This window comes from Vanellus vanellus (assembly GCF_965231255.1).
Source record: "Vanellus vanellus genome assembly, chromosome: 2".
NCBI classification, from domain to species: Eukaryota; Metazoa; Chordata; class Aves; order Charadriiformes; family Charadriidae; genus Vanellus; species Vanellus vanellus.
Genome location: NC_138906.1, coordinates 142,588,563 through 142,721,077, shown reverse-complemented (window position 1 = coordinate 142,721,077; position 132,515 = coordinate 142,588,563). Strand labels below are relative to the sequence as shown.

Here is a 132,515-nt window from a genome sequence, read left to right as displayed (position 1 = left end):
GGTAGACTTGCTTACGTGTAAGGGTGTACCTGTCTTGTTTGTTTGTTTTTTGGTTGTTGTTGGTTTTGTTGTTTTTTTTTAAAAAAAAAAACCACAAAAACAAAAACAACACCAAAACAAGCCCCAAGCATAAAAAGTTTTCTTCACATAAAATCCTGGTTTTGCGTAAAATGCTTCTGTGTGTAGAAGTACAGGTTTGAGTTGCATCCTCTACCTGTTCGCAGGGGTCAGTCATGGCATACACTCTTTAAGATTATTGCATGCAACTAATTTAAGAATTTAGTAGCTTAGCTTTCTTTTCCTACTCTTACTACAGTTCTTACTAATTTTTGGATGGTTAGAAATCACTTCATTTCTTTTATTATTAGTCATGGACAGTTTGTTCTTGTATCAACACTGTCCTTAAGGTTTGCTCTTCATGCTTTTCTTTCTGTATGCCTGTCACTCAGTACTCGTAAAGCATAAGAGTGGTTTTGTCATGGTTTTGTAGTTTAAGCAAGCTGAACTTCTACTCTCTTTTTTCATTAAGGGATCTCAGATTCCAAACATATTCTCACAGTCCTCTACTGCTTCATGCCTGATTCTTCATTCTTAAATGTGTCACAGGAACTGCGATGAAGGTTAAGTCATCAGTTCATTGAGACAATTTTTTCTGTTAACGTCTTCCTGTAATTGGGCATGTCAAATCTGTCAGTAATCTTCAGTCCTTAAGTAATCTCTGGAGACTTGGTTAGTTCTGTTGCTCTTAATACTCAAGAACTGAAAGAGTTCTGTTAAGTTTTACCGAGCCTTTCCTATTTTTCCTCAGTATGAGGTTTCCATCACCCAGGTTCTTGAGCAGTAATTCTACACTGTCAAGTGTTACTGACTTGAAAGTTGGTCTTCCATGTATTCCCTTTCAGGCTCAGATTAATTTATTTGATTCTTGGTCTTGATAAATAGAATAATGTTCTGTTCTTTGAATCTGGTTTGGTGTTAGGCTTGTTCTCTCTGGTGGTGGCTTTCTGATCCATCCTTGTTTCTGCTTGTGGTGTGTAGAGGATATTGTGTTCTACAAGACCTTCAATGGCTTCTCATCAGGTCATGGTCCCGTATAAACCATCACTTTGAACCTTTTTTAGTGGTTAATTGCTGTGTGATGCCTTGCTCAGTCTACTCCACACTTATCCATAATGTCAAACTTTTTCCAACACTTATTTTCAAAGGGCTTTTGTTTGTTTGATGATTGTTGTAATCCTTTCTTTCAGAGTAACACAACTTTAGAGGTCCTGTTGTTGCCTACAAGTAAGTATCTTTTTTTTCCCCTTCTTCCTCCCTTCCATCACACTGAAATTTCCACTGCAACTCAGTTTTTATCTCCAGCTGTACTTAATTCTAGATAATAATTTCCATTTGATATCTATTCAATGGTAGTATGCCTTCAATTACCTGTCTACAGTTCTTAAGTGCTTTTTACTGCTATCTCAGTCACTTCGCTACTTTTTCTTTAGAATCATAGAATAGTTTGGGTTGGAAGGGACCTTTAAAGGTCATCTAGTCCAATCCCCCTGCAATGAGCAGGGACATCTTCAACTAGATCAGGTTCCTCAGAGCCCCGTACAAACTCACCTTGAATGTTTCCAGGGATGGGGCATCTACCCCCTCTCTGGGCAACCCGTTCCAGGGTTTCACCACCCTCATCGTAAAAAGTTTCTTCCTTACATCTAGTCTGAATCTACTCTCTTTTAAAGTCATTACTCCTTGTCCTGTCATAACAGTCACCACTAAACAGTTTGTCCCCATCTTTCTTATAAGTCCCCTTTAAGTAATGAAAGGCTGCAATAAGGTCTCCCCAGAGCCTTCTCTTCTCCAGGCTGAATAACCCCAACTCTCTCAGCCTGTCCTCATAGGAGAATTGTTCCATCCCTCTGATCATCTTTGTGGCCCTCTTCTGGACCTGCTCCAACAGGTCCATGTGTTTCCTGTGCTGAGGGCTCCAGACCTGGATGCAGTACTCCAGCTGGGGTCTCACGAGAGTGGAGTAGAGGGGCAGAATCACCATCCTCAACCTGCTGGCCATGCTTCTTTTGATGCAGCCCAGGATGCGGTTCACCTTCTGGGGTGCGAGCACGCATTGTTGGCTCACATCCAGCTTTTCATCCACCAGTACCCCTAAGTCCTTCTCCTCAGGGATGCTCTCAATCCCTTCATGCCCTAGCCTGTATTGATACCAGAGGTTCCCCCGACCCACATGCAGGACCCTGCACTTGACCTTGTTGAACATCATGAGGTTCAAGTGGGCCCACTTTTCAAGCTTGTCCAGGTCCCAGGTGTCATCTGCAAACTTGCTGAGGGTGCGCTTGATCCCACTATGTCACTAATGAATATATTGAACAGTACTGGTCCCAACACGGACCCCTGAGGGACACCATTTGTCACTGACCTCCATCTGGACATTGAGCTGTTGACCACTACCCTCTGGATGCGACCATCCAACCAATTCCCCTTCTACTGGACAGTCCATCCATCAAATCCATACCTCGCCAATTTAGAGAGAAGGATGTTGTGGGGGATCATGTCAAAGGCCTTACAGAAGTCCTCTTCTTTGTATGTTTTTAAACAAGGGGGGGGGAGAAACAAGCGGTAAGTTTTCAAGTATGCTTCTCTTCTTTAAACTATTCTTTTTAAAGTTATCCTCATGCCCTCAATAAGTTTGGGCATTACTACAGTCACTTGTGGTCAAAGGCAGGAAAAAAATCCCACTCATAGTTGACTTTGTGGCCTCTCTTGTCAACAGGCTACAGCCTGAGAAGCAAAAACTGTAGTCACTCAAGTGACTGTATAACAGTACAGGAAGCCCGTTATTCCTAAAGGAATAAATTTCTTTGTCACCAAGGGCCAGAGATAAAGTTTGACCCTTCTTTGCCTTATTCCTTTCCTCTTGTTTTTGCTCTTGTTTAAGAATATCAGCTTAAAATACAGATGCGGGTAAACATATTATATCTGAGGCTATGCTAGAGTAGAGGTAGTGGTACAAACTCCAATGATAACGTGCATGTTCTCAGCAAAGCCCTTGACTCTTGTAGATTTAGTGTAGAACCCTCAAAACTATTTCATTCGTATTAATCTGTTTGCCAGTTTACATGCAGCAGTTCTCATAATTACTTTTAGCTGTTGAAAGACATCAACTTGATAGCTCCAAGAAAAGAGACACTCAATTTTTGTTATCTGTCCCACTGAAATGTGTGCCACTTTGGTGTGAGTTATGAAGAGATTTTCTTCAAGAAAACTGGTTTCAAGACCAGTTTGTGGCATTTCTGTTAATTAGAACAAGATATAGGGAGTCTGTCCATAGTGTAAGGTTGGATCCACCTTTTTGTGTTCTTTTGTATTAAAACAACAAACCCTTATTAGCTTGGAATAGTCCTCCATATTTACTAAGTCAATTTGGTAGAGTTAAAGTGAAATGGTCTGTAATTTACTACAAATTGTCTGGATGCAAGGCCAGACTTAAAGTACTGCTGGTTTTAATACTGATTTTTATATTCCATGTGCAGCATTTCCACCCTTCTATAAGAAACTGAATCAGTTCTCTGAATTCCCAACCTTAATGCCTTGAACAATATTGAACTTAGTAATTTTGTATGTTCACAGAAAGGATCAAATACAGCAGAGATTTCCTTCTGAAACTTTCAAGCGTTTCTCTTTCTCAGAAAAAGCCAGAGTTTCTTCCTGATCATCCAATTGTACTTGAAAAGCCAGTAAGTGCATTTTTAGTATTAAGTGAAGTTATAAAAACAGTCATGGAGGTTTTGACAACCCATTTGATAGGAAACATTTTTCTTCAGACTAGCCTGCCAAATTGATAAAACCTTCAAAAGACAGATTGTGTAGTTCAACTCTGTTACTTTTGTACATAACTTCCTCAGTCACTATTTGGCATCTTACTGCAGCAAGTACCATATAAATGAAAAGTGTTTTTTCTTTATTTTCAGGAAAAAGATCAGGTATGCTTCCAAATTTAAAGTTGGTATGAAATCATATTAAAGCTTTCTACTATGAAATTGCAGTACATAGCTTTGGTATTCTGTGTGAATTCAATCTCTGTCTTTAAGAGAACAATCTTCATAAACTTCTGGCTCGGTGAAAGTCTGATTCCAGTGTTTAAGTTGTCCATGCATCAGTGTCTACTACAGAACTATTAATGAGCTTAATGCAGTTTGTGTTAGCATTCTTTCTGGAATGTGGTGTTGGGGAGAAATGAACAGAAATGATGAATGTGAAGGATATCCAGAAGTGCCAACTTAACCTTTGAGATTAAATTATCCTGAAATACTTGGTATGCTAAGAGAAAAAAATCTAATGGTTCGCATTCCACACACCAAGTGTAGGGAAACATTCTTGAGTATAAACATTATAATATCAAATCAGGCTACATGCTGGGCTGCTTTTGAGGCTATCAGGGTGTAGTTCTAGAAACAGGATTCCTATCCTGGAGAAGTATGTCCAGATGACTACTGCATTGGCCACAATTTGATGCAGTTTTAAACTTTTGAAATTTCTATTCTTTGGAAGAACAAAGCTAAGCTAATATATGACTGTGATGAGCCTTCCCTGATCTTACTTTTTACATCTTTCTGTTATACTTGTCCTCAAGATGAAAGCTTTACTTGTTTGAAAACCTGCCTGCAGATGGGGAGGTATCAACTCATGAATTTCCTAACGCACACACCCCCTTCCTGTTGCTTGAGTTTCTAAGGGGGGGAAATTTTGACAATATATACACTTTCTCATTGTTATGTTCATAGGTGAAGGAGGACCCCCCCACAGAAATGGAATCAGTGGACGAATGAACTCTAAAATTGCTCATGACTTGGCTAAATTGCAAAGAATTCGAATACAGGGAAAGAAAGATTGTAAAAACTGGTGCAAGCCAGGATGGGTTGCATATGTTTTAAGAGATTGTTTTGGGGCTGGAAGATCTATGTCTGTAGGATGATGTCATAAGTGTATCCAGTTTATATATAGTCTTGTCTTTAGAAATAGGAGTATCTCACTGATTGTGAGGCCTGCTCTTAAAGTCTTTCCTCTGCTTTGTGTAAGTCATATGTATGTAAGCCCCTACCAGCATATGATAGTTTATCATACAGGTAAAATAGAAGTGAGTTTTCTGAGCCTATTTCAGCTGCAAAAGGGGATGGGTAAATTGCAAACTCTTATTAGGATCTTGTGTTAGAATAACATAATGAGTATCACTTAGCTATCATTATAGGTGGCTTAAGCACAAAGTATGGATGGTTGAGTAGGCTAAAGGAAAAAATCTTGTTCTCATTAAAAGAAAGTAAAAGCTGGCAAATTTGCTATGTGATCTTGGAGACAGTGTTTGAAAAGGGTATTTCAAGTATACTGGTCTCATTAGTATATACAGGTGATATTATTAGCTTGCCAGTCATAGTTCAGAAGTTAGTCCCACATTATAAGCATAAAACTTGGTCAGTGACAAGTTTTTTTTTTTGGAATTGACTAGAATAAATGTTTTGGTGTTAATACAGGATAAAACTATCCACTGTTGTGTTCTGGCGTCAAATTTTAGTGTAGACATTGGATTTTTAGTACTTTGGGAGTTTGTTTGGAGGCTTATTAACATGAACTAAACATATAAGTTCTTTGGATGTGGACTGTCTTAAGATGTATTTTGTATGCCACCATGGATTACCAGCTTGCTTTTCACTAAGCAGTTTTCTTATTGGTGAGGAAGAGGAAAAAATTACCATTGTTTCCAAGATCATTTCAGCTCTGGAGTCCCCAGCATAAAAAGGACATGGACCTGCTGGAGATTGTCCGGAGGAGAGCCACGAGGATGATCCAGGGGCTGCAGCACCTCCTATGAGGAGAGGCTGAAAGAGTTGGGGCTGTTCAGCCTGGAGAATAGAAGGCTCCGGGGAGATCTTATTGCGGCCTTCCAGTACCTAAAGGGGGCCTACAGGAGAGCTGGGGAAGGACTTTTTACTAGGGCATGTAGTGATAGGACGAGGGGGAATGGCTTTAAACTGGAAGAGGGCAGGTTCAGATTAAACATTAGGAAGAAGTTTTTCACTTTGAGGGTGGTAAGGCACTGGAAGAGGTTGCCCAGAGAGGTTGTTGAGGCCCCCTGCCTGGAGGTGTTCAAGGCCAGGCTGGATGTGGCCTTGGGCAACCTGGTCTAGTGGGAGGTGTCCCTGCCTATGCCAGGGGTCTTCAAAGTCCTTTCCAACCTAAACCATTCTATGATTCTATGCTGAATTTCAAGAATGAAGAGTGATAAAACACACTTCAAAATTAGAAGAAAAAAAACCAATAACTGCAAACATTTTATGGGACAAAGACCTGCATTATTTCCTCTTCTGAGTTAGCTGCCTCTGTTGGAAAACATTACTAGTGAGACTTTCATCAAATACAGGACTGATTAGTCAACATGGAAATAGGAAAGGCCTCTGACTGCTCAGAATGTGGGGGTCATTGGTATATAGCTTCTCTTAAAACAGTGACACTGAATAAGCAATTTTTCTGTCCGGGAGAGGGTTTATCTCAAATGAGAATAATCTGAGCTCAATATGCCATAAAAGGATTGAGCCTATTACAGTTTTTTCTTAATACTTCTTATAATATATAGGTTGAAGGAAAAGAGTTTCATAATTCTTGAGCATGTAATCTGAGAAGGCACCTGGGATCAAAGAAAAATTGAAGATAAATTCAAAACTGATTTATCCAGAAAAGGCAGTTATTTCAGGCTCCTTCTGGTGCAATACAGTGACATCAGTCTGTCATGTCAAATTGCCTGCTTTGTGTGACACTTTGCTTATTGAGACTGGATGTCAGAGTTTGAGCGTTCTGCGCTGAAGTAAAGAAGTTGATTAATAGTGGAAAGCCTATAGGACAAGTACAAACAGCTTTAGTTTTGATGCAGACAGTGTTTTCCAGGTGCTGTTCCTTTCAAATCTATTTAGTGATGAGAAAAAAATTATAAACTACAGTCTTTTTTTTAGGTTTGTATTTTTTTGTCTTATTTATTTCTTTTTCTTTCCTAAGCATGTTTTTGGTAGCTTTTAATGAATTTTCCCAGAATCATTTATTTTGGAAGGGACCTCTTGAGATCACTTAGTCCAACCTCCCTGCTCAAGCAGAGTCAGCTAGAGCAGGTTGCCCAGGATTGTGTCCAGTCAAGTTTTGAGTATTTCCACAGGCAGAGCCTTAACAACATCTCTGTGGAGGGATTGCACAGCCTGTTGCAGTGTTTCACCCTCACAGTGAAAAAACAATCGGTTTGGGGAGGCTGTGAAAGCTGTGTCTCTTTCATCAGATCTTACTGGATTTTCTCATTAGTTAAAAAGAAAAAAGAAATCAAAAATCTTCCTCAGAGCCTTTCTGGTTTCTGGAAGGGTGGGAGATAGACAATCTAATTTTAAGGACATCCTGTAGTAGAGCTGGTACGATAGTGAGAAATTATCTGAATGTTGCTGTTCCTGACATCTCTAAGGTGAGTGCTGAGGGGGATTGTTGTGGTGTCCTGATAACAAGTCATCTAAATACAGTGCTCTTTTGGTAAAGCAGTAACAGAAATTATAGTAGAATGTTTGTATCCTGATGATATCATTATTCAGGTCGTGTTTTCAGTGGAGTGTGCAAAACCACTTAACTTACACTGAACAGTAAGTGGTGTTCAGTTGTTCCATTTTCCATCCTCTTTCCTCTGCACTTTAGTTTCCTTCATGCAGCAGATTCTGTAATTACATGGGAAAATTTCAGTGTGTTGACTGATCCCATGTCACCCATTTTTCTGCAGAGAAAACAGAGGGATTGATGAATGCATGCATAAATTAAGTGAATGATGCTTAAATGGGGCAGAAGGAGACCTTCACATAAATTTCTAATGCGGAAAAGACAATCCTACAACATGTCAATGAGATGGTATTTAGGAGCAGGTGGTTGGTAACAGTTTGCTGCCAAATTGAGTATTCGGGTGGTTCTTGCCCATCTTAAGACTTTACTAGTTCTGAATTTTTGAAGTCACTGCTGAAGTATATGGCCATCTATGAGCGAAAGGTGTATTTTCAGATGGAGAAAGCTTCCTAGAGTGACTTGTACAAGGGAGATGTTGTTATTACAGTTAGTGGGCTGTGGGTTGTGCTTGTCCTGAAGGACATTGGGATTTTTTGAGATGTGGGGATCAGGCCTACCTATTCATAGCTCAGCATTTGAACTGAAGTGATGTTACTGTGTTGAGAAAGTCTGCCAGGAAGGCTTCAGATTAAGTCTCTCTGGTTAATGAAAGTAGAACTGTTTGTATTAATCAAAAAAATACAGAATCGTTAAATGTAAGTGGAGTAGAAAAGGGTTATAAGCAGACCCATGAAAACTTGGTTTAAATGACCTCTTATAACTGAAGTAATTTGAGAGTTTGTTTGTCTTACAGGAAAAGAGCAACCCTTTTATTGACATATGCAAGAAGTGACAGGTTGTTTGGAAGATGACAAATCCATCAATGAAGGAGCTACATATGATCTAGATCTTTACAATTTTTGAAGGTACTTGGGTGCCTACTGATGGAAGTAGGACCCTATGAAACTTATGGAAATGCCTGTTTCTTCCAGCAATTGCCTGAATGCTTTAAATGTCAAACCTTTAATTTGTAATGCCTGAGATGGTAATACAATTACAATGAAAATAAATAATTTTACATTTTGCTGTGCCAGAATTTTGTCCTTGAATCGTCTGTGTTAGGTAGACATATAGTTTGACCATAAATTCTAAACCAGTACTTGATGGGGTCTTTTTGCTTGCTCCCACCTCCTTTCCTTAGCAGTAATAATGGACCGACAAAATCTGGTTGTGTCAAATCTCACATGTTTTGGGGTATGTGCTCCTCTAGCTTAATCCCCTCCCTCCCCCCCCCCCCCCCCCCCCCCCCCCCCCCAAAAAAAAACCCCAAACCAAAACCAACCACTAAACAACCTGAGCCTTCACTTGCTTGCTTTCTTAATTTGAAATCTCCACCTTGACACAAGAGATTCCTTGATATTTTGTGGATACATACCTTCTTTGAAGGTATGAAAGTGTCTTGTTACTAACAGTTTCACTAAAATGGGAAATCTTCTCTTATCATGGATCAGAACAAGAGAACTGTCGACGCATTCAAGTCCTTGAAGCTCTTTGTAAATAACTGTCCAGTGGTTTTGACTTTGAAACGTGTAAGGAATGGGCAAAATTGAAGAACAAGACAGATTTTAATCATGTCTTATATGGGTAAAAGGGTGTACTAATACATAGTTAACTCTATAACTTTTTTTCTTAAATTAGAATAGTATTTAACAGTGAAGTGGAAAGCAGTAGTTTGAGTATTTCCTGAAGGTATCATCCAGTTGACAGGCATCAATAATATTTTGTATGTATATAATTACCTTCAAAACCTGTATTCAGACCTACAGTAACATTATTTAACTGAAGGCAATTTTTTAATCTCTGTCACAAATTATAATGGAAGCTAAATAAGAATGTGTTGAATAGTAATTACAATAGTGCAGAAAACTTTCAAGTTGTGTTTGATAGACACGAGATTTCTTTCTCTGAACTGTGCAAGTAAACTTGTTTGAATTCAGTTTCTTTTCTGTCTAGCAGCAGTTAGTCAATTAAACAAAGCTTCCAAGTGTATTCTATTTGTATGTTGTTTACAAGTAATGCTACAAAGAACCGAAATCTTTTTTGTTTGTTTTTTAATCACTAGGAGTTTTTTAGAGTGAGTCCTATGGATCTTTTTCACTAGCATGTGTTGAAGGTAATTTCTGTGTGTAGGTCTCAAAACTCTTAAGTGAAATTTCTCAAACTTGTCCTTGTGTACGATTCATTAGGACCTGGGGTATTGGTTGACAGCCAGCTGAATGTGAGCCAGCAGTGTGCCCAGGTGGCCAAGAAGGCCAATGGCATACTGGCCTCTATCAGGAATAGTGTGGTGAGCAGGATCATCCCCCTGTACTCGAGGTGGGGCCTCACCAATGCCAAGTACTGTGTTCAGTTTTGGGCCCCTCACTACAAGAAAGACACTGAGGTGCTGGAGCGTGTCCAGAGAAGGGCAACAAAGCTGGTGAGGGGTCTGGAGAACAAGTCTTGCAAGGAGTGGCTGAGGGAACTGGGGTTGTTTAGCCTGGAGAAGAGGAGGCTGAGGGGAGACTGTATAGCTCTCTACAACTACCTGAAAGGAGGTTGTAGCGAGGTGGGGGTAGACCTCTTCACACTAGTAACAAAAGATAGAACAAGAGGAAATGGCCTCAAGTTACGCCAGGGGAGGTTTAGATTGGATATTAGGAAAAAGTACTTCACAGAAAGAGCTGTTAAGCACTGGAACAGGCTGCCCAGGAAGGTAGTGGAGTCACCATCCTTGGAGGTATTTAAGAGGTGGGTAGATGTAGTGCTTAGGGACGTGGGTTAGTGGTGGTTTTAGCAGTGCTAGGTTGATGGTTGCACTTGATGATCTTAAAGGTCCCTTCCAACTTAGACAATTCTATGATTCATGAAAGTGTTTTTTTACTAGTAAATATACAAAGGAGAATAACTGTTAGAAGGACATATGACCTACTAGAAACTCCCCCGGCACCCCCAATTGACATGAAATTCTAAAGCAGGTTATTTTAAGAGTAATTTTAATATACTTTATCCAGTGAAAGGAAAAAATGTAAGCCTCAGTGTAGTGTTTCAGTTTTCGCTTAAGAAATTACCCTCTAGCAGTGTCACATGTCATTGTATTTCCTTTGTCGGTAGATCAGTAGTGAAAAAAGAAAACATGCCATAGACTAGACTGACATGTTGGCAGAGGACAAAAGCCAGCCAGATCCTCAGGAATAGAAGTTTTACTTTTACTTTGCTAAAGACACGAAACCTTTAAACTTTCACTAATCTGCCATTTGTGAATGTAATATGTCTATTTGGATGCCAAATAGAATGAACAGACCATGTCAATATGGGAAAGGTTTGGACTTCATCGTTGAAAGCATTCACTTTTGCTGAGTTACTCTAAGGAGATTTAAAGGTGAAATTTGTCTCTAACATGAGCACCTACGTTTAGGTGTGTAGGTATCACTTTCTGACATCTACATTTGCTTAAGAACCTAAGCTCCATTGACTTTTTTGGCAAAGGGTTTGATTCAGTTGCCTAAAGGTAGGCATCTGGTGGCATCTGAGACATGTAGGATATCTGAAGCAGCTGTGTGGGCTTGGCATGAATGACACAACCTATACGTAATTCATGTCCTTCTCAGCTGGGAGGTGGAGACCAGTTGGGATACCCTAGAGCATCTCACAGGTACTAGATGCCTTTGCTTAGGCAACTAATTTTGCCTCAGAGCTCCATTGATACAATAGGATTGCATGCAGGTACCTCAGTGTGATGATACCTTTCTTAAACTTGAGTTCAATCCTGGTCATGGTTTCTGGAATACGGAACCTTACTGCAATGAAGATTGCTTGCTTCTAGTCTAAATTCCCTACGTGTAATTGCATATGGTAATGTGCTGGTTGAGTTGGAATGAAAATAGAGAAGTCCTACAGTGAAGAAGATTATTTTTTTTTTAATTGAATATGACTTTCAAGTTACTTTTTGGGTACTGTTTGTAACCTTGGACTGCTAGCTGAGTGGAGAGAGCGGTCATTAGCGTGTGGAGCTTGTCAGCCTGTCATGGAGGTTACAATAGTCACTTGCCTTTCATTCTTGGGCTGGAGGACACACCTACTGCTCAGATGCAGGGACAACAGCAAGATTTCTTAGGGAAGAAAGTATTTCTACTTCCAGGTTTATGGCTCTTTTTATGTTCTAACAGCGGTTTCTCTAATGACTTTTCAGTGAGCTGCCAGTGATCTAATTAAAATATTTTCTGAGTGTTCAGGATGTAGATTTCAAAGCAAATTGGTTGTGAAAAGTTAAGTCTGTGGACCCAAAGCTGCTTGGCAGACAGGCAGGCGTGCCTCCTCTTGCGAGGGTGGGGGCTGGAGGCTGTGAAGGGACAATGGTACTGCCTTGTCTTGTCGTGGGCAGAAAATTTCCCGTATGAGTGAAGTTGACACAAAAAGTTGTCCCTATGTTTATTCTCCTAAGCAATGACTTACAGCTTCTCTGAAGCGTAAGACATTTACAAAACTGTTCGTGTTCATACCGGTTTCTTCTGTAAAAGGAGAAAACAGCAGCATTAAGTAATAATTGTTTATTAGTGTAAGACTAAAACTTTTCACAAATATTTATAGTCATACCAATCAAGATGTACTTTTCTGTGACAGTTTGGTCTGGATATACACAATAAACAGTTCAGTGTAGTTGTTTTATTTCAGCTTTTAGAATGCCTCATTTCACTGAAGAAGAGAAGGTAATAAATGTGCGTTTTAAAATGGAAAATATTACATCCATGGTAACACAGGATCACATCATAAATTCCTAACCTGGCACACCTGTACACTGCTATATGAATGTCACTGTAATGAAAAACAATGCAACATTAACAGTACGCAGCTTCTAGTTGTTGTTGAGGACCCACCACGATGCTGAAAGAGAGAAGAATTTATTTAGTTGTTAACATAAAGAGTATTTCTGTCTCTACCTCTTGTAAAACTCCTAAATAAAATAGCTATCATGTGCATAAAGAAACACTCATTTATATATGCAGCTAATACTACTTTATTTGAAAACTGCATATTTTCAAGGACAAAGCCTCTCCAGGCAGGGGAAGAATACTTAAAATACCAGGAGAGCTGAATATAACTGCTGGGGGGGTAGCTTTAGTGCAAGAATTTATATCTCTTTTTGATATCCAAGGAAGCATTAACGTGTCATAGGTGTGGATGCATAGAATTAAGCACCCAGATCCCAGAGAGCAAACCACATAAATCCTCGCTCCTGTCCTGCGGCATGCATCAGTATTCTAGCTGAGCAACGTGTCCCCTGGGTGGTTGTGCTGCCTGTAATGACTTTCTTTCCTGGTGACATTATTCAAACCTGGTGCTGTTCTTTTTACACAACTCAAGGAATTAAGAGTGTTTTGCCCAAAAAGTAAGGGAAGTGATGGGCTTGTAAAATGTCATTCCCATAAAAGAAGATTTGTAATCATGAGATTATAGACAGGGCTGTAGTGAAACACGTTTGTACTTCTCCCCCACAGCCCTTCCCCATTGCCCTTCTGAAATTGAACCTTATACAGAGAGGAACCACAAGATTAGACAGTTCTATGATTCTATGCCATCCCTGGAGGTATTTAAAAGTCGGGCAGACGTGGTGCTTAGCGACATGGTTTAGCGGTGGTTTTGGCAGTGTTAGGTTGATGGCTGGACTTAATGATCTTCAAGGTCCCTTCCAACCTGGACAATGATTCTATGATTTATGGAGAGAGACAGGAAGGAAGGGAAGGAATTGTGACCGTATCTGAGATGCCAAGGCCCCTCAGCGGAGGGGTGTTCCAGGCTTGGTAGGTTTTGCGCAACGCAATTTGGGAATTAAATTCATTAATACAACTTGTTTCTGTGAACGTGTCCATAAATGGTTCAATTTATGGCATTCTTCTGAAAAATGTTATTCTTAAGGAAGAACATTGAGAATGTACTTAAGAATCCTACCTGAATTTGGCCTAGTAGTCTCTGACACATCAGTGGATTAATGAATTTTGGCAAAAAAAATGCCAATTTAACATTTTATTTCACGGATTACCATGTCATAAGTGTTCAACAGTTTTCCCCTAGCTTTTGTTTTCTTCACCAAAAGGTTCTCTAGTGTCCTCAACTCCAGTTCTTATGTAAAGATTAGGTATTCACTGAAGATGAATGGAGTGATTCATGCCACCCCGGTAGACTCGTGCCACCCCAGTAGATTGGCCTGAAGCAACTTGGTCAGTTAATGGGTGCGCAAGTGAGCGTAATAGGTTTTGGTTCCTGTTAACTTATGGTAAATGAATTCCCTTTAGGATAATACTGGATCTAAGAGTCTTGAAAGCCCATGTCTTCCTGAATCATTCTTAGCCTGCTAAGTGTATCCTTATTAATTTTAATTAATCAGCTGAATGACGACTCTTGGGTTGCGATCTTTGAATTAGATTCAGAATAGTGTTTAGAATTGTTTCAGTTCTTAGTTAACCAGATGTGTAAAAACCTGTAGGTGTGTCTGAGCTAAGGTAAATTTGTTTTTAAAGTAGAGGCTATCTGTGTGCTAGTTGCAGACAGGTTGGGTTTTTCCTTGATTTTACAGTGGTATTGCTTTACGGTGTATAAAATTCTTTCATAAAGTGTACTGGTAGCACTGCAGCCATCCTTTTTTACTTCATGACCATTTTCTGTCTTTCAAATACAAGTATGCTTTGTGTAGATCAAATACTCAAAGTACTTTGCATGGAAGCAAAGTTCAAATGTCCACATGGATTTCTAAATAACAGATAACCTATAAAATGGTGAAAAGAACTGTGAATGTGTTCCTTCTCATTGCTCCCCCCCCCCCCCCCCCCCCCAAGGAGTGCACAGCGAGAAATGCTGTTTCTATGGCAACTGCCTGCCAGGGTAGAGCGCTGCAGACTGAAATCCTTCTTAGCAGGTGGAGTCGATGCTTTAAGGAGCATTTTGAATCCCATTTCAGACACTTCTATATTTAGGCATTTATAAACGATGTTTACATTTTATTGTATGTTAATTGTACTGTGTAAACATTCCCGGATCACTCCCCTGGAACACTCCTGGGTCATACACAGTCCAGCCCTTGGACACAAAGAAGTTTGGGAAAAGGCTGTGTTGTTTCCTACAGCCAAGTTTGTATTAAATCCAGCAATTTCCCAGTAAGATACAAGATTCGAAGGGATTCTTGGTTCATTAAGTGCAATCTCTTGATACTGCAGGAATCCCTGGCGTATAACTGTGTGTTCAGATCAGGCTCATGAGGTCTGAAAATGTCTTGGCTGGTTTCTTTTAAGGAGAAACACCAGGTATAGGACTGTGTAATTTTTTATTTTTTTTTCTACTAGATGGGTTTTTATTATTTTAAATTTAGTCTGTAGTCAGACATAGGGGAAAACGGGGTTTCATTGTAATAGATTTGTGTTGCCTGAGAAGCTTGCTGTCTCCTCCCCAAAGATATGGGCTTGATGTGTGCTTTGCTTCATCCTGCACTGTCTCTTTTAACTATCATTTCTCTGAGCAGAAGATGTTGTGTGCTCATTGGTTTGTATTAGAAATAGTAATCTGGACTCATTAACACCTCCCTTTTTCAAAGTAGTTTGTTTTTTTCCCTGTTTTAACATAGCAGGGAGCATGTACAATAAATTGCTTAGTAACCAGAAATTATTAGTAATTAAGACTCGCATCAGTCAATGTAAATATGATTAAGTTGAAGGCTTCATCAGCAAGCAATTTTTTTTTGCCTGAAAATCTTAAACAGGGTCTATTTTACTAGTCACAAATTGTATTGTTTATTCTAGATATTTTCTTAAATAGTGTACACTAGCGTAACTTTCCACTATATAAAATAAAGCCTTGTGGGTCTTATTCTTGCTGATGCATTTTACATTTCTGTGCTTAAAATAAAACCACTTGGAGTCCCTTCTCCTTCATACTTTACCAAAGAAAACCTGACTAAGGGTGATATTATGCAGTGGTCCTGCATATGGAACACACTAATATAGCAGAACTCTTCGCATGGAATAAAGAAAAGACTGTAAAAAGTTGGTATTTACCAGGGACTACCATTGTTGTGATGAGCTCTGGAGTTTCCAAGAAGTCCACGTTACTTCTTTGGAATGTCTTGCTGTAATTCATTTGAAGGTGGCTAAATAGTTGTAAAACATAAGAATAAGAATCAAGTTTTTGAAGGGGGCTAAAGATTTTTATGAGCATCAGAAATTTTACAATTAATGCTGTAACAGAGGTTTTGTTCTTCAAAACTTAGAAAATTATGATAGTGAAGAAAGAGACCAGATAAGCTGTGAAGTTTTGCATGTTATATTAAACATGCTTTTTCTTCTGTATGCTTAACTGTTACCCCGACACTCATCTCTTGGTTGTTCCAAGTGTGTTGATGTTTTATCAGTGTTCTTGAGTCTTTCTGAGAGTAAACTTTGAACTGGAGGTTTGTTCAAATGGAAGGAAACTAAGCTTCAAGAGCCTTCTCCGTCTTCCTTCAGAATGGTATCTGTCTACAGATTTAGGATCGTTGGTTTTGTTTGTTTTTTTTTTTTAATAGTAAAAGTAGTTAAGGAAAATCTCTCTACTCAATTTCTTAGGCATCTGTCTGCTGCAGGCTAGAACTCAGCCGGTAAGACTTTTAATCACTATAACTTCTATTTTGGCCCCAAAACAGACATTCTGGGAATCTGTCAGGTGGGGTTTTGTGATGCGGATTTGGGAAGCTTTGGGACAGCTCCCCATGACTGCTTGCATGCTTGAGTGTGTTGCTGGATGGCACACCTCCCGCCTCATTAATTTCTTTCATTGTCATCATTGAACTAGGGCCATATTGCTGTTTCCCTATTACTTTGTCTCTGATCAACTCCCACACATCTGGTGCCATACCTTTCTCTGTCTGCTTTCAGACATAGTCTGTTCTGTTCGCACTAGCTGTGTCTTTCTGACATTTTTATTTATATGTTTCAGTATGTTTTAGTCTTTAGCAACTGAAGTGTTGTTCTGAGGTATTAACTGTTATGTATTTAGCAAGAGATCGATTAGCAGTATTTAAAGTAATTTGTATTCAGTCCTTCTACGCAACTGCTCGCTAACCTTCAAAACTTTCTGTAGTAAAAAAAAAACAAACCAACCCCCAAACAAACAAACAAACAAAAAACCAAACCAAACAACCCCAAACTTACCTATTCCAGGCATTGCTGTTCTCCCAGAACTCATAAACAATGAAGCGGGAATCACTTGGAATCTTCTGTATGGAAACACTAAGAATTGTAGGAAAGAACTAGTTTAATCAAACATGACAAAGTTATTTGACATACACATCTTATTCCAAATTGCTTACGAGTATGAACCAAATGCAGTAATTTTTGGAAAAAGAAACAAATTAAACCCCCCAAATAATAAATTTAACAAATAAGTGATTTGGGGAAATATACTGTGAATTATCTGAGCTTTATTTAAAAAAAAAAAACAAAAACAAAAACAAAAACAAACCCTCATGGAATATATTTATGGCTTTTTATTTATTAATATTTTATCTTAGTACACTTATGATGGACTCTTATGTGAGAAACTAATTTTTTATATTGCTCCAGTAGCATAATTTATCTAAAGAAATAATACAGGAAATGAATCAAACAACTGTGGTTCAGGGAAGAACAGCTAATACAGCATATTGCACGTAGAGAACTGTTCAAGTAAGTTTGTAGAGTAACTTGTGCTGTTTCATTGAAGAATTAAACTGTGACAAGTCATCCTTTTGTACGAGAGCTGTATCAAAGTGGCATAGTTTAGGTGCTTTGGAAGCAAATAGCAATGGAATATAAAGACAGATATGCTGAAGTCTGCACCAGATACACTTTTAAAATAATTTTTAAATAATAAAATAATATTACTTGTTCTTATGTCGTTCAGCTAACAATTTATCATGGGTGGAAAATGACCCACAGAATAACTGCTGATCCTTTGCAGAGAATCATCCTGCTTATTATCCTGAGCATATCAGCTTTATAGCGTGTAGGGTACTTGGGCATTTGGGTACTCAAATCGGTGTTTAGATGCATAGCACAAAAAATATATGTACGTATTTCTCTGAGTGCCCAAGTGTGAGGTTGCTGATCTTACTGCTGATATGCTTGCAAAATGGTCTCTGATTATATTTTATGCTGCAATAAGAAATTTCGTATGATTTATTGGTTTTCTCCAGCTGTATGCAAACGTACATTGTGAAATAGCAAAAATAGCAAGAACTGTCGGAAAAACACAAGGCAACGTCAGGAGCACCTGCAGTGAAAAACCACCGGTAGGTGGCATTACAGACTTACCAAAGGCCTGTAAACTTGGGAAAGAAAGTAATTTTTTGCCATCATTTGTTCAGCTGCATTCTGAAGTCATGTAATCTCTCCTTCCTGACAAGTTTGCCGTCACTACAGTGTTTGGTTGGGTGTTCGTTTTTGGAAGGCAGCTGGGGGACTTCTCTGTGTTTTTTCCAGCTCTTGGCCCACAAGAGAATTTTATTTTCCTCATCTGTCTGCCTTTACAAATGAACCACTGCAAAAAGGTCACTCTTCTTCCACCTTAACTTACTCTTTCTGGTCTGTGAGCACTACTGATATGATCACCATTAAGTGAGATGATCTCATAGCAACAAGGCTTATAAATTAGGGATGTGATAGGCAGCCTTCGACATGTTTGAATATATAGGAAGATCCTGTATTGTGTACACATTACAAAAATATTTGTTTCATAATTTGTTTCTGTAGTGTGTACAGTAGTAGCTTTCTCAAGTACGCTAATTTAGAAAATTCAGTACAGTGGTGAGTCACTAAAATTTATTCTTAACCCAGTTCTGTTGTTTTATTTAATTCTAAAAGGAGCAAAGCAGAAATACAGTGTTTTATGGAAAATTTTGCTTTGTAATTTTTCCCATTCTTTATTACGAATGAAAATTTTAAAATGCCAGCCTTAAGGAAAGATTTTGAAAGCTTCCAAACAGAGAATTGGCAAACAAGTGGGTAAGTTTCTCCCTTGCCAGCTGAGCACAAATGAAGGATGACAAATGAGTTGTCCAATAAAGAGTGTCAGCCAGCCTAGGAGCTTCCAGAAGCCACGAACTGACGACCTGCAGAGCTGAGAAGTCTTGAAGATTTAGCATCTTTGGCATAGCCTGTGTTGCCATTTTGTGATACTACTTAAAGTCTGCATATACACTCCTCCTGATTTTAGGTGGCTTTGAAAAGCTTTGTCTTACGCACATGCGTCACCAGCCAGGAAGGAAGATGTTACAGGTTCTCTCTTCATCCAGCTCCACTGAGAGGTTATTAAAGAAATCAGACTACATCCCTTCCTTCAGCCCAGGGGCAATAACATTGTACTTACTGCAAGCAGCCACCCTGAGTAGAAGCAGATTCCACGTACTGCTTCAGAGCAAGCCGGAATGCCTCGATTTCTTCTTCTATTACAGTCATTTGACGTTGAACGATCATGATGTGCTGATACAAAAACATGACAATGTTACTGCCATATCATCCACTGAATTCCTTGTACTTTAAACTCCAAAAAGTCTATCATAAACCAATAAAAAACACAATCATCAAAAAAAGCCCCACAAAAGTTCCTTTGAAGTTTGCGGTCCCTGTTTTAGTGCTTTGGAGTGGGGAAGTAGAAACACCCGAGTGTAGCTTTTTTATCTCGTCAGGCTGAGGCATAGAATGGAAACACCCAAAATGAGTGTTGACCTTAGAGAAATTGAGAGTTGTCCGAAACCTGGATGAGAAAGTATTATCAGCAGAGTGCAAAGCAAGTGTTTATCTTTCCAATATTCAACAATAAAGTCAGCGTGTTTCCTTGGATTAATCTTTTTGCAAGCAGGGGTGAGGTTTGAGGTAAGAAAATATTCTCACAATCTGCATTGCATGCGGTGTTGCTTTCCTTGAGGTGCTCTGGTAGATCTTTCACCTTTCAGAGCTCTGACTCGCACCTGAATGAGACGCCTAAGGTAGCCCCTCTTAAATGATGAATAGAGAGAGTTTTTTTTTCCTCCACCTTTCTGCAAAAAATGAACAATCTTTATAAACAGGACTATGGAAACACTTGGTAGCACAGAAGTCCTATTTATCCTGAATTATTATGGTTATCATTTAGTTAATGATTAGTTAGTTAGTTTACATATTGATTCATCTATTGAAGCTTGTCAGTTTTACTATAGAAATATATAAAGGAACACCACGTGCTTTTTAATTAATACAACTTCCTCCCATGTACGGCTTTTTGACTTGTTTCTGCCTTGATTAGTGGTACTGTTATCCCATGGATCATCCCTCCATCATAGGCAGCCTCTCTAGCAGTATTGTATAATCTCATTTAAAAAAGGAAAAAATGTAATACAACTCCTGTGATGAAATAAGGCATTTGATAGATTGTCTATTTTGGTTATTTTTTCCTGTGTATTTGATTTGCATTTTGCTTGGTTTAAAGCTCAGAATTTAGGAATGTTAGTGTATTTGACAAACTGATCTTGGGACATGAAGTTAATTGAAAGTAAGTTTATTTATGGTCATGATTTTGGTTTTCTAAGCGGTAATGTTAGTTACTGCTTAACACTAGATGGTCCCCGGTCCTTCCTGGTAAGGCTTCCTGTAGCACTTTTGGGAGGGAGGGAGGGAGGGAGGGAGGCTGGGAGGCTGTACAACCATGATTTGAAGGATGCGTGCAGCATTTAGTGATCGGGAGCTGAGAAGCTATCACCCCATAAACACTGCTGCCAAATTCAGTAAATCTTATAAATGACACCTATTACTCCTTATGTAAGCTGAGTTTTTGGTTCATTGTATCCTTTGAAAACAATGTGAAAAATAAGATAAAAGTTTCTCCCACATATTCTGAGTGTTGGTGTGTTGCGTCTTGCACAATGCATTCTGCTGACTGAGGGATTCTTATCACTGGGGAAATGGAGGATGGCGATAGTTTTATTTTTTAACAAAAGGGATCAGGTGAGATTATTGTCTCAATAGCAAATCAATGCAAATAGCAAATTTGCAATAGCAAATCTCATGGCAAATCAAATGTCAAAAGTCATTATCTCGAAAAGCACTTACAGATTTTGCATTTTCTTCCAAAACTTCCTCTTCAAATGGCTCAAGCTTTAGGTCCTTCAGGCAGTTTAAAAGAAAATGGAAACATAAGAGGCAATACTACAGCTATATTCTGGTCTTACCTTTTTAACAAGCTATTCCAATAGCTAGATTCTGTTACATCTCCCAAAGTTATAATTAAATCCCTTCTTTATTAGCTGTAAGTCAAACACAAGCATTGTTTGCAGAGTCTTGCACATTTTGGTGGTTAAATTCAACCCAGGTTGTTCTATACATTTTTATTTATAATGTTGAGCAGGTAATTTTTCATTTTTAACAAATCTGCTTGCGCACAAATGTATGTTGGACTTAATTCAGAAAAGACCGGTACCTTCTCAAGTTGTCACGTGGACTATGAAGGTGAGCAAGGATGGTAACTTGAAATGAACTACCAGTCATCATAAAACTTTACGTGGAATAAAGCTTCTTGGGGGAGAGGGGGTATAGTTGCATGGGACTGTTTTCTCGCATTGAAAAAGATGTGCACCGTGCTCCCAGTCAGGTTTCTGAACTGCTGCACTTGCTTCTGGGGACGGACTGGGCAGCAGCAGACAGATGGGTGTGTGGGGCAGCAGGATGCTTGCTTAACGCCCAAACTGGATGCGCGCTTCGTCAGTCAGGGGTTCATGCAGACACCATCTCGTAACGCACACAAAATTATCACTTACATGCGAGGCACGTGCAGTACCCTCTAACCCAGTGCCGTATGGATACTCTGAAAAATATCCCCATGCCTGAAAAAGAGCCTCTCGATTTGCAATAAGCAGCTGAAGCAAAATGCACTCCTTGTTAGTGGCTTCGCTTCTCATTGCAAACAACCCTTGTGTAACAAAGATTTTAAAAAAAATATATAATTCTTCTACTTGCAGCTGGGTGAAGAGGCGTTTTTGCCTGCACAAATACTGTACTCGCTGACAAGCCAACAAGGGGTGTGCAGGCAGGATCCCAATGAACAGGGGACCTCCACCAGCAGCAGGCGGCAGGGCAAAGCAGGAGTGAAGTGGTGTCCACGCAGTGACTGCAGTGAAGCTGTACCTCTCCTGCAGAATGCGTCCAGAAAGGCATGAAATGGGGGCTGGGGCTGGGGGGAACACCCAGCTTCGATAGCTCATTTGTCAGACCCTTCAGCTAAAAACCCGGAGGGAAAAGGCATGTTCCTGTGGTTCTTCTATACTTTCAGTGCAATTTGTTTTAGGGATAGGTATGGGGAAAAAGAAAGGAAAGGAATGACTCAAGTTGTACTGCAAAGTTTCTCTTAAGGTAGCAAGAAAATAATTCTATTTTTTCCAGTATATGTGTCTTTAGCATTTGAGGAAAGAAAGACAACTTACGAGACTGATTCATGGTTAAATTCACCTTTGACAGAAGACAGCAGAAGAGTTAGACAGCACTAAATCAACTATTCACTGGGTAGTTTTCCAGTAGGAACTGCTGATGGATGTCTTGCTGGCCCCCTCAAGAAGTTAAAAATAACCTATACAAGTTCTTCAGTAATGTCATGTCCTTAGACAGGGCATGACTCCGCAGATGAGGTAAGACTACACAGAGAGCTTGCTGTGACCTCGGGGCACGTGAGCACTGGCACATAGTCCTCATCTATGCAAGACAGAGTGCTCAGGCAGCAGCTATCTCGACATTGAGCATAAGTGAAGTAGCCCAACGTGGAGACGAGAGCTGCTGCCAGACACTACTCATGCAGCCTGGAAATGAAAACTGACCAAGGCTGCAGCTCAGAGCTGAGGCTTTACCACCCCTCCTCAGTCCTACCTCACCTCAGCTGAGAAGCGGCAGCTTCTGACATTACCTCTTCGCATGGTTGTGTGATCCGTCTCATCTGCTTTAGGGCAAAGTCAAAAAGAAGAGCTTTAGTAGCTGCCTGAAAAGACAGCTGAAATGTAACACTAGGTTGGATGTGGTGGGCTGACCTGGAACATCAGCTGGGATAAAAATGATGAAGTGACCAAGTGGTCACCACTTCCCACCTGGGATGAGGCTGTTACGGATGCCATCTCTCAGCAGTAACTTAATGTTTCTTGATGTTTCTGTCTAATTCATTTCAGTCTGAAGTCCATGGTCATTCAAGTGATCTGCTTTGCTTTTTCTTCACTTTGCCTTTCCTTGACTTTGCTTTGGAACAGAGTAGATGAGCTGACAGTCTCCTGCTGCTAAGAGGCACCGAACATCCTTTTTGCAATATGTGCCTGTCCCACTCATGACCCAGACACCGTCTGGCCAGATGCTGTTTAAACATCAATCACAGGGAGCCCCTCCTACTGTAATGAAGTGTAAGATCTAATAAAATGAGGACAGGAGGGAATGTCGTTAAAAGAGTTCTCACAGTCTTTTTAATATGCCTTAGGATACTTTATAGGACAGAAGTTTTATGATTTCTAAGTTGCATGCTTAGTAAATTGGGGTTTTTAGTTCACAGAGGCCAGAAAGAAGTGCCAAGAGAAGAACAATCAGAGGAGGAGGTCCTGGAGAAGCGGCAGAAACAGTGAACTTCTCACCTCTCACAGGTAGGCCTGGCCGTGAGGTACAAAGTCAAGCAGATGCAGAGTTAGGCCAAGGTGGATATAGTCTGTCTATTGGCAAAAGTAGGTTTGTCTAATTGCTATGTTTTATTAATCAAGTTTTATATTGATAAGGAGATAATTATGGAAGGTGTATGCCCTGTCATTGTTTCCCTTTGGCACTGAGCTCCTTTTCAAACTGCGGTTCTCATTTATCTGTAGCAGATTTGACCATTTTATAACATCCTCGTTGTAAGTTTATTTACTACAAAATGGTTGGCTGCTTTCTGTAATGCTTCCATTGCAGTATTGCTGTATGCCAGGTTCCTTTTTTCAGTAACATGCTTTTAAATATTAAGTTTCCTTAAACTCCTTTTGGCACCGGTCTGTGTCGGGAGGTTGCTGTGACACCCCAGCAAGCTGCTGCCTCCGAAGCGGAGCTGGGAGTAAAGCCGGACCAAAAGCAAGAGTTACGTTTTGTGATGGACTCTGACATTTCAAAATCTAATTTATAGCTATTCAGGAAAAAATTGAGTCGCTACTAAAATGTCATTAACGTGGCAACGGCTGTGTAATTGCTTTTCTCATGCAGAAATGACCTCTGGGAGAAAGCTGGCATGTGGCAGCAGATAAGTGTGCCCTGGCCAGAGGCTTCATGGACTGAGCAGACCATGAGGAGCTGCTGAGCGTAGCGAGGAACAAGGGAGCGAGAAGCTGACAGAAGTTACAGACAGTGCCACAAGGAATGGCCGAATTTCACAGTTGGGTAAGGAGAAGTGATGCGAGAGACTGTCAGGCCCCAGGGGTAACCAAAGGGACTACTGGGCTCCTTTTTGGGAGCAGAGTCTTGCAAAGCCAGCAGTGCTGGGGGTGATCGTATCAGTAATGCAGCTGATCAGTAATAAGGCTGAGATAACAGAAATACCAAATTTTGGTCCCAAACTGGGAGCAAAGGGGGAAAGCAATTAGGGGCAGTTTGTTCATTTGGAAGAGAGCAATGGCAGAGAAAGGTCAGCATGTTTGTCTCGCGGAGCCCTGTGCTGGATCACCACCATTTATTGTGTCTTATTGTTAAATCCCTTCCTTAACTATTTTCTAGGTATATAATTCGCTACTGAACTAAAGCTGGACCAGCAGGTGAGTAGGAGGAGACACTTGTCTGCGAGGACCCAAGGTCTGAGCCAATGCCTGGGTAAGGGGCATGAGTCCAGCCACAATAACTAGATGGACTTGAAGCCCATGATAACGTTCACGGGTGAACGTCCATCCTCACCAGCTGGAAAGAAGGAACAGGTTGAGGCTGTTGCGTGTTTATGTTCCCACGAGTGATGCCTGTCTGTTTGTGAGTGCTGGTGAAGGTACCCGTGCTGGTGTGTGTGGATCCGTGTCTTCGGAGCACCAGCACAGCCTGCCGCTGGTGAGCAGTGACCTGCAGGCAGGGGCAGCTCCAGCCGCAGCGGGACTGGAGCAACTCCCAGGTCTGAGGGCGCTTCAACCATATAATTCACCTCTCATGGAGCAGGAGGAAGAAATAGCCTGGGTCCCAAAAGATCCACCGAATTCAGCCATTCCCTTAGCAACTATCTGAAATTGTCTGTTCTTCAATAGGGACACTTTGTGTAGAGAGCAACACAGGAATTTATAACCTTACTTTTTCTTCTGCTCTTCTCCAAAAAAAAAAAAGTCACCATACACAGACATAAACCAACTTTTAAAACCTAGGCTAGCAATAAATCCAAATGAAAACAAAAAAAATATACATTTTCTGTACAGACAGACATAACTCCAGCTTTTACAAGCCCTGGGAAGCCTCGGTATCATTGGATCCGGAGGGTCATTCGTCAGACTCCCGGAGGGCTGTGCTTTGGTGTGGGAACTGCAGGTGGTCTCAGGGCTCTGGGGGCTGGTGCTGCCCCAGACCCGAGGCGGCTCCCACAGCTCCCAGGTGGGATTTGCATCAGCTTTTGGTTGAACTGTACTTATTAGGAAAGTGGTTAAATCTTTATAAATTAGTATTCTCTGATGGGGAGAGAAGAAACAAAACTTTCTGTCAAGCTTTAGTGGGAAAGTTTGGAGAGGAAGAGAAAAAAATCAGATCCCGAAAAGAGAGCCTTGTCCCATGTTCCTCAAAACAAACATAACGAAATACAATAACATCCTCCAGTCATAGAGTAATGTGGCTTTTCAGTTTTTTATGAAAAGTTGGATCTGTGGTGATGGGAAGGGAAAAGGGGAGCGTGGGAAAACCATGTAATGTTCTCATGAAATAGGAAAGAAGAAGGTGAAAAGAGTATGTAGACATTTAATGCGTGTTAGCTCTCTTAGGTGATGTTGAATTTTCGATCGTTGATTGGAAAGACTGCGACAAGGACACTGAAAGCATTAGTGGTTTAAGGATTGCTTTACTGAAAGTGAGAGAACAAACAGGTGAAAAGAAACACATACCTTCTTTTCCAGCCTGTCAATCAGCTTTTGGAGTCTGTTTATCTGAGTCATCCACTGGCTGTCTTCCTCAGTCCAACCTTTGGAAAATACAAATAATAAACATTCATAAAATGTTACTAAATGCTGGAACATAGTGTGTTCATTTATTTTATAAAGAAGTTTAGCTTAGTTTGCAGTTTATTTTGCTTCTCAAAGATTGTGCTGCAACTTGTTCAATGTTCATTTAGGTGTAACTAAAAGAAAGCGTGGTTTTGACTATATGAACTATTTTCTTTCTTTTTAAGATAAAATAGAAATCCAGTACAGAATGAAAACTATACTCTAGATTAATGCCAGTGCTTTTGAAATCATGCTGATACCTGAAGAAAGGAATCCTCTGCAGATCAAACCAGCTCATAACCTGAGCACCTTCTGCTCAAAATGCAAAAACATCTTGGCGGGGTGTGTGGGTTAAAGCTTTCTCTGTCTTAATATTTTTCTTAGTTTGTCTTTTCTTAATCTTCTTTACATGCAAGTTTCTATAAAAGTACGAGTTGGCTCTTCAACTGCATAGCAAGCCTTTCTCTGTGATTCTTTTCAAATACATCCCATGGAGGCACCATGTGCTGTGTCTTTTCTGAAGTTCACCCCTGAGAGCTTTCACTGGTGAAAGTGAAAGAAATGCAGTCATGACTCTTAAATCCCCGGGCATGGCCAATACAGCTTAGGCGATAGGATCTTTCTTCCTCCTTCAGGGAGATGGCAGGAGATGGCAGACCTGCTGTAGGGTCCCGACTGCAAGGACATTGCCGTGGTCAGCCTGTTGCTGCCTCCCAGCCCCCCCCCCCCCTCCCCCCGCCACAGTGCTTCTCCTAGCAGGGTTCCAGGATTATTCAAAAGATTCCTTCCCAATAAAAAAATACATTCTTATGAACAACAGAAAAAAGTTAATTGGGGGTACACGTGCAGCTAAATGATTTAGATTTCTGGCATGATAAGTTGAGGGATCTGAAGGAGCCTCTTAACATCCTAACATTACAGAATGTCTTGTATGTGATAAGAACAAGGGGCTTTCTCTTCGTTCAGAAAAAGTTCATTTAGCTGCAACAGCTGACTTTTACTTACACTCTGAGGGGTTTTCAGCTTTCTTACAGTCATCTGCAATATAGTGTCTTAAGGGTTTTCTTGTGTTCTTTCATTAATTATGGATATAATCTTGCAGTGGACTCTATAGCTGATTTAATATTACCTGGATGTTACCAGCCAGTGATCCTTCTTTACCCTTCCAACTGAACTGTGTTCCTAGGTGCCTGATGATTTGCAGAAATATAACTATTAGGACTGATTCTTCCTGTATTAGATTTCTCTAGAATGAGATTTATGCTTGTGGTGACTGCAAACTTTGAGCAACTCAAGACTGATCGTATTTCCTCACAATAGCTTTCCTGTGTTTACTTTTTCAGCTGCGCAGGAAAGACTAAAGACACTGGATGTTAATTGTGTCTTGTCTCTCTATATGGACAGGACATGCCCCTTTCAGAATACTTCCTAGGTCTCCATCTCTACTGCAGTCATAGCCGTGACTATATGATGACCTGATGTCATATAGCAAAGGTGAAGCAAGAAAATGTTGGCACAAGCATCTCCGAGCCCCTCTAAAGTCTGGGAAATTTTGCTTTGCTAAAGTCTCAATAAAATTTTCTTTCAGATGGAAAGGATACTACTCAAAGCATCAGATACGTGTGTTATGAGAGCGGTTCCTGGAGTCACCCACCATGTGAATGTGTACATAAGCGAGTGCTCTCAGGAGACAGGAAAGTTTTTTATCAGAAACTGAAGGTTTTTCAACACGTGCTTTTGATGTGTGCATTCATTAACCTGCTCGTTTTCCAGCTGAGAGTTCTTGTAGCACTTGCACTATGTTTTGACCCAACAAAGAAATCCTAATGCTGGGGACACACCACAGGTGTGATTTCTAGGGGAGTGTGGCTTTACCCGAACAAGCACAAAGGCTGAAGACATGCTGGCTTGACTCTTAAGTGCATATACACACCTACAGTGTTACCATGCATATGGGCAGCAGGCAGTAAGGGGGAAGACCAAGTACCGAGACAAACACAAATCTTGTCTACCAAAGTACGTGAGAATAGCTGTAGAGAAAGTTCTTAGCTCTTTAAAATTGCATTAATACAGCAAGTGGATTTGGTACAGCATGCATATGTTTGGGTTCCTTCTGAACTCTGAATTAGGAGTGCAGTAACAAGGTTATGCGACCTTCCTTGTTAGGAACACCAGCAGATCACAGGAAGGGACCAAATATCATCCTGCATCATTGTGCTGAAGGAACAGCATCATTCGGTGAGTGGCAGAAAGTGAGTCATGAATGTGAGCGACAGAAGGGTCTTCAAAAGAGGGTTAAAGGGGAAGAGGAAAGCGCGTGGCTGCAAGCAGCGAGATCTGCATGACCAGTAAAGAAGTGGGCTTGACCCACCGCATACTTTGGTGTTTCAGTCATCTGCATGCATTGATTCTGGGAGACATCACTAAGCCTGGAGATGCCTTCATTGCAGCCTCATGTTTAATATCAGTGCTTCCAAAGAATCCTGTTTACTGAAGTACCCTCTCACTTTTTCCATAGCAGAAATGCTGTTTCAAATTTTTTGGTATTGTCTTAAATGAAATCTTTTTTTTCATTCAGGTTTCCTTTCTGCCTCTTGTTTGTTACCCTCAGCTGGGATCTGAGCCATGATAGAGAACTTGGTTCTGTATAAGCTATAGCTTTCACCTTTTCGTTATCTGCAGGCTACAAATATTACCTAAGAAATGTTGAATCAGCCCACAGCCTCCAAACAGTATCACAGTTTGGCCCATATTTATGCATTTATTTTTATCAGTTCAGATTTATGGCTAAATATTTATTGTCCTACAGTTTGAGCTAATACCTTCTATATTAAATTGAAGATTGATTTCTGTCAGTAAAGTACCTGAGTTAGTTACCGTATCTAAATTAAAGTTTTGAGAGGATGATACGTGTACATTTTTCTGTGTGTGTGTGTTTATGCGTGTGTTTTAAATATATTTAAAATGTAAAATACCATACCTGTGTTAAAATGAGGGCTATTTGGCAACAGACTGTTCTTCTGAAGCCTTCGAGCTGAGCGTTTTCCCGGCCACTGAACTGAGAGCACTTCTGGTTTGGTTGGGCCTTGTCTGCACAGAAACAGAGAAGACTTCATAAGCTAAAACGTTCGGGAGAGCTCTCCTCTCTCTGCTCTCACAAAATGTGCTCGAACGTTCCCTTTTGAATGAAAAAAGGAGAAATACCTATTAAGACCACTACATTATTTTCCAGATTTTCACTATTGATAATCAGTTGTGCTGCTAGTCATTAAAGAAGTAAAAAAAAAGGAGGGTTAAGCTGGTGACAATCTGTCTTTTAGTCTCGAGGTCAGTGCCTATCTGTGATGTGGTTCTGACCTGACCTAATGAGCCGTTTGCACTGTTTCTTCACTCATGAGTCTTTCGTAGCATCTCTGCAGAGGAACTGGTGTCACAAGAACAGCTGAAAGTGAGATACCAACTTTAAACATTGACCCCTTCAGCTTAAAGATTGAAAAGATAAACAGCAGCGTGTCTCTGTTAATAAGGAAGGAAAACTGATGAGAATTAGCTAATATTGGATGGTGGACAGATACACTTCTGGGAACAGTATCGAAACATAGCAGACAGAGAAATGACTTCTGTTTGTTACGGTGGCAGAGTTCTTGAATCTCGAGACTTTACATGGGAAGTCTGTCTCTACTTGGCTCTTCATCATCCACCTGGAGAGCCATGAAGGACAAGGACTGCAGTTAGTTTTGAACAGTTGGTTGGATGAGTGGTTGCAAAGAATATTGGACAGTAGTCTAAACAGTTCAGTATATAATTCTGATTCTGTTCACTGCTTTGGAAGGCCCTCTGGTCTCCTGAAGCACAGAATGAAGGCTCACCAAAAGAGCACACACTATGTTAAGATGTTTTAGGATAGTATTTTCTGCAACATAAAATCCTTTCACAGTAACCCAAATTATGGCGGTTCCCCACTGTGAGCACTCTTAAATTAGTTTAGGAGTGTCTTAATGGGATTTTGATTCAGACAGATTGCCCATGAGTTAAGTTAAACATAATTGAAGATGATTTTACATAGGGACTGGGGCATCTGCATTGGGAACTAACTTATTTTCTCCAGAACAGGTGTAATCATAGTGCTGAGTTTGCCTGGCTTTTCCACTGCTACCTCAGAAAATGGGGAAGATGCTATTTGGCTTAACAGTGTCACCCCTCTTCCTCATTTTCTTTGTCATAAGGCAAATTCAACATCCAAGAGGTTATTTGTGAACAACTGTACTAATAAAACTGGAGAAAGAATTCTCCACAATGCCCTACCAGACAGTCAATGCAGACAAGAAAGCTGGCAGCAAAAGGAGTGTTCCTCTCACCCAGTTCTATGCGCGCAAGCGAGTGGTTTGAGTTACTCAGATGATCTTTCTAGACTGTATTTCTAGTGAGGCTATCCTAAAAGTCAAGTCATAGAAGAAGCCAATGATTACTCCAGAGGATGGTTTAGAGCACCTAAGTTAGGATCCAGCTCTGAACTGGCCATTTGAGACTTCTTTCTTTCCCGTCAGTTGTGTGGGGCACCTGGAAAGAGGTAGGTATGACTGGAGGGGTATATATACTGTGCACGCTTGGCGCACCCTCAGCCTTTCAAAACCTGCTTGATTCCTGCAGTCAAGCTGCCAGCAAAAAACCACCCAGGGTGTTATTCATATACTTCAGAGATTGCACAACCATCAGCAAAGCAAGCAAGAAAAATAGATTTCCAAGAAAAAGAATGACAAAACAATGCATTTTAGAACATGTGAAATGCTGAGATCTTCCTTGTCCGTGAAACCCAACAGCTTGTATTTTGCTTTCCCTGTCATCTTTAACAATAACATACTGAGGAAAACAAATCCATGAAGCCAAGTACCTGTGCAAAAATGTTTTGATCCTTGATCCTACAAACCCTCATCTATGAGGTCATGGAAATAAACTCAGCTAAACCCCTTGGACTGATACAGGGTACCCCAGTGATTGAGAGTTTATAGAGTTATATGTTAAGAAATGCTATGGGCCCTATGTTCTAGGAAGAAGCTGTAACAAGGAAGAGCCTGGCTATTTCTCCTCTTAACATTGGGATTGTTTTGCAACCAGGTATGGAAAAAAAAAATCATAAAGCCAGAAAAAAACAAACAAGGAGACAGTCAACAGTCTTAGTAATTTCAAAGCTTTTCACATTGCAGCGGTCTGGGTTCTGCATTTGATATTAAACAGTCAATGAATTTAAAAAGAAGTCAAAGGAGCAGAGCCTAAGATGTAAGAAAATGGTGGTCCTACTTGCAGCCCACCACAGGATCCGGTTGGAACCTGCTCGTATTCAATTTCAGGAAAACTCCTATTAGTGAGTTCCTATCTGGAATAAAAAGTGTATCCTTATTTCTCCCGTTACTCCCTACATCAGGCTGCTGGGTGAAATGTAGAATGGTCTTGGAGGTTCACGGTGACCCCGCTCCTCACCCCTTTCACTGCAGTTGGGCAGAAGTGTTGCTCACCTCTCCTGCCGAGTCTGCTCCTCCGTGGTTTCCATGGCACACTCCAGGGAGCTCTGGAGGGACTGAAGCTGGTTCAGTGTTTCCTTCAAAAGCAAGCGAGTCACAAATTGCTCCAAATTAGAAGCTTCCTGATAGTCCTAAAAATGACATTAAAAAAGGAAAGGTACGGTGTTAGAAATATGCGAGGGAAGATTCAGAGTTAATTCAGAAAAGAAGCAGCTTGGACCTTTTGGTGCTTTTACATGCAAACCACACAGGCAACCTTTATGTTTCTGGACAAATTTTATAGATACTCTGAATTTCCAGGTATAGCCACTGATCCTGGCCAAGCTGAGAGAGGCCCAGGTACACAGTTGTACACCACAGTTTCTACTCCAAAAAATCCTTTTCCTTGCATTTCTTAACTCCAGTTGATGGCAGTACCACATTACTTCTTAGGTATGGAATAGCCAAGATAAGATTGACAACCGTAGCAGTGAAAAGACATTTATCTTGTCTGCCGGGCTGTCTCTGACAGTCATTATGGGAACAGTCTTTGAGCGGGGCATGTGCTTAGTGATACTGCCCTGGAAAACTCCACCAGCAGTTTGGCTGAAGGACTGCCTGTGCCAGAGATAGTGCCTTTTGAATTTAACAGTTTTTGACTGATTTTTGTTCCTTTAATTTGTTTTATTATTTTTGAAACCATGTATCTATTTCATAATTACGTGAAATGCAGCTAAGTGTCGCGTTGGAGCTTGACTATTAGAAAAGTTTGTACCTATATTTAGCAGTCACTAACGTTTCTTTGTTTGACTACATTTCAAATACATTTTATGTATTCAAATATATTTACGCCTATTTTGCATAGATCATTTCAGAAATATATTATTATGCCTGCTCTCTCCCTTGCCCAATGAATCATATTTCCATGGATGGGGTCAACTTTAATGTTTCCAGCAAGCCCAGATCTGCAAACCTCAGTTCTGCAAACAGTGATATGCAGGTAAGTGCTGTGTGAGGGAGTGACCTATACAATAATGTAACACTGCCTTTGTTGTTTTCTTCTTAATAAATGTAATCAAAAGGATAGAGCAGACCCCTAGAGCCTCTGCTTACTCCCATCAGGAGCAGAGAAGGAAAATGGACTTCCATCTCCTAAACTCAGAATTAATTTGTTGGTTCCTACTTTGATGAAAGCACACTGATCCTCATTTTTTGTATGCCCTAAGTCTGTTTATGTGTGCAAAAAATCTATTTAGCTGATCTCGAAAGCTTTTGGGTACAATTCCATCTGAAATGATTTCATAAAATATGAGGACTTTTAGACTTCTCTTTTCGTGTATGTGTTTGCAATCAGAACACAAATACGAGATGTTTTGAAATTTAGATGTAAAATAAAAGATCGTAAGATAATAGCTTTAAAAGCACTTTGCTCTCAAATGAGAGCAACCTCTTCACAATACATGTTATTAAGTTCTCGTTGGAAGACTTATGCTACAGAAATCTGATGTTAAACGATCTGTGAATGAGTTACTTATGTAGCCAGAAGCTTCATTGTCATCTGTATTTACTTCTTCTGTCTTCAGATTAAACAGGTGTGAGTCACTCTCCAACAAATAATTTCTTATTTATAAATTTTTAAAATACTCGTGAGAGATTGTTTGTTTACCTTTTGAGTGAATACCTGAGACTCATACCCATCCTTTAAATAACATTTCTGGCAACCTTTATGATTAATACATCTTATTATGCAATAGGAAAGCTGTTTCTCCTTCTAAGTTGTCTCCATTGTAACTGATTTAAAACTTTGGTGCACTTGACAGATATAATTTAATTTCCAACAATTTTGATTCTCTGTGGCATGTTAGAACAACGTGTGTGAATCTGTGTGGCATGGACAGCTCAATAAAATCCTGCAGTAGAAATCCAAGGTATGTTTTAATTTTTCAGTTTTCACCAGTGCACTTGGAAATAAGTCAACGAAACATGAGAGAACTGACTATCTCTCGTAAGATTTTAAACACCAAAGCAATCTCACAAGAGAAGATAATCAAAGTGTTTTAAAATTCTGGGCATCCAAAAAGTAAACGCTACAGATGCCTCCACATAGCTTCCTGCTCACAGTCATGGTAAATCTGATACTGGCATGCTGAATTACAACTTAAAATGTACAGCAATACTGTTTCCTTTTGCAGACTCTTCAGATGTGCCCTCACTGATGAGAGGATGGTGTAACCATTAGCTGTGTAGTACTTGCCACTGCCTGAGGCTGGCTGCGTTTTGACTCCCACAGAAACGCTTTCGTAAGCATGTGAAAGTTATTAAGTTTGGGTTTTTTTTTTCTATCAGAACTATTCCTGGTTTGTGCATTGCACCAGAATTTCGTCTTTTTTCATCCTGTTGTTCTGTTGTCCCATAAGTTCTATATTTAAAGGCTTCTCTATGGAAAAGGTACCTTAATGGGTACACAGAGCTTTCCTGTAAAGACGGGCTAGGCAGGCAACATGCTAACATCATCCGTGGGAGTCTACAATTATCAAAGACTCTCTCCTTATGTATATTTTATGCAAATATTGGTGTTTGCAACTGTTCTATGCATAACTAAACTTGCTTAATGAACCCAGTTGGGCGATTGGCTACTCAGTATTTTTCTTTAAAGAACGGCTCTGAGGCCAGCAATTCGGAGCTCACAGCAATGTTGGATAACTCTGATTCCTTCCCGCTGAAAGATAATGACTCCTACCCATCCTTCTAAAAGTCTTTGTTCTGAAAGAAGGTATTCAGCATATATAAATTGTCAGCATTATTATAATTTAGGAGCAAAAAGATTGCCTGTTACAATTCAACTTAAACCTCAATTCCAGTTCTTGGCAATAAGGAAGTGCCGGCCATGCTTTGTTATCATTTTACCACTCTACTTCCTACAGAAAAGTGCCTTCATTTGCACGTTACTAGAGGCACACTGGCACAAGATTTCACTAGAAGAAAGAAAACGTTGATTCTGAATTAAGAAAAATGTGTATCAATTTATTAAGTCTATATTATGGTAGGATCAGCTTAACTGGCATGCCTGGCATTTGTACTGTCAGCATACTGCACCAGCAATTAATAATGGGACCCACTGATGGTGTCTGTACATAAACTAGAAAAAATGGCCTGTTTCTTGAATTTCATTAGCTGGAAATTACCATTCATTAGCATATTCATTATACTGCACAGCAGTTTGGGCAGTCCAGATGAAATAAGTCTGTGTTAACATATCGTTCTGCTTGTTAGATTTACTGGTTGTGAGTGAATGAGGGTAATTTTCCACATCTACCTCATCAGGAGACAACTGCAACCTTTGTAAGCAGCCAAGATTTGAGTTTCCATTAATGCAACTAAAAATACACATAATTAGTGATTTGCCTGTGGAAAAGGTCACCGTGGTCTTTAGAACTGGCTTACAGCTATCTTAAAAGGTGCAGAAGAGGTTCTCATTTCATAAAAGCGGAGGAGGCAGGGCTTAGGTATCTCCTAAGAGAATCCACATCTCAGGGCTACCATGGATTCAGTGACTGTCTTGATCGTCTCGAGCCCTGGAGCCAGCCCAGATCCTCTCCCTCTGGGTCACCTGCCACCATGCTGATCCACTTATCAGAAAAGCAGCTCCTTGACCTACTCTTGAGCCGAGGAGGGAGATACCTGTGTTTGTTTATTTGGGACAAGCAAACTAAACCTAGTTGGGACAAAAAAATAACTCTGAAGTCTCTCAGAAGGGGTGGGAGCTTAGTCAAGAGCTCCACAGGCTTAGGATGTCTGCCTGTCGTCAACCCCCTGTTCAGAGTAGGCCCAACTTTAAAGCTAGTTCAGGCTACTTGGGGCCATGTCCACCTGAGTTTGGAACATCTCCAAGGATGGAGATTTACACCATCTCTCTGAGCAACCTTTGCACCACCCCCTCTGTGCAAAGTATTTTCTGTATGTCTAGTCAGCATTTTCCCTTCCGCAAGTGTAGCCATTGCCTCCTGTGCTTTTGCTATGCACCCCTGAAAGAGATGATGTTGTTTTGTCTTCTCTATAACCCTCCTTTAGACAGCAGAATTACATCTTCCCAGAGCCTCTTCTCCAGGCTGAGCAAACCTCGTCCTCTTGGCCTCTCCTTCCTATGCTGCTATTTTGCTATATGGTAGTTTATGTTATATAACACTTTATAACATTTATTTGTACTTTATTTATATTAGATATAATAGTTATTTATTAGTGTTATATTACTTTTCAATTTTCTGTTTCTTATTTTATATGTCGTATCAAAATAATATCATAACAATTATTTATGCTTGTCTTTACAGAAAATATCCCCAAGGCAACTGAAAAGTAGGCATCATTGAGTAAAACTCACTGAGGAATAATCTATTTAAATTTCCATTGATCACGGAACATCTCCTACCCTGTGTGTTTAGATCCTACATTAGTGGGACAACGCCCTGGGTTGCAACTTTAAATTCAGGATATAAAATTAGTCAGAATAACTGCACTAAAATGGAAAAGAATTCAAGCCTTTTTCATTTCAGTCACTAAGATCTAATTCTTCAGACTGTAGGATGGAATCAGAACAGAATCAGAATGAACTCATGATTTCAACAGAAGCCAGATCCAGAGATGCTCACTGCATTGACGTCACACAGCTGCAGCTTTTACAGCATCCTTGTTGTAAGAGTGAGCAAAGGCACAACATGCCAAACTATTAAATAGATTCAACTTCAACTTTAGAATGTGGCACAAACTTTACAAGTTTATTGAAGTATTACATTTGGAATAGATTACATGTTTAAACTCTGCCTAGAGAACTGGAACAGTGGCAGTCCCTACCGACCACTTGCAACGCTGACATAAAAGCAACGAAATAAAACAGGCAGCCACGGATGATTATAGGATAATCTTGAGACACATTTGTAATAGCGTCCATCAGATCAGCACAGGAGAATTCACGCATGGATAAAAAGTAACTCCTATTTAACTGCTCTGAAGTGCACCACATAGCTTAGAGACAAGAAACCGTGGTTTGGCTGCGGTAGCAGGTATCAGCAGGCAGCAGGGATACATGCGATGCTGTTGCTCCCAGGAGAAGGTTGTGAGAATACGAGAATAACATCAAAGCTGTTGGTGGTTTTGATAGGCATCGACAGGAGAATGGCTAGGTTAAATGTTTCTTTTTCTGCTGTAAAGTTATTTCTATGTACCTATTTCTATGTACCTTTTATGTTTAAAGATATGGATAATAACTTAATTAAGGTTATTTTTGGTTTGGTGGTTGTTTTGGGTTGGGTTGTTTGGTTTTTTTTTTATGTTCAGACACATCTTCTCTGATACCAGCAAACTGTGAGTGTTTTCTCTTTCTGACCCTGTAGGTATAAGACTTCCACAAAAAAGATCAAAGAAGTTCCCAAGAGTTTTCATTACTCCATTAAGGAGCTCAGAGGAGAGGAAAGGGATGAATCTCCGGAATATCTTTGCACGACTGCTCAGAATTCATCACTTGCAGCTTTTCGAATTTACCTGCTTTTGACTTGACTGCACCAATACTCACCATCTTAAATAAACTTTAAAGATAGGAAATCCTATGCAATGAAATCCCCAAATTTCATTTAATAATGTCCCTAGACATTAGCTGTTTGGTCGTAGGGATCTCTCTGCCTTGTAGCAGGGTGCAACTGGTGATATATTTAGCCCTGTCACCAGCATTTCTCTCTTCAGATGAGTTTACAGCAGAGAGCTGATGAACAATTGAGTACATGGATTTATGCAAAAAGGATCCAGACTCCAGTTGTAACCGCTGATAAGTCTGTCTCATCAAAAAATAGGGAATGAAAAAAAACAAACAAACAACCCACGGAATTTAGGACAAGTCATCCATGGTCAAAAGCAAAAAGAACTTTTGGAGGATTCTTTTTAGGAATTTACAGACAGTTTTATAGGTATTTTAGCTAGAAAAATAGACTATGAGAAACAACTATGCCTGCAAATAGGAACGGGTCTTAAAAACCTAGTGCAGCTGGAGCTTAGTAACAAGGTCATTTATTACTCTGATATTTTGATGTTTTGATGTTACTAGTTTTTATCCTTTTGTCGAGCTGTGGTTACTCAAAAAGGTTTGGTTGAAAAATTCCCACCAAAATTTTAACTTGATAAAACTTTGACATTTAAACAACGCAAAAATGCATTGAAGGCATCTGCTTTACTCCACTTCTATTTTTTACTGAAAAACTTTTGACAATACTTCAGAATTCAGTCAAGACAGTCCAGTCATTAGAAGTCCAACAATTGCTTTAGAATCCTCTCTCATTTTGTATATCTAATGTTGAACGCTTAATATTTTAGAGGTATATGTTTGATCTGATATTAGAGCTGAATGAAATACTTGTGAGGAAGGGAGGTGGGAATGGCACCGTACCTGTCATTTCTTTGAAAGAACAATATCTATGAAATAATTGCTTTTTTTTTTTTTTTTTGAATGAAAAATTGAACTTTTAAATTTTTTTATTTGAAGAATCTTTTGTTCTTCTTTTGGCCTGACAGTTCATGCATTTTTTGCTGCAACATAGCCAACATCTGCCCGGAAGAGGAGGATGGTGTTTTTTTCTCCATTCAACTTTTATTCTTGAGGCTGGGAACTGGCAGCACAGGGCACGCAATGCCTAATCTGCAGGCAGCCACATCTTTTATTGGTTTTCTGGCTCTGTCTTTCCCTTTGCCTTCTCTGTGAAAAGCATGAATTTACAGCAAATCTTTCGATCCTTACTGCCCTCCACGGTATTAACTTATGACATCCATGCAAGTGTTGCCTGGCCACTGAAGGCAGCTGGAGACAGCTGATAGGATGTGAAAACACACCATTAATGCAAGAAAGACAAATCCTGAGACTGCCGTTTGCTTGACTGGCTGGATGATAAAAATTCTGAGAAGATGTTTTCTGAGGTGGAATTCAGAAAGTCCTCACTCTTCCTGAAGCTCTCTTCTTCATCTATGATCTTTTAATCAGTATCTCACATCTTCTAAATAATTATGAGAATCAAACCCCCTAGTCACTGTAATGGAAGGAGATACAATATACGTCCAATTAAACTAGTGCAATAGAATTAACTGTCATTAAAAGACAGCTGGAAGCAATCAAACATACAGGAAGAATTTACTGTGTGCAGTTAAGAAATACATTAGATTGCAGTATTTTTGTCAGTTGGCTTAAAATATTAAAAATAATCATTGCATGCTGCAGTATGTACACCGCTGCTCTTTATGTCTTGAACCCCTATCTGTCAACCTTCAGCATTTTGTTTAGTCTTCACCCTGAACAGATTTCCATTTCTTTATAAGGAATAATGAAATTAATTACTTGTTTTTGTTCTGGCTTTTCATTTCCAGTGGAATCTAGATATTTTGTCCACTTTAATACATCAAGATGGGAGATGGCTATGGTATTTTAGACTGATGCGGACGTGAAAAACACTTAGTGATGAACGCAAAGAACAAATGAACTGCATTCAAAGCCAATGCATGAAAATGAATAATCAGGATAAACTGAATAATACCTGCCTTAAGTTATTCTTTGGCAGCAGCTATTCATTAAATTAATTCTGCAAAAGGTGCATTTGTAAGAAGTGCCATTTCAAAGTCAACAAAACTAGATTCTGTGGAAACTGTTAATAAATTCTAATCACGTGTAAAAAGTAGTGCCAGCCAATTCAACACAGATTTTGAGACACTCACCCCCCCACCCCACCCCCTTTAAAACCTCATTTTTTCTCAAATCAGTTGTGGAACTCTGTTATCGACATACAGTTGTCTAGCTTTTTTTTCTGTTATTTCGTTTTGCGGTGTAATTTACCTAATAGCTACTTTTACTATTACTCAAATATGCAATTAAAAAAATCTAGGTATTCTGGTTTAGAATGGCAATCAACCCTCCAGAGTGCAGTGATTTACATAATTACTATCAATGCACCCTCAGTAACTAAATTGCACGTCCCTGTGTTATCTTTCAGCTCCTATATTCTTCTTTCTTACTTTCACTGGCTCCTATTTTTAGACTATTCAAGAAGTTTTCCAGTAATAACCAGGCTGCATTGACACCACTTAGCTTTGGGGTTTTTTGAGCAAAGCAGAAAAATGAACTATTTCATAGAAGGAAAGCATGAGACCTGCTGTGTCAGTCACTGAATCCAGCACCTTGCCGTTGCACACCATGCACTACCCTTTCTATGTTTTTGCAAGCAACATGTGAAAAATGGTTAGGGTTTTTTTTTGCCCCCAAATACTTGGAAGGCTATTCCAGGACTTGATTGCACTAGCAAATAAGAATTTTCTTTCATTTCATCCTAAACTTAATAACAGCTGATTTATGTTCTGCATATTTAAATGCTGGGTATAAACCAGACGTGGTTACTGCTGCTTCGGTGATGTTTGCTAGTTCATCAGGTCTGGTCCTCAGCTATCGCAGACAGATCATTTGGTGTCCTTCATAAAATAGTTGCAGAGGAGGGAAGAAAGTCCCTCCAAAACAATGAACATGAGACTTTAGAGTCTGAAAAGGAGAAATTTTGTAGTGTCCCATCCCTCATTTCCTATGTTTGCCTGCCGTTCCTTTCATGGAAGTTCGCAGTGCTTTTGTCTCCAAAGAACAACTGTACCTCTGTATTTACAGGAGGAGTGTGCACTCAGAGGTCATCTCTCTCGATTCAACTTTGAAAAAGTGTACATTAACTATTCTACCTAAACCACTTTCTGGCTTTCATTTATGGAAGAAATATCTTGCTGTAACTTTGAGGAAGAAAAGAGATGTAAAGAAATGGAATGAGAACAATGAAATAAAAGTGATGAAAAGAAGAAACAGAGGAACAGATAATGAGGGATCTTCAATATTTGTTTAAAAAATTTCCTACTGTGCTGACAGTCCTTGGTTATTTTGATTTTCCCTTTACTTTAGATTTGAATTTCTCATTTTGCTATTCATAAATGCTTTCTATTGGCTCTACAAAAGCCCTACTCAAGTCCATCCAAGAGGCTGCTGCTGTGTTACAGTTATTGGATTTACACTTCAGATATGAAGTTTATAGGGTCAAACTCCACTCTCATTCACTGGATCAAAGTTTTATCTTATAAGCACTGTTAACCATAAAAGCCAGTCTCTGTTTACTTTTTTTTTTCCAAGTCACTTTTGAGACAGCTCACAGGGTGGCCTCAGGTGCCACAGGTGGCAAGGAAAAAGAAACAGCTACGTGGGCACTTAGTGCCACTCTCCCGAGGAAGCATCTCTGCCAGGCTCAGTTGCTCTCAGCGATTCCCAATTACCACCATTTCGCTGATGTGCCAATGCAAAAAGCCTGACCTTTAGTTGTTACTCCAGTAGGTTAAGAGCTGGTACGCTGTACATCAAGACCATCATCAGTTCTGTGACAGACATTAGGTGAGGCTCAAGCCAACAGCCACTGAAATCACGGAGCAGGAATCATGTCCCACCCTGAAATCCCCTTGGCACAGCCACTTGGCAGGGGGGGTAGAATAATCTGAAATGGTCCCTGCTTCCCCCCAGGTCACTGCTGCCAGCCTTCACAGTGCAGGTGCCAGTGGGGACACACGGGGATACATCTGAGCTGGAAAATGACCCCGTGCTGTTGGCCAAAGGGAAAGATGGAGGCAGGAGGAGAGGGGATTGCGCTTCAGCTGGTGAAAAAAAGTGAACTTCAAATGGGTGTTACGACTTCAATAAAAGGCACTGTCGGATCAGGGTAAGCCATTGCCAGCTTTTCCTCTATAAGACAGTTCCTTGGAAAAAATCCTTTGGAAACCTCAGAGCTATTTAATTACCTTAACTGGAGTTTGGTGCCATGGAGAGACTCACCCGGTTTCCAGCTGCTGCACAAGAAGGATGTCTCCTTTTGCCCCTGGATCTCCCAGAGGTCCTGTGTCAGGCCTGTGCAGACATCTTGGACATCCTTGAATAATCCAAGTTTTCTAAAATGCCACTAGGTGCCCATGTTTAAACCCCAGAATACTTCTACATGGTCAATTCCATTTCATATGAAAATGATATTTTTGGTGATTCAATGAGCTTTTGCTAGTTTACTGAGTACGGAATAGTCCACCACCACCATCAGGTCACATTTGCAATAAACTATAGCAATACCAGAAATAAAAAAGGTAGAGCAAAACTCGTTCTTACTGAATAGCTGACAAACAGCAACAATTTTATGGCTTGATAACTTAAGGGAGACATGTTCTTGTCTGCAAGTTTTTGATTTTCAGTATTCACAAGTCAATAGAACCAAGATGTCAAGTGCCTTAAAAAACCCTTGGTCTATTTTTATCTACCTCCGTCATTACCCAGTGACAGGTATTATTTTCTGTGCTGCAGGTTGCAAAGCTTCTTCTCTTCATTGTATTTGTATGTGACTGCAAGCTACAGAATGGAATAAAAATGCAACTTGCTGAAAGTGTTATGTTTATTTGGGTAATAAAAAGCTTAAGATTCAATATTTTGATGAAATATTTTTATTAAATATGCTTCTGTGTTTTGTTATAAAAGATGTCAGAAAAAAAAGGCTTAAAGGAACAAGCCTTCCGATGCTTATGTAAAGATTTGTTGACTTTAATTTTTAATGCTTCCTGTATATAAGATGAAGAAGAAACAAGATAAACAAAACTATCCCAGCTTGTACTTTGATCAGGAAAATAACAACCTGGCAGGTACCAGAAAAACAACTGTCACCAAGGATTAATCTGTGCTCGCCACTCCTGTATAAGCAACTCATGCAGACTCTCCATCCTAAGGAGAGAAATGATCAAATATCAAATGTCATAAGTCCCTCTAAAAATCCTCGAATATGCATTTCCCTTCCTTGGGTCAGGATAAATAAAACACAAGAGACTAGCACCAAAACAAAAGGACTGTGGATCCCCCAGCATCCTCTGGTAGGATGTCTTCTATATTAAAAGTATGTTGATTGCAAATGCAACTCAGTCTTTTTGCTGCTGAAAGATGTTCCTTTCTATATCTATTTCTCTGCATTTTTAGCTTAGCACCTTCCCATCAAGCAACGGAGCATGCACCATTCCTGCACCAACGAGGGCTTCCTGTCTTTCCATCTGATATGCTGCCCTGTAACTTTATTGTAGTAAAAGAGTCTGAAATAGGGATTTTTCTGCCCTCACACTCATTGTACAACATCGAGACCTGGGAAAATCTCTACTTGTTTGAGGAGACCACTAAAAGGGTAAGGTGCTACTTAGTTTGTTTAGGTTGACGGGATCTGACCCCGAATGGCGAAAGGAAGTTTGGTTTCAAAGTTTCTTGAAAGTGCTAAAAGACTGGACGGTTTGTCCCCTAGATGACCTGATATTTTTATTTTCAGATAGCACAGGACTGGAAGACTGGAGAAAAGCTCGGTGGGGGGTGCTTTCAAACCACAGAGCGCAATAAAGTACACAGAAACTACGCTGCAACTACCGTGCAGCAGTCAGTTATCTGCTAATCTCTTGGGTTAAAAATATCTAAATATGGAAATAATTTGGAGTGATGGGGGGACAATTTGGTTGATCTAGATTTAAATCAAGGAGCCTGTAGTCAAGCCAAGCTCCAGTTGCTTTTGGTGAGAGATCTTTCTGACTAAAGGCTGAACAGGTTGGGAATATTTGTAAACAAAACCTAAGGTATTTGTTCATTGATGCACATGATTTTCAAAAAAACCCAGGACAACATGAAGAGTCAAATCTATTTTGTGTGCAAAAGCTACTTGGTGCATACTTGCGTAGATTTACAGGGAAAAGTCAAATAATGCCACACGCTTTGGTGTTACCAAACTTAGATTAACCTATGCCAAAAAGTAAAGTATATTAAACACTACACTTTAGGGGGTTTTAATTTCTAGTTCTGCTTGTATCTGGAATAACTAGCATTTATAGATTAGGGGTTTAGATTTTTCAGACATTGATCCACTGTTCAGCTGTTTGTAGAATCATAGAATCATAGAATCATAGAATCAGTGAGGTTGGAAGGGACCTTTAAGATCAAGTCCAACCATTAACCTACCCTGATAAAAACACCACCACTTCTAAACCATGTCCCTAAGCACCTCACCTACCCTTTTCTTAAACACCTCCAGGGATGGTGAAAGACTGACATATCTTCATTCTCTGGGTTTTCCTTGGAAACTGAAGCTGAACAGTTTTTCCAGAGCTCCAACTCCACAGCTGCCTCTCGTGCAAAGTACCTACTGAGTACAGGCAACATGAATTGGTATGAAAGCAGGGATTTTCTATAGGAAGGACTGAGTGGTGATTGTTTATCTGACTCTAAACTGGATAAATAAAATTAATGAAGTACCAAGTTGCTCCTTTCCCTCCCCAAATATTTAAGACTGAATGAGCGAGCTGCCTACCTGAAGTGGCATGCACTCTGAGAAAGTTTAGCAGAGACTGATAGAGGCACTGAGCTTTCTCAAATCCACGAAAAGTCAGAGGGGATGGAAAGCAACCCTGAGGACTGGGTCCGTAATCAGCCCTGTGCTCTGCAGAGTGGAGTTCGGGTTCAATCTCAGCAGTTTTTACTTTTGGTTTTTAATAGAATTTGGTCCTAGTCACTGGAAATTCACTCAGCCACTGTAGATACACCATGTCTTTGTAGCTTTCCAAGTGTACGTCTTCAGTCCTGGGCTTTTTTTCTATATCTGAATTTTCCAACTAGGTGATGGCTTGGAAGATCACAGTAAATACATTACTCAGTGACTCTTCGAGGGACTAGATGGCTGCAATGGCAGAGCAATGACAAAGTTTTATTCTGTACTAGGAGGGGAAACCCAAGCCTTGCTCTGCATACATGCCAACAATCACTCATAACCACACTACTCATTTCTGAGCATCTGCTTCTTTGAGCTCGGGAGTCAACCTGAGCTAGGAGCTACACCACATTTTGTCTGTGTCACTGATAATAAATATCATTTATCCATGCTATCTCAATATGCTAACTAGCTTTTGCTGCACCTCCAGCTCCGATTTTCATAGAATCATAGAATGGTTTAGGTTGGAAGGGACCTTAAAGATCATCAAGTTCCAACCCCCCTGCCATAGGCAGGGACACCTCCCACTAGACCAGGTTACTCAAAGCCCCACCAACGTGGCCTTGAACACCTCCAGGGATGGGGCAGGCACAGCTCTGGGCAACCTGTTCCAGCATCTCACCACCCTCACAGTAAAGAATTTCTTCCTAATATCTAATCTAAATCTACCCTCTTCCAGTTTAAAAACGTTACCCTTTGTCCTATCACTACTCTCCCTCATAAAGAGTCCCTCCCCATCTTTCCTGTAGGCCCTCTTTAAGTACTGGAAGGCATTCTCTTCTCCAGGCTGAACAACCCCAACTCTCATCCTGTCTTCACAGGAGAGGTCCTCCAGCCCCCTGGTCATCTCCGTGGCCCTCCTCTGGACCTGCTTGAGCCAGTTCATTTCCTTTTTATGTTGGGGGCTCCAGAGCTGGAGGCAATATTCCAGGTGGGGTCTCACAAGAGCGGAGTAGGGGGACAGAATCATGTCCCTTGACTTGCTGGTCACACCTTGATGAAGCCCAGGATACGATTGGCTTTCTGGGCTGCAAGTGCACATTGCCGAGTCATGGTGAGCTTCTCATCAACCAACACCCCCAAGTCCTTCTCCTCAGGGCTGCTCCCAATCCATTCTCTACCCACCCTGTATTTGTGCTTGGGATTACCCCAGCCCAGGTGCAGGACCTTGCACTTGGCCTTGCTGAGCTTCATGAGGTTTGCGTGGACCCGCCTGTCAAGGTCCCTCTGGATGGCATCCCTTCCTTCCAGCATGTTGATGGCTTCGCACAGCCTGGTGTCGTTGGCAAGCTTGCTGAGGGTGAATATTAGGTGGATATATTCCAGATTTTAGACTTCAACAAAAGCTTGAACTATTTAAGATAGAAATTTTATTATTGGCACTCCAATGATTTATCAGGTAGTCAGGTCATACAACCTATCTGTTTCCTGAGAACTGAGTTCCTGTTGCGAATAATCCCAAGTTTGAATTGAGAATTTAATTTCCATACAAAGCTGTAGTTGCTGAGCATGTCCTTGGTAGAAAGTTCTATCTTAGAATATTTGAGGACACATATTTTGTTTGACTGTGTTCACACGCTGTGTCTACTAATTGGAATTAAAAGTATTTTTTCCAGTGTTACCCTTGCTCTAGTTCTGCCACTTCTAAGAAATAGTCAATTGGGATATTCCTGCAAGACAGAAAACCCATTAAGCTTGAATCTTCAGTCAGGAAAATAAAATTTAAAGAAATTGTGGTTTGCTATTTTTTTAGGTGGGTTCTTCAAGCAGACAAATGAAACACAGTAATATTCCAGATTTTCATATCCATTTTCTAGTCAGGCCAATGCTTATTTCTTACAACTCTGATTAATCTTCTGGGACTCCTCCTCTGTGATTTACTTCTGAATTCTTAAATGCTGTGTTCTATTTACTTCCAGTAGTCATCAGATGACATCTTGCCCTTCTGCAGTAGTTTATACACATGGCTATTTTTTTTTTAATCATGCATCGTTAGAATAAACTAATCTGTTGCTTTTCAGTGTCCAGCCCAATGAGGCAGCGAGTCAGCACGCATTCCCTTCATTAGGAGTGGAAGATGCACAGCATGAACAGAGAGACATTCAGCTTACTGGCTCAAGCTCTAAATAAATAAGCTACACTTTCAGGTTTTTATTTTGGCAGTTCATGTGAAATGTATGAGTACTGCACTCTTGCAAACACCTGAATACCAAAGATAACAGCTTCACTAGAGAAGCACAGCCTTCTCCCCATTGAAGTCTCCATTGATTTACTGAAAAAAAAAAACAGGTTTTTTTTTTTCCCCTCCATGGATCTCACTGGAAATTTTTGGCTGAAATTTCTGTTGTTGACTGCCTGCCTTCCAGTGAATAGCCTTGTGGTGTGGGCCTGGGGTTGGGTTTGGAGGATCTAGGTTCACTTCTTTCACAGGTTTGTGCTTTCCCTCACCTGTTGAAGCTGTTCCACCTTGCACAGAATATTTAGCTGTTCAGCCAGGGAACAGGAGCATATTACCCAATGTCTTGATGCACTTTTGATCAGACATCGAGCTGGGATGTGGTATGAACGAGCAGGTCTGAACATACGAGCAGGTATGAACATATGAGCAGGTATGACAATGATGAATTGAGTGTCAATTGGATTGGCCGCCTAGCACGTCCTGCAGCATGGCTACACGCCCCATCAGATGGACAGATGAAGAAACTGAGTTTCTTCTCCTGAGAAACATCTCCTGCCTCTGGGTTGAATGCCCCTCTGGTGGGCTACAGCCCTAACACCTCCTCTTTGCTGACTGTGAGCGCTGCTTCTGTTTAAAATGCCTGAAATGGAAATCAAATCTTGTTCTTGGTCTGGATGTTTCATTCAACCCAAATTTTTATGTCTTCTGTTGTTTCTATCAACAAGACTTTCAAGTGCTTCACATTGGCCAGTGTTATTTGGGACTAAGTAGTCGGGACGCACAGATGCTGCCTACAGGATGGTTTTATAATCATAAAAGTACTGGGGTTCAGCTTCAGGGAACATGGGGAGAGATATTACAGCCCTTTTAAATCTTTTTAAACTATCCTGGAATCTACATTTAACAGTAACTTAAATATGATTCCTCAATATGTCTCCAGATGACTCTTGCCTAATTTCACAGAATAGAATCATAGAATCGCTGAGGTTGAACGCGACCTTTAAGATCATCAAGTCCAACCATTAACCTACCCTGACAAAACCACTTTTAAGTCATTAGCATCTTTTGCTCACATGTTTTCTACTTAAAAAAAACTTGTATTATTTTTTCAAATTCAGACTGTTTTCAAACGTTGACATGCGGATAATACCCACATTTGGCACAGGACATGGAACCCTCTCTTGGTACAACAATATGAAGAACATTCTTCAGGTCATTTGCAAAGACAATTTTGGTTATATGCAAACTGTAATACTTTGCAGAAAGAGCTTTACAGCTTTGATACTCAACCATTTTGACAAGCTTTTTCCTACTGGACTCTTGCTACGAACATATATATGTGGAAGAACTTAAAATGGATTAGTAACTTTATCTAGATAAGAAAAATACTGGCTACATGTTCAAATAAACAAAGTATACAATGTAAAGAAAATTTCACAATTTTTACTTACTTTCTTTGTTTTGTCCATTGCCTTCAGTATGGCTATGTTTAAGTCTTCCAAGACAGATAGAACATTTTCATACTCTCCTAAGTGCTGGGAAAAATAGTCTAAAAGAAGAAGAAACCCCAAATCAATATTTCATTAAATAGCAATTTTATCAAATTTGAATTCTGTTATGGTATTATTAACTATCTAAATATAAAAAATGAACAGGAGTTACAATGAAAGGGATGATTTTATTTTTAAATTTTGTATTATTTCCCTCAAAATCATTCCTGGAGCACTCAAAATATCAAAATCACTGTTTCAAATCATTTTACTTCAATAAATGGGTTGCCAAATTGACAAAAATTTAAAATATCAGTCTAAGCTGAAACAGACGTATTTTCAGAATATCTACATTTTCTTTCTAAACTGGATTTTCAGTCTAATAGCCTCTTTACAGTTACTAGTAGGAGATGAAATTTTCATGTGTATGTACTAAATATGATTATATTGACACAAAAATGAATAATTCTGGTAAAGCCCTTATAGGAGATAAGATCAGGTGGGGGCTGTTGCGAGTCGGGGTCAGCTGAGACCGGTTGTTTCTCTCTAAGAAATGACAAGACCATGAGTTGGCCGGATAAGCTTCTAGTCCCAGGTACTGTGATTATATTTTCATCAAATGCAATGCATGCAAAATACTTTTAACAAAAATGGAAATAGCACAAGTTGCAGAATGTCCTTGTGTAGCTGCTCAAAGCAAAGGACATTTTAACAGAAATAGCTGGTGTAAAATCAGGGAGCATAATTCAGTCAGGGGGATTACAGCAAGAGGAGGAGGCAAACCTGGGAAATCATGACCCGAGTTCCCATTTGGTCGATGCGGCAAAATACAACAGAGGGAGGCACAGCAAAGAAAGCACGGAAAAAGAAAGAAAGAAAATGTTAAAGCTAGAGTCTGTGCTAGACAAGGCATTTAGACATCAGATCACCTGGAAGAACATGGAAAACTACATCCAAATGGCAGACGGGAAGAACAAAATTAGACAGGAGGTTTTTTTGAAATAATAAATAGCAATAGTTTGAGGCTTTTAAGAGGTCAGCATGGGCTTCTCAGGGGAGTCGTGAAAGCATAAGGTTTCAGGAGCACTGCAACAAAACTGGGTATTGCTGAAAGGTTGAATGAAATGATTTAGAATGAAAACGTACTGTGAATGAGTATCCTGGAAGCGAAGCTTCATTTCTGAGGAGAACTGAGATAAATCAGAGGGAGCTGTATAATCACTAGCATAAACGTGTGTCGAGTAAACTCAGGACTGGCTTCACAGATGAGAAACACACTAGTGACAACCTATGAAAAATTTAAAAGGCAGCCGAAGCAGCCCATATTTAATTGAAACAGGCAGTAAACAGCCAGTGGCGGGCTAAGAACCCCCTCAGCCCTCTGGCTGGCCTGAGGTAGCTAGTCAGGTCAGGTGCAAAACAAACCTATAAGCCTCCAAGCACAACGTCAACAGCAGTAAACCCCTTGTGGAACAAAATCCCCTGTTCTCCTTGGCCAGGTTTATATAATTTTGGCCAGATTCTCAACCAGCAGAAGTCATCACAGCCCAATTCACTTCAGCTGAGTCTCTCATCATATATTTAGAAGCCAGCAGCTGAGGTGCCTCTCACTGGGTTCTTGGCTATGGGTAGAGTCTTCAGTGGGTAAGCAATTCAACTTGACAGTATTTTCAGCTTTTACAGGTCCTCAACACTGTTGACCATTGGAAAATTTATCAGGCTGCCATCTTTCTCTTAGAAATAGGCTGGTTTTGGCAAACACGCCTGGGTTTTTTTGACACTTTGTGGGAGGACTTGAAGAAATTTTCTGTTGCAAACAGCACTCCTAAATCAGGTGCTGTAAGATCTGCCGGAGAGCAAACAGGGTGTTGGGGAAATGACTCACAGCTCAGAACAGGGCACAGAAATGGGTAACTGGGCCAAACTTTAGGCCTTGTAGGAAGTTTTTGTGGGTTTTTTTTGTGTTTTTTTTTTTTTTTTTGTGATGAAGGATGACAGAACTTGTCAAACTTCTTACTGGATCGAGTTAGAGCAACATAATGAATTTTCCTCCAGTGGGATACAAAAATTATAACCTTTTCTAAAATTGACAAAAGACTCATAGCTTTGAAAGTGTTTAGCTAGAAAGAATATCTCACGTGAAAGGTAAATAATATAAAAGATATCTCTATTTATATCAGAACTGAACTTGAAGCTCAGAGAATGTGAAGTATTGATTAAGAAAAATATCTTCAAACCAATTTCTGCATGTAATGGATGACAAGAGTCTGAAGAGATTATAAGCCATCTGCAGTCTCCCAGGAGTTCTTTCAATGGAAATTATTTTCTCTCTGAGCCACAAAGATTAAACAGAAAAAAAAAAAAATCTTATCACATGGTATGTTCACTCGCACAGGGCCGCTGCGGGCATAGATTATGTTCTTGCCTAAAAAGGAACTTACCGCACAGCTCTTCTGTGTCAAGATTGCTGGAAAGATAAGAGGATAGATGGTTAGTGAGCTTAGTAGTTTTCTGTTGGATTGGTAAGTAGTCAGACTCAAACATTAGCCTGACTGGGATATGAAGCCTCCCTGCCTGCACTGTAGCAGGAGATGTGAGTGCCTGGCCTTTGTTGGCCTTGCTCTGCTGCCTTAGGGAGGCTGGTCCAAAGCCGAATGCTGTAGCTGGCTGAAGGCACATCCTCCCTTCCAAATCATGTTCCCACTGGCACCTTCCTACTCACCGACAACCCCCTTTGAAGTTCCTCTTTGGGCATTATGGTGCAGAGTCACAGCTCCTCAGGCTTTACGCATGTGGTCCTAGTGCTGGCAGAATCATGGAATGGTTTGGGTTGGAAAGGACCTTGAAGATCGAGTTCCAACCCCCCTGCCATAGGCAGGGACACCTCCCACTAGATCAGGTTGCTCAAAGCCCCATCCAGCCTGGCCTTGAACACCTCCAGGGATGGGGCATCCACAACGTCTCTGGGCAACCTCTTCCAGTGCCTTACCACCCTCAAGGTGAAAAACCTCTTCCTAATGTTTAATCTAAATCTCCCCTCTTCCAGTTTAAAGCCATTCCTCCTCGTCCTATCGCTACATGCCCGAGTAAAAAGTCCTTCCCCAGCTCTCCTGTAGACTCCCTTTAGGTACTGGAAGGCTTCAATAAGATCTCCCCGGAGCCTCCTCTTCTCCCGGCTGAACAGCCCCAACTCTTTCAGCCTCTCCTCACAGGATAGGTGCTCCAGCCCTCTGACCACCTTTGTGACCCTCCTCTAGACCTGTTCCAGCAGGTTCATGTCCTTCTTAACATCAGAATTATTTTTTTTCCCACCTTTCTGCCTGTGTTCCTTTTCTGTGGCTGCCATGCTGGATGGCATGGCTCAGAGACCTCAGCTCTTCATGCTAAAAGAGGGGAAAAGCCATCAGATTTCTCCTGTTTGCAATCTTCACTGGCCAGTAGCGCTCCACAGGAGAGACTATCCTCCAGTAGGAGGGTAAAACCAGACACAGCCCATCAGCATGCATAATTTGAAAATCTTTCTGGCCATACAGATAGTTTCACCAGTAATAACTTCAGAAAAATTAGTGACGTGAAAAGAATACTTGCATTGCCATATTCCCATCCCAACATTATATAAATACATAAATGTGTGCAAGTATTCCATACAGTTCAAAACTCTGCATTTCAAACAGATTTCATCTTGATCAGCTGTCGAGCAATATTTTCTCGCTGAGGCTTTAATACGCAAAAGATAAACCATTTGACCTACAGCTCAATTCTGAAAGTTAGCATATTGACTTGCTTCCAAGGAAGAAAAGAAACTGATTATTAAAGAAACTTAAAAGCATGAATGTCCTTTTGAATATTGCTGGAGGGTGAATATTGAATGGCTGATTGCACTTAGGATTTTTTCACTTATCTTTTTAATGGGATTTTTTTATTGACCTTTTAATAAAATGATGACACAGTGTTATCTTGAAGTCAATTTCACCAATGCTAACTTCCATACATCTGGCTTTTATTTCATAAGGGAGAGAAACAGACAGAAATCGCAGGCTCCTTGGTTGACAAAAACTTGCATAGTCAGGGCTATAGAAGCTTCTGAACACTTTTAATTGATGAGGTATATGAGATTTTTCCCCCCACAATTTTTATTAACTAAAGGTGACCTGATCTTTATTTGAATGGGCCAAGTTGGATGGCTGCAAATGGGGTTTGCATCTGATTTTTCCAGTGACCTTGGTGGCAGGTATAATGAGATTCATAGTCTGTAAGAATCGGTGCTGAAGCACCGAGAGAAATTTAACTCTTACATCAACAAACTATGAGATGGGAAAAACTGTCTGCGACTCCTTGAGGCTGTTCACCACAGATCACTATGGCTCCAATGATCAAATGTGTCTGACCAACCACTTCTGCCATTCAGCAGTCATTTTTGGAACAGTCCAGGCGTTCCCTCCTTGAACTCAAACTGAAACCCTGAAAGCTGGAAAATTGCCCAAATCAGAAAGCAGTGACAGGATATGATGATGTTAAATGACAGGAGTTTGCTGTTGTGATGCCTGCTCTTTGTTCATTGTCCCTGCATTTTCTGCCCTTTCACATCAGCTGCCCTAATGCCTTCTCTTTGTAAAACGCATTTCTGCATTTTGTAATGTACAGCTTGATAACTGTGTTTAAAACAGCCTTTCACATTGTTAGCCAGCCAAATTCACGCCCTTCTTTCAAATCTCACATTAAAATCCATTCTGGTCCTTGTTCTTCTTCAGTATCCTCAGCAGTGTGGTAGTGATAAAGTAAGGGAGTGGCTCAGAGGCTTTCAGCATTGCTGTCATCATAACATCGCTATTAGTCCTATTGACAGAAGCGACGCAGCTGCAAATGGACTATAAGTAAAAATGGAAAAGTATTTAGGTGCTGAATTAATTTTCACTTAGAACTGGGCACCTGAAGAAAGAGAAAATCATTGTCCAAAGTGATTTGTGCAGCAGCTTTCCTGAAATCTGTGACAGAACGTAGAAATGACATAAAGAGCATGGATTTCAGTCTAGTGTATTCATAGTATTTCCTTCTCTATTATAAATACCATTTGAGGCTCCATTGTTCTTGACATCCTATTTGAAGGGGATGCTGTTCTAGGCAGGGAAACTATAATTTTGTGTCACTGATTATTTCATTCTGAGAAATAACAACATGCTGCTTCAAACACAGTCATGTACAAACCTAGAAAATCTTTTTGTGTATACAAACAATTTTGAGCTCCCTGCTGGATGCTACAGAAGCAATTAAAGAAGTTTGGAATACGTTTAATAGTACAGGAGTGAGGTGCACAACAGAGGGCTGTTTCTGCAACTTAGTACTGAGGTTTATGGTGGGCACCTGTTCAGCCTTTCAGTGGGTAGGTGTGCCAAGGATGCTTCTGCTTAGACCTATAATCTGGCAACACTGAACATGTTATTTGCGATATTTGCTGGATGACTCACATCCAGATGCCAGCACTCCACTCCTGATAAGCACCCGAAGCACAGAGTGCAGCCAAATGCATTCATGTCTTGTCCGCATGACCATTTTTTAAACTTCTGCTCTCAATTTGCTTTCTGACCACAAAATGCAGTCCTCTTACACATCTCACTTCATGTCTAGAATGTTCCCTACCTAATACCATGACCTATTGTTCAGAGAATCATAGAATGGTTTAGGTTGGAAAGGACCTTGAAGATCATCAAGTTCCAACCCCCCTGCCATGGGCAGGGACACCTCCCACTAGACCAGGTTGCTCAAAGCCCCATCCAGCCTGGCCTTGAACACCTCCAGGGATGGGGCCTCAACAACCTCTCTGGGCAACCTGTTCCAGTGTCTCACCACCCTCACAGTAAAGAATTTCTTCCTAATATCTAATCTAAATCTACTCTCTTCCAGTTTGAAGTCATGACCCCTCGTCCTATCGCTAGATGCCCTTGTAAAAAGTCCCTCTCCAGCTTTCTTTTAGGCCCCCTTTGGATACCGGAAGGCTGCTATAAGGTCTCTGCAGAGCCTTCTCTTTTCCAGGCTGAACAACTCCAACTCTCTCATCCTGTCCTTATAGGAGAGGTGCTCCAGCCCCCTGAGGTGCTCCTGACCTCTGAAGTACTCTGCTAAAGGACTTTTACAAATATTGCACTGAGCAGTCCTGATCACTACAAAGTTGATCATACCTGTTGCTCAGTGACGGAAACATAAGCAAATTCACCTGAATGGACTGTGACAAAAGTGCCTATTTGTTGTACTTCTGGAAGTGGCCCAAAATGTAGGAGTGCAAAGCAGCTGTCAGCTGTGGACTGGGGCCAGCCAGGGAGGAGGGAAGATTAAAGCTCTTCCACCCATCCATAGCCCCATCCACAGACCTGACACTTACCATTCTCTGGGAGGAAAGGCACCTGTAGGCAGAGGTATGAGCAGAAGGTCCACGTATATTCCCTGGACCACAAGAACAGGCAGTGACATGGGACCTGATTAGATACATCTGCGGGTCCTGAGGGAACTGGCAGATGAAGTCGCTGAGCCATTAGCCATCATATTTGAGAAGTCGTGGCAGTCTGGCGAGGCTCCTGCCAACTGAAAATGGGGAAACATAACCCCTATTTTCAAAAAGGGAAATAAGGAAGACCCAGGGAACTACTGGACAGTCAGTCTCACTTCTGCCTGGCAAGATCATGGAGCAGATCCTCCTGGAAACTCTGCTGAGGCACATAGAAAACAAGGAGGTGATTGGTGACAGCCAGCATGGCCTTACCAAGGGCAAGTCATGCCTGACAAATTTGGTGGCCTTCTACAAAGGGGTTACAGCGGCAGTGGACAAGGGAAGATCAACTGATGTCATCTACCTGGACTTGTGCAAAGCATTTGACACTGTCTCACACGATATCCTGGTCTCTAAATTGAAGAGATATGGATTTGACAAATGCACCACTTGGTGGATAAAGAACTGGCTGGACGGTCACACTCAAAGAGTTGCGGTCAATGGCTCAATGTCCAAGCGGAGAGCAGTGACGAGTGGCATTCCTCAGGGGTCAGTACTGGGACCTGTACTGTTCAACATCTTTGTCGGTGACACGGACAGTGGGGTCGAGTGCACCCTCAGCAAGTTTGCTGATGACACCAAGCTGTTTGGCGAGGTAGACACGCTGGAGGGGAGGGATGCCATCCAGAGGGACCTGGACAGGCTGGAGAGGTGGGCCCAAGCCAACCTCACGCAGTTCAACAAGGCCAAGTGCAAGGTCCTACTTCTGGGTCAGGGCAATCCCAAGCACAATTACAGGCTTGGTGGGGAACGGCTGGAGAGCAGCCCTGAGGAGAAGGACCTGGGGGTGCTGATTGACAAGAAGCTCAACATGAGCCAGCAATGTGTGATCACAGCCCAGAAGGCCAACCGTATTCTGGGCTGCATCAAAAGAAGTGTGGCCAGCAGGTCAAAGGAGGTGATTCTGCCCCTCTACTCCACTCTCGTGAGACCCCACCTGGAGTATTGCATCCAGCTCTGGAGTCCCCAACATAAGAAGGACATGGACCTGCTGGAGTGCGTCCAGAGGAGAGCCATGAGGATGATCCGAGGGCTGGAGCACCTCTCCTATGAGGAGAGGCTGAAAGAGTTGGGGCTGTTGAGCCTGGAGAAGAGAAGGCTCCGGGAAGATCTTATTGCTGCCTTCCAGTACCTAAAGGGGGCCTACAGGAGAGCTGGGGAAGGACTTTTTACTAGGGCATGTAGCGATAGGACAAGGAGGAATGGCTTTAAACTGGAAGAGGGGAGATTTAGATTGAACAGTAGGAAGAGGTTTTTCACTTTGAGGGTGGTAAGGCACTGGAACAGGTTGCCCAGAGACGTTGTTGAGGCTCCATCCCTGGAGGTGTTCAAGGCCAGGTTGTATGTGGCCTTGGGCAACCTGGTCTAGTGGGAGGTGTCCCTGCCTATGGCAGGGGGGTTGGAATTTGATGATCTTCAAGGTCCTTTCCAACCTAAACCATTGTATGATTCTATGACATATCTTCAGTACAGGAATATATATATATAAAGTACAGCCTCTGGCATCTAAAGCATATGAAAGACTTCATGAATTAACTTAATTTAGGAAATTCATTGCCATGATTGCCATAGCTGGAGAAAGATACTGCTTTCTTCTTCAGATCTCTCCTCATTCTCAGATATGAGAAGGATTTATTTCAGAGGCTTGAACCAACTCTTTTTTGGGTCCCATTTGCACATCTCTCTGCTAAATTTGGTTTTAGGGAGGAAAGATTGAGGCTGCTATCTCCTAGTGTTAAATAGAAGCATATAATTTGTCACTGAAAGGAATTACGTGTTACTTGGACTGTGCAAGGGTACCTGAATAGTCATCCATGGGCAATATCAGCCAAAAAAAGCTGTAAGCTCTTTGCAACAAGAAAGCCTGCATACCATCCCACTTCAAGTCAGCAAAACGAGATAAGTGCTCCAACACTACAGAGAGTGTTGTGCAAAGGAGTCTTATGTGTGTACTTCCATTTTAAGGATATTCTGCTTCACAGCTCCTTTGCAACAGCAAAGACCTCTTCGCTCAGGTTTGTTCAAGGTTTCTTATCAGTGGAGGCAAAAGTGCCTTTTCCCGTCAGTAGGATGCGGAGTTGGGACAAGCCCAGCCATTGGCCTCTTCCCTCAAAAAAGGGAGAGGAGGAAGGGGCAAAAGTGGTGCAGAGCTCCCGGGGCTGGTCCCTGGGAAGCCAAACTTCTCACCGCCCTGAGGACGCTGCTGCTCTTCAACCCCAGGGCTAGTTGGACTTTCAAAGGCAGCACCCTCTGGCCTTTCAAAGGCAGCAGCCAGCTTGGCTTTCGGGGTTCTGATACAGGCAGTGGGGTCACGGTTGTTTTAATGTCCTGCATTTTGCTGCTCTAAATAATTGCCTAGTTTGCTTATGCTTAGCTCCAGGCCAGGCGATCACTTCAGAATCATCACTTGCTGCTCTGCGTGTGGCAGGACTGCAGGAGAGAATGATGGGTTTTTTACTGACTAACAACTTGTCTGAAAAGAAAACCCTATAGCCCTTTGCATTAGGCAATGACTTACAGGGATGCAATGACTACATATCTGGTTAGCCACCCTTACCATCTCAGGTAGAACAGTCTCTGTGTTGCTGAAAGAGTCTTAATAATATTGTTAAAAGTTGCAGTGCGTGCTAAAATCTGCAGAGAACTATACAAGGGCTACAGAGCTGAGATTTTTTAATACAGCCTGCATCACACCAATCTAAAGGAGGAGATGAGAGGTAACATCATGGCAGCTCTTTTTCCAAAAGGAGCAAATTTCAGAGTTTTCACTCTGTAGAGGATGATAGTGTTTCAACTTCTGTTTTTCCCCAAAATGATTTTTTTTTTTTTTAATTGAGATGAAATTCTTTATCGTTACACAAAATAATATGTTTATTTTGGTTTATTAAACTCCTTGAAAATGCACACGTTGATAAAGATGCCAAAATGGCTGTGGTTCTCTGGAAGACCCAGATCATGGAAGGGACTAGGCCCTCAAACTACACCTACCATTAAGCAGTGAGCTCACTGCTAGGAAGCCAATGGTAACTTCTGAAGAACTGAACTGAAATGAAACATTCTAGGTCAGCTCCGTTTAGGTCAATGCAATTGAAACGACTCATTACCATTTGACTTTCCCAGTGTGAGTGAGTCTCATATTTTTTCTGCAGAAAGCTGAATTTCCCATTAAAAATAACCATTCATATGGAAAATTTCCAAGCAACTCTATTTGCATCTTGTCTGTTTGACCAGAGGATCCGTCAGCATCAAGACTGTGTAAATCATTCTCAGTGAACTTGTTTTGTTCAGTCACGAAATCTTAAACTATATAATCAGCTTATTCTGATCAGTATCTTGCCTTTTTCTCTGTACTTCATTTCCAAACTGATTTTTGTAGCTGTTGGCTTGAAAAGTCTGACAGTTAAAGCCCATAGCTGCAAGTATGTCTCTTAAGTAGTAGCAAACACACTTTTTGACATCAGCGTTGCACCATGTGCCTGAAATTCTTATTTAACCTAAAGGATCTAGTTTTAAAAACTGATCAAAATCCAATGTATTATTTTCCACCTGCAATTTTTTGCATTCAATCATTCATTTCTAGAAAAAACACTTTTCACTCACCTGCAGTTCACCTCATTAAAGAGCCTGTCTGTATCTCATGCTGTTTTTAATAAATCTCTTTTTTTTCCTCATTGTACTTAGAAGTTCGTTATTTTTTTTCTGTGCACTTGTATTGAACCGTGATAAATTAGCAATAACATGAGACTAAAACATGCCTTCCAACTGAAACAAAAGCAAACCATCCAAAGCATGGATAATTACTATCCTTCGACTAATGTTAATCTACTGAGGATTTGTTGTTGTTACCTTTACAACCAGGGAGTCTTGAAGGAAGCACGGGGGTCCCATACAACATGCATTTAATTTTAGCTTGAGTGCACAGTACTGGGTTGCAGGCTCATGCAGTCGGATGGGTTCCCATAATGGCAAGCATAATGCTAACCAACCTCTTGCTCTCAGACATCAAATCGGCATCCTTTTGGAGTTTGCTATTAGGTCAGATGATCTCAGCATTTCTCTTTTGACCCGAGGGAAGAGCTAGGGCTCTGATAACAAAGACCTGGGCAGGTGGGAGGGAGGTGGATTCACATTGGGGCTCAGAGTCCTAAATGTAGATGTCCATACATGTACTGGGTGTCCAACCTCCCCTGCCCAGAAGAGGAACCCCATTGCATTGAACGGAGCTGGGGGCTTTTCCATGGACCAGCTAGCAGGAGCCTGAGTAACTGGATATAACACAGGTACCTAGTGTTGTTTCAGATGCTCTAGCAATTCTCCCACCACCAATGTCCCAACTGCATCTCCTGTGCTATCCTGTCCACCTTGTGCTATTATTTCAGGTGGGAGTATCTTAAAGGCCTTACACCTGGGTAACAGCGCTGAAGCCGGGGCGAGCAGTATTACTTCTTAGGTGACTTCATTGACTATAACGGACTCTTAGACACCCTGCTGATACATACACATGTGAGAGTAGGCGTCTCTCCATAGTGCCATCCCTACACGTGCCGTACATGCAGCATGACAGACTCTCCCAAATGACCACCATAAGCTCAGAGCTGCAGGTGGCCAAGACTGTCAGGTCCTCACCAATCTCATCTCTGGCTTGTGAATAGTTTAACTTGTCCCACATACAAAGGCTTAATGGGATACCTGCCTTTGGGAGGCTGCCGGTGCCCCAGCTCTGCCTCAATAGCTCTACCATCCCTCCTACCCTGTAACTAAGGTCCTGGCTGAGGACTTCATTTTACCAATGAGAAAAGTGAGAAAAACAAGTCTGATTCCCCACTGACTCGTATGAGTCAGTAATCAGTGAAGCATTTATCGCACTATCGCTCCAGCAGTGCTGCAGACTGAATCCCCTCGAGATCTTCTGCATATCTCTTAATTTGTAACTTTGCCAAATCTTCTCATTATCTTCTGACACCTTTCCCCTGAGGAAGCCATTATGCAAAAACAATTTCCATAAAAGTTATGAGCAGGGGGAGGGAAGGGAGAAGGATAAGAATAAAAGGGAGGTTTACATTTGCAATGACTGCTAAAACCTATTCACTAAACCATTAACCATGTCAGGGATTCTTGCTCTGCTGAAACATGGGCTCGTGAGAGTTGACATTAAAATTAGGCAGGGGCTGATTTACCTAGGAAATGGGCTGTAAAAGCATTCACCCCATAAGCCACAAATTCCAAACTTTTCCTGCGTACTTCTCTCCGTGTATGAAAAATCCTGTGCTGCTGATACTTTTCTCTACTTCCAGTACAATTATTCAGGCAATAATACATGTAAGCCAAACAGCTATATTTCCACCAAACCACCTCCTTTGAAGCTGTCTTGTATGCACGCTTTTTAGCATTCAGTAAGGGCAGATGTGAAGTTCAGGTAATGCAATCTATTAATTGTTTAGAGAGCGCTAACCCCACAAGTTGTGGTTTTCTGAGCTGGGATAATTGGGAGTTTAAATAGTTTCTTCAGCAGTATTACAACCCCCAGGGAGCTGCCCTGAACATATGCACACATTGGATTTAGAAACCAGATGAGCACTCATAGAAATGTTAAGATACAAACTAGGCAGTAGGAATGATGCTTATGTTGTTAAAGTACTTAAAATATCACCATCTCACTTCTCCTAGTGAAGTCCTGATAGTACAAGGGGTAATGGCTTTAAACTGGAAGAGGGTAGATTTAGCACTCTGAGGGTGGTGAGGCCCTGGAACAGGTTGCTCAGAGAAGTTGTGAAAGCTCCATCCCTGGAATTGTTCAAGGCCAGGCTGGATGGGGCTTTGAGCAACCTGATCTAGTGGGAGGTGTCCCTGCCCGTGGCAGGGGGGTTGGAACTAGGTGATCTTTAAGATCCCTTCCAACCTAAACCATTCTATGATTCCTGTCTTCAGATGGCTTTGAGCATCCATCACTGATAGCCTTTGCCTTGAGCTGTGTGTTATTGATTTACCCTCGTGCCATGGTAGTACAAATTGCTACCCAAGCAAAATGAGTGTTTCATGTTCACTTCACCAAGGAATTAATAACTAGGATACTCCAAGACAGCTGAGCATGTGTGTCTTCAGCTTCAAAATTACTTCAGCTATGACCTGCAAACCATGTCCTCCACGAGCTGTGTGTTGTCACCCTCCCTGACAGCCCTGGGAAACACTTCCAAAAAACTATTATATTGGCTTACGGTTCAGTTAACAGAAGACCCTTCCACAAATTCAACTGGTTACAATTTATCTTTTTGATTGCCAGCTCTTACAAATATAATTCTTGTATTACAACACCTTCAAGAGAGGTAAAACATTGTAGCAGTACTAAAATATGGGGGAAAAACCACTTCCTTTTTGCATGGACACACTGCTTTACCTAATCTGGTTGTCCATCATTATTAATCTATTTTTTACCTAATGCATATTAATTTATACATTTGTTTCAGTCTGTACCAAAAGGAAAAAGGAATGACAGTTTAAACAATCAAGCAATCAATTTGTAGGTGCGTCTTAACCGGTATTTAATGTTTAAAATGTTATAAAAAAGTAATGTAGATTTTATGAAATAGAAAAAAAAAAATAGCCAGCCTAACATAAGTATATTCATAAATTGAAAAATATATGTCCAAATGATGTACTGAGGAAAGATCTAATGCAAATTTTCAGTAAAAGCGACGATCCTGGGTGAATAAGCTGTACTTTAGACTCTAAACTAATTGTAAATATGAATTCATCCTGGCATAACGAATTCCTATTCCACCTATCTTTTGAGAACTTTATGTGGTGGTAACTAATTCCTACTCATCTTTTTTTTTTTCCCTGGTGATTCCGGTCACTGCAGTACCAATTGACTCTTCTTTTGCTTTGTAAAAAGCTAACACCTGTCTGCACCAAATAGCAAGGTGAAGAGATGGTAGTTGGTTAGGCAGACGCGACCTTAATTACTGGGAAGTTAAACCCCCTATTATTTGCCCTGCTATCACATTGAAAATGGTAATTGCTCATTTTAGCAGTTTTCCATAGCCTATCTGCTCTGTTACAGGTATGTTATGTTAGCTGGGCTTGGTCTTTTTAAAAGTTAATAATCTTCTAAGTCTCTCTTCAACAAGACTGACAGTAGGACCCGTGTAACAGGGGGGGTTAATACCCAGTTAATTTAGTTCCTTTAAAAGTGTTAAGCCAGTGTAAGTCTTTTATGCTTTGAATTTTTTTTTTTTTTTTTTTTTTTTTAAAGATTGCTTCAGTAGGGCTGAGAAGGGAATTCAGATTTCCTGAGCTTGCAGCCCGTGGATATCACCCCAAGGCCACCTCTCCTTTTTTATCTTCTGGCTTTGAAGTACAAAGACTCACGCACACAGACTGGGAGGTTTTGAACGCTGGCAGAGCTAAAAGATTTAATGCGGGTAGAAACAACCCAAAGTCTGCTCTTGTGACAAGCTGGGTAGGAAATCTTGAGATACTCCAGGCAATGACCCGGCAGATCATGACATGCTTCCCCAGTCATCTCTGTCCTAGGCCTTTACGCATAGCGTAAATCACTGCGTAATCTCAATGCTTACAAAATATTTCTGGGATAGGGAACTACAGTCTGCATTTTGTAAACAGTGAAGTGAAGCAGAGAGAAGATAAACGATTTGCCCAGAGTTTAACAAAGTCAGTATTTTAACTGGATAAGAAAGACAATATAATCTGTGCAAATCTTCTCCCACTAGATACACAACCGAGTGGAATTTCTCACCCTCCCCTGCTAAAAAACAGCTGTAAACTACTTAGCAATTATAGGCACAAACCATGATTTTAATTTCATTCCCTTGGGTAATTTGCAAGTGAAAATATCACAAAATAGGTGGTTTGGGGATTGTTTGATATGTACAATCATGCATTACAAAACTTCCCAAGGTTCAATAAACATTTTGCTGCTTTTCTTAGCCAGCTGGCTAATTTGAGACATTTTACGTAATCTGCCCTTTTTAGCAAATGCCAGCGAGTAAAGTTTTCCCCTCCTTATTATATCTGCTTCATGTGACTTTTGCTGGAAAGCTGTACTAACAAGGAATTTATATTATACTGCCCATGCTGTCCCTCTTTGCTATATCCGATATTTGGCATGCTCCATTTTGCTGCCTGCATGAAGGCAGGGTTCTCAAAACCTTTCAAAGGTGCCAAGGGAAAGCTTTTAAAATACATTTGCCTCTGTTAAAGATCAAGGCTTTTCGGCTGCTAAGTGAGGCACTAAGCCTTTTATCAGTTAAAGACTTCATGAAAACACATGCTCAAAAAGCTTCTTGTTGCTGTTTTAAATCTAAGCTTTAAGCATGTTTCCTTATTATCTATATCCAGGTTCTACTCTATAACAAATGTTAACCAGTCAATAGAAAGCACCCTTTCTTCTGGTTGGAACAGGTGATTTAGTAGGTTTGCTTATTCTTCCACCTGTTCAGCTCCCTGAAATACATGAAAATATGATCCTTCACAGTACGTATTCTCTGTGACTTCTGCACTCTGTTTTTTGCCAGTGTTTTCCTGGACAGTGAGAATGATCTCTCTCTCAGACGGCTGCTGTACCGGTTTCATTACTTGTTCTCAGCTAATAACTAACTGTGGCATTCGACAAAGTCGCACTTATTCTTCAGGTACGCCTATCTCCCAGGAGGAAAAACGTAGTATTATTCTCACTTTTCTACATATATTTTAGGACCAGATATTCCCTGCTAAAGAGAAAAATAATAAAAAAAAATGCAAATAAAAATATTTTACAAATTAAAAAAAAAAGCTTTACAAATAAAAAGAAAGAAAAAATAGATGTAGAACATCTATCTTTCTTCTTAGAAATCTTACATAGTCCTTGAGGATATTTGCCCTTACCAGGATGCTCCCTGACAAATGCAGGCAAACGGAATCATGGTAAAATAAAACCACTCTCATGCAGATACGTGGTACACAGGAGGAAATCCAAAGCTGTATGAATGAGTCTTTGACTCTGAAATGAGTCTGACTCTGGGTTATTTTTTTTTTGTGAAGGCTCTTAATCTGCTAAGCAAATTCCCATGGTGCTCCAAGACGCATGTGATTCATTTTGCTAGGATTAGGTAGACTGCATGCGTTGTATTTGTTCAAGATCATAGTTGTTTCTCAGACTTTGCCACTGATTTTAAGAAACTCAAGGAACTTAAAATGTTACACATTTCTTCTGCACACTTTACCTATTTATTTAGCAGTATTTCTGCAACCTTCTGCTTTGAATTTATAGCATGTAACTACTTTTGACAAATTAGGGAAATATGGGAAATTAGGGAAATAATGACAGTCTTCTCTTCTTATGATAAGAGTTAACCTGTTCATATTGCTGCTTCTCCTGTGATGTCTGTTAAAGAGAACAATACATCTGGGAAACCTGTTTCTCAGTCTTTGTTGCATTCTAGTACCAAGAGTCTTCAACACAGGATGGCTACCGGATGCTTTAGGATGGTCTTGGGGTTAAGAGTCCAATTCCATACTTCCATTTGTGCTGTCTTAAATCTAATGACTCTGGGGAGGTTATGCCTGATTTACAGAAACATAAGGGAGATCAGAGCTAAAAATAGATCTACAGAGTTATTTAGGCATTTACTCTTAAGGGATATATTCCTCTGTTTATATGAATTAGATGTCTATTTGAATGCTTTTAGGACTGCAGAGAACAGATCCAAATGAGGATTCCTAACTGTAGGCATTTCATGGCTCCATATAATCACACAGACAATACTGCTCATGAAAAGTACTTCAGACACCTTTGCAAAAAAAGCATACAAGCTCTTAAGACAGCAAAGAAATGTAGTTCTGCATATAGACTGTATATTTCAATGGCTAGAAATAAGGAAGTTTAAATAGTTAATATCTGAATTAATTTAATTTTTTTTTTTTTTAATAGTTGTATATTGGCTAATGAAAACCTAGAAACTTTTTTTAAAATCTTGGTGTTTATCATCCTGGAAGATGTTCATAATTGATCATAAACTGACATACATGTTCCCTAGCATACACTTGTGCAACTTTGATCAGATTTCAGACTTCAATTGATTTCTTTCTTCACACTTTCTGGAAAAGCTGAAGTTGTTTAAGAATTCCACCTGGATTAGAGGGAGGCAAAGTTTGCAAGGACAGAGAATATATTCATTAGACTAGGTGATAATGGTGGAAAAAATGGGCAAGGTTCTGAGCACACAAGGCCTTCAGTGAGGTTCCTTCAGAAGAATGAGCTTTGAGATGGTTCCTGAAAGAGCCCTCAGCTGCAAGGCCTTCTGCTGCAAGGAATTGTCGTGTCAATGGCCAGCATCACGCCTGGTCATTGAACAGGCATCCAGGGTGATGGGCCTGGGCTTGGGTCGGCATTTGGGGCTGATACACAACTGGCACAAGAACTGGGTGTTTTTGGAGGAGGAGTGGCACAAGCTGAGGAAGAGGGGAACAAGAAGGGGTGTGATGCTGTGACACAGACATCCAAAGTAGAAAAAGCCATAGGAGAGTCACTGTCAGGAAGAACTGGCCAAGGGGAAAGGCCTGTCTGGAGCTACCTGGGGTAACAGGAGAGTCCTAAAGTATTAAGGTGATGACCAAATTCATGTGTCTGAGGAACAAGGCTACTAATGTCTTACCATGATGTAGTGTCTGGATGTTTATGAGGTAGATGAAATACAAAATAACAGCGCGTTGGGTTTTTTTCCTTTGGGAGGTAAAAAACTCCAGAGATACAACAGAGTTTGACATTGGATGAGATAAGATCCTGTTACACTGCTCCTACCTGGGAGCAGGGCTGTGATAACATCTTAACACTTGTTGCTCCCCTCTATGCAGCTGAGAAAAGCAATACTGACTTATTGTGTACTTGCTCCTTGTAAACAGAATCACAATCCACTCCATTATTGTTACATGATGTCTTTATAACCTCTTCACAAAAGAAATAAACGGCCTCTCCTTGGGCCCTTCTCTGCCCCGGGAATAGTCCAATTTAAAAACCACTAGCTCAGTAACACCCTCCTAAATGACAATAAATGGGAGACATTTGCTGCGAATAACTGCTGATGGCCAGAAAGCAAATAAAAGGGGAGTTAATTCTCTTTTTCAGTCATAGAATCACAGGATGGCTGAGGCTGGAAGGGACTTCTGAAGATCATCTGGTCTAACTCCCTCTGCTCAAGCAGGGCCACCTAGAGCCAGTTGCCCAGAACAATGTCCAGATGGCTTTTCAATATTTCCAGGAGGATGGAGCCTCCATGATCAATCTGGGCTACCTGTGCCAATGTTTGGCCGACTTCACAGTAAAAAAGTGTTGCCTAATGCTCAAAGGGAACTTCCTGTATTTTACTTTGTGCCCATTGTCTCTAGTCCTGTCTCTGGACACCACTGAAAAGAGCCTGGCTCTTTGCACCCTCCCTTGAGATATCTATATACATTGAAGAGGTCCCCCCCAAGCCTTCTCTTCTCCAGGCTAAACAGTCACAGTTCTCTCAGCCTTTCCTCATAGGAGAGATGCCCCAGTCGCTTAATCATCTTTGTGGACCATTGTTGGACTCTATCCAGCATGTGCATGTCTCTCTTGTACTGAGGAGCCCAGAACTGGACACTACACCAGGTGTGGCCTCACCAGTGCTAAGCAGAGGTGAAGGATCACCTCCCTTGGCCTGCCAGCAATACTTTGTCTAATGCAACTCAGAATACCATTTACCTTCTTTGCAGCAAGGGCACGTTGTTAGCTCATGTTCAACTTGGTGTCCACCACAACCCCCATGTCCTTTTCTGCCAAGATGCTTTCCAGCTGGGTGGCCCCCAGCTTATATCGGTGCATGGGGTTGTTCTTCCTCAAGTGCAGGACTTTGCACATCTTGTAGAAATTCATGAAGTTCCTGTCAGCTCATTTCCCCTGGTCACTTTGGATGGCAGCGTGACCTTCTGGCATATCAGACACACCTCCCAGTTTTGTGTCATCAGTAAACTTGCTGATGGTACACTGTGCCCCATCATCCAGATAGTTAATTAAGATGTTCAGCAGGACTGGACCCAGTATTGACCCCTGGGGTACAACACTAGTTACTGGCCTCCAACTAGACTTTGTGCCATTGATCACCACCCTCTGGGCCTGGCCATTCATCCAGTTTTCAATTAACCTTAACCACTGTAGATAAGGAAAAGTTAGCTTAAGAGAGCATGCAATGCACAAGTTCAGCTGTGTTGAAAGCAGTAAGTAAGGTTCTTCACACCCTCAACCTGAGGCCTTGTTAAGCCAAACAGTCACAGGGCTGTCCAAACAGTCATGGGGCTGTCCAAACAGCCTAAGTGACTACATCAACACAATAACCATGCCAGCACCAGACAGGATGGCTTTTTGTGCTCTTTACTATGATTGTTTCATTTATTTTTTCTCTGCTCAACATCTGCTCCAAGTATTCATCTCAGGTAGTGAATCAGCGAAGAAGAACCAAGAATTGAGGAACTCATATTTAAGCCTCAAGGAAGCCACAAGCCCTTTTCTTTACTTTCTAGGGTGGAGAACAAAAAAGGCATTCAGTATCTGCCCTGTGTTCTCAGTACCCAACTCACATTTATTGGAATATGTAGATACTTCTACAAGGTTTAGAAACACTTCACTTGTACAATTTAGAGTCCTTTGACACAGCCTGGCTTCCCTGAAGCAGCTTTTTTCTCAGACTTGTTTTCTAAAATCAACCTGATGTCTTCTTTTTCCATTCTCAGGTACAGAGAGTATCACTCTAATTGTAAGAAGGGGACACTTACTCAGTATTTTGTGTATCGATTGTGTGAAAAAGTTCATGCAGTTCTTCTCCACTCAGAACTCCATCAGCAAAGTAAGCTTTGAATTCATCAAAGGACAGTTTTCCATCATCTGAAACAATGAAAAAATGGAAAGTGCCTTAGTTTCATTTACGGTTTTGCTTGTTTTTTTCATGCAGTAGAAGAGGAAGTTATTAAAAAACGTTAGCTCTTCAGATTAAGTGTAAAAACTTTACATACTTGATCAAGACATATAAAGAACACGATGTTAAATGCATCAGCTGTTATATCAGAGTTCTCAGCTTGCCTGGTAACTCTGGTGTTCTTCCTTTTCTCATCTTTCAAGCAAAAATAGTTGGTTTTGGTAAGTCTCTACTGACAAACACATCAATACAATCCCATCTTTGCCTTGATCCCATTCACTGCGGCTTCTCCCTGTCGTGCCCCATGCTTCCCCTGCTTGCTCCCTGCCAGCGTCCTCACCTCTGCATAAAAGACCAGTGACCTCCTAAGACTGATGGGGACAGAGAAAATGCAGGGAAATGAAAACATTTGTTGAAAGAATGTATTAGTTCAATGAAAATTTCTTCAGCTATCTAGAGCTATTTATTTCCCTCTCCTTTTCCTCCTCTTTCTTTCCTCTACTCTCTGCCTCCCACACGGGAGACTGAGACTCAAGTGAACAATTCAGTAGCAGTAGGGATCTGGCCCTGGCTCTGCTCTCTAGCTAAGGACACTAATCAATACACCGATTTCCAGAATTTTGGTTCTCTCTTTCCTCATAAAATACGTCTTTCTCAAAAAGCTCTATGCTCACTGTGGACTTAACAAAATAAATAAAAGAAAGTTCGCCTTTCATGCAATAGGAAGCCGGCTTTGTGTCCTCTTCTGCTGGAAAGAATTTCAGCTCATTTTCTTGGCCAGCGTAGAAAACGAATTTCTATTTGCTGGCATGTAATTTGGCTAGATATTACACAAAAATTTAGGAATGAGAAAAATGGTTTTGAACATATTTCAGAATTCATTCAAAATCCTCAGATGAATTTTCAGACGGAGTTTGGATTGGCCATGTAATATACAGTGAAGCCCAACTATGAAGAAGTTGACTTTATCTTTTAAGTGTCTGCTGTTCTCATTTGGTTGGGACAAAACCAATCATCACCACATGGGTCTTGATCATCTTCAAAACATGTACATGTAGTTAAGAAGCGTCTACAGGACTAATGGCCTCAGAGGGAGGGGGAGTACCATATGATAACATTCAGAAGAACAGTAATGGGTTTGCATTAAGAGGAGTCAGTCCTTATTACAATCTATATTACATTATTTAGTGGAGTCTGTTTCACCTGTTTCTTAATTTAGCTTTAATTATAGCAAGGCCTCGACTACATGAAGCAAAATCCTTGCGCTGAGATGTGTTAAGCAAAGATTAATTCATCTGTTATTTTCAGGATGCTGCCACTTAAGACCAAAGCTTTATCCTCCTTTTGTCAGATCAAACTCTGCACAACCATCAATGATTTCTAAAGGGTATTGTAATAAATACTACACCATTCACCATTTCATTGAAGAAGGGCTCGTACTTGTATCTCACCGCATCTATGCATGCCTGAAAATCCCAGGTAAAGTGCTGTACTGCAGACTTCCTATGCTTTTCTTTTTTTTTTTTTTTAAGTGACATCAGAAATGGATAAAATGTACTGCAATTTGGACAGCCTGTCCCACCCACGGGGGGACAGAATTAGGCTATTTTCTGTTTTTGAAAGCAGGACCCTGGGATACGAGTAGCATTAGACTCTATTAACTCTGGCCTCTAATCATATCACAATGACTTTTTAAACATATGACAGTCAGCACAACTAATTTTTTCCTGTGTATATGATTGTAAAAGAAATAAGCAATTGTAAAAGAAATAAGCTTTTAAGTGATTTAGATAACTTAGGCCTTGTTAGATTTTTTATATATATTTTGTGAATAATCATAGAATGGTTGAAGAATAGAGGTAATTGTGTAAAGTTGATCAATGGAATGGAGGTGCTTGAAGACTATATGACCACTGAGCTACAACTTCAGAAGAGGAACTGGAATGGCATGATAAGAGTCAGCTGAAAATTAATGAACTTTTGGAACTACTGAAGAATGAAGAACTGGGAGACTTTAAAGAAACACTAAGAGCTTGCCAGACAGAAATATCACAGTATCACAGTATCACAGTATGCTAGGGATTGGAAGGGACCTCAAAAGATCATCTAGTCCAATCCCCCTGTCGGAGCAGGAACACCTAGATGAGGTTGCACAGGAAGGCGTCCAGGCGAGTTTTGAATGTCTCCAGAGAAGGAGACTTCACAACCTCCCTGGGCAGCCTGTTCCAGTGCTCTGTCACCCTCACTGAGAAGAAGTTTCTTCTCAAATTTAAGTGGAACCTCTTGTGTTCCAGCTTGAATCCATTACCCCTTGTCCTATCATTGGTTGCTACTGAGAAGAGCCTGGCTCCATCCTCATGACATTCCCCTTTTATATATTTATAAACGCTAATAAGATCACCCCTCAGTCTCCTCTTCTCCAAACTAAAGAGACCCAGCTCCCTCAGTCTTTCCTCATAAGGGAGATGCTCCACTCCCTTAATCATCTTAGTTGCCCTACGCTGGACTCTCTCCAGCAGCTCTCTGTCCTTCTTGAACTGAGGGGCCCAGAACTGGACACAATATTCCAGATGCGGTCTCACCAGGGCAGAGTAGAGGGGAAGGAGGACCTCTCTCGATCTGCTAACCACCCCCCTTCTAATACAGCCCAGGATGCCATTGGCCTTCTTGGCCACAAGGGCACAGTGCTGGCTCATGGTCATCCTGCTGTCCACCAGGACCCCCAGGTCCCTTTCCTCTACACTGCTCTCTAACAGGTAGCTCCCCATCCTATACTGGAACCTGGGGTTGTTTCTGCCCAGATGTAGGACCCTACACTTTCCCTTGTTGTATTTCATTAAGTTATTCCCTGCCCAAATCTCCAGCCTGTCCAAGTCTCTCTGGATGGCAGCACAGCCCTCTGGCGTGTCAGCCACTCCTCCCAGCTTAGTGTCATCAGCAAACTCGCTGATAGTACACTCAATTCCCTCATCTAAATCATTGATGAATATATTGAATAATATGGGCCCCAGTACTGACCCTTGAGGCACTCCACTGGTTACCGGCCTCCAACTGGACTCTGCCCCATTGACTACGACTCTCTGGCTTCTCTCCTTCAGCCAGTTCCCAGTGCACCTAATTATCCGGTCATCCAGTCCACACTTCCTCAGTTTAGCCATGAGGATGCTGTGGGAGACCGTGTCAAATGCTTTACTGAAGTCAAGGTAGACCACATCTACCGCTCTGCCATCATCCATCCACCTCGTTATTTCCTCATAAAAGGCTATGAGGTTGGTCAAGCATGACTTCCCCTTGGAAAAGCCATGCTGACTGCCCCTAATAACCCTCTTATCCTTGATATGCCTTGAGAGGGCACCAAGGATAAGCTGTTCCATCAGTTTCCCAGGGATGGAGGTGAGGCTGACCGGTCTATAGTTACCCGGGTCCTCCTTCTTGCCCTTTTTGAAGACTGGAGTGACATTTGCTTTCCTCCAGTCCTCAGGCACCTCACCTGTTTCCCAAGACTTGGTAAAGATGGTGGAGAGTGGTCCAGCAATGACTTCAGACAGCTCCTTCAGCACCCGTGGGTGCATCCCATCTGGACCCATTGATTTATGGATGTCCAGGTTGCTTAACTGGTCTCTGACCCAGTCCTCATCAACTAAGGCAAACTCATCCATTGACTTGACTTCATCTTCATCTGGGGTCTCAGCGGAACAGGACTCCTCAGGACAGCCCCCGACAGAGTAGACAGAGACAAAGAAGGCATTCAGTAGTTCTGCCTTCTCTGTATCTTCTGTCACCAGGGCAACCACCCCATTCAGTAGTGGGCCTACATTGCCTCTGGTGTTAGTTTTATCTGCCATGTATTTGAAAAAGCTCTTCCTGTTGTCCTTGACCCCTCTTGCCAGGTTTAACTCTAAGGAGGCCTTAGCTTTCCTAGTTACCTCTCTGCATCCCCTGACAGCAGCCCTGTACTCCTCCCAAGCGGTCAGCCCCTCCTTCCATGATCTATAAACTCTCTTCTTCCACTTGAGCTTGCCAAGCAGTTCCCTGTTTAGCCACACAGGTCTCCTGGCTCCCTTCCTTGACTTCCTACGTGTCGGGATGCTCTGATCTTGAGCTTGGTAGAAGCAGTCCCTGAATGCTGACCAGCTATCCTGGGCACTTTTACCTTCAAACAGCTTTGTCCACGGGATTTCCCCTAGTAATTGTTTGAAAAGGCCAAAGTTTGCCCTTATGATTACATATCAATTATGTAATGTTGTGTAGAATCATACATACAGAAGATGTATTTTGTTAGCCACTGGCCACTCACTGAGGTGATGGCCCAACTCTGAGTTGTTAATAAAGCAAACCTAGAGGCACCCACAGTGTGGTGAAATTCTTTAACAATTATTTAAGGCTGAGAAGAAGGAATCAATTAAAAGAAGAAATGTAAGACAATTCTGTTTGCTGAAATCAGCTAGAGCCTGGATAGAGCTTTGAATGACATTGTCTAGAAGGTGATGCAAGAAACCAACTGATGCTTGTCAACAGAATTTTAAAAAAGTGAAAGAAAGACGTTTGCCAATGGAAAGCTGACCTCACAGAAGTCCACGAGATTTCATCAGGGATCCCTCAACAGCAGCTGATGAATAAGTGTCCTCTTTTCTTTGCTGTACAGGCATGACTTCAGAAGAAGTACATGGGTCAGGATGTGGCAAAGCCGTAACTCCATTAAAACAGTTATGGCAATTTGTTCCTCATTGACTAGTGTATATGAGTGAGTTTTAAATGCAAGATTGATAATCAGCAAAAAAACACCGAAGAAAAAAATCCACCGTTTGCTTTTACTTAGAAGTTGAAATGTTTAAACAGCAGTTAAGTAATAATTTATCTAAACTGTTTGGCCCTTTGCATGAAGGATAGATAATATTTTCAGAGCCTAACGCTTCATAACTCTGTTTTGGTTAGCACTAACTCTAAGTTCTCCTGACTCTCTCTCTTCCTTCAGTAACATACTGAATGACTCATAGGGCACTAAACAACCATAGAGGATAAGACTACAATGTCCTAAGCACTAGATAAATCTACAATACATTGTGGCCTAATTTTATAGTGGTGAAGAAACTATTATAAAGATAGTATCTGAATCCTGTAACTGCATGCTGTACTACAGCATAGAGATTTGAAAAGTAGAGCTGAGGCATTTCCTCAGTCTTTTACTTGCTCTTATTTCCTAATTTCTTTGACTTGAACATGGCTTCAAATATGTAATCTTCCAGTCGTTTCAAAATTGGACAAATTGAATGTCTGCTTCAACAAAAACATTTTGAAATGTTCAATATGAAAAGGCAGATTGTAGCTGGGGATAATCATCATTATGATCAAAATAAAATGTCAGGATCTGCAAGAGCTAAGAACCAAGATGGCACAATACTTTGTTGAAGGTAGGCAATTTTCTTTGACAGAACTGCCATGATTACCTAATTGAGAATCTAAAAACATCTTCCATTTGGCACTGGTTACAGAGAAGGAATATCAAATATTGACTGTGTTTAAATGAGCTTCTTTTCACAGCTATGCTTCCTTTGGCTTATATGGATACAATTGATTGTTTAATCAAACTGCCTGTGCAGCTTTAGCCTTTGCTGGGAAGCGTGATTTGCATGCAAGTTATACACATACTCAAGAAACTGGTGATTTTTGGCTCCTTTTCTGAGATAAACATATTATGAGTTTACTTACAGAACAGTCTGGGTATGACACAAAACCTGAAACATCTGTCTGTTTATCTCCGTTTTTCAGGATCATTGGTTTCACATCAATTCAGAAAATCAATGATCTGTCAACAGCCAGATTGGGCACTTTAGCTATTTTTTTAAATTTTACCATCCAAGAGCAGACATTGCCTTTTGCTTCATTGCTATTTATTCTCAAAAACATTTGGAATGTTATTGACATTGACTGACACATGGTTGAGCTTGTTGCTGGCAAAAGCCAAGAAGATTTGAACCTATGCAGTTACAGACTTCATAGAGTTACGTTTACTGAAAAAAGCCCTGATTCTCCAGTGGATTTCTCTCATTTTGTATGAGTGTAACTACTTTGCTAGTGCAGCTGGGGACTCAGCTGCCGGTGGCCCAGGTCACCCCTGCGCCTCCTCAGTGCTCAGATGAAGCTCAGACCCAACCCCTAACAAGCGCTCCTTGTGCTGTTTAAATGAAGACACGTTTCCCTAGCCATTTTTTTTTTCAAGTGTCAAAAATGGATTTTATTTTAAAGGCTGCATTACGTATCGTCAGCGCTGCCTCCCTGGGGCACACCTCACTGCCCTCGGAGCGCCCAGATAAACACAATCCGATTTAAGTGCCTCAGAGCAGCTGAGCAGAAACCTTTATTACAGATGCTTCAATCCTTGTCACTGGCAAAGCTACAGGGGATGGATGATTCATGACAGACAAACTTCTCTGAAGCCACGCATTGCTCAGACAAATCAATCTTCAGCAGTGTTTGCCTTGGCAACGTTATCTCAAAGAAGCTGTTTTGCAAGCCTTGCTTGCTTTTGTCTATCTTCTCTGATGTCTTTCAAAAGCAGGGTTTCTTCACAAAGAGGCACAGTTGCCCATCCTCCTTGGAGCCAAAATACTCCTGGCTGGCAGAAAAAAATATAAATAATAAAATGAATCTCCCCACGTAGCACTAGAAAGTTTAGAAATATATTTACACGGTGTTTTAGAGGAGCCTTCCTTTGGGTTACAATTGCATTCTTACATCCATTTCAGTCAAATTCACCTCTCTATTGAATAGATGTTTTTATGTGTAAAATGGGCACAAGTGATATTCCTCAGCTAGTCCGCTCCAGAAACACTAGTAATCTCCAGGATGCATTTTGGATAGCTTATGGCTTCAATAGACAACAGCATGTCTGACCAAGGAAAGCCACACACATACTCTCTTTTTGAGCTGAAAGATGGCTTCAGTGAGTGAAAAGATATCAAGCAAATCATGAACAAGAGCACGTATGTGCCCAAAGATGATGGCAAATGGTGACTCTGCAGCCAGAGAAGGAAGTTAAAGTGATGTAGAGGAGCAGGACATCTCGCAGACATGCCAGCAAATGCTGGAAGGCAACAAAACAGCTTCCACTCTCATCTATTTCAGGCTTCTTGTTAAGACTGTGAGCCTTTCCTAGCAGTTAAACATGCCTGTGGGCCCCACGGAGGATCACCAAAGCAGTTTTTCCATAGCAGGAGCCACATCAGATGGAGCTGGTACGGCTGAATGGCAGCCCTAGAGCTTATGGCAATTGGAAGAGCCACATGGAAGACCCTATGGCAATCGGAAGGAAAGACCCCACTGGGCTAAAGCTCATCCTGGGGTTCACCTTGCGGCATGGGATATGGAAAGCAGAGCCCATGGCACTGTCCCAGTCCAACCAGATGGTGCCCAACCTGCCTCCAGGCTGGCAATGAGCACGCTGCCAAGGCAGTTGGGTTATTTAGGATCTGGGGCTCTATGAGCACAATCCTCTGCCTTTGTAGGGCAAAAATTTGCAAAGCAAGAAGAGGTAACAAGTGAAACCAATAAATAGAAAAATGCCCTGTGGCAGAAGGAATTTATTCCCCAGGAAGGTATACAAGGCACTAGGAAATGATGGTGATCAAAATGAAGCAGTCAGTTCTGCCATGAGAAAGGCAAGGGCCAAAAACACAGCCCCATCCAGGCCCTCACAGTTCTCAATGGGAGCTGCCTTCCTAAATCCCTCCTGGGAATAGTAATGGTCCTTTACGGCTTTTTGAAATCTGGCTGCCTTTGGAGAACTTGAAGCCTGCAGTCCCCTGCATGGCTGAAGCAAACACAGTAGAAAGACAGAGTAAATGTGGGTCCTCCTCCCAGCTCACCTGCTCCCGGGCATCTGCTGTGTGACTTACCTTTTTGGAAGGAACTGATTGTCCATACCTGGAATTGGATCAAAGCACTTGAGCGCTAAATGATGTTGCCCTATACACAGAGAAAACAAGGTAGTGGGGGGAGACACAAGGCAACAGACACAGATGGACTGAACCAGATGCAAAAAGTTGAAAAACACCTGATTTATTGGCATATGGCACATAGGCTGCAATCAGACCAAGAAAAAGCTGCCAAAATAATAATTTTCAGTGTGCCAAAAAGTATGCTGATAATATGCACTAGGTCCCAGGCGTAAGGAGTCGCAGAAGAAAACGCAGAGACATGGGCTGAAGCTTTAAAGATTCTGGGCAAATGCACTAAGCTTTCACTGACTCTGATCTGTATTGAGTGTTGGTATAACCAGAAATTATGATTTTGAGCCATTATTTCAGCTGTTATGCTGGAAAAGCTTAGCACATGTAAGTAACCAAGTGGTTCCAAGGGGACTAGGCTAACAGGGAGAGGGTTTAGATTTAAAAGCAGTCATTTTATCTTTATAGAAATAATAAGGTTTGGAATCTGGAGCAGAGAGTCCACCCTGCAGCACCTGCAGGACCCAAGGAGGTGGGATGGGGAATCTCACCCCAGGCAGAGCCTGGGCTCTGAGGCAGGATCCAGGGTGGTGTCTGCAGGGGATCCAGATGGTCAGGAAGCAAACAGCGGCGTGGCGAGAGTCCCTGGAGGCTGTGCTACAGGAGTTTTGCCCTACTAATCCATTTCAGCAGTGCTGATTGAGTAATCTGGGAGCTCAAATCAGTGATGCTGCAGTTCAGAGAATTTCTGTGCTCTGGCTCCCATTGAGAAGATATGTTCTGTAAAGTCATCCAGTAAATGTATAGCTCAAAGGGGCCACTATGGGCTGCTCAAACCTGTCCCTTCTGGGTGGGTATCATGGCGCATAGAGGTTCCCCAAGAGATCCCTGCACGTAGCTGTTTTTCTCAAGGAAAGGGGCACAAGAGATGGGTCACCCTGTCATGCTGTGACATATCTGGCCAGTCCATGTGTGTGGAGGGGAGACCCCATGCACTGCTGCAGCCTCCTGTGAGCAGTGCTGCTGGGGGCAGTCTGTGGGCTAGCTGAAGACCTCAAGAGATGTCAGGATGTTGTGGCTCCAGTTTAGGAGATATTGGCTGTAAGAGCCAATCAGAAGACTGGTGTTGTCTCAACACTGTCATCAGTGACTAGGCCCCAAAACCTGAACTAACGTCTTGACATGAGTTTGCAGTGGCTCGCTGAGCTGGCTGTTATCAGGCATGGAAACCTTGGAGACGGGACTGAGGTACAAGCAGCATCGTTGCCATGGTACAAAGGTACAAACAGTGTCATTACCTGGTACAAGTCTGTTTTACCGAAGCAGCAAAGCGAAAGAAACCACATAGCTGCTGTCAAAGAAGATGGATTGCACTGGCTGTGCCAGCACCGATGAAGACATTTTGAACCTCAGTTGAACTTTCCTCATTATAGTGTCATAATAGAAAAACACACCTCCTGGTAAGAAGTTACCCGCCTCCAAAGCTGACCACGCCTCAGACACTCCTCTCCGGGCATGCGTGGAAGCCTTACTCCAGACAGGAGGAGATTGGCACATTTCCACAGGACAGAGGTGGAGTGGAGGTGGGTCCAAGGAGGAGCAAGGTGTGCTGCCTAGCATAAAAGATGGTTCCTCAGTAACTGAATTTTGAAGATCTTCCCCATCGAGAGACCACAACGGTCGAAGAAGAAGCAGAAGAACGCCCTCTGGATTCAGGACCATAGGGACACCTGTGGACCTGTGGTGGTAGCTATAATCCTCTTTCCCCCTTTTTTATCTCATCTTTCCTATTCTTCCTTCTTTCTGTTGCAAGCCGCTTTACAGGCAGAACCAATAAAGTAATTGTATGTTGAAAGCTTTACTCCCTGGGCTTGAAGCCATTTCTTTTTGCACTTCGGGATCACAGCTGAAACGAACTATCACGCATCCACCGAGGAGTGGACCATTACACCGGCCTAGGAAAAAATGCCGAAATCAGGCACTTGGCACGCCTTGCTTTGGTGTAACTCTGAAATTTTCCTTGAAAAAAAGTTTAATCTCCTAAATGACAATCTTCAGAGAGCCTCCAGGCCAACCCTGACAGTTCACTTTCGGGTGATTCAAGAGATCCCCTTCCTGAGGTGCCTCCCCTGCCTCTTGCAGGCATATTCACTCACTCCTCTGGGATGGCACAAATTATCACTCTGGGCTACAAGCTAGAGCCACTGAGGAGTCACCGTCTGAGGACTGCTGTAGTGAGGCAGCTATCGTCCCGCCAGAGCTCACCTGAAGACACATGAGCTGATGCAGCAGATAGAATACTCACCTACAAAGTCAGTGTTTGTCCTGCAATGGCACTGTCAATAAATAATGAATATGAAAACACCTGTTTTGCTCTGTACAAAATTGACTCGAGTGAGCGTTCTGAGATTTCCATTTGATCATCGTACAGGGGCAGCTCGGTGCCTTTTTGGTTACTCTGTGGAAATCTTGTTGGGCAACTCACATGCGTATGCTCTGGGAATCAATCCCTGACACCAGAGGAAGCGATAGGATGCTACTGCTGCACTTGCCTTATTTTAAAGAACCCTTCATTTATGACCCACAGTTTTTTGTCAGGCTAATGTTTGCATGGTTTTAGAGCTGGACAGAAATCCCCAGATCACTGCAATCAACAAGAATTTTTCTACTGCATGCATTATCATGCTATTTTATACAGTTTTAGAATTCTGCATTTAAAAGTGATGCTCCTGCTCTGTATCATGGACATCAGAGGATGCTGAATGAAGACATACAACAGAATGAGAAGATTAGTCTCATCTGACTGTATTTTTCATTTTATAGATTCTCGTTCAATGACATTATAAAAGATATATTTTTTGGAGAGAAAAAAGGCTTTCAGTGAGTGCCTGTTTGAAATGTCAGAGAAAAAAATGAAACCAGACATAAATACGCTGGTTCTGGCATTAATAACATTTTGTTGCTGGTTTGTGCTGGGTGTTTGATATTCAGGTTTGGCCATCTCTGGAGCTCTACTCTTTTTTTGTTTAGTCAATTTTTTATTTTTCCCTCATTTGGTTGCAGTCATTCTTGACTGCCTGCAGCATATTGTTCCTTATGGTTAAGATTTATTTATTTTTGGGGGGGAAAATCTGCTTCTATAGCAGATATTGCCTATGATATTTTCAAATATCTTCTTTTAGGACCTTACAGAATATTTGAGATATAGCTTATACTCAGTGCATTTTCATAACAGCTGAGCTGAATTTGCAAGTCAATGACAGTATCTATATAAAAACCATCTTTTATAAACCCATCATATTAGACCTGCCCTTTTTAGGGCTCCTGCTTGGAGCTGATCTGAGAGTTTGGGGGCAGGAGCTTTAAGTTTGGAACAAGGCCATAATCAAATACCAGTTCTAAACTTGTGGAGGAGAGAGACAGCTGAGAGGTCCTCCCTTTGGAGGACACAGCTGGCGGTCACTCCCTCCTCCCTCCAGGTTTGACTGGATGGCTCTTTTCACACTAGAAAGTGCTAAGGGGAGTTTTAAATGGCAGGGCATGCCATGTTCCCAGAGCAGGAGGGGAGGCTCACGCTGTTCTGGAGCTCACCCTCCAGAACAGGAGGGTGGCTGTTGTGCTGGTGCATACACTCAAGAGCCCACAACCAAGCCACTGGGCTCGGAGTCATTTTTTTTCCACTGTCATAAGAGAATAGATCTGCAGCAGCCAGGCTGCCCCCAAGAAAAAGCTGGGGATGATAAAGTAGGTAGACTCTGAAAAAACGGAAGAGCAACCCTCTTCTTCCCCAGGAGGAAGATGGGAAGAGAAATGATCCCCACCTTGATGCAGGCAAAGGCACAGCACTGCTCTCTAGCTACTTTGTGGTACTCCTTGGCTCTGGTCAGTGTTGAACCATCAGTGTTGAAGCACCTTCCCTCAGCTGAAGGAAGACTGTTACTCTTGCAATATTGAGAGTTGCATTCTTGGTAGATTATTACCTTCTTTTCTTCTTCAATTTCACAGTCAGAATGTTTGTGATTGGATTTCTGCAACACAGCCTATATTTGAATTTCTATTCCTGTGCTAACAGGAAAGAATTATGGCATGAGGCTAAACTAATAGGGCACGTGTCAAACCTGCATGGTCAGGAGGTCTGGGTGACCTTGACCAACAACGGATGTAATTTCATTTGATTGCAAATCACTGCAAGGCTAATGGGGTGCCCCATGTCCCTCTTAGCATATCAGAAGACAAGAGAAACACCTCATGCAGACGAGCACATACAGGTGCTGCAGCCACACGTGCGTGGGGCAACCACTGTTGTCTGTGAGATGAGAGGTAAAAATTTTCTTGATTAGGAAAGAGTGCATTTAGCGGGTCAGCTTCCCACATTTCTTTACACCTTTCCTTGCAGGCTAGGGACAAGATTTTTTGAGAGGAATTTAATGATTTTGATTTTGGTTTAAATAGCAAAAGGAATGAAATAAACGAAGAACATCCCATTTAGCTGGAATTCTTCCAAATGAGTTCTGTGTGAAATCCACATGCTTTCCTTGGAACGCATGGAGTTTTGTAAATTAAACCTGACCAAAATTTCATTTTGACAGGCAAACCTGAAACTTCTCCTTTCCAAAAAGGTCAATGTGCAACATCTCACCTTTATGAAATTGCTTTTTTCCCCTCGGGATTTTCTGTTGCTTTTGTAAATATTATGACCTATGTATTTCTTATAAATGCGATATTCCTTCCCTATGCCTTGTTCTCCCTCAAGAAAATCACATGGCCTTTTCAGTTACGGGAGGAATGTGGGTCTGCTCCATACAGAGCGGAGCTGCTCAGCCATGAAATAAGAACTATAGATAGAGCTTATGAAGCTGATCCTCTCGTGGAAGCTGTGCACAGCTGATAGTTCCAGAAATGGGAGGGTAACAGAATGATATATGTACCTGGGCTGGCAAAGGAAGAAACCACCACCCCAAAAGAAACAACATTTGTACGGCTTCTTTCAAATAGGGGAATGTTTGATAAAGGAGTTTCTTTCAAATAGGGACTGTTTGATAAAGGAATTTCTCAATTAAACCCAGCTATCATAAATTATTGTTGTGTTTTTGAGTAATGGCAATTCAACAGGATCTCATGGCTCTTTTGATCTCTTATTTTATATTGTCTTTGCAAGAATAGTTGTCTTTCTGTGTTGCGGAAGTCTAACCTGAAGTCCCACAGTCCCTAAATTCATAGTAAGACTGCTATCTCCTGTAATACTCCTATTTATCAGCTTGATCCACTTTTGGGGATTTACTTTTTTCTTGCTGTCAAGCAAGTACCTAGTAACGTTTTTGATGATAAATTTTTGGGAGTATTTTATTCTCACAGAGAGAATAAAAAGTGTATGGGAGAACTTAACAGGGGCACGTCACAGACAGTAACACTATTTGTTACTGTAAACCAATACATTTGGTGGCACTGGTGACACTGAAAGTGTAAGTATCCTCGTCATTAACAAAAGCTAATAATCTGTGTTCACAACAGTGTAAACATGTCAGGTAAGTGTTCGCACATCCCATAACCGTTCTGAGAAGGTTCCTCACTTCCCAGCCTTAAAACAAATCTCCTCCCTATTAGTGTGGCACGAGCCTCTGCAGTGCTGGATCGGCAAAGTGGAAGTCCCACGGGCAACTGGCGGTTGAGCAAACACAATTAAGCACGTAAAAGGTTGAAGCCATTTCAAGTTCATGGACTTAAACTAATAGACCTAAAGCGACTGAATGGAGCCACCTTTTTCCCAATAATATGTTGTATAGCATCCATATATAGGTATGAACACCGGTGACCAAAGCCTCTGGGGCTGATGTGGTTTCGTGTTGTTCTGGAACTAGCAAATTTGTCACTGATCGTGTGAGCTGTTTCCCCTATTTTAATAGCCACATAATAAGCTGTGGGGTAACCCCAGTGAGGACTGGAAGCCTTCCTGACTCACCCAAGTGCTGTGGATCCACCAGAGCTGAGACAGAGCATGAGTTCAAAGTCCAGGGCAGGGACAGGGAGCTGCGGGGACTTTTTTGACTCCACAGGGGTGATGACCACTGCTCTGCACCATGCGCTCTGGCTCTCATCGGTCCTCAGGGCAGACAGATAAACATCTATTCCGAACACCACAAGGAGGTCTGTGGGGAACGCCAGCAGAGCTTGGCTGTGGTTGGCACGTAGCTAAGCTGGAAAGGCACTGCTGAAGGGGAAGATCCTTCTCCTCCCCATCCCAGCCCTCACGTTGGGATTCAACTTGCCTCATCACTGCCCTTGCAAGGCACTGGCAGACTGACTGAGGGAGATAAGAGAAACAATACCAAAAAAACTCTCACAGTGATGGATTTTGTGGCTCCTGAGTTCCCTGAAGGAGCCTGCCATGGTGTCGTGGGAAGTGCCAGTTGCCATACACAGGCTGGGGCAGAAATCCACAGGCGGAGGTGGGCTGTGGGGTGGGATTGCCTTCTCAGCAACAGTAAACAGTTATTCAACAGGCTCAGCTATACCATCAGACTGTCTGGTAGCCCCTTGCTGTCCAACAGTTCTTCCTTGAAAGTTATTCTCTCTGATTTTCTCAGTGGTCTCAATTTGCCTTCAGATACCTGTTGTGGTTTGGAACTTACTGAACGGAAGATCGGTTCTGTTTTACCTCAAACCAGGACAATACCTGAATGTATATTTTATCAAACTTGCATAATACCTGTTTTCTGAGGATTGATTGGGAATTGCTTGCCAGGGTTAAACCTGTCTGAGCTGTGGGTTTGACCTTGTTCCATGCCTCCAGGAAAAGACCGAAGTCTGGCCCACACCTCTGCATGACGTTGCACCTCCCTTCTTCCCATACTTCAGTATTACAGTGCTAAATAATTGCAAGCTTGTGTTTTCTTCTCCTCCTGTAAGATCTAAATTTGGTTATCTGAGTTAAGTATAAGTACTATTATGGTAAATGCAGAGCTACAGAAGCCCTTCATAGCCTCAAACATACCGAATCTCACACTCTGTGTGACACAGGGACATGGTAGCGGCTTCATTTCTCTGCTGGGGTATGTGGCACAAAAATGACAATGCAACCGGTTCAAAATTGCGCAGCAATTCTGAGATGGGAAAAGGAGTTAAAGTCAGGTTCAAGACCATGACTATGCATACCAGCAGAAAAAAAAATCCAGTGGTTGCCCCTGTAGTCCTTACAGCAAGGACCGTCCCCTGCTGAGGCCAAACTGGAGCATCTGTGAAGCCTTACAGTACTATGCTCCGAATTCTGGAATTTAAACAAGAGAAAAAGTATATGGGGAAGGAAAAACAGTCAGTAGGCATGAGGGCAAAACTTTTGATTAGGAACATAATAAAAACCTCATTACTTTTGTGTTATAAATATGTGAGTAACAGTCAAGGCTTTATTCTGCCGACCGACATGCTGAACAAATACATAACTGCCAAATGGAGGAAGCAAGTCTGACTGCTGGATATAGCCTATGGTGTTTATAAAAAGTAATAAGCTGGAACTACTAACAAGTATTTCAAACCTTCTTGTGAACACAATGTCACTAAGAAAACACCCACGTGCACCCAAAGTGCAAATCAAACACACATGCCAAATTGTGAAAGCACAAGATCTGCCCTTAAAGAACCCACAGGATGAACCAGTGCACAACAAAATGCAGTGCATTGAACCCATAGAAAACACAAAATGATATGAGGGATGGCTGGTTTTCTTGTTAGGATGTTTAAAACATGACTTAAAATGCTGAATCAATGATGGATTTTTTTTTTCCAAAGGGAGGGGGAAGACACATGATCAGCCTTACCATTCTTGTCTGCTCTTCTTAATATCTAAACAAAAAGAGAGAGAGAACAGAATCACTTTTCTTTTTTTTTTTTTTAATGGATTAATAGCACACAATGCTGTATTCAGTGGGCATTTATAGTTTGAGCTCTACATCATATTTTCACAAGGCTGCATAAAATTCGAAAGCTCTTCGTGTGTCTCCATCCTTCCTCAGAGTATTGCTTTTTTTTAACTCCTCCTGTGCTGTGTGGACTGAAAAACAAGACCCTAATAAGAACCAGCTTTATTTTTGAGTTCGTGCATGGCTTATAGGGATCATCTTTAGGCACAAAACCTGATACCATATGGCTCCCATGATACTGGATTCGGGGTTGAGAGAAGTGGTTTCAAGAAGCAGAGCGAGGATGATAGCTGGGAGGGGGCGCTGAGCATCTGAGATGGTGAGAAAGACTCAGGGTTTGTGTGGGTGGGGGAAGCAAAGGGATAAGTCAGGAGAGGGGCCGGGTGGCACGAAGGGATCAGACTGGGTGTGGGAGGCAGTGAGATCAGCTGTGTGGGAGCAAATTTGAGGATTGCTCTGATAGGGAGTAGAAAACAGACAGAGAAGGAAGGGGAGAGGGAAAGCGTAGAGGTTTATGAGGTGGGAAGGGAAGGGCAGCGCGGGGGTGCTGCTGCGGATCCTCCCCTGCGGTACTTCTGCCATCCCACCTGTACGTGACCCCAGCTAACCCTCAGCTAACCCTCCCCATGTGCAGGTCTGCCTCCTCTCCCCACTGCAAACGCCACCGGCCGGAGGAGCTCTTTAAATACACAGGAGAGAGTCTGGGACTCCTCGTGCAAAGCGCGAGAAGAGGATGCCGAGGGGTGCATCCTGCGTGGAGAGGTGGCAGAACCTTCCAGGCCCAGCACTGCCACCGGTGGGGGGGCCCAGCACCTGGTGACACTCCGGCGTGCCCGCCTGTGCCTGCTGGAATCCCACCGCAGGTACCACCACGTTAGTGCACGCTTTGAAGGAAGGATCAGGGATAGGGAGTGGAAGCGATAGAGGGTCTCTCCTCCAGTTTCTTTGTTCCCTGCTCTCTGGATGAGGTGTTTTTGCTGTGGCGTGGGTCACCATGTGACACTTCAGACATGTACAATTGCCGTCCGTTGTCACCCTGCTATGTTTCCAGAGATAGCCCCCATAGTTACTTCAGCCTGAACTGCAATGGGGAGTTGTCCAGGCAACGCTATAATAAGTTTAGGCAAGGGAAGAAAGCAAATCTTCCGAATATAGTTTCTATTGCTGCTATGAATATCACTAAAGTAGAGACTTTCAAAATGGGCATATACATTTTTGAGAGCTGACAGCAATGGAAACGTTCTCCAGTTTGATAAGCTGCTAGTAGTATTTAAACAGCTTGTCCAGCACATGCCATAACTGCTCTGCTCCTAGAGGTGAAACCAAATGAGATCCAGGCGCCAAGCTCTGTTGGAGCATCTTCACGACTGTATTCTGCAGGGTGGGGTTGGCGGGCAACTAACAGAACTGTGAGCCACATCCAGGACTTCACTGATGGTGCCTAAGTTGAACTTTGCATTGGACCTAGTTTACAGCACATAAAGTATGAAATAAACTTAGTAAGATGAAATCTTTCCTCCCTATATATACAAATAAATAATACGTTGTGACTCAATTTGCAGAGTGAGGACTGGACCGTTTAGGGGTTTTAAATTTTTACTCTTAAACTGGAAATTTTCTCCTAATGAGAACAAAAGACTAAATGCGGAGCAAAGGAAAGATCATTAAAAGCATTATTAGAACAAAATAAGAAATCTTTGTACAATCTTTAACGGGTAAAATACAATTCTAGATTCCTGGCAGGTTTGGCTGGATTTTTGGGGGAACTGTTTTTGGTCTTCCTCCTGTCTCGTTGGCAAGCAGCCTTGTTTCCTTTTTGTGTGACCTGAAGGACGGGTCAGTCTGTTTGTCAAGGGACCCACCTCCGTGCTACCTGTAGGACTTGGTGCTGCTCTGGAGTTAGGAACTATATGTTACCAGACGGCAAAACCAGTGTGCTGAAAAGTTTTGCAGGTTTTCACCTGGAGGTGGAGAGATCTGTGAAATTTGGGGAGGGTGAAGAAACACAGCGCTCTGAGATCTAACGGCTTTCTTCTGCCCAGTTCCACCTGGTGAAAGGGAACAGCGGGTGCCCCCGGGCAGATGGATACCAAAGGGGCCAGCGCTGAAATCCCGCTGCTCGCCTCGCAGGTGCCTGGGCTGAGCTGCACGTCTGATGGGAAAGAGCAAGGTGTGCTTCAGCGAGCTGATAAATACGCCCAGCGTGGACCCAAGCAATATGAACCGATGACCGATGACTTGTGCCACGGGCAGCAAGGGCCCGTCCAGACCCACAGAGGTGTTACAGCCACAGCAGGTGACGCAGCCCACACCTTGGGCAAGACTCCTACGTGAGCAAGAGCGCCGCTGGCTGCTCGGGGCGGGCTTATGGATGTATAGGGCTAGGACAGCTGCAGGAGCGGAGTTTCAAGCAACTAGAAGCGCCCCATAAATACGGGTGAAGGATGGCAAAAGTTTCTGCCTAAGTAATTTTTCTTTTTTCTTTTAAAATTAATTTTAATTAATTAAATCGCATGTATTTATTAATTAATTAATTATTATTTAAAATTTGGATTAACTAATTATTAATTTTTTTTAACCCCAAATTGAAAGAAATGTTAAAATCCTTTGGGTGCTTGATAGGGACTTTGACACAAGACCAGGGAGGAGGTTGCCTTAGAAGTCAGGTATCGCCCCCATTAGGTCTCTGACTATCTCCCAGTGGGACCAGGACCTCAGCGCCTTGCCCTTTCCGGGCAGGCTTACAGCCAGGCTCTTGCTGCCTGGTCTAATTTACGGTTATATATATGTGTTTATACAGGTGGAGGTACTTCACTAAGGGGGAATCGCAAAGCTGCACACCCCCAGATATCTATGACGTGAGTGTACTCTCACAGCAGGAAGAACCCCCAGAGTCCAGTCCCCGCTTTGAAGTGGGCAGAGACTAAGTTTGAATTTAAGGTTTTCCTCCAGATGTGAGAGCAGCACTACAGCTGCAGCCCCCCTCTCTCTTCTTCACCAGCTTTGTGAAAGGCGTCTGCTTTTCTATAAATATGAACCTGACACTGGTTTAAGAAATAGCTGAAAAGTAAACAAATAATTTTCATTTAATATTTATTTTCTTTGTGTGAAATCAGAAGTTTTCATTTTATCAGATATTCTGACCATGTGCGGTTTCCTAACCCAGTGTGCTGAGTTAAACTGGGCAGTTGGCTCCATTTAATGTTTTTTAACTCTTTCCTGGCAACTTGGGTTTCTCTTCTGTCTTTGTGATGTATGCCTGTAATTCTCCTGTTTCTCTTACAAGTGGTATTTATGAGACAAAAAAGCTGCATTTCCAATATACACTTGAATGGAAATAATAAAAGTCAACAAAGAGTCTAATTTAAATGATTTCTCATGGAAGCTAGAAAAATAAGGAGATGAGCAGATGGGGGCTGCCTTGAAATGATTTGAGGAAAAAGACTGGGGAAGTTAGTGTGGCACATTAGAGAAAACACCAGGATAAAGGGTCCTTTAATATAGAACATGTCATTTCCAGCTGATATTGTGGACTAACACCAGTATAAAAGTTGGTTTGAAGTAGATCAGAGTTGGTAGCAGAGATGGTCTGCAGCTTTGTAGGTCTCATCAAGGACAGGGGATACTTTAGAGACCTTTGGGTGGGAGTTTGCCTTTTATCGGGACTTGCCTTGGATCAAAGAAACACTGTGCTGGGCAAGGTTAGACAAAAAACTTGACAGCTATGTCTTGTGAGATGCTGAGCCCTTGGTGATGGTCTGGCACAGCACCCCTGAGGGGAAGGATGGCAGGGTGCACAGGAGGGCACCTCGCTGGGATCCCCCTCAAGGGCTGAGGGGTTCAGGGTTAATCTGCACATCAACCCCGGACATCTCAAACCCATCAGGGTCTAATGGTACAGGAGGGAGCCTGCACAGTTTGGGAAAAAAAAAAAACAACTTTTGCAGCACAAGAAACTCTTCAGTGAAAAGCCCAGAAAAAAAAAGAAAATAATAAAAATCCAAGCAATGTATTTTGAAAAGTGACAGCGTTTTCACCCAGCGCCTTTCCTAACCACCCCAAACGGCTAACCTGCACCCCCTTGGATGCAAACTCAATGCCCTCATTAACATTTTAAACGGTAAAACCAGTTTAAAATAAGGGAAGGGGAAAGGGAAGGGGAAAGGGAAGGGGAAGGGGAAGGGGAAGGGGAAGGGGAAGGGGAAGGGGAAGGGAAGGGAAGGGAAGGGAAGGGAAGGGAAGGGAAGGGAAGGGAAGGGAAGGGAAGGGAAGGGAAGGGAAGGGAAGGGAAGGGAAGGGAAGGGAAGGGAAGGGAAGGGAAGGGAAGGGAAGGGAAGGGAAGGGAAGGGAAGGGAAGGGAAGGGAAGGGAAGGGAAGGGAAGGGAAGGGAAGGGAAGGGAAGGGAAGGGAAGGGAAGGGAAGGGAAGGGAAGGGAAGGGGAAAGGGGAAAGGGGAAGGGGAAAGGGGAAGGGGAAGGGGAAGGGGAAGGGGAAGGGGAAGGGGAAGGGGAAGGGGAAGGGGAAGGGGAAGGGGAAGGGGAAGGGGAAGGGGAAGGGGAAGAGAAGGGAAAGGGAAAGGGAAAGGGAAAGGGAAAGGGAAAGGGAAAGGGAAAGGGAAAGGGAAAGGGAAAGGGAAAGGGAAAGGGAAAGGGAAAGGGAAAGGGAAAGGGAAAGGGAAAGGGAAAGGGAAAGGGAAAGGGAAAGACCCGCTGCCTCACTGGGCTTCACACCCTTCCACCCAGGGAAGAAATCACGGCTCCAGAAGAAAAAAAAACATAAAAAGAAAGAAAAGGGGGGAAAAAAGGAAAAAAAAAAAAAGACAAGAAAAAAAAGGCAAAACAGGAAAAAAAGACGCCCCGGCCCCGTACCCCTCCTTCCCCCCCCAGACGCTTGCAGTTGCTGTCTGTGCTGGAGGGAAGGCTTCATGTGAAGGATGCCACGTACTCACATCGCGGAAGATGCGCAGCCCCGCTCCCAGCTCCGCCGCCATCCGCCCGCCGCAGCCGCCGACACCGCCCGCAGCGGCGGCGGGGCCGAGGGGCGGTCCGCACCCCCCACTCCCCCACCCCCCCGGCCCCGCCGCCGCCCCCCGGCCCCGGGGAGGGATGCTTTGCCTGCGGGCTGCGTTCTGCAAAAGCACCCGGGCTTGAAAATAAGGTCCCCGAATATAATATACCCCTCAAAGTGGCCTGTGGGGGCCTGGGAGTGCTGGTGGTTTTTTGGGGGGGAGCAAGCGGGGAGGTGTGCGATGGGGCAGGAGTGGGGTCTGTGGGGTGAGAGCAGGTGAGGAGGACGGCGGGGTGAGGGGGAGAGTAGGTCCGAGGGAAGCTCCCCCCCGTGTTATTTCACACCCATGCCAAGAGGTTATTACATGGACATCATAACGGGGGCTTTGTCTTTGTTCTCCCACCACACACCACAATTGCAATTCTATATCACAATAATATTACATATTATACTTCATATATTATATTGTTATCATAGAATCTTAGAATGGTTTAGGTTGGAAGGGACTTTAAAGACCATCTAGTTCCAACCCCCCTGCCATGGGCAGGGGCACCTCCCACTAGACCAGGTTGCTCAAAGCCCCATCCAGCCTGGCCTTGGACACCTCCAGGGATGGGGCATCCACAGCTTCCCTGGGCAACCTGTTCCAGTGTCTCACCACCCTAAGAAGAAAGAATTTCTTCCTAACATCTAATCCGAATCTACCCTCTTTTGGTTTAAAACCGTTACCCCTCATCCTGTCGCTACACTCCCTGATAACGGGTCCCTCCCCAGCTTTCCTGTAGGCCCCCTTTAGATACTGGACACCTTCTATCATATTAGGAACGTCAGAGCGGCATTTTTACTTTAAAACACCTTCATGTATGAAAAGCCTTGGCTGTGGTGGGACTTGCTGTGCGTAGGTGTTCCTGTTTCTTTCACCTTCCTTTCCACATTTCAAAAGAAAGCCTGAGAGAGGGGAAAGAGAATCTTCCAAAAGGAAAGACAAGGCATTTCACAGGGGGAGAAAAATTTTATCTGACTTGCTAAAGATGGCTTGAAAAAGAGAAGGGAAAATCGTCTCAGGCTATTTGTTTTTTGCTTTTTAATAATAATGAAAATAATTTCTTTAATCTGATTTTTACGATGGAAGTATGGGTATGTATTTCCTTCCAGCGAAAGAAAAGAAAAAAAAAGTCCAAAGGGTGTCTCAAGAGCCAGGAGGGTGAGTGGAGGTAAGGAGAAGCTTCTTTAGACTGTAGAAGGACTTGTTTCTGTTAACTTATAACAAAAACACCACCGCCAACAACAATAATTTACCTATTTAACTTTATTGACTGATTACTATCTTGGAATGAAAAGACTGCTGTTGAAGAACCAGTATCTTTCCCCTTTGATTAGTCACATTCGCTGTGAATATTTTGTTTGCCTAGAGAAATCTTAAAACCGTAAGAAAAAAATGGTGTAATCCTGATATTTTTAGGGCTAAAATTAAATCATAAGAAGCAAAAATAACTCATAGACCTTTTATTATATGAGAAAGCATTATTTCCATTATTAAAAATCTTATTTGCAAATCACCTTTGCATGACATAGGAACGTGAAAGTACTGTGTAAGTAGTCACATTTAGAGAATTTAGTTTTCAGGTTCAGATGAGCAAACAAATCTGAGTAGAGTATATGCGTAACTTACTGGTGATACTTTTTTATACTGCTTTAAAGTTATTTGAAGTCATATCTCAATTTTAACAACACAAGCAGGGGGAAAGCTCTGCATTTTACCAGCTGCCCTATTCATTCGATGTTTTCCCTCTGTCTCTGAGCAAGAGGCTGTGAGGTGGAGAGGAGAACGCGCCGCGTGGTTCCCGGTGATGTGGGAGTACTGGTATGGTACTTGCTGCCTTAATGGGAGGATGATGGCTTTGTAAAATAGCCAGGTGAGGCGAGCAGAGGTCAGGACTCAGTGATACTCTCCCTTCTGCGGCCGCAGACCCATGCTGCTCATCATCTGTTACAAGAAATAAAGTTGTTTCGTGTGCGGATGAGGATAAAACCTGAGTGCCTGCTCTTTTTCTTGCCGCGTGTCAAATCATTAAACTTTTATTTGGAAATCAGCCTACTGTACCAACATCTTCACTCATGTGAAATGAAGTGGTCAGCCAGTATTTAATGATTTTGCCCTTTTATCTGGGACAAAAAAAAACCCAAACAAATGAAAAGTGGCAGTAAGAACTACTTTACACTTACTGTGCAGTGGGCTGTGCAACAAGAGCCATCGACGCTGAGGGAGATAGACGGCAAAGCTGCCTTTTGACTGAGGAAACGCAAGCTGCCCAATGGTCTAATCAAGTTTCTAAATCACTCCATGATGGTGAGCTATGCGTGTTGCCTCTAAATACAGGAAAAACACTATGTCATGCTTATGTCAAAATACAACCTTTCCAGCAGAACACTTGCACGCTCAGGTACCCCATGGGTCTGTAGGGAAAAAGTATTATTTGCCCTTGGCTAAGGAAATGGATCTGCTTTATGGTGTTTTTTTCGCCGCAGGAGTTGAATGGTACCTATGTAAAGAGTTGAGTCAGCGTAACACGATATCTCCCTTCAGCTCTCAAAACATGCTGTTTTGCCACGGTTTGACCACCTGGTCTGGTGCTCTGTAGGCCAACCCCAAAGCAGCCTCTGGTTTGAGTACTCAAGGGCTGTCCTCTGTAACAGCTTCCACGTGACTTTTCTTGATCATAAGCTGTGAAACCAGAGAAATTTCAGAGTTAGTATGTGTGTGGCTGTGGCTTGTTATATAAGCAACAACAGAGGATGCTAGAGGCCACCTTCCTCTTCCATCACCTTGTGTCTTGCGCATGGAGTAATCTGATCCAAGTGAGGAGCCGGTATCTTTACGGCTCCATGTTTCCACGAATGGGATTATGCGGTTGGAAAAGTGAGTCCCCTTCCACACGGTATCTGTGCTAGTGACAGCGAGAATAGATGTACTAAATCCCCAAAGGAGTGATGATGTGCCTGGAAAAACGTTGGGTCAACCCAGTGTGTGGCTACATCTAGTTCACTGAATGAGATCCACTTCAAAGCCCCCAGCTCCAGGAGCTCACTTTACCTTCATCCTGAGCCCTTCTGGGGCAAGACTTGAGTCTGCTCCCATACCCCTCCTGCCCCACTCCTTTCCCTCTAGTCCCACACTCCCTCTTTGGTGGAAACGAAACCCAGGCACAGGTTGGACTGGAGCCACCGTGCGCTCCAACAGCAATCCAGCACAGTCAACTGGGATGCTGGTTGTACCTCAGCAGGTGAAGCTGGACGCTGTCTGTGTGTATCAGAGCTCTTTTCTAAATCACCAGGAGAAGAAATGTCAGGTAAAGTCGTACTTATACGTGAGGAATTCAGGGAGATGCTGGTGTCTGTGTTGGTAAGAGCTCCTGCTGGAGGAAACCCCACAGCTTGCACAAGAATATGATTTGGTTTCTTTTTTTGTTTGTTTGCACGCTTTTCCTATAAATATTTGGGAAAAATCACTGAAGACCTACTCATTCAACCCAGTTTTCATGTAGGTTCCCAAGCCTAATTTTTCTTAATGGTTCCTTCCTTGCCTTTGACAGACTCTTCCCAGCCAGTGGGAAACACCAAACCTGGGATCTCTTGGCATCTAAGGCAGGCTTTAGACCAGCAGCTATGAACCTCAGTCTCTTTACCACCCCCTTTTCTGTCTGTAGGGGACACATAATACTCCTGGGATAGACAATTATCGTTATAAAGGTAAACATAGTAAAGACGGAACCGGCCTGGGTCAGTAACTCACAGCGGTGCATTAGAAGCGCCCAATTAACTATATGCACATCACTGTACAGGGGATATCGGTTGTTCTTTGCAAGATGTAACACACATTTATTTATTTTATTTTTTACACGCTGTTTCACAGAGATCCAGACAATTCCGTAGATTTTAGGAAAACTTTGTAGGGACATGTGAAACTCATAAGATGTGTGATGGTAATTAATATACCACGTAGACTCTCCTATTCACATTTTGTTTGTGACCAGCCCTGCAGGAGCATGTTGGAAGCAAGAAGTGTAATAAAAATGACTGTAATGGGGCATCCAGCAGAGACTACGGCTCATGTTGAGAAAAAAGCCTGCTGTGCGGCTGGATGGGTAAGTCAGATATTTACTTATAAGACCTAAGAAAAGGAACGAAGGAAAAGATCAAAACAGAGAGTCAGAAGCATAACAATGCAACAGCAGAGTAAAAAAGATGCACTTTCATTCTTTGCAACATCCCCAGAAAAAAAAGGTAGAAGGAAACTGCCATTGTTAGCCTGTGGCTAAAAATAATTTCATATTTAATCCAAACCCAAAGAGATCCAGTTCACAGTACCTGTCAGACTCAGGTATAGGCAATGGTCCTCAGCACTCCATAGAGCCCAGCTCCTTTCCCTTTCAGAAGGGCGATCATAACGTTATTTGTATTGAAAAGCTTTAGTTGCTAATTATTTGTCAAACCTGGGAAGACAGTTTTCCTCACAGGTGAAGAAGGGAGTGAGGCTCCACCAAAGGATTAAGTCCAGTCTTAAGGGTCCTGGTCTATATCGGCTCTGAAAAAGCCATTGACTACCGAGTAATTTTAGGAGTCCGGTTAATTTATTCAAGTCCTTGAGGCTTGTTGGGGTGTGTAAATAATTACTTTTTCTTCTTCAGTGCCTACGTACCCTCCCACTAATGCCAACCTATGAGTAACATGTTTTGAATTAAGAAGTGGTTGAGGACTGCCACTGAGAATAATGCCAAAGGCTTTCTGCCTTGCAACTGGGCCAGAAATAAGCGCGTATGCACGTGTAATAGACAGCACAGCGATCTGGGAGAGGAGAGTGTCTGGGATCCATGACGTGGAGTGATGGCAAAGCTTTGGTGCCTAAGCTCTGCTTTAGGTGCCCAGGCATCTTTCTAGGTGCAGGCCATCATCCTTCATCTGCAACAGAGATTTAATTACATGAATCAAATAGCAAGATCATGGATCTGAGAAGAGTATCTCAAATTCATTTCTATAGCTGGATTGGAGAAAATTTGGATTTTTTATTTTTTCTAGAAAAATTGTATTATTCCAATGGTTTTGTGAAATGAAGAATTTTCTCTCTACCATTCCCAGGCTGCTGCTGCTCCTGAGGTGCACATCTCCCGTGAAGTAGTACCTGAGGTGATGATGCCAGCTCTTTTCTTTGCTTTTCAGTTTGAAAACCCCTGGCAGTTGTTGAAATTCTGCTCTCAGAAACGGCCACCTGCCTTATTCCAGCTCAGTCACCTCATCACTTACAGCAGCGCTTACAGAGTCTGAGGGAAACCCTCTCTCCCCGCCACGGGCAATGCTCACAGCCTGGTGGCACATCTCCTGGTACTTGTCACCCGAAGGAAAGCCAAGGGATCTTCAGTGTCTTTTTGATTGATGTTTGTGATCGTACCGTTGCAAGTGTGGCTGATACTCTGTTTTGCTTTCAGAGGATTTTTTTCAGGGACTGAATTCTTGCAGAAAAAACCAGATATAGAGCCATCTTATTTCAAAAAAATCTCTAGCAAGTTTATATTGCCAGAGCATTCGGTGACAAGCACTCTGTTTGCTCCCCAGCTGTTACCACGTTCAAACCTAGGCTAAGGTCAATAATGCAACAAAATGCAAAAAAAAAAGAGGGGGAAATTAGGATGTGATGTTCTTTGTTATTGATCTTAACAACAATGAATGCAATTAATAGGTCAATAATTAATATAATTAATAGGTGTCTACATGAAATAAAAAAGTAGTTTTACTAAATGACAGAACAAAATCTTTAATCCAAACAGAGTGCAGCTTTGGAGAAATTTCTATCCAAATGCAACTCTGTACTAGAAATGGAGATAATTTCCTGTAATGAAAGTCAAAGTTTTGGCCTGCTTCTGAATGCTGGAGAAATTATACATAAAATATTCCCAAAGAAGTTCTACTTACAGGTGGGATTTGATATTGAGAATAGCAGTGAGTGATTTAGACAAACACATCCCACTAATGCTGTCGTTATCCTGGAGCCAGGCCTGCGAAGGCTGGTTCGATGCCATGATGCTACCCCAACCCCAAGACAACTAGGTAAATTCCTGGCCATATGACAGACTTTCTGTAGGGTCCCAGACAAATAATTTAGTAGCACTGGTGTGCCTAGGAGCCCCTGTATCCAGGAATTATCTGCAAACTTGCTGAGGGTGCACCCTGTCCCATCATCCTTGTCATTAATGAAGATGTTACATAGTACTGGTCCCAGTATCGGTCCCTGTGGTGCACCACTAGTGACGGGCCTCCAGCTGGCATGGAAGGGCTGAGAGAGCTGGCACTGTTCAGCCTGGAGAAGAGAAGGCTCAGGGAAGACCTCATCAGTGTACCTAACTATACACATAGGGGCAGGAAAACAAAATTCTACAGACAGACTTATGATCTCAAAATGCACCCACTCACTGCAATACTAGCAGGGAACTGTAAACAAGATCTTAGGCTGCATATACTCTACAAAGGCCAAAATACACCAACTTAGTCATCAAAGGATGCAATAAACAGCAGGGACATTGTATGTGTTTCACTGTGAGAGGCATTTTTAGCATTTAGGGACAGATTGTACAAATCACATTAAAACTGTCATTAAAAATGACTGAGTTTTCTACATGGGATACTTGTCCGCTCTGTGAAATTTTAAAGACTCTTTATTACCCTCCATTAAAAAATAAACAGACAGTTTATACTTCTTTGGTCTGTTTCTGTGCTGAGTCACACTAATATAGGAAAAGAGTAATTGTATTTTTTGGTGTCAGTCAGTTGAGCTCCAGAAAGCACCTTGAAGCAATGCTGCTGGTGTGAGTAGAGGATCTAACAGTAGGAGATAAGAAGCTGACTCCTTTCATTGCATTTAGCATGGCAGCTCTAGGAACCAATCACCATTTTCCTTCTCCCTTTTCCTTCTCCCTTTTCCTTCTCCCTTTTCCTTCTCCCTTTTCCTTTTCCTTTTCCTTTTCCTTTTCCTTTTCCTTTTCCTTTTCCTTTTCCTTTTCCTTTTCCTTTTCCTTTTCCTTTTCCTTTTCCTTTTCCTTTTCCTTTTCCTTTTCCTTTTCCTTTTCCTTTTCCCTTTCCCTTTCCTTTTCCCTTCCCCTTTCCCTTTCCCTTCCCCTTCCCCTTTCCCTTCCCCTTCCCCTTCCCCTTCCCCTTCCCCTTCCCCTTCCCCTTCCCCTTCCCCTTCCCCTTCCCCTTCCCCTTCCCTTTCCCCTTCCCCTTCCCCTTTTCTTTTTCTTTTTCATTTTATTTTTCATTTTCATTTTTTCCTTTTCCTCTTTTCCTTCTTTTTCCTTTTCCTTTTTTACTCTTCCTCTTCCTCTTTTCCTTTTCCTTTTTCCTGCAGATCTCTGACTGTGCATTCCTTCCCTGGGAAAGATTTTACTCTGAAGATTCAGTGTCCCCCCCATCATTACAGGCTTCCTGGAACTGCATTCTGTGTTTGGAGGATTGAACCCTGAAGCAGACACAATACTGCAGTGGACGATAATGACAGAAGTGTGGGAAGAATTAGAGGGGGAAGAACATTACGTGTTCAAATCCCCCAGGTTGTTTTGAAAATCATATTCATGATTATTAGTGAATGTCAGTGACTTAAATCTTTCCTTACTAGGACATTCCTTATAAATATTATACCAGGATAGCAAGAACTGTCACAGGCATTTCGCAGTTAAAATAAGGAAGACTGTCAACCCAAATGAAAATCTTGCTAATTAAAGTTTCAGATCTCATCTGAAAAAAAAAAAAAAAAAAAAAAAAGGATCAGTTTGCTGGGATGAAATGTAGCAAATTTGGAAAGGCCAGTTTTTCATTTGAATGCTAATCAGGCATTCTGATTTTCTACAGGAGGACCCGACTAATAAAGTTATGATTTTCCTCCCTTTTGGATATTGATTAGATGACTAGATAAAGGTATTCCTGATGGACATATATCAGTTTTTAGATGAGTTTAGATTCTGCCACAATGGGACTGCTCCAAATCTCTGGCATTTGTGAAAAATTATTGATGAATACGGAAGTACATAAACAGATGGAAAGTTAATATTTTTATTACAGACGCCCCTAGAAATCTTAATCACAGGCCATCACCCTGTTACGCTAGATGCTGAACAGCTGCAGGACAAATGGCAAAAGTCACTAGTGAATGATGCAAATCACCTAATTTTTGTCACCCCCCCACCCCCCCCAACATAAACATAATGAAATTCCACCTCCCTGCATAGTCCTCAGTGTATGTTTTCTTCTCTTTACCTCAAATCATCTCCTCAGTATTTAGGGGATAATAAAAGCAAATATCCTGGAGATAATAAACTTATATTGTCCAGTTCCTTGTGATATGCTGCCAGAGTAATGATCGGGTTAAGTTTCCATAACATTTTCTGGGTCATTCTCAGCAGTGAATCTGAATCCCATAAATCCATATTACTGACATTATTGTCTCACAGAGTGCATTCATTGCCTTGTGGGTTGTATCGTAAAAGACTATTTTCAAAAGGTCATCGGTATCTGACATCTAATTAGGGATTGTTTTCAAACTCATTTGCTATTCAAAAATTGAAAGTGGTTGCAAATGGAATTGTCTGTGGGATAGAGAGAGTTTTTTGGCATTAAAGAATTTTCCAGCTTAAAAAAAATCACTAAAAAACTATTCCATCATCATTGTAACATTTGACTGAAAATAATTGAAAGTCTCAGGATTCTGTTACATCTCAGACAAAACTGGTTTCCTTGTTCAAAAGTCCTTTCTGGTTTGAAATGTTTGGGTTTGGTTTTTTTTTGTAAATATATAAGCAGTTGATTATTGAAAATAGAAACTTCAGCATTGTCTGTTGTTTATGGGCTCAGAAAACACTGTCCTTCAATTAGAAATAAGAGGATATTTTTTGCTGACTTCCCCCCCATCTCTAATTGATACTAAATACTATCTTAATTTTTATTTTTGATCTGTTTATGCTGGGCTGCCTTCTCCAGTTCTATATAGCTACTACAGCTGTGCCATCTTGTGGTCTGCACAAAGCCTGTAATGTTTTGCAGCTTGGAAATTAATCAGAAGTGTAACAACTTGTCACCAGCCCCAGCCCAGGTGGCACGAATCGAATGGCACCCCCTTAAGCGATAGTCCGAGCACTCTGTTTAGCAAAGGATGCTTCACAGACGGATACATGCCCCAACCAAAGTTTCAGGTCAGCAGGCTCCTGGCTTGGCAGGGAGAGCAAGGGCTACGATTGTGGTAACAGCCAGAGGTCTTTTCACCTTCAAAACGCACACGTGTCTTACCTGGAGTCTCAATAATGCGCAGCAAAAGTGTACGTAAGTTTTTCTATATGGTCATGCATTTTTTTTTTTTCCAAAGGAGAGGATTTATAACCAACCCTCTGCTGTTGCAGTGGAGCTTCAGCTGTGGATCTGAATTTTGGTGGAAGTTACTTATTGTGGGCTTGTTGCGTTTCTTGTTGGCTTTCTTGGTTTTAGGAGCAGTAGCAGATGGACCTGCAGGGGCTAGAAAGATGTGATTCCAGTTTCACTGGTCCAGAGCAAAGAAATTTCTTGTTCTGGTGTGGGACTGGCCTTTTAATCCCAGCGTTAATAACCCACGCTTAGAGAGCAGTTTCTTCCATTGAGAGGAGCACATGTGGTTTTACTTACTGCCATGCAATTTGGTATCCCTCGGGCTTCTGTGTGTCCAGCTGCAAGTTAGAAATACCTTACAGCTGCTTTTTCCTGCTCTAGGATGGCAATGTTCAAGGTGGCTGATTAGGTGCTGTGCTAAAATTGCATATGCTCTAATTTGCCTCTACTGGGAGACAACCTTCTCCCTGATAGTTAAAAAGCTGCCAGTTCCGTCATCACGTCTGCTTTCTCTGCACTGGTTCACATTTGCTCCTCTTTTTCAAAGCAAGGGACAAGGGGTTTATGCCATCTTCCAGAAGTAGCTCACAAGGAAAATGTTGCCATATGTTTTTTTGCTAGAAGTAGCTCAAACAATACTTTCTAGGTATCTTATCGTCTCTGAAAATCCATCCTTGGTCCATCATCTCCCCAGACAATGAACTCTTAGTCTGTAACACGGATCTTATTGCAGGTCCAAAGGGCATGGCCTTACAATATATTTGATGGAAGCTCATTGCACTGCTGTGACTCCATTCCCTAAGGTCCTCTATTTCCTCCCAAATGATATTACAGTCTTCTGCTTTGTCACATCTGCAATTTTAATTAAAAATCTTAAAATTTAAAAATCTATGATTAAGAAGGAAAGCTCTGTGTTCATTATTTGCTTCCAACCAACACAGGAACCTATTTTCTTTACCAGTTGAAAGATGACCTGGCAGTGCTACCAATTGGACTTGAGTCCCAAAGGCTTTGTGGTGTTTGTGTGGCCCTGCGGAGCCCTTCTGAAAGTGTCCCTGCTTGAGGAAAGGAGGAGGCATCTCCACCCCTGCACTTGCTGTGTACTGAAGCCCTCCTTGGGGCAAACATTTGCAGCAGAGGTGAGGACTTCCCAAGGAGGCAGGGACAGGGCTTGCCATGTGGGCTCCCACCAGCTGGGTGACAGCCCATGGCCCAGGGCAGCACTGCATTCATTTGCTGAGCAGCCCTGGAGCATCTGGTTAGAAAAACCCTCAGGACCCCACAGAGGATGGGGAGGAGGAACAGTGTAAGCACTGCTACAAAAGATGACTGAACCCACCACAAATCCTCGAGGATCTAACCTCCTCTTCTAACCTCCTTCCAGCATTGCCTTTTTCCTTTCAACAGAATCAGATTGTCATCTGCCCTGTTCCAAAGCTCATGCACTTTTACAGTTCTTTTTATGAGTTCCTTTCCCATTCATCTAACAGCTATGATCCCAAGTGGCAGCGCAATAAATGTTTTCCTGAAGTTCAGACAGATGAGATCTGCATTTCCTATTCAGATCTGTTAGCACATCAAAGAAGCTTAGTCTGGCATCATCTACCATTGGTAAACACATGCTGCCTTTGATCTCATTTTCTATTAACCTCTGTGAGCTAGAATTATAATAGATGTGCAGTGTTTCTAATTAAAAATCAGAGTTCCCACGAGTCTCGTTTTTATTTCTGCTTTAATGGTTTTCTTTTGTTCCCTTCACATTTGCTTTTAAATTCATGAGTATCAACGCGAGTATAAATAAATATACATATCGTGTTCCTGAAAAGCGGGAGATTAACAGCTGGGCTTGCTGAACTCCATTAATCTACAGATCAGGTATAGCTCAGGCTACAGCCTTAGGAAACGCTGCGCTCACATCTGTCGCAGGCTGCACTGGAGAAGTCAGGACAGAAACATCGCATGCAAAGGGACTAGAACTGGGGTTGTCCCTGTCCCGGCTGGGCTGCTTGGGTACTGCCACCGGCTGTCCTCCGGCCACAGGAGTGAATGCTCTGCCTCCAATGGACCCTGCTATTGAATGTCTGAATAGCATGTGGCTCTCAGATTTTTATTTTAAACATTCTACTCTTGTCTTAACTCCCAGAGATCTGTAATTTCTCTCTTCTCGTCTGTTGCAATTTTGTTGTAAAAAGCATACAAACCCCAAACTGGTTTCACTTTTCGAGCAAAACGACCCAGGCTGCAGGTGCGCTCTGGTCTCCTGTCTGAACTCTAATCTGCTGTGAGAGGAGTGCTCCTCCTTTAATTTAGATTTTATTTTTTACGCTGCAGCCTAATACCGTCTAGCCAAAAGCTTTAGGGAATTTTCTCCAGTCTCTCCTAATTAAAGTGCTAGAACAGCATCTTTTCAGCAAATATCCCTTCTTCTGGCTCTCGACCAGAGTTGGTTGAATAGAATAATAATATTTGAATAATCTTTCCAACTTTCCACATTAAAGTGTTTGCTCAGAACTAAAAAAGTAAATAATCAAACTTGCGAATAATGCATTTGACAAAAGTTGTAAAACATTAAAATGACATCGACAAATACTCAGGTCACTCTCCCTTAAAATGTAAAAGGAACGGGAAATTTATTTTACCCTTTTAGAAAACAGAGTTTATAAATCTCTAATTCGTATTTTGAAGTATAAAAATGGTACCTATGTTCATTTTAACTCATTTTGAGCTTATTATATTTAAATAAAAATCAGAACTGTAATTTGATGAAACAGGATGGAGGTGGTTTGAACAGCAAAACTTCTTTGTTTTGTTGGCTTTGTCATTCCCAGTGAGTTTCTGAAATTGAAAGCTTTAGAAAGTCTGAGTCTTACCTACTAAGTCATTAAAACAAGAGATTTAAAGCTGTGCAAAGCTAGTCTTCTATTCCTGCATGACATTCAGCAATTTTGTTTAGTCTTTAGAAAGCTGTGGTGCATGAAAGGGGATTACCAGTCACATCTGGTTCCCACCTTATATTCTTTTCTTTCCCTCCATTATGCATTTAAATTTCTGCAATTGAAAGGATATGAACAGGTCAAATGAGAGCAGTGGAAATAAAAATGCATACATGTACAAACTTCATCTGCACAAAGAGCATTGCCCATATTAAGCCTTCCTCAGGGATAAGAATTTGGGCGTTAACAAGGGTTGGTAGTATTTGCGGTGTATTTGATTAAATCATGCAAGCAGTTAACAGGATGACGACCTAAGATACCTGCTAATGGGCTATCAATTTCTACAAACCACAAATTAAAGGAGGGAAAGTGCTCACACGCTCTCCCCATAGCCATATGAAGACAAGCGTGGGCACTGTTTGCAGAAGCTGGCACCGTCTGTTGGATGCTCCTCTCTCCTCCTGGATGGTCTTTAATATCTCAGAGCTGTTGGGTCCTAATTCTGTTTCTCCAGGTAGAAAGTGACTGAATTATTGGAAAAGATTAACAGGAGGAAACTTTAATTCTGGTGAATATTAGAAAAAAATCTGTGATGGATACAATGCACAAAAAATTACAGAAGTGCCAGATTTAATCCCTTCCCCATCTGTCTTTATTCAGCACTTGATTTGTCAACATGAATATTCTTAGACAATTCCAGTTTCTTGACTGAGAGGGAATTTAATTTCTGAAAACTTTGTATGGATGAGAAAGTTTATGGAGATGTATGGCAGCTGTATTTTTTCCCTTTTATGTTTCTTTTTTTTAAAAACATTTGCAGGAACCCAGCTGATGTCTCTTTTATTTATAACAGACAAGATTCTCATAGCCCCAGGGCCTTGGTCCAGAGGAGTGTCTCTCTTCAGCTGCCTCCGCAGTGGTGTTATCCCCATGCCAGCTTCCTTCCCACAAACCTTCTTGCTTTGCACTGTGCAAAGCATTGTACGGACTGCCCGAACCACCACAGGATCATCCTGGTCCTGACCATCCTGGTGCTGACGATCCTGCTTACCTGCTCAGCAGACGTACCTGGAAAACAGGAGTCTGCCTGGGAGGTGGCAGGCACCAGAGGAACATCTACACGGAACTTAAGGATAGCTGACGGATGAGTTATATAAACTATCCTTTCACCTTTTGTAGCTTACACTAAAACTGTCTGTGCGGTGCTCCTTGGTTTGCGTGTGGTCAATAAAATGGCCATTTATGGCACAGTCCTTAACTCTCAGCATAGCCTTAATTAACAGCTAAGATTTACCATTCCTTCTTGCTTTGTGTTGTCAACAACGAGGAGTGTACAGGCAGTTGAACAGTAAACATAAGTACTTATCAGGTAGATCTCACTTGAAAAGGAAACAAATTATATCTAAGACATTTTTAAGCCACTAAAGCAGCCCTTAGTAAAAGAACATCACCACCGTCTGTGGGAGCCTGGGAATAACTCCCCTGCTAACTCTGGACTATCCAAAGCAAGGGCAAAGATGCGTCTGCAGAAGTTTGAGAGCCTGGGCTTGCTGGAGAGGCTGTGGCCAGTTCTTATGTGTCTCACCAACTTGGTGAGGCGCCAGAGCTGCAAAGAGGGTGTGCACCCTCTCCTCCTCCCAAGGACAACGTGCATTATTTGTTACGCAGGTGAGATGCGTGCAGAATGCGTCGGTCTCCACTTTATAACCCCAGTGTACTTCAGCCGCTGCTTCTTCCAGCATCCTCCTTCGGTGGGAAAGCCCCGTTGTTTGCAGTGTGCGTACTCTGTCTAATCATATCTTCTTGCCAAAGGTCAGATTTCCATTTGTGTGCTCAGTAATAAATGTCTGTAATCTCTGGCAAATAAACCTTGATTCTTGTGTCGGTATTTGTTTTACACTTGTTTTTTTTTCCTGTCCTTCAGAGCAGATGTTGGGCCCGAACCTACCAAACCCAGCCTGGCAAATATTTGTCAGTGGTTACCTCTGACAGTTTCCCACCCACAAATCTTTTGCTTTGACTCCCTTTGGCCCTGCTGTGTCCTGCCTGTACCTACAGCTGAGCATCATTTCTTAGTTCTTTTCCCTGTCTTCGGGAAAATGGACCTCCAGCTAAAGCAAATCTCCATCCACTTCATTCGTGAGAGCAGACAGGGAAATTACACAACAGGTCTGCAATGCGACTCCGGCCTCTCCCTAATTCCCTATTACCCTAAAGAGAACCAATTAATTTTTTCACCATGCTCTAAGTACATCCGTTCTTTGGGAAGCTTTTTCCTCTTAATTGAGATACTGTCTTGTATTTTGCAACTTCAAGCCTCATTCCTCTCTTCAAATTTTTTTAGTTAAGCTCCTTTTCCTAATCTACCCATTTGTCTCTGATCACCTCTTAAAAAGCAGAAGGGCCTCATTTAGCTAGCGCTCACTTCAAACATAGAAAACTAGATTTAAAGCTGGGGTATACTGTAGATTTAGAGCATTTACTGGTATAGTTTGGTATCAATATTTAACCCTCAGATAATCGTCAAACTATTAAATGCCATATACATAGAGCTGTAATTGTGTTGTAATACACTTTTGTACTGGCAGATGGAGTAAGAGACGCACACCTAGAAAAAGTGGCAGCGGTGGTGATACAAGTGTCTGTCTGCAGCATTTGTATAATTGAGTTTCAGATGAAAAGAGTATATAAAACAACGGACAAAATGAAACAGGTAAGAAATTTACTGTAGGAAAATTTCTTCTTCGGGAAATGAAGCTTCATTAAAAACTGAACCATCTGAAAGATGTGTTGCTTTTCATGAAATTCTGATTAAAAGAATTGAAAAGCATTTTAACAATATCAGCGTGATTAATTTTGACCCTTTCCAGAATAAATTGTCATGTTTGAAACTCAAAGATCTTTACTAGTTAATTATCTTAGGGTAATGCATTTCAAATTTCCTGAAACAGCATCTCCTCCAGAAACTTGTGATTTAAGAAACTATAAAAAGTTGATTTTGTTCCCATTCAGAATGAGCACAACTTTCAAAGAGTCAGAATTTTTCTACAAATTCTAATTTCTGAGCAGCTGAAAATAATTGCAATGATGTTATAGCAGAAATAATTTGAGAGTCTCAGTGGAGACAATAATAAAATTTAGAAATTCATTCTAAGGCTGGTGAATTAGTAGCCACATTCTCCATTCTCCCATCACTTCTGACAATGTAATATCTTGTGGGAAAGGTAATATTAACATTTTTTGTTCTGTGTCTTTCCAGAAAAAGCTGAGTGCTCTTGGTGTCTTATTCTCTTGCTGATATAAATTTAATACCGATGTCGATCTAGACCTGTACTGTTGTAAGTGACGACTGAACCTGACTATGTTGTCTTAATTTTAATGCTGGGGACCTTCAGGACATCTGACTGGTATAAATTGGTAAATATCCCCCAGTGGAATACGTCATTGGGATGTACATCAGAGCTAGTTATTTCATGGTTACTCTCACATCCCACAAGTCACTTCTGTCCCTTGCGTTGGGGCCAGTTAAAACTTCTGCACCTGGAAATCTGCTGATTCTGGGAACTTTACTAATAGGTCATGAGGCAGAGTAAAATACCGGCTAGTTCTGCTGTCGATAGAGTTTTAACAAATGAAGTTAAAGCTTTGCTTTGTTTCCAAAATAAGCAAATTCAAGCAAACCTATACAGGAGAAGGGTACGATTAGCACAAATTTCAATTGGGTTAGCACTTCTCCATTTACATTACAGCCATAGGGTAAGACAATTATCTTTTAAGTATCAAGATGGTGACTGATTCTTCATTATTATCTATAATATAGCATTTAGTAGTGGTAATGGCAACTGCATTATTAGGATAATATTTTCCTATTGCTCTGCTTACATCACCTCACCATCCTTTGTTAAATCCATGCCAACACAGCCCTCCCCTCCTTTCTGTATAAGTTTGTAATTGCTTTTTGTCTGGCTACCACGGCTCTGCTCTGCTTCATTCCCCCCACAAGTCTTCTACAGTTATTCCTGTTAATATCCACCCAGACCAACTGTTACGGTTTGAGAGACCCATAACAATTCGTTGTCATTTAGACAATCATTCTATCACCCGATGACCCCTCCCCACATGGGAAAGGGAAATTGGGAAAAACAAGGAAACCCGAGAGCTGAAGTATAAACAGATTTAATAGAATAAGATTAGATAATTAACATTAACAGCACTAAAGAACTGATATTGATCCTGACACCAATACGGAATATGCAAAGGTTATACTCAGCCAATTCTATCAGAGGGAAGCTGTGCACTCCCAGCAGTGGACAGCAAATGTTGGACACTGCGAGCGCTACGGCTTCAGGAGGAAGGGAAAGGCTCAGGGCTCCGGCACCAGGGCACGAAGTTCTCAGGATGGCAGCCATCAAGGGAGAGAGAGAGAACTTTGCAGCAAACTTTCTAATTTATAATGAGCGTGACACTGATGGTATGAAATAATCCTGTTGGCCAGCTTGGGTCAAGTGCCCGGGTCTCACCCCTCCTCATCCCTGCACCTGGCGAGCTCGGAAACACTGAGACCTTGAGACCCACACACCATAGCTGGCTGTAAAGTAAATATTTTCACAAATTCAGACACTGGAGTCTTCTAAAAGTGTGGTTTTCCCAAGTATTAGAAGAGAAATTAGTCCTGTGTCTCTCAAACCAGGACACCAATATAGTTCTTTGGAGAGAAACAGTTCAGTTGAGCTGTGTGTGCTCTTTCCAACAGAAGAATTTTTGCACCTGGGCAGTGTGTAACAGCCTTTAATTCTCCCTCTTCTTGGAGACTTTCTCCCTCCTTCACTCAGTGACTTGTTCCTTCTGCCCACTTCACTGAGTAACTCACATGAGAAAACAACAGGATCATGGAGAACACTGCTTAGTAAAAGAGTTTCCCAAGATGGCCTAACTATTTGGCAGTAGTACTGGTGTCAGCCAGGCTTCTGGGTCCAAACGCAAGTCTTTGCTTTGGTTTTGTACTTCAGAAATAGCAACCAGAGGTGTCACACAGAATCACAGAACGGTCAGGGTTGGAAGGGACCTCTGGAGATCATCTAGTCTAACCCCCCTGCCAGAGCAGGGTCACCTACAGCAGGTTGCACAGGACAGCGTTCAGGTGGGTTTTGAATGTCTCCAGAGTGGGAGACTCCACAACTTCTCTGGGCAGCCTGTTCCAGTGCTCTGCCACCCTCAAAGTAAAGAAGTCCCTCCTCATGTTAAGATGGAACTTCCTATGTTCAAGTTTGTGCCCATTACCTCGTTCTATCACTGGGCACCACTGAGAAAAGACTGTTCTCATCTACCTGGCACCCTCCCTTTATGTATTTATAAGTGTCCTTGGTGTTTGTGAAGTGGTTTCCACAAAAAAACACTCTTCTCCTTCCTCCACTTCCTTCCCTCTTCCTTTCCCAGGTTCCACTGGCAAGACCTTTGTGTAACTATAACATGTATATTAATCTAATTAGTACCAATTAACATCTCTGTAGTTTGAAGGATGAAAGTGGTTCTTGACAACAGAAGGAAGAGAATACAAGGAAGGATCATTACATCCAGAAGATGGGGTCGGAGTTGGGGCTGGGAGAACCTCTACAGCCAAATACAAGACGGGCTGTACAAGCTGGTTTGGAAAAGCCAGCTTCAGAACGGGATGGCACTCCAATTCATCGGCAAAATCCTTTGCAGTTAAATCACTGCATTTTTGAAATAGTGGAGTTTAGCAGAGTATGAGCTTGGCAGCTGTTGAATCTTAAAAGAAAAGAATAAAAGAATTTATAGTTCTTTGCTGTATGGACAATTTTGCCATCAAAGTGGGCAAGACATTTTTATTCCTCTCTTTCCTTTGGTTTTGTGTGTATATTGTAGGAACTACAGTTTATAGACTCTCAAACTGTCTGTAAACACTGAAAAACAATCAACTGTATGGTTTGGCAGAGGTTCTGAGGAAAAAACAGCAGTAGAAAGGCTTTTGATGCACATTTGTTGGCATTGCAGTAAACATGGACAAAACTATGCATGGAAACATCTGTGAGCAGGGAAACAGCATCAAGACACTCTATTTCACTTTGAGTTTCATACTTAATCAGTGGCAAAATTACAGAAATATTCGTTTCCTCCCTTGCTAAGGATACCACAAGGGTTCAGGCATCCCCACCACTTGGCACACCTGTGAGGCCTGTTCCGCCCGTCATTCCCAGCTGAGCAGTTCCTGAAGTTTCTCATGTTCATGAGCCAGAAATCCTGGTCTCTCGAAGACTTCAGGTGTACTTAGAAATGCTTACAAACACATTGCTGAATATTATGCGTATTTCTCAAAGCTTACTCTCCCATCTTTTTCTCCATGGCTTCCCTTTCTGGTGTCCTTTGTCACAAAGAATAAAGCTTAATAAATTATTTTTGGCAAGCAGTAAAAAGAATGTTACAGGTGCCGAAAAACCCAAACTAATCAGATTATTTTAAACATAAATGGCAACAGAATCTAACTCAAACACAAGCACATCTTTTATTGGATGTGCTATATTTGCATCGCTCCTTCTCTCAGGCTCTCCAGCTCTGGGTATTCTTATTTTCTTTTTCTTCAGTCCCCAGCACTAAAGCTGGCTGTATAAAGCTATATAGCCTATAGAAAGATATAATTCTGCTGAATTATAGCCACTCGGAATGGGTAAACTTTCTAAAAAGTATCTAGAGATCGACAAGAGACTAAGGGTTTGTATCAAGGTCTCATTCACGGTTGCCTCTGCTCACCATGGCCAAAATCTCTCTGGATAAGGCAATTAGAGCTCATTCCTGGGGATTTCCCAGGAGGGAACCTGGCCTAATTCAGGGAGTGACTGAGCTCCAGGGAGAGAAGTGTGAGCTTAACTCCCTCTGCTGAGGTGTATGCATCCAATTTCATGCCTGAAACTGGTTCAGAGTTGGTCATATAGAAGCCACTGTAATCGGTGTAATTCACTCTTCTTTCCATTACAGTTAATAGCATTTTCCCTCTCCTCCCTCTCATATGGTAAAGGAAATCCCAAAGGACATTTTTATTCTGAGAAGACCTCATGTTGCTGGGCTGTGGGATCCTTGACAGGATCCTGGGCTCATCCTGTATACAATACAGCTAAACTCAACACTTTTATAAAATGCAAAGATTAATAATATGCTCTCTGGGAAAATCTGATTGGTGTGCTGATATTCTGAACATTAGATGAGGACAGACAGAATAAATTACTGTGGGACACAATGGCTCTAGCAGATACGATTTGCTCTGAGTCTCTCCTAAAAGGTACACAGCATCCTTACATAGATTGACTTGTAATATTTTTAAAGGAGTCTTACTGCACACTGAAGAGAGTCTGTTGTGAGAGCTGCAAAAGGAGATGGCCTTCAAATTTATCTTTTGATTTTTGTCCAATTTTTAAAGAAGTGCTTTTTCTGGAGCTGGCCTGCATCAGCTAGCTAATAAAAACATGGGAAGTAAAAGCAAAAGAACAATTTCCTGGTTTATTTTTAACCTGTCTCATTACTTAATTAACATCTTAATGATGACACAGTCCTTGTTTTCTTTATCTTTGGTTACATAGTTAGGCTGAAATTTGATGTCTGAAGTAAGCACTGGGAATAATCCCTTTACAATTGCTCCCCTTTTCTAGAGCCGCATGGGCAATACAGGCTGTCTCGCACGACTGGTAATGCTGCCTTGAAGCCACCAGCCAAGTTGTTCAAGAAAAGTTATCTCCACATCTTGGGGTGTATATTTCAGTGTCAGATTCTGCTGCCAGAGTAGAGAGTACACCATCAGGTGATTTTGTGTGTGTTTGTTGACAGCGGTGCCATCAAGGGACTTGCAGCATCTAAGACGTGGGGCTTCCAAAATACTTTGAGGAGAGCTCCTGTGTGGCAGTCCCTTGGGAAGGCATAAGGCTCATCTGTAAGTTTACGTCACCTTGGTGTAGTAGTAATTTTGGTCTGCGCTGCACTGAAACAGGATTGTTTTGTTCAGTTCAGAAGGCTGATGAGATTATTTCTTTTACAGGAGGCTCTTCTGTCTTAAAATCAGGTTCATTATTTCAATTTTCAATTGCTCTGTTGCGGAAATGTCAGAAATAAACCATAACTGCTGCAGTAGTAACAGTAGCTGTGCTAGTACAGTGTATGTTTAAATTTAATTCCAAAAAAAACCTGAAAATGGAGAACCATGTTTCTGTGGTAATTTATACCTTAAAAGGTAAGACTTAATGCGGTATCACCTGTATACGTCAGCAGTGAGGAAGAACCAGAAAGTTCACCCATTTCCCGAGTTCCCCTGAAAGCAAAGGTCTGCTACAGACAGGCTGGTTGGCTTCCTTCCAGCATGGCTTTCTTCTAACGCTCACGCATGTTTGCCCTCTCTGAGATCTTGGTATGAAGCGCCTTCATCATCCCTTGGCATGTGTTTGTCTTGCTTGAGCTCTGAGAAAGGAGAAGTCCCTTGGCTCTGTAGTATGTCCCTTCAGTTGACCAGATCGTCCTTCTTTTCCCCTCAGGGTAAAGCAGAGATGCTGTTCCAGACCACAAAGTGGTCATCTTTGCCACAGACACTCTGAATCTGAAAGCGTCTCATAACGGACGGGCAACATTTTTGCTCTTCCGCAGGACAGCGGGCACAGCAGACCCTGTTGCCACACTGAATGTTTCCCCCATGTTGTGCTGCTTTGAAATCACACCTTCCCTCTTCGGTTCTGCTTCCAAATCACGGAGATTGTTACAGTCTGGGCAAGGGCAGGAAACGGGCGGGGAAATATTCTGGGGCTTTTTACACGTGCTTTTTGCTCTCATCTAAATCCTGGCACGTGGAGGAGCAGCTTTTCGTCCAGTCACACACGGACAGTCATATATCTGCTTTCTCCAATCACAGATGATCTGCTCTAGACTTTTCTTAACAAACCAGCCGGTTTTACCTTGTCAGAAGGAAATACAGCCTACATATGTGAATCTACGTTCTTAGGAGCTCTGGGTGAACTGTGAATCCTACAGCTGTTTCCAGGGGTGGTAAGCGCAGCCTTTTCACTCTCGCGCAGGAAGAAGGGCCTTCTGTGGTCTGAAAATAACCTAGGCAAAATTATGCAGATCAAAGTGTGCCATGAAGATGTTGGGTGCTTTTGGGGAAAAAAAAAGAAGAGGAAAAATAGAATGCTTCTCTTTAAAACTCTCCTTTTACTGAAGTTTCTCTCTGCTGTGTGTGTCCTTGGGGCTTCTCATTATTTTCCCACCAGCAATCAATCATACTCCCCAGTGAATCAGCTCATCCACTCATTTTCAGCTCCTTGTAATTTTCCAATGAGGTTAGCAACAGCAAATTGCTGTAATGTTAAGTAATAAACCCCAACCTTTTTACGACTTGGCTGTTGCTTATTTTTCTCTAGTGGATATCAATAAAATAGAAAGAGCTCCCTTGAGCAGCACATCTGAGAAGCTGGAATGCTTTTAAGTGTGACAGGTTAGAAGAGGTCTTTAGCGATAATCTCCAATACTCTTTAAAAAGAACTCCTTGGGGGAAACCCTAAATAATCCTTCATAATTAGAAACTTTGTAATTGGTTGCAGCAGAGTTACAACGACTTTATTGTCTCTGCTTTTGAAGCAGCCTTCTGTTACACGGAAGACCAAGTAAGTCTGACTCCTTCTGCGTTCCCCTGCTTTTCTGCTCATGTAAAACCTCTAACGTCAAGGAGGATAACTTGTCCTAGAGCTATTGTAATGCTCTGTTAAATCAAATCAAGTCTTCAGCTATGTAACTACTTGTTGTGTAGAGTTTTTATTAATCTCCCTCCTTTAGTTTGTTACCTATGTACAGAAATAGTTCTTCATGAGAGGACAATACCCTGCAGGTAGGGTTTACTGGAAGAGGCAGGGTGGCAGGGAGATAGGGCAGACAGGTAACGTGGTTCTTAACCTTCTCCTCCTCCCTGTCCATCCTTCTTTAGCCTCCTCCAGTGTGGCAAACGGATTGAGGCACACAGTGTGAAGGTTCATGCACAGCACAGTCCCCAGATCTGGATCAGGGTTGGATCCAGCCCTGCTTGTGTTTGCTGTGCATTAGTGACATTCAGTGCTCATAGTATACATACTGTACCATAAAACATGGTGAGACAGGTGTAGCAGCAATAAAAATATACTCTGCTTAAATATTTTCTGCATGTTATGTAAAAAATACACAGTGCAAATAAAGTCTTCTGAGAACATGAAGGAGAAGAAGATTGGGAGCAGTCAGCATGGATTTACCAAGGGAAAATCATGCCTGAGCAATTTGATTACATTTGATGGACTATATTTGTAGTTTCTGAGATAAAGGAAAAACAAAAAAGATGGGAAAGGGCCGCTCAAACTAAGCTAAGTAAAATGCTATTTAAAAATCAAGACAATAAAAAATAAATAAACATTTCATGGATTCCAAATGCCAGTGCGATGAGTTGGTCTTGTGTTTGATGTGTCTGTAAAGGGTAACTTTGCAAAAAGCTTCCTGTATCTCTTGGGAAGCTACTGGGATTGACTTTATCACTACACAGCAAGTTTAGAATCATAGAATCATAGAATCATAGAATCAGTGAGGTTGGAAGGGACCTTTAAGATCATCAAGTCCAACCATTAACCTACCCTGATAAAAACACCACCACTCCTAAACCATGTCCCTAAGCACCTCATCTACCCTTTTCTTAAACACCTCCAGGGATGGTGAATCCACCACCTCTCTGGGCAGCTTATTCCAATGTTTAATAACCCTTTCAGTGAAAAAATGCTTCCTAATATCCAATCTAAACCTGCCCTGACATAACTTGAACCCATTTCCTCTTGTCCTAGATCAGTTTATGATCAGTTGTCTTAATTCTGAAACAATTTCCGAAGGTATTGCCTGAGAAACGTAGTCTGCTTTCTGCCCAGCAAGTTTTGGCCAAATGGGCAAGTGGAGGACTAGTGGATATTAAAGTAACATGAAGCATCTGAAGGGCTGAAAGTTTAAAGTGCATGACAAATTTTAAAGGAAGGGGCAACTTGCAAACAAGAGGGTGAAATCATAAAGACTGAAGGTCTTACACAGACCCAGGATACTAGATCTCTGCTCTCAACAGAAGCTCAACACTCCACATCAGTTTTCTTGCCAGTTTTCTGATTTCTTTAAGGGACTGATTGATGAGACTTCATTTCTACCTCCATGCAAGAAAGAAAGAAAGAAAAAAATCCAGGAAAAATAATAATAGCTAGAGCAAAACAAAACAAACATAGAAACAAACAAAAAAAAGCCCAATACCTTTTTAATGCCATGGATGCAAATAAGAAAAACGTGATCCTCCTCTATACTTGTCAACCTCTAGTAGCACATTAACCAGGCATAAGCCAGACAAGTAGTTTGCATTCATAACACAAATTTCCTTACAATTAATAAAATAAATTATATTACCTGTTTGAACTGGGTCTTGACACTTTGGGATATCTGCACATTTGATGTCAGTGCTCCTGAGGGTAGTACAGGTCCTGAGGGACAGCAAGTACAGTTTGCCCACGAGTTCAGACTAGAGGTAATTTATTTCTCTGCCATTACTGGAGTGTGTGTCTATGATACAATTGATGAAGGCGATCTAGAAGGAAACAGCTTATAACATCTGCTTTGTGAGGAAGTAAAGGCTTTTGCAGGAGTCCAGCAGTTCTCTTTTGGCACCTTTGATCAAGGTATCTGTTACAGAAGAAGTTGTAGGTCAAGAAAAAAGGCATCACAGCCTCTCATGATTGGAATAAGCTATTGTGGAATGGAAAGGCTCATAATAGAGCATGCCATGGTTTTACTCCAGCCATAATTAGCAAATAGCATGTTAGTTCCTATAAACCATACAGTGTGTTTGAGAATATCATGAAAGTACATGTAATTGGTTTAGCAGTGTAACTCAGTCTGCTTTTTATACTGAAGGATAATGTTGCTATCACACACTGTAGCTATTTGCTCAAGTTATTAAATGTCAAAGTCAACTCCAAATGTATTTTAATGATTTTTGTCTTTTTTTTTATCCCCCTGTGAAATAATTATTTTATGGAAATTTTTGTGCACTTTAGAGAAGGTGAGGTAGAGTTCACACTTTAAAAAGTAAATATTTCACAGCAAAAAAAAATTAATATTCTTGTACATCTTGCTAAGTGTGAGACGAATCTGGAAGACCTTGACTCATAAAGAAGAAAATTAGGAATACTTGAGATTAAGGCTGATTTTGTGCTGGAGTGGAGTTGCATTCAGAACCCATGAAAGAATCATACGTACATGTCCACGTAATAGCTCTTCCGTATTTCCTTTGGTACAAAATTAGACTCGTCTTAACAACAATTATTAATAACATACATAAGAAGAATGAAAGTAATTTTTAATAAAAAAGTATAGCTAATTAGCTTTCCAGTTTCCAGTCAGGAATTTAACAGCGCTGCTGCTCTGAGGACGGAATGGCATCTCGGCTGGTCCTGGCTCAGGACTGGTGCCTGCTGCCCGTCTGGCAGTAAAGTGATAAAGCAGCGACAGCTGCTAAGGGACATGGAGAAGTTAATTTGAAGAGATATGCATGTCTGAAGTAACTGCTGTAACTGCTTGAAGAAATAATATACGCCTGCTACCCCATGGCCGTAGGCAGAATGCCAGAGAGGAGGCAGGAGGAAGGAAACCAGAGGAATAAAGGATGACGTTAAGTGTTACCACGGGGACTATACATAATGACAAAAGCTAACATTTTCCTAAAGATGGAGCTGTACGAGGTGTCTGTATATTAATAAAACGTGCTATTTCATGAAGGAATACAAACTACATTGAAACAGTGATTTCAGAATACGTTAAAGAAACTGAAAAACCATGAAGAAAATTTTGAGAACTTTTCTCATTGCACAAACTTATATTTTTCTTAAAAAAAAAGATCCTCTCTAAATTTTTTAAGAAAGAAAAAGAACTCACAAAAATCTGAATTTGTGTGATAGGAGCAAAGCACTGATTTCAAATCCCAGATTTGGTACTAATTCCCTTTGTGTCTAACTGGACCCTTCTGCCTTATTTCTGATCACCAGAAGTAAACAAGCAAACAAACATTACATAGAGGTTTTATAAAGATAGATGGTTCAAAGCTGGAGAAAGCTTTTAAGGTGCTCTTTCAATAAAGAAGAAATCTTCTACCTAAGTTAGGACTTGCTAAATGGCTCGCATCATCATTTCTGTTACTTTGGGAGGAATAGGGGGGAAAGACTGTATTTTGAGGCTCAGATCATCTTCCTGGGATATCTTTGACATGCTGCCTATGTGCTTATTTTCTAAGGGGATAGCTGGGTTTGCAGACTGCCTGTATTGCCCGATTGACCTGAAAAGCACTTTAGAGCAGATTCAAATGCACAATTTGTTCAATTTAATGTATGCATATTTTATAAAGGTAATTTTAAGTGCTTCAAGGGAGATGGAGGCAATAAATCCAACAAAAAATACTTACCTAGTGTTTTGAGGATGCAAAGTACAGGAGAGCCAGACTGTTGAAAAATTTGTTGTAGCCAGTGGAAACTGTTGAAATCAGAACTGTTATAGTAACAATTGAGCCGCAATAGTATAGATGGCTCAAAACCCCAACCAACCACCTTCACAAACAAACTCTAAATCCAGGTAAAGATCTGAGCTAAAGAAAAGATGAGCTGTAGAGCACAGCAATTAAAACCTGTGGGCGCTTTCAGGTTTTGTGGATGTCTTTGCCTGAACATGTCTACCAGTGACATGTATAACGTTTCTGTGTGTTTAATAATGCTGTATGCTATTGTTTACAATATTTATTTGGGTTTTATCGGCTGTAGAAAGCACAATTTTGCCCAGGATACAGTAAAAAGACGGCAGAGCAAAGTATTTCCTTATACGATTAAAATTCATGTGCTGCTCTTTCTTTGCAAGCCTTTTTCTGATTTTATTTATCATTATCATTTAAACCGGGTTTACTAAATAACTTCGGTTTAAACACGTGTTCTTGGGTACTAATGTATGAACAGTTTAAGTCAGTCTCAAAGTCAATAAATAGTTTCAGCATGTCTAAATATTTTTTAACACAGCTATTTTGGCTCTGCTGAACCTTGTAAGAGGTGCAATTTGGGAATGTTTGTTTTCAAAAGTCCAAATTGCCATGCCTTCTACTTGCCTAAGCTGTGTGCCCTATAGGGATCTACTCTGTACACAGGCTCCATATGCAGCAAACACACTAATCTTAATTACTGTGTGCAAGGTAGTCTCTTACAGCGTTAGAGGTTCTTCCTTCTTGTTAGGGAAAAGCTGCCCTCAAATGCAGAAAACGGTGCATGGAGGTTGCCTTGGACAGAGTGGTTTTGGGGCCGGAGAGCGCAGGCTCTTTCATGCACAGCCCCTGTCCACCTGCCCTGTTTCTTGTACCTTCTCCTGTATAACTCCATTTAAGTAGTAGTGAAAACCATTTTTATGTTTACAGCACCTCTTGTGACTGGGGGGGGGGGGGAACGGGTCTGAAAAGAACACACAGCCCTTTTTCATGTTTTAACCTGTCCTGTCAGCCCTCTCTGTCTCATCTGATCAATCATTTGTTTGTATTCTGTGTCTATCTCCTAAGCTGCTTGATGTGGAGCACCTCTTATGAGTTCCTGAGTGCCTGCTACAGCCTTCTGAGGACTACTGAATCCTTCAAAAGAAAGAGACAATACTCCAAGCCTTTGGCAAAATCTTTACTGCGTACCTAATGGATTGCTGCTCTTGGAACTACATTGTGTTCCTGGTCTCGGCTGCTGAAGTAGCTCAGCCATAATTTGCCTCTCCCTTAAACCACACAGCAGAGGAGAGCTGGGCTGCCTACCGTCCTCTGACTTTTGGGGCTTCTAGTCAAGATGCTCTTTTGCATGGGGCTAGACCAGAAGATGAAGAAGGAGGACAAGAGGAAATGGCATCAAGTTGCACCAGGGGAGGTTTAGGTTAGACATTAGGAAAACTTCTACAGTGAAAGGGTTATCAAAGACTGGAGCAGGCTGGCCAGGGAAGTGGTTGAATCACCATCCTTGGATGTATCTAAAAGCTGTCTAGATATGGTGCTCAGGGACTTGGTTTAGAAGTGGGTCTGGTAGAGTTAGATAACGGTTGGACTTGATGATCTTATAGGTCTTTTCCAGCCATAACAATTCTATGACAACAATTAAAATGGGAGGTGAATTAGGCTTCAAATCCTGTGAATGTTCCCTTGGAGGAGGTTTGTAACTCATCAGTTAGTCTGGCTGGAAACTAAGAAAAATAAATAATTTAGTAGATAGACTCCAACAAGGTTTGTAAACATGTGGACTGATACAATTGGGCTTTGATGCAGCAACAATGCCTCATATAGCATAACACTCAGACAAGGGTTCTGCCATTGATTTTAGAAGCTGAGTTTTTTTCAATCCTCGTCCTTCTTCAGTGGCATAAAACCCTGCTATGTTCAATGCCCGTTGGCAGTTACCACACTGTGGTTTCTCAGACAAAGGAATAACAACAAAGATGGGAAAGGGCTGCTCAAACTTTGCTAAGTAAAAGCTAATTATAAATCAAGACAACATATGAAAAATAAACCCATGAGCTTCTTTCTGATCTTAGATTGCTGTAACTGAGATCAGTGACGTGCTTTGTACCAGCAAACTTCAATGTGTGTTTGTTTATCCAACCCACAAACTCATACAGTGTTCTGCTTCAGTGCTGACTTGAAGCTAACCTTAAAGCTGCTTGATAAAGCTTAATGGTAAAACTCAGTCAAATATTATTGTGCTGTTAAAACAGAATCTTTGGATCTTAGGTTAACCTTTGATGCTAAATACTCTTACAAAAATCCCTGATCCAAAAATATTAGGAGAAACTGACCTCCATCCATAACCTGCTAGGTCTATACTCTTGCCATGGAAATAGTGAAAATGCAGTCTATTTTGCTTTGCTTTGCGACCTAGTCCAGTATGCTTCAAAAGCATATATATAAAAGGAGATAGATATAGCTCTTACGTATGGTATTGGATGAACAGCATTGCAGCTGTATCAAAAGGAATGTGGTAGCTTGTTGAAGAATACCAAAGTATATTGCTAGAAAGCCAAAGATGTGTGGGAACTGATGAAAACACAACACTAAGGATACACTAACATTTCCATTTTCCCATTAAAAGTGCCCTCAGCATGGAATATATTTAGATACACTTCTTTTAGCTGCTTTTAAGTGGAGAAGAATCTATGGGTAAACAACCTCAACAAAATACCTTACTAAGAGAGTTTCCTATTCCTCAGATATGCTTTGCTTGCTATACCTTATTTCATGATCGCCAAAATTCATTTTGAAAGCACACTTTCTAAATGTATAGTGCTCTCAAGAGCTGCCTCAAGTATTCTGCTGCATGAAAATGTAGATTCCTAGTTTGTGACCCTGGCAGAAGTAATTACACGGTTAACATTTTGAGGTACATGTAATGTTTGCACTGCAATTCAGGAGGACACTATGAATGTAATAAAATTGGTCTTTCTTCTATAGCTTGCCATTTCGTAGAACTGCCAATGCTAGTCCTGTCTTCCTGAGCAATTTCGTGACTTACAAACTTTAGGCTACTCTGCGTTACACCAACAGCCCCCGACTAACGCAGTCTTTTGGCAACAAAGCAGTCATTTCATGGAATGAAAAACTGGCGGAAGTTTCTTCTGTCAACCTAAGGATATCCTTTTGCAAGACAGAATCCCATGTGCGTCTCCAAGGCGAACTAGCTTAAGTTTTCCATTACTGCAACAGCTGGCAGCAGCTATAGATGTACCAAGTATATAGCTGCATTTTTGCCTTATGTGTAAGGATGTTTAAGGTTTCTCATTTGCCATTTCTGGGCTAGGACACTCTAAGGAATATCATGCAAGTCATCATAAATCCTCAGTTCTACTGAAAAGGACTTTTTCTAGGTATGTCATTATTTATATAATAACTAATACCAGAGTGATGTCTCAGAATCTTCCATTCGATGTAAGTATTTCAGCACATCACTTACTCTGTTTAAATTTTGTTCATGCCTTACATATAGTTGTAATAAAATCTGCTTGAAACGTTTCTTGTAAAATCATAGTATTAACCATATTTTTTATGTTCAAACACGTATGAAAATAAAAACATTCATTTTCTGAGTTATACGAGCTTATGATAGTATATCAAATCATTCAACGTTTTTAACATGATTGTATGGCACTTATCTGGGAGGCTGGGACTATAAATAAAGTAATAAAGTTTCTAGTCTTATATGTAGACACTTAATCAATCAAGCTGCAAAATAACACAGTCTGGATTCCCACCCTAAGACTTAAAAAGTAATACCCTTTAATGGATACATTTATTGAGTTTTATGGGCATTTCATTTTTTATGCTTGGATTTTTTATTTAAAGATCTTTTCTGATCTAGATGAAGGTGAAAGCAATGTAAGCTTTGTTACATCTTGATCGATATTTGTCCAGAAAACTAAAACACTGGATGATAGTAAGTTGCCAATAGCACCATTTTTCCTTTTGCACCTCCCGTCCTTCATGCAGCAACTTCAGCTTTCACTGGAAATGAAACCAATCTCACATAAAGCTACAATGATGGCTTGTTTTCCTTTAGCATACTTATCATTCTGTTTGTCAAAGCCATGAATGCATATGTATTTAAAATATGATGGCCCAAACCAGTGGTGCCCAACCTATGGCCTGAAGACCTACGAGAATCATTCCTCTGGTCATGGCTTTCTCCTTGCCAATATCATCCCCCAAATCCTTGCAACTCATCTTCTGTTAAACAGCAAAAAGTACATTCCTTGCATGAGCAAAGTGTATGCACCTTCCTTCATGTGGATGTGAAGGAACATGGGCCAAGGAAGACTGCAGATGAGATGGAGGAACTTCCAGTGACAGCCTCCTGTGGCCAAAGAATGGTTACTTGTGACATAAATTACTCAATGGTGCAGTTCACACCAAAGGATCTTCACATGAACACTGACAGAAATAAACAGCACAGGCATTTAGGAGTATGCTGGAGTTACAGTCTTTAATATCACCTTCTCAAAAAAGCCCTGCTTCTCCCTCCCAAAGAGCAATTCAGAAATAACGATGGGCAGTTTTCAAGAGCTTGTGACTCAGAATTATTTTAGCTCTTGATGTTTTAGCTTAATCACGGAATCACGGAGTTGGAAGAGTTGGAAGGGACCTCTAGAGATCATCTAGTCCAACTCCCCTGCTAAAGCAGGATTGCCTAAAGCACATTACTCAGGACTGCATCCAGGCGGGTCTTGAAAATCTCCAGAGAAGGGGACCCCACAACCTCCCTGGGCAGCCTGTGCCAGTGCTCTGTCACCCTCACCGTAACGAAGTTTTTCCGTGTATTTGAACGGAACTTCCTGTGTTCTAACTTGTGCCCATTACCCCTCATCCTGTCACTGGGAACCATTGAAAAGAGCCTGGCTCCATCCTCCTTCAACCCACCCTTTTAGATACTTGTAAGCATTAATACGGTCTCCCCTCAGCCTTCTCTTCTCCAGGCTAAAGAGTCCCAGCTCTCTCAGCCTTTCCTCATAAGGGAGATGCTTCAATCCCTTAATCATCTTAGTTGCCCTTTGCTGGACTTGCTCCAGCAGTTCCCTTTCCCTCTTGAACTGGGGAGCCCAAAACTGGACACAGTATTCCAGTTGTGGCCTCACCAGTGCAGAGTAGAGGGGGAGAATGACCTCCTTTGACCTACTGGCCACGTATCCTACTGGCCATGTACCCTACTCTCTGGCTTCAGGACTTCTATTCAGAGTGGACCAGTTTTATGGGCCTACATGAGTCATGTCTTCCACTTCAATGACTCACATGCTTATCTGGGTGTGTTTGCATGCTAATATTCCTTGAAATAAAAAATGAGACAGGTGAAGCAGAGTTTCAAAATGCAAAATAGTATTTCTCAGCTGCTCAGGCCAGATCAAGGAAACATCCTGGACCTAAAACACAGGCCTGGAAAAACACCTGCATGGCAAAAATTCTTCAAAATCCAGTACAATCTACATCATGAGAGCACTGTTCTATTGATACACCTTTTCTTGAAGCAGAACAGTCCTCTGATTGTTACCCTGTGCCTCTCAGATTTAAATTTATTCACTGACAAATACAAAACTAAAATATAAAGAAAGGTAAGAAATCAGCTCAAATAATAGATGAGTTTAATAGAATCTACGTAACTCAGCCTGAGGAAGTATAGGAGCTGTTTTAGTTGATGCAATGTAATCATTTAAATCCGTATGTACTAAACCTGGAATTTTTATTCCTATTCAAATAATTTTTGACACTAGCCAGGCCAGCAGTGCTTTTTTTAAAGAACAGGTTAGACAACATTTGTTGGAAGTTATTCACTAAATCAACTAACTTACTTAGGGGAAAAAAAAAAAAAGCGCTATCTTTTGGAGCACAAAGTGTTTGTCCAGGAGCTGTGTGCTCAAGAGCTTGCGTGTTTTTGTAAGTGATTGGTCCATGAAAAGATAACTGCTTTTCCTTACAGATCTTGCCTTGCTTATCTCATCGGACCATTTCAACCACATCATCCACAGTATGGGAATATCTTATGATTCACTGACCAGTAAGTCTGGAAGGCAGACCGTTTTGTCCAGCAGTTGGCGAAATTTCAAGGGTGTGTGAGGTTGTTTTTTTTCCCCTTCAGACGGTACGAGCCCGCCGGGAAGACTCGCAGGAGCCAGCTGACGCTGCCTCTCAGCTCTGTAGCTGTATCCGCTCTGCATGCGCGAGAGGCTCCCACCTCCATGGCATCCTGTTGAATTCCTGCGGCCTTGCTTGGATGTTTATCCAAAGATGCTTCAGCTCCTGCTCCATGACCATGTTGTTTGTCACTTAACATCTGACTGCATGTTGCCTTTCCTTCCTGAGCTATTGCTCCAAGGATCTGTACAATTCCAGGATTAACTATTTTAGCGGTGCCAGGCGATGGATGAGGTCAAGGAGTTTCAGCCTTTATATTCCTAGGGACTGGAGAAGCATCTCCAGTAACTAACTAGATAAAATATTTTTATAGGTTGGAGTCTAATATCAGGACTGTCACTTAGATAAACCATTATATTCCTCATACCCTTTTGTTGTCCCTTTTAAATATGTTCTCTGTGATTATACATACAGAACCCCAGAGCTTTTAGGAGCAGCAGCAGGAGATTCATTCCTGCTCTGAGAACAAGGTTATGCACTTTAAATGCAGAAATGTAGGGGCAGCGTAAAACATGTAACTCCGGTAGACATTTCCACTCAGGCTTTTTCCTATTCTATGAAAGCAACTGTACTGAACAAAAATATACACAAGCTGAAGCCACATCAAAGACATACATGCTCTTAGTATAAACCCAGAAATTAGTATTTTGCCTTCTTGTTTTTCTACTGAACTTCCAGCCATCCCCAGTTTGCTGAAATGCCTTACTGAATGTACAAGTATGCCCATCATCCTTTAAAAAGAGCAATGCAGGGCTTTCTTGCCATTATTATTATTATTATTATTATTATGGATTTGCACATGCAAAATCAAATGCTCACATTCAGAGACAGGTGACAGCATGAAAGCAGATTATGCTGGAGATACTTATCTGCAACTTCCCTCTTGTACTGAGCCTCCCTGGATTGTTTTATTCTGCCGTGGTGCTCAGAGAAATCTGTCATTTTCTTGGGCTGCTTTGTTGGATTGTCCAAGTTATATTGTCTCTAACAGCATATTTTGCAAGCAAACATATTTACAGTACATTCTGTAAGATACGTTCTTCATTTTGAGATTCAGGGGTTTGTTTATTCAAATCACCCTTTAACCTTTACAACTCCCACACACATTCTCGTTTTATATATGCTTGTGAATTTCCCAGCAGAGGGATATAACTCTACAGGAGCGCATTGTACAATTAAGTCTTGTAAAGAAAGCAACCCTCTTTCCGCACTGTATGGCTCCTGTCCTTAGTAATGCCAGAGCAGCGGTGACCTACGACGCTGTCGAGCCCCGGTGAGGCTCCTGAGAAAACACCCCTCGAAATCAAGCCCTCACGGCGTATTCAGGCTGGTTCTTTCATTCGAGCAGTGGCTCAAAACTCAAGCTCAAGCCACCTGAAAGCGTGTCTGAGCCTTCAGCCGTGCGAGCCAAGAACTCGGGCGAGTCGAGCCGGCCTGGTGCGGAGATGCCGCAGGCACCACGCAGCAGCCGCGGCGCCCAGGGGCCTTGGCCGTCAGCCCTCGGCCCCAGCCCCCGGCCACTGGCTGGGAGAGGCTTGTCTCGGCTGAGAAGAGGAGCGAAAACCGGGGTGTTTGGGAAACAAAGCCCTCACGCAAGGGAGGGAGATGTCACGGGAGCCTGAAGGGTAACCACCTGGTAGAGACGCCTCAGCCCTGCGCTCCTCTGACAGAAAACCACCACCTTTTCCGCACGGTCGCTGCAAATCCCGCCGGTTTAGGCTCTCCCGTCAGTGAGGGCTTCTGAAGAGAGTGGCAGGACGACAGCAGAGGGGCAGCCGGTAACGGGGCTGCCGCCCAGGGCCGCCTCAGGGAGGCGTGCGAGGCGGCCCCCGGCCCGCCGGCAGCCTGCGGCGGGCGGGCGGCAGCGGCACGCCCGGCCGGGGCGGGGCAGGGCAGAGCGGGGGGCGGGCCGCGGCCGAGCCCCGCAGCGGGGCAGGGCGCTGCTGCCGCCGGAGCCCAGCCTCCTTCTCCCGCCCACCCCCCTGCCCCCCCGCCTCCGCTGCGAGGGGCGCCCCGGCTGCCACATCGGCACCGCCGCTCCGAGAAGGCGCTTCCCGCAGCGGGAGCGGGAGCCCAGCGCGCCGGGAGATGGAGCCCCGCTGCCGCGGTTGCTGCTGCCGCTGCCGCCCGCCGGGACCCGCGCTCCGCCAGGGCCGCCACTGCCGGGACGGAGAGCGCGGCGCCGCCTCCTAACGCCACAGCCCCGGCGGCGCGGCCGAGGCGGGAGGCAGCGCGGAGGCCGCCGCGGCCCCTCCGCTCGCCGGGCCCCCGCGGCGGCGGCGGTGGTGGTGAAGCGCGGCCCCCTCCTCCCGGCCCTCCCCGCTGCCGCTTCCCCGCCCCCGCCCGGCCCTCGGCTGGGCTCCGCCGCCGGGAGCCGGGCCATGGCGGGGCGATGAGGGAGCGGCCGCCCCTGCCCGCAGGCTGCGTGGGGAGGCGGGGAGCGACGGGGCTGGGCGGCTCGGCGGCGCTAGAGCCGGGCGGCGGGGCGGGGGGATGTGGGGCGCGGGGGCCGCGGCGCTACAGCTCCTCTCCCGGGCCGTGAAGCAGGCGGCGGCGCAGGGGGCCCGGCAGGACCTGGGCCGCTGGCTGTCCCGAGCCGCCGGGACGGCGGCAGGAGGAGGAGGCGGCGGCGGGGACCCCGTCGGTTTCGTCCCGGCGGAGGCGGCGGGGGCCGGCGGGCTGCTGCTGGGGCCCTACGCGGAGCAGGGCGGGCTGCCGCCGGCGGAGCTGCTGCTGTGCCAGCTGCCCGAGGCGGGCGGCGGAGGGCCCGGGCTGGCCGAGGCCCGGGGCTGGCGCTGCTCCTGCTGCCTCCTGGGCACCTGCTGGTGCAAGAGCTGCCTCAGCGTGTGCGTCCTGGCGGCCCTCTGCTTCGCCTCGCTGGCCCTGGTGCGCCAGTACCTGCGGGACCTGCTGCTCTGGGCCGAGAGCCTGGACAGCCTGGCCGGCGTGCTGCTCTTCACCGTGGGCTTCATCGTCGTGTCCTTCCCCTGCGGCTGGGGCTACATCCTGCTCAACGTGGCCGCCGGCTACCTCTACGGCTTCGTGCTGGGCATTGGGCTGATGGTGCTCGGCGTCCTCGTCGGCACCTTCGTCGCCCACGTGGCTTGCAAGCGGCTGTTGGCCCGCTGGGCGCGGGCCAGGATCCAGGGCAGCGAGACGCTCAGCGCCGTGGTCCGCGTCGTGGAGGGCGGCAGCGGCCTCAAGGTGGTGGCTCTGGCACGGCTGACCCCGATCCCCTTCGGGCTGCAGAACGCCGTCTTTGCGGTGAGTCCCAACCCCGGGCTGTGCGGCCAAGGAAGAAGCTCTGGCTGGAAGGATGGCTTGCAGCATGGTGGCCGGTGTCGCTGGTGGAGGTCGCCTCCTTTCCCGCGAAGAAACCTTGGTTTCTTTCTCTTTTAATAATGGTAAAAGCGACTCCCCCGCCAGCTTTTGCTAGTGGCTCTTCTGTGCTTGCACATGGACGGCAGGCAGGTTTTTGAGGTGCCTTGTTCAGTGGCATTGCGTTAGAGTTGCTCTCTGGCTTTCAAGACTATGATCTGGTGTTAGAAAGAAGCACCACGGTGCTGTGGAGCAAAATCTACGGAGAACTCGACAATTTTAAAGTGCCTGTGTTTTTAAAGTTATCGGAGTGGGAGGAGGAAAAGTTCGTATTTTTAAGCAGCCTTGCCAGAACTCCCTAACTACTTAATGTAATCATATCGGAAAGAAAGAAGCGGACAGATTAAAATTCTTGCTCAGTTTGGTTGATGTTTGTAGCATACATCTGGCAAATCCATACAGGGTGTTAAGTCCGTGTGCACGAGAGAGGTCACGTATTTTGGGCACAGCAGCAAGACGTAGGCTTGAGGCTGAAAAGGGATAGTACATCAGAGTGGTACTGAAAGTTAGTTTAAACTTGAGTTTGGAAAAGGGTCAGTCTTGCTTTTTCTACTTTTAGATGAAGATTGATGCACGCTTTAAGAATAATTTTTAAAATCCATAGCCTTTTTGTTCTCTCCTCTTAGAGGAGAAAGTAAAGAAGAACATGGAGGGTGGCCTTTTTGAGTACCATCATGCTGATGATGACAGTTTCAGACCCTCAGCTCTTCCTGAGTGCTGTCTGAAGGATCTGTTTTTTGGCTGTGTATTGCGCCTCAGTTGTGTCTGCTAACTTGGTGAAATCAAAACACAGCAAAACGGATTGTGAAATATTTTAAACGTTTAACAGTAACTCCTATGTTCCTTAATGTAAGAGACCCTCGAAACAAGTGTTTTGGTCTGTCACTTTCGTACAGCACGCTTTCCTTCCCCCGTCTGCAGTCCTGAGCCTGTACCTTTCTGAAGCGCTTGCTTAATTTTGATAGAATTATCTGGTTGAAATGAGTAGGTCATTGAATACCGAAGTTGTTATTTAAAAAAGAATTAATTCACACAATTTGTAGGGGTTAACACCCACATCAACTAGTTAAAATTGCTCCGTATGGAGTTGTGTGTGCTGGGGCATTAATCTTGAGAGCTACAATCTCTGTTCGTAAAAGCTGTAGCAACTTATCATTTCTATTTAAGCAGATCCTTTAACTATTTACTTATTATAAATGAGAAGAACCTCAGCTGTTTTATTTAGTTACCTATATTATTGTAGGACTGAGGAAGCTTAGACCTGCGCAGCCGGGAGCAAAGTCTCCCCAGAGCCCGAGGTCCCGGTGTAGCAGATGAAGCTCCTGCTACAGTGTGACCCTTCTGAAGTGGGGAGAGCTGTTATCCTTCTGTTGTTCGCAGCTTCTGGCTGTCACTTGAAGTAGTCAACAGACATTGTAGGGTAGTACCGGATCTGAAGAACCGACCAGAGAATTACCGAATTAAAATGATTTCCTTCCTGGCGTAACCATTCTGTTGGAAACGCGATTCAGCAGAGTATTCAGGCCAGTGCAATATTAAAGTGGTGCTGTAAATCAGTGTTTTATTTTCTCCAAGTACTGCAAGCTCAATCATTTTCTTTCCAAGTGGAAGGTTTCGGTGTTAAAATAACAGATAGGAAACGAGGTGAAACCATATTCTTGAGTATGCCAAATAACTTGGACGTTGCCTGCTAAAATTAGTTTGGGTTGCATTTATTACTCAGTATTTATTATTTTGCAGCATAGTCAAATAAAGCACGGTGTGTTCAATTTTTAGCCAAGAACATTTCATATGAACTACTAGATTACTGAAAAATAAAAATCTTGCATGCAAATCTGGGAATTCAGGGCAGTTTCCCGCTGTGAGTCAAGTTTAGGCTACATCGAGAGGACAAAATTCTACCTACACAGACTGAGCTGTCATTTCTTTGAAATCTGACTTATTTGCAAACGTAATGCTCTACTTAAGTTTAAAGTGCAAGGGGATTTGGGGTGCCCTAACCATCTGTATATTTCACTGTGCCATCAACTTCAGCAATTAATTTGGAAAGGGTTGCTCTTAATTGTAGAGGAAAGAAGAGTGAACCTAAGAAAACCTATGCATCTTTAATTTTCCAGCAGTCTGATCTATGCATGTTTTCTATGTTCATATTTATAAGTAAAGTGGAGATACTGAGAATACTTAAATAAGAGGGGAGGAAGTGACATGTGAGGACCAGGGCAAGGCATAACCTTGAAGTGAGAGGGGTCATCTGCAGGGCTGGGATTAATGGGTTTCTACAAGCACTTGTTCAGTGGTGTGTACCATCTGCTGAGGTTTTTGGGGAGGTTGAATTGCAGGGGAACGTTCAGAAGGAAGGAAGAGCTTCTTAGCATTTGATGAGCAACGGGATCATGTTATCTGAAATGGCACAAGAAGAAAGTTAACATTAATTCCTTGGTTCTCACCAGCCAGACATGAACATCTTGCTTCTTAAGGTCATTCTGCTGCTCTTTGGGAAAGCGCTGATAGTAGGAGCAGTGGGGTAATGCATTGACTTGCCTTTCTGGAAGACCTAGAAACTTGTTAACTGAAAGCATGTTTGTATTCTTCTTTGAGTGGGTTTTGCTTAGTTGTTGCTCCTGTGGTGCCAGGGTGGCCTGGGCTGCTGGGATGGGCTGATAGCTCTTACTGAAGTGTTTGCCCATGCACAGCCCCTTGGCAAATCTGAGTGTTTTGAGGGCAGGTCTGTAAGGAGGCCTGGTATGCAGGTAATCACCTCCTTCCCACTAGTGGGTCCCTGGAGTGAGATTTGTGCAAACTGATTATTTGTAGTGCCAGGTGTAGCTTAGATCAGAATTCATATTTCTGTTTTTCCATCTTTAAGAAGAATACCACATGGAAGAAATAATATGACTAAAAAAATCTGAGTGTCTGAGTATTTATCTCTGGTTCCAGAAATGCACACAGTGAAATCAGAGTTGAAGAAATGGTACCTGCTTTCCTGCTTTGCAGGAACATGCAGGCTGCTTACTCTGCTTGTTGGAAAATTGACAGCTATTTTTGATTTTGCTTCGTTTTTTCACTTGCTACTTTTTCTGTTTGGTTGGGGGTTTTTTTGGTGGGTTTTGGTTTGGGTTTTTTTTTGTGGGTTTTTTTTGGTTGTTTTTTTTTGTTTGTTTGTTTTTTTTCAAAATGAAGACATAAAGACTATCAGAATTGTCCTTTGCTCTTAGTTGCTAAGCCTACCTGATCCGAAACACGGGGATTCGTAAGTTGAGGGGAGAGAAATCTGCTGCAATCCCCAAAGGCATGTGGGCCCCCAACAAAGTCCTGCCACAAGCATTAATGCTTTTGACAGTACTGAACCAAAGGTGTCAGCTGCAAAGAATATACAGAAGTTCTGCCAGAAAAAGCCTGTCCAAGGCTTAATGGGAGAGTTTCTGGCTAATACGTTTGTTACCAGAGCAGCTAGGTAGTTCTTAATTTTATTTAAATACATCGGTATGGCCCATAACACAATTGTGTCCATGCTTGCTTTGGGATTTCACTATTAATTTTGCTGGCTTGAGCTTTCACTTGAAACAGAGTCCTGGTAGCCTCTGTTTGTCAGCTTGGCCACACAGAACCCAGTCTCGCAGGTTTATAGAACATGTAAATTTCATAGAAGGAAAGATATGGAAAACTGTAAGTTTTATTGAAAATTCCTTAGGTTTCTTAGGTAGGGATGCTGTCTGCTTCCTGTGCGTTCTGATGGAAGGTATACCACTGTAGGTCTAGACCTTGCAAACCACGAGTTACGAGGGCACCTGTGAATTCCGCCCCCCCCCCCCCCCCCCTTAGCTTTCAGATTAGTGGGAAGGACAAGTTGCAGTCCAGAGTATCCATGGGCGGCCTCCCCTTCATTTGGAAACAGTCTCTGTCATGGCTCAGGAGGTCCGGTTGCTTCAGGACAGATCCAGATATGTTGTTCTGCAACCAAAATGTCCTTAATACATATACAAAAATGAAAGAGGAGTGTTAAAGTAATCTTTGGGAACTTTCCCAGCTCCATTAGATTTAATGATAGCGTCCTACTTAGCAAATCTTTCCTTGGCATTAGTATTTCAGAGACTTTTAATAGCAGCTCCTTCATTCCCTTGGCAATATGGGAAGTTTTGCTTGTGCATTCTTATTACATGGCCCAGATTACTATAGTGTTTAAAAGCAAAAAAAAAAAGTCTTTTCAAAGCATTGGTCAAATGTCAGGTTCTGACATAATTATGTAGTCCTTTTTCATTATAAATCTAAATTAATTTTGTATAGAGACGGAAATGTATTATTTGTGGTGCTGGTATATATTTCAGTCTGTGGGAAGTATAATTTGCAGTGTGAAATTTGGAATTGGTTTATTGGATCTTGTTCCAGTGAATTATTCTTAATCTCTATGCTTCATTGCATTCTCCTCCTCCATTGCCCTTCCTTCCTCCCAAAAACTTTCCACTGATGGTGCTTAGAGCTCTGAGAATTCAGCACTGTGACTTTCATAGTAACCAAAGTTTATTTTAAGAATAGCATGATGAAATGAGTAACTTTGCTGCTATTCTCTTGTCTTCGACATTGTACAAAACTGTCAAGGTCAATAATTTCTGTGTAGGCTCCCAGTGTTAGGGTCTGTTCTTAATTAGAACTTGTTTTATCACTATGTGATCAACTGAATTGTCTGGAAAAATCCTTAGGCTGCTTGTTTCAAAATCGACGTTTTCATACTCATTTTTAACCCATAGTTTCCTCCTGTTTTCATTTTTCTTGTGTGAATATCTTATGGGCTCATGCATTTAATATTTCTCAATTGCTGCTGATACTAATTGAGCTGGTACTGCGTACTTTGTTCCCACGTAAACTGTCCACATACTGACTCAGAACAGAAATTTCACAGCAAAGAGAGGAAAATACCTTAAAGTGTTATTAGTGTTTTTTCCAGAGACACTAACAAAAGCTACAGCCACGTGTACTATTTTGTTCACTAATTAAAGTGTGATGTAAAGTATCTTTGGTAGAGAATCTTAATGATACCCATGTGTATTGGTATAGATATAGGTAGAGATCACTGATAGATATATATCTATCTTAATGAGCTATATACTTACCTTGCAGAGGCAAATTGTATCTGCCATGCTGTTGACCTAGATCATATTTAATGCAGTGACATTTTGAACAATGACTCTTTCATCAGTTGCCATACATGTAAAATGCAAAGGAAATAGATTTTTGCTTTAGACCTTCACATTTGATAAAGCAATTTCTTCCCGCAAGCAAATTCTCATAAATTGTAGGGCTTCATTCACCATGAAGAAATAAACATCTTCAGTGAACAGTGTAATTGCATCCTTAGTTAATGACTTTTGCACAGAGATGTTGGGTAACGTAAGATGAAATAAAACCTAGTAACTTTAAAAAGGCCGGGTGAAAACTAGCCACGTACTGTTTTGTTGTATTATCTTAGATTCATGCACAGTGGAAAACTTCAGTGAAGGAATGTAAGAATTATTTCATTATTTTGCACGGATGGTTCTGGGAGCGGCTGTCTTGTTGTTTGTGTGCATAGATTGTGTTGGAGCTATTCTCAGTTTCTTACACTGTCTTTTGCTCAGATTACAGATTTGTCACTACCGAACTACCTGATGGCTTCTTCAGTTGGGCTGCTTCCTACTCAGCTCCTGAACTCGTACTTGGGCACTACCTTGCGCACCATGGAGGATGTGATTGCAGAACAAAGTGTTAGTGGCTATTTTATATTCAGTTTACAGGTAAGTTAAAATAATTGCTGTCATAGACTTTGGTAACAGGAATGTCAGTCTCTTTGTGACTGCTTGTATAAGCAATTACTCTTGGAAGCAGTCATCTTCTTGTGTTTGAGTTTATTTCTATACCCCCCTAATTTCTTGCCCATCTACTGTACTAGTGGGATTCAAGACAGAATTTTTCTTCTGCAGCCAGTAGATAAGTTTCCTTCCTGTAGCTTTGTCTCTTCAAGTCATTGAATCTTTGCTTTGGAAACTGCATGCCCGTGTCTCATCTCTGTGTGAGACACAGAGATTCAGTATTTCTGATTTGCCTTTCAGGTTGTACAGCTTCCAGTGCAAAAGAGGTGGGCTGCAGGAGGTTTGGGGGAATGCATGTCTTGAGGGGGTTAAGAGCTGCTGCTCCCTGTTGGCATAACAGCTCCCCATTCTGAGGCAGCTGAAGTCTTACAGACTAAGAGCTGAGCAAGTATGGCATATGGTATTGAAAAGTAGTGGGTTTTTAAAAGTGTTAAATTTACAACTCTGTTATTGGTATTTTCAGTGATTGTGTAAAACTGAGCTGACGTTTCTTTTTCACGAAGGGCTTATCGATTGCTAGATACCCAGAGAAATGGGTTTCTTTTGTTTTCTTTTGATTTTGTTTTCTTCTGTTAGAAAAGTTTAATTCTCTCATACTTCACGTGACACAAAGCAGAACTTACTCAGTGTTCTCTTTTTCTCTTGCTGTCCCAGTTTTGTCAAGTTGTCTTCTCTTCCCCCCTGTGGTAATCTCCTGCTGAATTTTAGACTTGTCAAACCACCCCTGCACAAAAGCCCGTGTGCTGCCATCTGTGAAGTAGTGTACTCAGGGTTTGTAGACCTAGCACCTGTGCAGGGTTCACTGTTAGCACTGAACGCGCACAATTTCGAATGGGTATTCAGGGTGAAAAGTGCTGTAGAAATATCATTTTGCTGATGCCTAAATCGGAATATCTTAATTTTGCAAGTGAGTAAATTCATGACAAGTATGCAGCTTAGCTGATGAAGTAATTTTTCAATAAATTTTGGGGGTAAGCCTTAAGTCTGCGACCAGTATGAGTGCAGAGGTCGTGAGTATTTCAGAACCAGTTTATATATTAAAACCTCCTCTGACAGTGTCAGTACTTCAGGCTGTGTGTGACCAGCAGTTACCATGGTTTGCAGACTTTCAGTTGGTACTGCAGTCATTTATCTTCCTCAGTTTTTACAATCATAAAGCTGATGTTTAACAATGCTGAGATATAAAACTAAGTCTAGGACCATTTTAAACCTCCTCTCCCTCCGTCCCCGCCTGAAACTTGTGTGCTCTTAAATGGAGCATATAATTTATAGGCTTCATAGAACAAGGTTATGAGTATTAAAAGTGCCTTTTTAAATGTGGGGTAAATAGCCTCGATAGATCAAAGAGGAAATAAATGGTTACTTGATCAGCTTTCATTTTAGTAGTGAAATGTTATTTCCAGGGTAGTAGTTTTTAGTGGTCTTTTCCTTTCTTTTTTTTTTTTTTTATTATTTTTTTTTTAATGACATTGACTCTCCTTTGTAGATTATATAGGTTGTAACATAACTGTGACTCGCTCAAGTAAGCGCTGGCTGGAGAGGCTGAATGTTTGAATAGGAATAATCACCTCCTTGAGAGCAATCATTGGGACCTGACTGAATAAGTGAAGGGGACCCTGTTAGTGGAGGATTTACTTGTGTTCTCCCACTTTCTCTCAGGCATCTGCCTGGTGCTTTGCCTGGTTGGGCTTTGGATGGGACTTTGATTTAGTAAATAGCTCTAAAAATTCTTCACATTTCATGGTTGTCTGTGTGTATATATATATTTTTTTAATTATTCATCTAGGGAGCTAGGCTACTGGTAGTAATATTTCTAAAACCAGTCAAATTTAAATATTTGTGTAAGCTTTTAGAATAGGATTTTTCCTAAATATTCAGAACTTGGTATCTGTAGTCTCTTTTTGACTCTTATATTGGCCAGCTTTTGATATGTATAACTTGAATTAGTGAAGAACATCTTTTTCACCACAAGGGTAGTCAAGCAGCGGAGCAGGTTGCCCAGAGAAGTGGTAAAATCTCTATCCTTGGAAGTTTTCAAGGCCTGACTGGACAAAAGTCTTCAGCAACTGATCTGATCTTGCAGCCGGCCCTGCTCTGAGCAGCAGGTTGGGCTATAGACTGCCAAGATGCATTCCAGATGGAATTATCCTGTGACCATACTTGTCAATCATCTTACTCAATGATATTCTAGCATCTTTTATGCCATGCTGACAGATGTTTTAAGCGATAGTCCTTAATGTTAAAGAAAACACAGCCATACCAATTAATGATGAAGTCCAATGATTTTGGACTCAAAACTTTAGGTTCTGTTGTAAACAATATAACATTTTGGGTTTTTTGAAAGGAAGTTGCAGATTCCAGCTAGTTTCATAAAACATTCTTAGAAAGGCAGAGGAATTTGCTTGTTTCAAAGGGACTCTCACTATGAGACAGCTTGATTTTTATTTGGAGGTTTTATTTTTAAGCTGAAAACTTAAGTGGTGTTTTAATGAAACCAAAGGCCGCCTCTGGGGAGTGCAATGCTTGCCAATATCATTGAATGAGTAATTTCTAAGCAAAAATTGTCCACATTTATTCCTGATAACTTTTGTGGTGATAATTTAAAAACTCTTAGCAATAAAATTCAGAGCAAAAACCTGAAGCAAAACCCTACTTTTGTACAATATTTCCTCCTTAAAACAAACAAGAAAATCCCACACCACCAACATCCCTCCCCCTCCCCGAGCCATCTTCCAGAAACCAAGTTCTTCCCATACAGACTATATTAAGTCGCTCAGAAACTCAGATTGTGTCCTGTTTAGTCCTGACACTCGGAAAGCACAGTGGCACTACTGCTCTCTGCTGTCTTCCACACCAGAGGGGCAAGGACAAGAAGTTTTATTTCCTTTGATCTGCATCATCCCCTATCTCTGCTGTTTTGCAATTTGCAGATGCCCAGTACAATTTCAACCTATTATTCACTTGGTAAGTGGAAAATAGCCCTTTTGACTTAAAGAAATACACTGTGTTGTTTCTTTGTGGAAACATTTTTGCCAAAAGAGAAAGTGAAGGGATTGCTTTCTAACAAGGATGTGGATGTCAATGGGAAGAAAATATCTTTTCAATTCGTGTAATACCTATGTTCTGATACGCTAGTTATGTTTTTAGCGTATGTAGGTTTAGAGCCACTCAATAGTTAAGTTCATCTCCCTTCTCATGTCTTGCCTGGGAAGCATTGAGTCAACAGATGCCTCCATGAGTCTTTGCATCGATGACTTTTTGTTTTGTTCAG

General features: G+C 42.0%; 3 protein-coding genes across 3 annotated transcripts in view; 1 reads left to right on the top strand and 2 right to left on the bottom strand.

Annotated features, from left to right (window-relative positions):
* Positions 1-235, bottom strand: part of LOC309686536 (N-terminal EF-hand calcium-binding protein 1-like) — a gene marked incomplete at both ends in the record, with an annotated part of 10,716 nt that extends 10,481 nt beyond the window's left edge. The window contains one exon of the mRNA XM_082499244.1: positions 215-235. Within this exon, the coding sequence (XP_082355370.1) occupies positions 215-235 (21 nt within the window). The remainder of the gene's footprint in view (positions 1-214) is intronic.
* Positions 236-12,511: 12,276 nt separating this feature from the next.
* Positions 12,512-87,909, bottom strand: LOC309669104 (N-terminal EF-hand calcium-binding protein 1-like; the record flags this gene model as incomplete). Its single annotated transcript, XM_082479703.1, has 13 exons — positions 12,512-12,540; positions 15,702-15,793; positions 16,833-16,910; positions 19,027-19,139; positions 20,745-20,798; positions 25,739-25,815; positions 28,818-28,927; positions 31,351-31,487; positions 47,553-47,650; positions 50,033-50,058; positions 66,922-67,030; positions 82,819-82,843; positions 87,868-87,909. 13 exons carry the CDS (start codon positions 87,907-87,909, stop codon positions 12,512-12,514), a joined length of 990 nt encoding a protein of 329 aa, XP_082335829.1.
* Positions 87,910-122,516: 34,607 nt separating this feature from the next.
* Positions 122,517-132,515, top strand: part of TMEM64 (transmembrane protein 64) — a gene marked incomplete at its 5' end in the record, with an annotated part of 12,645 nt that continues 2,646 nt past the window's right edge. The window contains 2 exons of the mRNA XM_082479133.1: positions 122,517-123,287; positions 129,014-129,169. Of these exons, the coding sequence (XP_082335259.1) occupies positions 122,517-123,287; positions 129,014-129,169 (927 nt within the window). The remainder of the gene's footprint in view (positions 123,288-129,013; positions 129,170-132,515) is intronic.